This window comes from Drosophila bipectinata, chromosome XL (assembly GCF_030179905.1).
Source record: "Drosophila bipectinata strain 14024-0381.07 chromosome XL, DbipHiC1v2, whole genome shotgun sequence".
NCBI lineage: Eukaryota > Metazoa > Arthropoda > Insecta > Diptera > Drosophilidae > Drosophila > Drosophila bipectinata.
The window spans coordinates 15,849,606-15,968,415 of NC_091734.1; the positions used below are offsets into that span (position 1 = coordinate 15,849,606).

The 118,810-nt window shown below is 42.9% G+C and overlaps 16 protein-coding genes and 1 long non-coding RNA gene across 26 annotated transcripts in view; 8 read left to right on the forward strand and 9 right to left on the reverse strand.

The window, feature by feature from the left end:
- Positions 1-611, forward strand: part of LOC108129890 (alpha-tubulin N-acetyltransferase 2-like) — a 1,532-nt gene extending 921 nt beyond the window's left edge. The window contains exon 1 of the mRNA XM_017248183.3: positions 1-611. This exon is cut by the window's left edge and continues 921 nt beyond it. Coding sequence (XP_017103672.2) covers positions 1-345 — 345 coding nt within the window. The 3' untranslated portion in view covers positions 346-611.
- An 11,132-nt stretch (positions 612-11,743) lies between these two features.
- On the forward strand, positions 11,744-12,730 carry LOC138926769 (uncharacterized). Its single transcript, XR_011443401.1, has 3 exons — positions 11,744-11,998; positions 12,063-12,383; positions 12,459-12,730. It is a non-coding gene; the product is annotated as an uncharacterized lncRNA (long non-coding RNA).
- A 9,878-nt stretch (positions 12,731-22,608) lies between these two features.
- On the forward strand, positions 22,609-38,662 carry zld (zinc finger protein zelda). Of its 2 annotated transcripts, XM_070276489.1 has the most exons (3): positions 22,609-23,419; positions 23,754-28,333; positions 36,200-38,662. In XM_070276489.1, exons 2-3 carry the CDS (start codon positions 24,019-24,021, stop codon positions 36,253-36,255), a joined length of 4,371 nt encoding a protein of 1,456 aa, XP_070132590.1. In that variant the 5' UTR covers positions 22,609-23,419; positions 23,754-24,018; the 3' UTR covers positions 36,256-38,662. The 2 variants fall into 2 exon arrangements, with proteins under 2 accessions (XP_070132590.1, XP_070132585.1); XM_070276484.1 differs by lacking the exon at positions 36,200-38,662 and having other exon boundaries at positions 23,754-30,120.
- Positions 38,663-44,445: 5,783 nt separating this feature from the next.
- On the forward strand, positions 44,446-47,770 carry LOC108133739 (protein CIP2A). The gene is given in 5 exon segments (XM_070278677.1): positions 44,446-45,554; positions 45,619-46,335; positions 46,390-46,781; positions 46,832-47,066; positions 47,128-47,770. Coding segments are annotated over 5 exon segments (2,619 nt in total). The 5' UTR covers positions 44,446-44,576; the 3' UTR covers positions 47,425-47,770.
- On the reverse strand, positions 47,493-56,832 carry Abcd3 (ATP binding cassette subfamily D member Pmp70). Of its 3 annotated transcripts, none has more exons than XM_070278680.1 (9): positions 56,719-56,832; positions 56,069-56,353; positions 50,387-50,499; positions 50,115-50,305; positions 49,950-50,047; positions 49,428-49,891; positions 48,934-49,363; positions 48,699-48,873; positions 47,493-48,638 (listed from the first exon to the last, which is right to left on the reverse strand). In XM_070278680.1, the coding sequence occupies exons 2-9, from the start codon at positions 56,179-56,181 to the stop codon at positions 48,225-48,227; spliced, it is 1,998 nt and encodes a 665-aa protein (XP_070134781.1). In that variant the 5' UTR covers positions 56,182-56,353; positions 56,719-56,832; the 3' UTR covers positions 47,493-48,224. The 3 variants fall into 3 exon arrangements, with proteins under 3 accessions (XP_070134781.1, XP_070134779.1, XP_070134782.1); XM_070278678.1 differs by having other exon boundaries at positions 56,641-56,828; XM_070278681.1 differs by having other exon boundaries at positions 56,713-56,819.
- Positions 56,833-58,023: 1,191 nt separating this feature from the next.
- Positions 58,024-59,940, reverse strand: Alr (Evr1_Alr domain-containing protein Alr). The gene is made up of 4 exons (XM_017233537.3): positions 59,764-59,940; positions 59,009-59,452; positions 58,724-58,956; positions 58,024-58,667 (listed from the first exon to the last, which is right to left on the reverse strand). The coding sequence occupies exons 2-4, from the start codon at positions 59,441-59,443 to the stop codon at positions 58,505-58,507; spliced, it is 831 nt and encodes a 276-aa protein (XP_017089026.1). The 5' UTR covers positions 59,444-59,452; positions 59,764-59,940; the 3' UTR covers positions 58,024-58,504.
- A 48-nt stretch (positions 59,941-59,988) lies between these two features.
- Positions 59,989-61,929, reverse strand: parvin (beta-parvin). Its single transcript, XM_017233536.3, has 4 exons — positions 61,711-61,929; positions 61,283-61,372; positions 60,952-61,223; positions 59,989-60,893 (listed from the first exon to the last, which is right to left on the reverse strand). Exons 1-4 carry the CDS (start codon positions 61,829-61,831, stop codon positions 60,273-60,275), a joined length of 1,104 nt encoding a protein of 367 aa, XP_017089025.1. The 5' UTR covers positions 61,832-61,929; the 3' UTR covers positions 59,989-60,272.
- Positions 61,930-62,290: 361 nt separating this feature from the next.
- On the reverse strand, positions 62,291-62,771 carry LOC108120049 (transmembrane protein 203). Its single transcript, XM_017233539.3, has one exon. It carries the CDS (start codon positions 62,769-62,771, stop codon positions 62,331-62,333), a length of 441 nt encoding a protein of 146 aa, XP_017089028.1. The 3' UTR covers positions 62,291-62,330.
- Positions 62,772-62,776: 5 nt separating this feature from the next.
- Rpp20 (ribonuclease P protein subunit p20) lies at positions 62,777-63,556 on the reverse strand. Its single transcript, XM_017233538.3, has 2 exons — positions 63,184-63,556; positions 62,777-63,130 (listed from the first exon to the last, which is right to left on the reverse strand). Exons 1-2 carry the CDS (start codon positions 63,334-63,336, stop codon positions 62,777-62,779), a joined length of 507 nt encoding a protein of 168 aa, XP_017089027.1. The 5' UTR covers positions 63,337-63,556.
- Positions 63,557-63,759: 203 nt separating this feature from the next.
- COX6B (Cytochrome c oxidase subunit 6B) lies at positions 63,760-68,038 on the forward strand. Its single transcript, XM_017233540.3, has 2 exons — positions 63,760-63,897; positions 67,321-68,038. The coding sequence occupies exon 2, from the start codon at positions 67,346-67,348 to the stop codon at positions 67,577-67,579; it is 234 nt and encodes a 77-aa protein (XP_017089029.1). The 5' UTR covers positions 63,760-63,897; positions 67,321-67,345; the 3' UTR covers positions 67,580-68,038.
- On the forward strand, positions 63,823-67,353 carry LOC108120045 (pre-mRNA-splicing factor 38B). Of its 3 annotated transcripts, none has more exons than XM_017233533.3 (3): positions 63,823-63,897; positions 64,406-64,633; positions 65,271-67,353. In XM_017233533.3, the coding sequence occupies exon 3, from the start codon at positions 65,339-65,341 to the stop codon at positions 66,494-66,496; it is 1,158 nt and encodes a 385-aa protein (XP_017089022.2). In that variant the 5' UTR covers positions 63,823-63,897; positions 64,406-64,633; positions 65,271-65,338; the 3' UTR covers positions 66,497-67,353. The 3 variants fall into 3 exon arrangements, with proteins under 3 accessions (XP_017089022.2, XP_017089024.2, XP_070134785.1); XM_017233535.3 differs by having other exon boundaries at positions 65,284-67,353; XM_070278684.1 differs by lacking the exons at positions 63,823-63,897; positions 64,406-64,633 and adding an exon at positions 64,652-65,192.
- Positions 68,039-71,115: 3,077 nt separating the features above from the next.
- LOC108120053 (transmembrane protein 198) lies at positions 71,116-74,580 on the reverse strand. The gene is made up of 5 exons (XM_017233542.3): positions 73,957-74,580; positions 72,630-72,995; positions 72,398-72,562; positions 71,990-72,331; positions 71,116-71,927 (listed from the first exon to the last, which is right to left on the reverse strand). Exons 1-5 carry the CDS (start codon positions 74,050-74,052, stop codon positions 71,742-71,744), a joined length of 1,155 nt encoding a protein of 384 aa, XP_017089031.1. The 5' UTR covers positions 74,053-74,580; the 3' UTR covers positions 71,116-71,741.
- A 1,515-nt stretch (positions 74,581-76,095) lies between these two features.
- On the reverse strand, positions 76,096-79,775 carry AP-1-2beta (adaptor protein complex 1/2, beta subunit). The gene is made up of 3 exons (XM_017233541.2): positions 79,664-79,775; positions 77,915-79,370; positions 76,096-77,852 (listed from the first exon to the last, which is right to left on the reverse strand). The coding sequence occupies exons 2-3, from the start codon at positions 79,337-79,339 to the stop codon at positions 76,506-76,508; spliced, it is 2,772 nt and encodes a 923-aa protein (XP_017089030.2). The 5' UTR covers positions 79,340-79,370; positions 79,664-79,775; the 3' UTR covers positions 76,096-76,505.
- Positions 79,776-79,981: 206 nt separating this feature from the next.
- Positions 79,982-98,862, reverse strand: LOC108120043 (solute carrier family 7 member 14). Of its 2 annotated transcripts, none has more exons than XM_043211142.2 (12): positions 98,709-98,862; positions 93,833-93,958; positions 93,611-93,764; positions 86,133-86,264; positions 85,974-86,072; positions 85,535-85,915; positions 85,289-85,472; positions 84,643-85,235; positions 84,416-84,581; positions 84,138-84,354; positions 83,976-84,075; positions 79,982-83,916 (listed from the first exon to the last, which is right to left on the reverse strand). In XM_043211142.2, exons 1-12 carry the CDS (start codon positions 98,733-98,735, stop codon positions 83,663-83,665), a joined length of 2,433 nt encoding a protein of 810 aa, XP_043067077.1. In that variant the 5' UTR covers positions 98,736-98,862; the 3' UTR covers positions 79,982-83,662. The 2 variants fall into 2 exon arrangements, with proteins under 2 accessions (XP_043067077.1, XP_043067076.1); XM_043211141.2 differs by lacking the exon at positions 98,709-98,862 and adding an exon at positions 96,516-97,789.
- A 5,085-nt stretch (positions 98,863-103,947) lies between these two features.
- meso18E lies at positions 103,948-109,926 on the forward strand. 4 transcript variants are annotated; one of them, XM_043211186.2, is made up of 5 exons: positions 103,948-103,989; positions 104,781-105,156; positions 106,297-107,279; positions 108,788-108,856; positions 108,911-109,926. In XM_043211186.2, the coding sequence occupies exons 2-5, from the start codon at positions 105,154-105,156 to the stop codon at positions 109,512-109,514; spliced, it is 1,659 nt and encodes a 552-aa protein (XP_043067121.1). In that variant the 5' UTR covers positions 103,948-103,989; positions 104,781-105,153; the 3' UTR covers positions 109,515-109,926. The 4 variants fall into 4 exon arrangements, with proteins under 4 accessions (XP_043067121.1, XP_070138579.1, XP_043067120.1 ...); XM_070282478.1 differs by having other exon boundaries at positions 103,963-104,443; XM_043211185.2 differs by having other exon boundaries at positions 103,986-104,003.
- Positions 109,927-110,012: 86 nt separating this feature from the next.
- Positions 110,013-112,079, reverse strand: LOC108127850 (probable RNA-binding protein CG14230). Its single transcript, XM_017245147.3, has 3 exons — positions 111,884-112,079; positions 110,455-111,822; positions 110,013-110,396 (listed from the first exon to the last, which is right to left on the reverse strand). Exons 1-3 carry the CDS (start codon positions 112,062-112,064, stop codon positions 110,227-110,229), a joined length of 1,719 nt encoding a protein of 572 aa, XP_017100636.2. The 5' UTR covers positions 112,065-112,079; the 3' UTR covers positions 110,013-110,226.
- Positions 112,080-112,374: 295 nt separating this feature from the next.
- Positions 112,375-114,577, forward strand: LOC108127852 (Golgi resident protein GCP60). The gene is made up of 4 exons (XM_017245150.3): positions 112,375-112,625; positions 112,682-113,109; positions 113,305-113,781; positions 113,846-114,577. Exons 1-4 carry the CDS (start codon positions 112,499-112,501, stop codon positions 114,263-114,265), a joined length of 1,452 nt encoding a protein of 483 aa, XP_017100639.2. The 5' UTR covers positions 112,375-112,498; the 3' UTR covers positions 114,266-114,577.
- The last annotated feature ends 4,233 nt before the right edge of the window (positions 114,578-118,810 follow it).

The window sequence follows — 118,810 nt, forward strand, 5'->3', positions numbered from 1 at the left end:
AGCCCACCACCACCGAAAACCACCAACAACTTTGTCAAAAACTCGCAGTTCCCGAACAACGATTCCAAAACTACTCAAAACAATAAAACCAACACCAACATTAATTCCAACAAATCCATCAGCAACCCGATCAACACCAATACCAACACAAGCAATAACACCTGCACCAAAGGCTCTGGATCAAACCCAACAACTGAATCAAGTCAAACTCCAATTCAAAATCGCAATCAAATGTGTGAAGGATCAGAAACCTCCAGTGCCGTGCCACAAAATCAGCCGGGAAGACGTTATCCATTTCAGACCGAGATGCAGCCACATGGCCCAGATCATGGCACCGGACTTTGATCCTAAGGCTCCCTCGCAGGATACCCCCAGAAGTCGACGTAATTGACGTGCCCGTATTTCGGTTTCGTTTGGCGCTGTTGTTGGGTTCCCCGCCGACCTCGAAATTCTAGTAGTACCTGTTAATTTTTGGAAATTTCATCAAGGTTCAAATTTCATAACGCACCTAGAACCAGCTGTCTATAAATACAGCCCCAACCTAAATAACATAGCCCCTCGTGTTTTCAATTTTTGGATATATGCATAAATGCAATCACTGGCCGAATGTCGGCGATAGAAAAGCGACCCATTGCATAAATAGGTCTGCTTTTAGTTTTTAGTTATATGGGGATGTATAGCGTCATAGGGTCGATATTAAATATATTCTCGATTTGCCAGAAACTCACTTTTGTGAAAAATCTTTGAAATACTTCTTGATTATAGATGTACAATGGCGTATACAAAAACCTATAAATATTTGGAAAATATTAAATGTAGGCACAGATGAAACTTCAACTTTGGTTTCGATCAAGAGTCTTTATGTGTTCCAGGTTGAAGAAAGGTTAGGTTTTATCAAAATTATCTGACAGGGATCGATCTCAATCGGGGCCAGGGAATCTTAGAAGAAATTTTTAAGAAAAAAAGATAAACTAGCGGTAGGAATTTTGACCCTTTGAGTATTGTTCTAAAACGTCCTATTCCTAAGTTGAGCCTCAAGGGGGAGCTAGTGGTGCTCAGAACCACTCAGCTTCCATGGTATACTTAAAGAAACCGGCGTCGAACTTTTAGGCGCTACAAGGCTTCGGTTAATCAGATCCAATAAAAAAACCTCTTGACGAGGTAAAATACCGGTGACGAACCCTCATAATATGCGGGTATTATTATTCACTAAATTGATTACTTTTACCAATATTTCCTCCAAACTAAAAGAAGACTTGATAAGAATTGTCTAATTGAAGCAATACCTTTCGGTTGTTCTATAGTTCATTGAATGAACTTCATTCAGTTCGGACGCAAACAGAAAATTATTTCTTCGAATATTAACTACATTTTGTAGAGTCCGACAAGGCATGGGAGTCGCAACTTCCCGTCCCGGTACTCCCGTCTCCAGTGACATGTCCAAGGACACTCCAGATCTTACGAAATACCAGTAGCTCTTAGGATTGCCTTAATTACAACTGAAAAAGCTTATTAATCTCAGCACACTCAGCACACCTAGGGAAGGCCTTCGATGGATGGAAGGATAAGAATCATTGTTTCTTCTTAAGAGGGGTTAGGAGATAGATTGAGATCTACGGCTTTGCAATGGCTATGCAATGGGTTTAGAAGTATAAGAGCTTCTGTGGTTTAGGTTTCATTTAGCTTATTTTAGTGAATATACTTATGTTCGTTAAATTTCACTTTGTTACCATTCTTCCATAAAGGTGTATTAAGAAACTAAAAAAATGTAACCTTCAGTTTCAGAATCTTTATCTAAAACTATCCAAAGTAGCTTTAAATGATTTTAAATGATTACATGTGGCAGATACATTCCGGCTTTCTGTTCTGTGGCTCATACCCCAGGACCTCTGGGTCCCCAGACAGATTCGTGGCTCGTTAGAGCCCAGCAGCAACAAGTTCTTGGTAATACTCACATTAGCCCGCCCTCCCCTGAGTCTTGGCACGAAAATTTAAACTCACATGAAGTCGCATTTATTTCTATTCAATTTGATAATAACCCCAAGGAGTTGGGGCAACGAGAGATGGAGGTGGAGCAGCTGCTTGGGGTGGTCACAGTGGGGCATTTAGAGTGGACCAAATGTATCAACGGCTGCTACAAGCCTTCCCCTAAAAAGCCTCATTTTTCCCCTTTTTTGGCCAAACAAGATGAAAAAAGAAGAGAGAGGAGGAGAAGGGGTAAGGGAGTATTCGGCCAAGAAAAGTGAAAGTCGGAAAAAATAAAAGGGCGGGAGAAAGTGATACGAAAGTGAAGGGTGGCTGGCCATACCCCCTTGAGTTTATAACTTAAAAATTCAAAGCACGAACAAAGTTCTAATTTAAACACCCGAAAAAGCCCAAGAAAGGACGAAGAAAGGACCCTGAAAGGAAAAAACTGCGAATGTTGAGTGAAAAAAAGAGCAGAAGAAGTAGAAGGAAAATTTTCCTTCTTCGGACATAAAGTGCACGCTCCAAGGCGAGTAAATAAAAAAATAAAAGCCTAGAAGGCGGCAGGACGCAGGACACGAGGTCCTTTTCCTATACTGTACTTCTATACTTTCTTTTTTTGCAAATGGAACAAGTAAAGGGGTGGCACTAGTGGAACATGTGGGGAGCGAGGAATGCTCTTCGAGGGAAGTAGTAGTTTTATTAAAAACAAGAAAGGAAAGCTAACTTTGAACGGAGCCGCAATTATGAGCCCAGCAATTATGATCGTATATATCTCGTTATGAGAGTTTTATCATAAAACCAACCAATTCATAAAACTAACCAATAATTTAAAAATAGTCCCAAGCATCTACATATCTGCAAAAATACTAAAGTTGGTATTTTTACCAAACACCATTTCCAATCGTTCCGTTATAAGGCAGCTATAGGATATAGATCGATAGATATCTATAGATATAGATAGATATAGGCCAATTTTTCGGAATTTTGGTAGGTCAAATCAAGTGACAATAAACAGAATCTATACAATGTTCAAACTTCTATATTTCTACCTTTAAAAATAGAAAGTTGGGTCAATTTTAATACAGAATTATAATACCCTCTGCAAGGGTATAAAAATTATACTTTTTAGGGAAATATTTTTCTTTAAACATTAAACTACAAGTTGAACCTCAAAATAGAGAGTTTTGAAAAACTCTTGAGAAAGTTAAGAAAATTTTGTTAAAACGTAATATATGTTATAGGGGAGTAGAATAAAAACAGAAAGTATTCGAGACAAATAACCAAAATGCTTACATTAAAAAAATATTAAAAATAATTAGGAAAACTTGCAATGTGTTTACATTTGCATAAATGAATCTTCAGCATCATCTTTAAGAGATAAACATGCTGGGAAGATTCAGGTTAATTACCTGTGAAGTTCCCTTTATAAGAAACAATTTCTCTATTGTAGGACTTCTTTGGTTCGTTTATTTATTTATTTATAAAGGGCTAACAGATAATTAAAATTATGGGCTAGCAATAATGTTGAGCAATAGCAACTTGGGCCTTCAGCTCGAATTGTACTTAATATTTTTAGGATTTCCTATAAGTATTTATTTATATAATCGGCTAAGATAGAATAGAGTTATATACGGTGGTATAAAGTTGTGTTTTTTGGGAATTGTAGGATTATTAAAATGTTTGGTGGTGTGGGGTTTGAAAGTGCTTCCTTCTTTGGTTCGTTATTTAGGCCATTGTTTTCTAAAAATGTATATATTTATGAAAGAAATATGTTTCGAAAGATTATCTGATGTCATTTTATTTTTTTATCATTTTATTAACTTTATCCATATGAAATATTTAATGATACGCCATTGTTTGTTCATTGAGTGTTTTCAATGCCGTAAATAAAACGCAGAATTGAATTAATTTTGAACGTTATAAATGTTTATTCCTGCATGCAGATGAAGCCGGATGATCCGCAGATAGACCAGCCTATGGTGCATGCAGGGACTCAAGTAATATACAGAGAGGGCGGCCCGACTGGTCACTGCGAAGCTAAACCTCTCGATAATGGAGAGGGCGGCCCGACCTAGACATTGTCGAGCTAAAACTCTCTATAGAAAGCCCGTTGAGTCGAGCCGCCGAGAGAGAGTCGGCTTGCGACCAACAAAGCTTTTGTAAGCCTAATAAATAAACATAACACTAATCATTACACTAAACATTACACTAAACATAAACATAAACATTAAACGCCGTGCTGCTGCCGGACCCGACAACCATACTGCCCTCGTACATTTAAAACTAAGAGATATTGAGTAATGGCAATTGGAAAATATTTTAAATAAATGCATGCATGCACGAGGCATACATTACAAAGTTTATTATAAATGCTAGTTTAATTGAAAATTTGGAAAAATCATCTGGAAAAGATACCCTTCAATGAAAAATATTTTAAAACGTATTTCTTTTTTGGAAATTCAAACAAAAATTTTAATAAAAGTCTATAGAAAATATGCTTTGTTATTCTATTAAAAAGATACGTTTGGAAATTCCTTGGGAATCTCTTCTTACATATATAAGAAGAATCTTATTTTTAGCCTTCAAATAACCTTACCCGTTTTAAAGTGGAAAACTAATTAGTTTTTGGCTGAAGTGTTTGATAACATGATACTTAAAAAATAATCTCTCAGACATGTAGTATGTTTAAGTCACTAATGTAAGTTTTTTAGTTTTCTTTCCATCCTGGCAATTAAAAAATAATCTTTTTTATAAAAAAATCTCTATAATAACTCCCTATTTAGGCAAGATTTATCTCAAGACATTTTTCTCATTTCATTTTGATGGCATTTCTTAGCTATTAATGAGATTGATTATCTTAATGGCTTCCCAATCTCTTTTTATTCGCGTCCTTTTGACACTCATTTTTACCTTATATACGCATAGATACATATATATATCAAAGTGTATGTACAAAGGACACGCAGCCACCCTTTTGGTCTTTTTCCAACTTTCTTTCTTATTATGCTTTCTTTTTTTGCGTCTCACTTTGCATTTTGAATTTATATAAATGCCAATTTTCGTTTACCCAGTTTGCCGGACCCGGGACCAGGGACCAGGACCAACCCTTCCCAGCGCCACCCCCAAAAAGGAGGTCCTTTCGGACTGTATATACTGGACCAAAGGACTAAGGACAACGGGCAGTGCGTAATCGCAGCCTTCACTCCAGGACCTCATCATTTTATTCGCCTTCTTTTTTTGTTCTTTGTCCTCCTTCTTTCACAAACTTTCTTTTTTATTCAGCTTTTTGAGGGGTGTGGGGTGGAACGCTTAAGGGCAGGGGTTGGTAGGTCGGCAATTATGTTTAATTGGACCTGGTGGGCTTTTCACTCACAATATTTGCCTCCAAGTACTTTGCAGAATAAAGGATCCTCTCGGAAAACAAAAGACGCGGCCAAAGGGGAGGTGATGGATTGAAATCTTCAAGGAGATAATTCAATCAAAGGTCATTTCGCAATTAAATGTTGAGTTATAGACAAAATAAGGTTACTTTGTGTCAATTTAACGTGTTTGATTCTAGTTTTTTTCCAATATAAAAGTTTCCAATAAAAGGCTCCAATTTGGAATAATGGAATGGAATAATATAAATAAATAAATATATTTAAAAAATAAGTAAATATAAGATATTTACTCAAAATAAAAACGCTCCTAAAACATACAGAAATATTAAAAAAAATGTCTCAATATCTCCTCAATGTTTATTTAAAACCATTAACAATCTTTATGAAAACCTATCGATTATCCTTGATAGTTATCCTCTTCGCAAGTGCCACAAAAGTTCGAAATCCTTTTAGTAATTTTTGAGAATTGACACAAGCACATAATGAATGACAAAGTTGGGCATTTTGTTTTAACAATTATGGCCAAAAAAAAGGGGGGAAGCAATCAAAGTGCCAAAAATTTTTGAGGGCCCAAAAAAGTTTTCTTTCCGTAATGCCTTCATCCTTTGGGCTAAAAAACAAGAAATAAAAAGGTCCAACGGCAATAAAGCTGGCAAATGCTACATTCACGTCACTTAAGCTGCCATTTAGTGCCAGGACATATAAATTAAGTTATTTTGATAATCAAAACTGGAAAGCGAAATATTTTGCTTAGACAACAGTCATGGAAGCTGTTGGGGGAAAGGGTTGCACTGGTTTGGGGCTGTAGTGGCCATTCATTTGTAGTTCCAACTGTGGATTGGATAGGAGAGAGGGGGGCAGGGATTGGAGTGGGGCGGTGAGGTGTAACATAGTTGTAAGGGTTGCTCTCCCTGCTGCTGCTACATCTTCGTGTTCCTGTGTATGTCCATGTTGCTCCTGGCCACATACACACTCCAAAATTGGCAGGACTTTTCCCAGAATCTAACCCTTTCAGATGGACCCCTCCCGCGCCCCCGCCTCCACTGCCAGCGTCCCACTCCTTTCTCCATAAATCAGGCAGGCAACATAGTTAGCACAATTGTGTTGCATACTTTGTTGGGCATGCGTCGGATGAACATGCGAATTTGCCTATGTGAGTGTGGGTGGTGTGTGTGCCGGCCTCTCTGTGTGTGCGTGCTTGTCCAACAACTGCCCAAGCTGCCACAGCCCCAACCACTCCTCGGCCACTCACACCACCATTCCACACACATTCAGGCGCATAAACTTACAGTTTTAAAGGTCCTTTTCCTGCAAAAGATGTAAGTACACTGAGAAAATCATAGCTGGTGTTTTTGTTTTTGCTTTAAATTTTAATTTTTATAAATGTTAGGAACATTTTTCTTCAGGGAATCTTTTGGTCTTGAAAACATTCTTAATCTAATATATTCTTATAAAAACTTATTAAATTGATGTATCCATCCAATAAATAAATATTTTAATGATTCTGATATAGAATCTTATTCTATAACTTATTGTTTTTAAAAAAATAAACTACATATTTCAACAACAAAAAAGTATACAATGTACGTTAAAAATGTTTCTACTTAAAAATTCTCTTTACCACTTCATGTAAAGCTTTTATTTTAATAGTAAATATATTGAAAAAAATGCTTAAACAATTATTATAATCCAACTAACATTTTTTTTAAGTATTGATTCAAGAAAAACTTAATTCTTTTAAAGAAATATGTAAAAAAGAAGAAACTGTACTATTATATTATAATAATACGAAATATATTATTTGCTTTTTCATCTCTTTTTTTTCAGTGCTTTTTTTTGAAAGGACAAGCATGTTCGATAAGGACACACACCACCTTACAGAACACACACACAGCAGCATTCGTAGAGCAACTAATTTACCTACGACAGCAGTTTTTGGCACACACACTCACACACCTACAAGGACAATGACATGGACACGGACACACATATGCAAATTTTCAGTGTTGTTTGGGGGTTGCCGTGCGTGGCAGAATGGGTGGGAGTGAGTGGGGGCCTGCCCGGCACCTCGGCCCCGTTCTGTGGGCATTGTGTTGGACTTCCAGCCTCCTCCTCCCCTTTTGCACCCGTTCGCAGATGGCCATGTCCATTACACACACACGCGCACGATACTGTGGCAGGATATACGAGTAGGAACGTATATTTTAATCTTTAATTTATGGCTTATTCAAAACTAATGACACTGAAAGCATCCATCCAGCCAAAAAGGAGTCTATCGGGTGGGAAGAAAGCGGGGAAAGTGGCAGGGGAGAAGGCGGAGAAGAGAGGGCAGACAAAATTTGGGTTGTTGGTCTCATGATGAATGGAGCTCGGTCTCCTGGACAGGTCAAGCGGCTCCATTCGACCAACTCCTTCGAAGATGAATCTCCAGCCTCGAGAAATGAATCAAATCCTGGAGGTCAAAGAAATCTTTTTGGAGCTGGGACTTGAACTCTATACTTTGTAGTCAGGAATCACTTTACAAGTAAACTTGGAAATTAAATATAATACAATATATAATATAGAATTTGTTAAAAGTTATTTGATATCCATATGTTTTCTAATTTCCATCAAAATATTTTCATTTCTTGAAAACCTATTTTTTGTGGGAAATACAATATTATTTTTTAAAAAACCAATTAAAACCAGCAGCTTGAGGATGGAAGGGTTGTTTCATTATTTTTCCACCATCAGTTATGCAAAAAAGATCATTCCCCTCTAACCCTTTTTAATCCTCGAAAATTATTCAAAAATCGTACAATCAATCCAAATGACAGGGGATCATTTTTAATGGTTAACCGCGGAATAATTTTTAATTGATTGTCAGCTGAAAAAATGCATAAACTATCCGACCTTTTTACTATTTTTGATGCGTGAGATCCTTTTGATTAGAAAACGCTGCTTTTAGTGCTTGGTCCTGATAGAGAGATTTAAGCTGCCAGGGCACCGGAGCACATCCTTCTTCTTGTTTTCCACTTTCCATTTGGCAGTTTTCCATTTGATGACCGCCCCATTCCTGCGAAATTCCCAGAGATGTTTCGCTACAAGATGCCACTGGGCTGGCAACCCTTGTAACCATATGTGTATGTGTGTGTGTGCGTAACTCTGCGGGTATGTGTGTGTCTGGAAATTGTTTGCCATTTGTAAGCGGTGTGTGTTTCCTAAGCCCTGCCCGGCTCTGCTGTTGTTTTAAAATTAAAATGAATGCCCGCAAGCAATAACTACGACAAGACCAGTCCAAAAAACCACCCAAAACACTCTCAACCATCCAAGCACCCCGTCTGCCCACCACCCAACCACCCAGCCACCCACTGGGCTGTCCAAGACAAGCCAACATCATTATGCGTGGCTGTGTGTCCGTGTCTCCACCTCGCCCTCTCTCTTTCTAAACTCTATGCATGTGTGTGTGTGTGCGAAATAATCTCGTAAATTACGCAAAAAAGAGGAAACACGCCAACAGGAAGGACGCGGGCCGAAAGGACCAACAAGCCCCGAAGGACGAGCCGCAGATTTCGGAGACCCGAAGCCAGTCCAGACATCGGAAAGTGAAACGGTAAAGGAGCAGGGCCAGGGGCAGGAGAGGGAGTAGCAGCTGGAGTCGGAGACGAACCACTTGGTCAGGACACACACCCACAATCCACGCACGCATGTGGGTGTTGCACAGTCCAGTCTAAGAAAACTACCAACCACCAAAGGGTCCTTTCACGCTAAAAAATGGTTAGTTACAATTTTACATTCAAAATTTATGAAAAATTCTTAAATATTATTAATTCAAAGTTAACTATAGACAATTTTTTTAACTTTGAGATATAATATTATATATAGAGTACTATGTCAAATAGTTAACTAATTAATTCAGAAAAGTGATATGATAACCGATACATTTAAGTTTTTTTTTAAAAGTTTCTTATAGATAAATTTTATTAAAAAACTTAAAATAATTAACATTTCTATTTAAATATATATTTTTCTGATTGGATATATCTTTGACATAGTATAAATGATAAGAGAAAAGACATAAAACTTAAACACCTTAGGACCGGGTATATAAAGTCTTAAGTTGAATATATATACTGAAATACGATAGACTTTATTAAAAATTTATTAAAAACATTTTTTAAGTATAAAAGTTTAAAAATGATTGAATATTTCACAAAAAACACTTAGTTAATAATTAGAATGGGCGTTAAAAATATACATATGCTCATATGGGTGGGAATGTTATAAATACCCGGTACTCGGTTTGATTTCTAACCTTAATTTCTCATTTACCTTGAATATTTTTCAAAAATATATTTTTTAAAATCTCAAAATACATTCTTTCAGCACAAAGGGTACTAAAATCCTACCTTTACTTACCTTTATTGAATAAAAAGCATTAGCTCTTTGAATATTTAAATATTATAACCCAAATTCGCATAACTTTTCTCTTAACTTTGGACATGTTTAAACATGTACATATGTATGTATGTCCAATACACACATATAAGAAAACACAAATTCATACACACACACATTGGGATCGAGCTGGAGAAATTGTAAAATCCGTTCGAGCTCCAATACTCCTGTCCCTGCCCCAGCCCCTGTCCCTGCCCCTTTCCAACTAACATCCCCCCTTTAAACATCCATTCGGCAGTAGTCGCCCACCTCCCCGCCCGAAGTCCTGGAGTGGCATGTCCATTCACAACACTTGCGACGCACAATGTCCGCCCAACATCCCGCCTTCCACCCATCGTCCACCCACCGTCCACCGCCCACCTTACCTCCCTGCCCAACCCGCCCCTGGAAAAAGGATGTCTGCCTTGGCAACTTTGGACCAAACACACACACACACTCCCTGGTCCACTTATGATGAGTTTACATTTTCGAAAACTGGGCAAGGACAAAAACAGGAGAAGCAGTCAGGACTACGAGGACGCAGGCTAGGGGGAGTGGGAGGTGGGGGCTGTGTTGTCGGCTGTCACACATTCAAAACAGTTCAGGAAGCAGTTGGCTAAGAATAGTGGTCGAGAGGGGGCCGGGCGGGGGCCAGGACACAAGCCCAGGAAGCCAAATGTGCTCGTCTATCGCAGAAAATTTCAAGTCCAAAAACCGAAAACCCGAAAACCAACCACTACCCCCCAGAATATTTCCAAAAATCCTTCCCCCCACCCCTTAAACTGTCCGTTACGTATGCATATTTCGTGTATTGGACAGCAGGAGGGTGGGGAGCTATGGAAGAGGAGAAGGACGAAAGTCTGGGGAGGTGGAAGTGAAAGGGAGACCGTTGTACAAATGAGTTTTGGGGCAAGGACGTCGAGCCAAGATGTATGTGCCGCTGGGCGTGTGTGCGTACGAGTGAGAGAGAAAATCAGACACGGAAAGGGAGCCAGTACACTGAGAGAAATAAGAAGGTTTTTATAAAATGTTTAGCATTGTATCAAAAAAAATTTGAGGTGCAAATACAGCTTGGTTAATTTTTAATTTTATTAAACTATCAATATTTGCATTTTTAATTTCTTTATAATATATATTTTTATTTTAATTTTTCTCAGTTCAATATACAAAATTGGCCTTGGCGGACGTTGGCGATGCTGACTTCGAATGTCCACGGTAGACATTTTGCAATTTTGAAATACATGCGCACACACACACTCGCGTACTCCACACACACATGCGTTTCTTTGACAAGTGAAAGAGACGGGCAGGTCAAGAAAGAGATGGAGGGATAGAGAAATGCTTTTAACAATTTCTAAGATTCAAATTTCGTAAATTATCCCTTTGTGAGTTGAACGCGTGTGTGCTTTTTTTTTACTTGGTGGCGGGGGGGAGGAAGGAGGAAAGGGGGAAGCTTGGCCATTACAAAACTAGTGGAGAGAGGTGAAGGGGAACATCAGGACATGGAATTAAAATCCTCGCTGGCTTTGTAATTTCCGCTTGCCTTACGATGGTTTTCAAATCAAAGTCCCCTTGTACCACACGGCGTATGCGTAATTTTCATAAGGGAATTATGAAATCTATAACCTTAAAGATTATTATTAGCTAGAAGCAAATTCATTTTATATCTTTATTGCCACAGTTTTTGGTAAAATTTCAAGTCACTGCATAAAGTATTTTATGTGTCACCATTTTTTGTTGAAACTTTATTAAAAATTTCTAATCAAGTAGTCGGTTTCAACGATTTGACTCCGAAGATGGATTGAGATTTTAAGAACTGTCAGGGACTATGCTCCCGTGATGCTACCAAGGAAAGCTTGGATGAAAAAGGCTATATTGTGGAAACAAGAAACACGCATTACTCGTGCCTTCTGATCCCCTAATAACATCATTGTCTAAAATGTCAACAAATTCGGTTAAATCTATTAAATTTGATAAAGTTGTGGCTGGTCTTTTAATAAATTTCCTACATTTAAGTAATGATTCTGCGAATAATAGCGAATAATATATAGAAATCAAACTCATTAGTTAAAATGTAAATTAAACAACAAAACACTTAAAAATTCAAAAAAAAATGTGAACATTAACATATATTGTTGAATATGGTTTCTTTTTAACATTTGTATGGGAGCTATGAGAAATACCCAACGTAGGACATTGAATTTGGAGAATATACGTAAAATAAATTAAAAACTGTAAGTACAAAGTTTCATTTAAATATCTATTAATTTACTAAAGTTATTAATTTAATTCTGCTAGCAGAGCTATTGGACCCACTGTGCAGTGCTTGAATGCAGAATGCCTTTTCTGCCGCCATCACGGATGCCGCTATCCCCGCGTCTGGCTCTTCTTTGGCTGATCTGGACGTCAAAGATGCTGCTCTAGCTGCCTCCGCCGGCCCATCTCCACAGTGGACCGTAACTTTCAATAACTGCCCTCTAACAAAAAGTTCTTAGCTCAGAAACAGGCATTTTGCAGTACTACACCTAGACATGCAGTGTTGAAAAGCTTCAATTAATAAGCAGGGCATAACAGCATAAGTTTAAAGAAGATTTGGTATCTTAGAGGACCGCTGTTTCTGTGAGTCAGTTACTGTCTGCCTCCAATGGAGTTAGGAAATCATTTATATTTTTCTTTCTTTTTATACCCTTGCAGAGGGTATTATAATTTTGTCCAAAAGTGTGCAACGCAGTGAAGGAGACATCTCCGACCCTGTAAAGTATATATATTCTTGATCAGCATCAACAGACAAGTCAATAGCCATTTCCGTCCGTCCATCTTTCCATATGAACGCGTAGATCTCTGGATTTAGGATTTGGCATGGAGACTCCTTTCATGCCCACGCAGTTCAAGTTTGGTTTACAATTTTGCTCCCGCCCCACATATTGCAAAATTCTGTAGCGCAAGTGCCGGAAGGTTTTTTAAAAACTTTTGATGTCTAATTTTCTATAGTTAATATATATGTATTTGAAAAACAAATTTCATCCGATTTTTAGAGGAGATATACCCATATATATACAATATACCATACATACAAACGGGCTAAAATTTTGAACGAGTGGATCCCGAAGACTATAAGAGATAGAGCTATCCGATTTGGGACTTGAACGCGTATGGCATCCGCGGAGATCAAGTTTGCGTCAACATTGACAGATATCTGGATGTAGTGACAGTTCGTTAATATTTTTGGAAAATTGTTTGATGCTAAACCCAATGCTGCCCCAATCTAAGCCTACAAATCAAAATACAGCCAAATCGGATAATTTTTAGAGGGGTTATAGACTTTTCAGTCTGCTTCCCTGCTGAATCGGTAGTTTGGCCGTTGGTTTTTTGTCTTGTTTTTCCCAAGCGCGAAAGTATGCAACAAAAGTTGCTGTGAATCCATACCCTTAAAGTTTAAACTTTAAAGGTTAGTTTAGTTGCGGGTGGAAGAGATGAGTACCGGGTATAATATAGTCGGAAAACTTGGCTACAGCTGTCCTCTCTTGTTTAGTTCTGAATGCAACGGACTTACTCTATGTGGCTTTAGTATTGTTAATAAAGGGAGAATTATAAGACAGTAAAATTTTTTGTAATTTTGACTTCGGGCAATTTAGTCGTCAATTTATTGAAATAATGTATAAATTTTTCAAATAAAATAATGAACAAATAATAATAAATTCCAATCCTTAGCTTAATCCTAATAAAAGAAATAATTTTTTATAGAAAAACTTAAACTTTTTGTAAGATTTTTTTGGTGTATGTAGAATTCAACTTTCGGAGGTACCTATATTAATGTTTTTGAAGACTTTTCATTAATTAAAATAATTTAGTCAATTTTAAATATTTTTATTATATATTTTATTTATTTTTATTACAAAGCTTGAAGCCTCTTAGTATATAAATTTATAAAGATTATGTTATGCGTATAATGCCATACCTATCGCCCCTTTCTCCCTCTGCCCTTCACTTCAATTTGTTTGTGTGGATTCATCCTGCACGTGTATGTGTCTGTGTGTACAGTTGAAATTGTATTTGTTGTCCTCTCTGGGTTTACATTCGAAATTAATTTATTTGAGCTCCCACACACTCACACATACGTAGACGGTCTCATCTACACGGGCACGGATATTTGCAAGTGAAAGTGTCGGCCGATGGGTATGCGCCATCCCTCCTCCTCCCCCTATCACTGATCCTTCCCCTGCTCCTACTCCTGCCGCCCCCGGGTCCATCGCCCGCCCAATGTCCGCGCATTTTGGTTGGCTGCCACATGAACTTGACGCCTGCCAATCCAGCCCCCTCCCCACCTCAGACTTACACACTACACCCCACCGCCCCCTGTGTGGGGGTGTGCGTGTGTAGTTGGTGTGCGGTTTAAAAGGTATCTCAAAGATACTAAATACTTTATGCATGAATGTGCCAAATAGATTTACGAGGGGCGAAGGACGCGAGGAGGGGACGAGGAGGTGGAAGAGGAAGAGGAAGAGGAAGAGAGCCAGCATCCGACCTGTAGGTGTGTGTGCGGGGATGTGTGTTTGTTGTGCCTGTATTGGTGGTGGATTGCCCATGCGTCGATATTAAATTTAAATTGGCGCTCGGATATTTTAGAGTCAAGCCAAATGAATGGAAAAGTGGGTGGACCAGGGGGAGGTGGTGGGAGGCCTGGGATGGTGACCCCAACAAGGGGTTGGTTTAGGGGTTACCAAAAAGCCCGGTCATGTGGGCAGAACGGCGACTACGACGACGACATCGACGGACACGATGGCTTGCAATTAAGCTTTCGCAACAGTGTGTGGGTCCTGCGTGTGACTGTGTTTGTATATCTTCTACTCCCACACACACACACACACATGTGTGTTTATGTAGAAGCCTTAAATATTAATAACAGTTACAATTTTTAATGATTAAAACTTGGCGCATGTGTGTGTGCGGAAGACAAACAAAAAGTACAGTTGAGCACCGAGAACGGCAGTCAAGTTTCCGTCTCAGCCCTTTTTGTCGGCCAACTGCCCACGCTGACTTTTGTTTTACCCAATTTCCGGTGTCAATTTGCTCTGTCAGTCACGGGTCTAGGGTTTTACTTTTTCCCGGGTAACAGGTCTTCGGTTTACGGATAAATCCCAAGCACAAGCAAATTTCGGGCAAACTTTCAAGTAATTGAAGGCATAAATTGTTTGAAAACTCTTTCTTAAATCAATGTTGGTTTTTTTAATTGTTTAATTTCATCAATACCGTTCTTGTTAAGTTTTAAATTCAAAGAAAAACAATTTATTCTACTATGGGGCCTCCAGCTTCTTTTGCCCCTTTAAGTAGGCAATGAAAAATTTGTTGTTTATTTTGCGTCCTTGCAGGCCATCTATAAGGTTTAAGTTAAACTTGGGTTTCTTTTAAAAATAATATATTTTTCCAATTGTTAACTTAAAAATATAGACAAATATTACATATTTATGAAAATACTTTAACAAATAGCTCCTTGTTAGTAATATTTTGCATTAAGTTCCAAAAAACATGAATTAATTTTGTTAAACTATCCCGTAGTTGTATGTATATTTCTTAACAATGTTTAAATATAATCTGTACATACATACAATGGAAGTCCAATTGTTTATTTTGATAAAAATCAATGAATGCAACCCAACTTGTTGCTGATCCTTTTTTGATTCATCTCCATTCATGGAGATATTAACCCAGGAAGGAGGCGAAAAAGAAAAACAAGGATAAACACGTGAGGGGAGAAAACCAGAAAGGAAGGACACTGCAACAGTAGGGCAAAAATTAGGGCAGAAAGGACATGCAACGAGGGATGGAAGGATGATAAAGATAGAGAGAATCGGGAAGAGAAACAGAATTGCATCGTTGTGCCCATGTGCTGTTGCTGGCGGCATTGCAACGTGTTGCACATGTTGTTGCCAGCGTCCAAGTTGCAAAAATGCCAGCGGACGAGGTGGCAATAAAGAAGGAGACAGGATTAGCCGGCTTCTCGGCGGGCGGGCGAGGGAACAGACAGACGGAAGGACGAACGCAGTCGCTGCTTAGCGGGCGGGCTAGGGGGGTGGGGAGTCTGGCGTTTTACTAACGCTGCAGGATCTTAAGATGGTATTTTCTGGATTCAGGATTCTCGTCATTTCTAAGATAGTTCTAAAAATTGTTAACTTAAGGCTTGATTATAATTAACGCAGATAACATTTTCTTTATAATATATGTTTATGCTATAATTATATAAATATATACATACATACATTATGCTATATATTCTCTGATTAGATGTCGAAAGATTATATTGCAGTACTTCAACACGACCTTTCAATTTTTTAAATTCCTTCTTGCATAAAAAGAATAATTTATTTCTCTTAATTTTTAACAAAAATACTTTAATATTTAAGATCAGTGTGATATCATCGTAGATTGGATATATTAATTGATTAAATATATTTGGTTTACAATGTAGCCAAGTATTATAACTTATAGCGCTATAAAATGTATATTAAGTTAAACATTCAATCAAAAAAAGATTGATTTGTATGGGTGTGTGTACAATTAATGATAATTTCACGGAAATAAGCGATATATTAAATCCAACATAAAATATGTACCTTATTTACTTATAACCGAAAATGAATAACAATCATAAATAGAAACATAAATTATCGTAGATTCTTACACTAAAATATTAAAGCATTTATCCCTGAACAAAAAACTACATAAATATTTTTCATTAAATTTCTATTACAAAATCAATTTATCAGACGTTTGGATGCATTTGAAGTTCCGTTTGTTAATTTCTTTGTTTTTGGCCTATTTTTGTGTCCCCTTTTGATGACGCCTCTGCAGGCTCTCTGCTCACTTCGCTGCCGCGCAGCTATCTCGTATTTCATTGCCATTTTGTTGCACTTCTTGGCGGGCAAATGCCTGTGTATGTGTGTGAGCCAATGGGCCTGTGTGCGTGTTGCATTGTTTGCATTTCAAATTGAATTCCTTTAAAATTTCAATTCCTTTGCGTGCCAGTCGGTCGCTTTCTCTCTGCCTCTCTGTCGCTCTCTGGCAAATGCTTGGCCCTCTCCCTCTGGCCAACCCCACCCGGCTTGCGTGTGTTGGCATTTTTGTTGTGTTCTCATGTTTTTCTTGTTGTTGCTGGTGCGTTGTGCATCTGCTGTTTTTTTTTCTGTTATTTTTCCCCCTGATTGTTGTTTTCCCATAGCTGTTGCTGAGTTGCTTTTGCGTTTGCTTTTGCTTCTGCTATTGTTTTTGTTTTTGTTGGCTAGCATGCATTTTTCAATTATGATCGAGCAGCATTTGTCGCTCGTTTTGTTATTTTGGTTTGGCTTAGTCTCCTTTTGTTGTTCTTCTACCGACATTTTTCAGCGGTTGCATGTGTGAGTGCCTTAGGTGTATCTGTGTCCTTAATTCGTATTATCTTCCACTGCATTCTTCTCGATTTTCACCCTCAAAACTGTAATTATTTTTGCCCGGATGACTGGAGGGAGTTTTCTTCAAAAAAAACATCTACAAAAGTATATTTGGTATGTATCTTTATTCAACGAACAAATTGAATTCTTCTCTGGCAAATCTTAAGAAATATGCAAATGAGAACCCCCCCTGAACTCAAGACCTGGAAGGAGAAGAAGTGTTAAACAAACAAAAAGTATGAAAACAAGGTGGGAGAGAGAGAAGAACCAACAATTACTACACAAATAATAAAAGTAATAATAAAGAAAGAGAAAATGTGGAGAGCCGAAACCACAAAGAAATTCTTGCTGTGTAATCCACAACTGTCGTCGTGTGAAGAGCAAATACGACTCGATCCGATGGTTTCTAGTTATTAAAAAAAAAAAAAAACCGAAAAAAAAGAAATGGCACAAAATCGGCAAAACTATCTATAGATTTGGCAAGTAAACTCCAAGATTATGCAGAACTGGCGATGAAACATCCAGGTCCAAAAATAAACCAGAATCAGCTTCCAAAGCCATTCAATTACCGCCTGCTTCTGCAGAGATCGACGCATTCTTCCAATTAGATTCATGGGCTCCATTACAGGGCCGAGACATGGGTATGACGAATACGTTATTTGCTCTACCCCTCCTCATTGTATTTGCTCTCTCTCTGCCCTCCACATCCCAGCAACAAAGTCAACAACGTGAGGACCACATGAGAAGTTAACACCCTAGCTGCGTTTCGATGCAATGATACCCTTTTTCGGGTGCCTAATCTCCTTATCTCCGTTTATTGAATCGCACGTTTCTGCCTTTCTATCAAAGTGCAATCAGGGTTATAGGTCTATTTTTTGTTGAAAAGAACAGATTTTCCCTTGAAACCAGGCCCTGTTACATACCCCTCCTCTGGTCGAATATGCTCTCGCTACAAAGCCTCTCCGACTCCAACACCTCGTCCCCCCACCGAGTGAGACAACAACAATAACAGCGAGAAAGCAAGCTTAGAGCCGGCTTCGGCAGAAGGAACGTGCACAAGAAAGCGTGCAAAGAAACCACAACAAACGGCGCTGCCGCAACGAACAACGACTGTGACGGAGGCGCAGGCGGAGGCGGAGGGGCGGGCGATGCGGCTTGACCCTGGAAGCAACGGCAGAGGCGGCAGTGAGTCATCGAAATTGGAGCTTATGTGGAGCTGAGCGGCGCCAGCATTACATAAGCCAGAGCTTAAGCTGCGGCAGAGGCTCAGTGCTGTCTCTCTCGCTGTCTTCTTGTGCGCTCTGCTCCTTCTCGCAATCCCCCTCCCCCTCCCTCTCCCTTCCGATACTTACAATTAAAAAGTAACGGCGCTGAAACCCGGACAGCTGTATGGGCTCAATTAAAAAGTCATTAACTGCCGCACTCACTCACACACACACTCACGCACACACATGTCAGAAAAGGACGACTGTGATTGACATCACACGCAAGATCTGCCCCTCGCCATCGAGCCGTCGCACCTTGCAATTAGAAGTGGCCCTTGCAACAACAACAACCACAGAAGGGCTGAGGGTGCAACTGTCGTTAGGGCTGGCCGCTGCCGCTGCCACAGTCTCTGCCGCTACCTGCAGCAAGAACAGTTGCACTGACCATAAATGCGCCATAAACAGCACCTAATCAGCTAATCCCTCTCATCGCTAATCCCCTAATTCGGCAAGCTTTGAGCCACAAACTGAACTTTATGAATTTCCAAGAAATCTCTATAGATAAATCTTAAAAGAGGTTTTAAAAAAGCATAGGGCTTCGTTCTGGTAACGTCCTTTTACAGCCCTTACCTGTATGCAACACCAATTGCTGCCGCGGTTGCATCAGCTGTTGCAACAAAGCTCTTTGTTCTTCCGTAGTTTCTTGCCCCTCCTTGCTTATTTTTGTCGCCCTACTTTTCTTGCGGCATATGCTAACCATTTGTTGGGTACAGTGGAGTCTGGCTAAAAGTTTACCAAGATTTTATTGGTTTTATGAATAATTCTGACGGGTTTTAAAAATTAAAGTACATTAAAAATGTATTTTTATTATTATATTTTTATATAAAAATCAATTTTTTACCTATTGGGGCTACAACCCACTTTTTTAATAAAGCCAAGATTCGTTAAAAAGGACAAGGAATAAACCGAAGTTTTACGATTCAAATACATTTAAGTAATATCTCTAGTTTTATGTGTTCGAAAAAATACTTTTATTGAGGATCATGCTGATATGTCACTATATAGAACATCAGTACATCTTAGTAAATTATAATATGTACATAGTTGAATTCGAAATTTCTATTATATCTTGTCCTAAAATGGATGTCTTTAGAGACTTAACTATAATACCCTTTTGAAGATTCAAAAATTATTAAAATAATTGATCTTTAAGGAAGCTGTATCCAATCTTTCAGAAGGCGAGTTGTTTTTTTAAAAGCCCCATAGGTCTTTGTTTTTGAGTTTTCCGTTTCTATATTTTTTTGGCTAAATTGATATGTTTTTTAACACTGCCATTTTTTACAGCAAAATAAATAAGCATACAGCATACAGCGTACAGCAAAAAAAAATACAGAATTAAATAAAAAAATGTGTCAATTTTGAACCTATTTAGACTAGAACCCCCGATGGAAAAAGGATAATAAATTGATTTAGATAGCTAAATATATTACAAGATTTTTAAAATAAATAGAATCATGGAATGGATGGTATACATATCATATTGTTTCATAAACTAATTTTATTAAAGATCAAGCAAATATAATCCTACTATATAGAATATACATAGATCTTAAGTTTATTTAATTTGTAGTTAAATTCAAAACCAAATTTTTCCGAAAGTAGCTTAAAATCATGCCTGTAGAGTGTCTAGAATAGCCCATTAAAGATTTCCACATTTTTTAAAATAGTTGATCCTTTAGGGAAGCTGTTTCCACTGTATCTTTCGGAAGGCGAGTTTTGGCAAAGGCCCCTCTGGTCTCTGCCTTTTTCGTTTCTGGCCCCTTCTTTTCCGGCCGGCTTCCACTTACCCACTTTCGTTGCCGTTGTCGTTGTCGTCGCCCGAGTCTTCGTTTTCTTTATTGTTTTATTGTCAGTTTAGGGATTTGACAATTTGCTTGCTGATTTTTTATGACAATCATGTATGTAAATTTCGAGAGCTCCGTCCCTCCCTGTCTCGCTCACTCGCACTCGCACTCGCCTGGCCGGCTGTCTTTGTCTGGCTGCGGCTCTCCACTACTCCACACAACTCTTCTTCCTCAAGGCCCCGCACACACACCAGCCCAGGGCGGGCGTATCTGTGTGTGCTCTTCGTCCGTTCGTGTGGATGCGATGTATCTCTGGGCTCCATTAGCCCTCGCTTTTGGCTTACGAGATTTTTAAATACTTTTGGGCCATTCTCGGCCGGGTTTGAATCCCAGACCTGGCGGAAAAAGAAAAACAAAACATCAGAAAAATAAAAACAACAAAACGTAGAGCCACAGCCACACTAAGGCCCAAACTGAACCCTTCCCGCGGCTATTTTTAGTTGGCTCTTTGTCGTCGTTGACCGTCCCGTCCCGTGGCCATAAAACTTGACTTTATTAATTTTTCCTTTTTTCTTTAAACGTTGACAACTTTTACGAGACCTGTGACGCCGGTAATCGCCGAGACCCGGCTCCAAAACTAGGCTAGTAGTGCAAATCGTCTTCGACCGGGCTCGAACTGGTGAGTCAGGGGGCTGGCTACACTGACTAAGCCCACTACTAATTGAGCCGCTCTGACTATCATCAAAATTGTAAGCAAAAATAACACAGCTAGTTGGTGGCAAGTTGCAACACAGCTGCCAAATTGGGGATAGTATTTAAAAGTTTTTTGTATTCTTCCAAAAGCATTCTTAGTAGCTGATCGAGGGCTGAATCACTATCGACTCGATGAGGTCCAGAAATAGGGCTCCTCCAAGGTTTCTTTGAAGATCTTTGGAGATTAAAAAGATTTAATAAATTATTATCAAAAACACTATTAAAAAACTATAACTTAACCATTAACCAATAACAATTGCTGTATGTATCCACTAACCACTAAAAACATAAATAAAACACTACAAACTATATAAACATATGTATAAACACTATCAACACTATTATTATTATATTATCTTTTATAAAAATGTTTCTTGGAACTAAAATAGATCTTTGACATTCATTTTAAAATGGAGTATTTAACTATACCCATTTAAGATCATATTTTTAAGATGAAAATATAAAAATAATAGTTTTTCATAAAATTCAAAAACTGATTTTTTACACTTGTTCCCTTTTTACTCTATTTTTCCCTAAAATTTTTTAACTTACTGATTTACTAAGCTTAAATACTCGAAAAAATAACATCTTTTAAGGTATAATTCTATAAAATTCCATTAAATTCGATTTTCTTTACCGCGATGTTAAGGTAGTAACAAATCAAAAGTATTATCCTTTTTATACAAATACATATGAACAAGATATTTAAGAATTCTCCCATTTTATTCAAATTTAAAATTGTTTATCGCTGATTGTTAATCACATTGTAAATCATATTAATATATTAGTACAATATATTTATAGATTATTCCATACATTTTTAGTTTTAAATCAGCAATTTTAAACAAAAAGCATGTTTTGTTCTTTAAAAAAAATACTTAATTTTCAGTAACGGAGAACTTTTATAAAATAAGACTCCGTGCCATAAACAAATTCAATTAAATATTTATTTTTTTAAACCAGATAAAAAAAGCGCACAGGAAAAAATACAAAATCAAAGTCAGGCAAATACAATGCAAAGGCACAGTAAAAGAAAAATCAAATGCAGCCGCAGCAGCGACAGACAGAGACAAAAACGACGGCTGTAGCAGAGGCAGCAGCAGCGGCACATAAGGCCGCTGTACATAGGACACACACACAAGGGACGGTAGAGCCGGCTGCGACGCTGAGCCTCTGCCGGCGCTTTGGGAGAGCGCAAGCAGAGAGCGGGGAGCGCTATGCAAACTAACAGCCAGTCGAGGCACATAACAGAACGATAACAGCCACCCAGCCGGCAAAAGCAGTACCCTTCTCGCTTGCACTCAAGCTGAAAATCCACCCACAACACGTTATCGATAGCACTGGCACGGCCGATAAACAGTAATCGATCAAGCAGGCCGCTTTGCGAGAGAGGACGACGCGACGCCGCCTGTCGACGCAAGCCGCGCTTGTTCCCTCCCTTTCTGGCACTCGTGCTGCCTCTGCCGCCGTGCCGGCGGCGTTCTGCGCTCGTGCGCAAGTGTGTGTGTGCGTAAGGAAAAAGGTTCGTGATTCGTCTGTGGCAGAATCGGGCCGCTTCGGGGTTTCGCCGAACCAGCGACCGTCACGAGACGAAAGGTTTTCAGAAAGCCCAGCTTGGCACGTCGGTCATTTGTATTTGGAACGCCGTAGCAGAAAGAAGGACTCGGGCGAACAAGCGACGAAGCGTGCGAACGGAGTGGAGCGGCTATTTAGCTTTTAGCGCCCTTTTTTGTTTTATTTCCCCACACAATCCAACGGCAAACACGCATTTTGGCAAAACACACATTTCGGCAAAAAACAAAAATTAAACTAACTCTTTCGGACGAAAAACAAAAACGAAAAAGAAAAGAAAATCAGAAACAAAGTTATTTAATGTTATTGTATGTTGTGTTCGTAAACAATTTTTTTCTGTTCGATCCACGGTTTAATAGAAATAATAATACAAAAACGATATAAGAAATCCAAGTGATCTCGGAGTGAAGAGAAGCATTCATCATCATCATCATCAGCATCGGCTTCGGCTTTGGCGTCAGCTTCATTATCGAGCACGAGAACAAGCACTCACCGGCGAAGCGGGCGAACAAAGGAGACGGAGAAAGAAGAGAGTCGCGTCAGTCAGTCCAGTCGCCGGCTCGCAAACAAAATTCAAAATTCAAAATTGCAAAGCACAGTGGGCCACATAGCGATCAGTTTCGATTCCTTTAGTTTTCTTTTTTGGCACGTCTTTTGTTTTTTTTTTACAAATTATTTTTTGTTGGAACTCGTACGCTGATATTTTGTGAGTTTCGGTTAAGAGGAAGAAGAAGCAGCAGAAGATCGAGGCGAACGAATCAGCGGCAGCGACAGCGACAAGGAGGCGACGAGAACATCGCAGCAGAGCCGAGCAGCGCAGTCCAGCGAAGAGCTGACGAAAGCGAAGGCGCAGATAAGTAAGCAAAAGAAAAATGAAAACCGAAACGGATCTCCTCGAGGATCTCGGCCATTCGTACATATATTTTTTTCAAGTGTGTCTCTGGCAGTGAGTTTGTGTGTCCTCCGAAAACAAAGAAAAGCCAAAACTATACCAAGGCAGACCTTGCAACACGAACTAGTACAAAGTGCAACACGAAGAGAGTACCAAGAACCGTTAGCGAAAACATTGCTTCAGTGTGTCTGTGTGCGTGTGTCTGAAATATACAAATATATATATATTTTTTTTTTTATTGAAGAATCTTCCAATCTTCCAAATCTAATAAATGTAAATAAATATTTGACTACTTGCAGTACAAATACAAATACAAAAACAAAAACAAAATAAAAAAAAGAAACAAAAATAACAAAAAATCAACCCAAAACCAAATCAAACCCAACGATCGGCTGGAAAGCCAACGAACAACCAGGAACAGAAACCACCGGAGGAGGATGCGCCACTGATCCCGGAGAGCAATGAGAAGCAGCAGCAGCAGCACAGAGAGCGCAAGTAGCAGCAGTAGCAGCGACAGCAGCAGCAGCAGCCACTCAGCAGCGGTAGCCACTTATGTAGCGGTAAATGGCGAGCATGAAAACTGAAATGCCGCCACTGCACGCGGCAGAGGCGCTTGCCGCCGCCAGCAGTGACAGCGGCGGTGGAGCAGGCGGAGGAGGAGGAGGAGCGGTAGGAGGCGGTGCAGCGGGCGCCGGCGGTCCTGGCTCCGTTGTGGGTGGCAGTCCGCCCGCCACGCCCAACGCCACGATCAGCGCCGCGGCCGATTCCAGCGACAATCAGCCCGGCACGCCGCAGCCTCCGCAGCAGCAGCAACAGACGCAACAGCAGCAGCAGACGCAGCAGCAGCAACAAGCCCAGGGAATGGGCGCAGATCCCCAGCAGCAACAACAGGCCTCGGGCATCACCCACCAGCCCTACGCCACACACCACATGTACTCCTCCGCGGCCGGACAGCAGCAGCAGCAACAGCAGGTGCAACAGCAGCAGCAGCAACTCTACGGCGGCCTTTACGGCGGCGAGATGCAGCACCAGCAACAAGGATACGCCAGCAGCTACATCAACAGCTACGAGCAGTTCTACCAGCAGCAGCAGCAACAGCAGCAGGGCTCCGACTACGCCTTCGGCGTAGGCCTGGGCGGCGTGGCCGACTACGGCAAGGGCACGGCCGGAGTGCGCTACCACCCGTACCTGCAGACCCCGACATCGGGCCTGGGCATGCCAGCGGCGGCCAGCGCCACGTCCGAGGACGCGGTGAGTGCGCCGAGTGCCGTGAGCACCACCACGGCGGCGATGAGCCCGCGGGTGGTGAGCAGCAGCAGTCCCACTTCGACCTCCTCCCACCTGCAGCTGGGCAGCGGCAGCGGCCAGACGCCCGGATCCCCAGGAGGCGCCGGCGGCGGTGGCTGTAAGTTGCAGTGCAAGAAGTGCGGCATCCTGACCACCAACGAGTCCGAGCTGCAGGAGCACATTGCCAACGTCCACGGCGAGTCGCCGTACGGCAGCAGTGGCTACGCCAGCTCCCCGTACATCAAGGAGGAGATGCCCACCCCGCAGCCCCCGAACGGAGGCACCTCCGCGGCCAATCCTGGCGAGCTGCTAGACCTAGACTCCCAGAAGATGGTCTACCACCAGCAACTGCTGCAGCAGCAGCAGCAACAACAGCAACACGAGGCCATCGCCGGCCTGCCGCTGGGCGCGCTCCCCGACCCGCTGCACTCGATGCAGTCCATGCAGCAGCGGGCGCTACACAGTTGGGAGCAGCAGCAGCCGCAGCAGACGGTGGAGGGCCTGCCGCCCTACATGCAGCAGGGCCTGGGCGTCGGCCTGGGCCTGGGTGTGGGCGTGGACAAGTCCCCGTACTACTCGCCGAAGCAGTCGCCATACCACCAGACGGCCATCAAGCAGGAATACGGCGCCCACGCCATGATCAAGTCCGAGTACCCGGACTCGCAACACTACGTGGACAAGTCCTTCGACCCGACGGCAGCGGGTGGCGGCGCCAGCGAGTTGTGCGGCAGTGTGGCCACCAGCCCGGCCGAGTTCCCCAGCACCACCACGGGCGGCCCGGGCCAGGAGAGCGGCACGGGCGCCGGGCCACCGGGCGGCGGATACCGCGGCTTCGAGCCGCCCAGCTCCAGCTCGGTGCTGCCGGCCAACAGCCTGACCGCCAAGGCGGCAACATGGAAGTCGAACGAGGCGCGTCGCCCCAAGACCTACAACTGCACGGCCTGCAACAAGTGGTTCACCAGCTCGGGCCACCTCAAGCGCCACTACAACACGACGCTGCACAAGAACGCCGTGAAGTCGAGCGGTCAGCCGGACCCAGCCACGCTGCCCATATCGGCGCACCACCATCCCTCGCGGGACCCGGTGACGAAGCCGAGTCGACGCGGCACCGCTGCAGCAGCTGCGGCTGCTGCTGCCGCCGCCGCAGCGGCCGCCTCGGGTGGCAATCAGCAGCAACAGGTGCCGCCACCACCACCGCCGGCGAACGTGCCACCACCAGAACCGCCCAGAAGTCCACCCGATTATGGAGGAGGAGGCGGGGTGGGAGCGGCGGGCGGCGCTGCCATGTCCCAGTACTCGGCCTCGCCCTCGCCCACCACCCAGCAGCAGCAGCACCTCCACCACTCCAACGGCTATGCCAACGGCAACGGCGTCGCCAACGGGTACGGCGGCTACATGCAGCAACAAGTGCAATCAACGACAAACGCTTCACCACAGCACGCTTCCAACAACCAGCAGCAGCAGCAGCAGCAGTTGCAGATGCAGCAACAGCAGCAGCATCATCTTCATAACAACAACAACTCCGTTTTGAACGGTCACCCAAACGGGCTAGCAGGTCCCTCCGCCCCACACAACAACAACAACAACAACACCACCCAAATGCCGTCCTCCCAAATGAGGGGCCTGCTGAACGAAACAACAACCACTCCGCCAATAATAACAACAACAACAACCCGAGTACCACCAACAATAACAGCAACACCACCACCACCCCCACAAACAACAACAACAGCAATGGCGGCAGCTATAAAGAGCGAGCTAATGGAGGACAGCAACCACACCCACACCCACACCCACATGCACTCCCTCACCCACACCCACACCCACTTGGCCACCCACAGTCGCAGCAGCAACAGCAACAGCTCAATGGCCACGGAGGAGGCGGAGGAGGAGCAGGAGCTGGCGGATCATCAGGCGGATCCGGAGGAAGATCACCTGCAGCATCAGCAGCAGGCGGCGGCAGTGGCGGAGCAGCAGGCCTATCTGCTGGCGGCGCGGCAATACCACAGCAGCACGCCCATCAACAGCAGCAGCAACATCAACAGCAGCAGCAGCAACAGCAACAGCTGCAACACCAATCCCAGCACGCCCAGCAGCAGCAGCAACTCGCCCCTTACTATCTACCAACAGGAGCCGCAGGTAACGGATTTCTCGCGCACCACCCCGCCGCCGCAGCTGCTGCCGCCTATGGGAATGCTGCCGCATATGGCAATGGACTACAACATGCTGGCTTTGGATATGCCCATGCCCATGCACACGCTCATGCCGCCCAGCATGCCCAGTATGCTGCAGTGCAGCAGCACCAGCACCACGCCGCTAGCTACTACCACCACCACCAGTATGCAGGACACTATGCAGCCGCTGCAGCCAGCGCAGCTGGTGTCCCACTACCACCAGGCGGTGCTCCCGCTCCCGCTCCCCCCGCATCATCAACACCATCCGGAGCAGCAGGAGGAGCAACAGCAGCATCAGCATCGGGAGCTTCACCAACTGGATCAGCAGCAGCAGGCGCTAATCCTGGCGCAGGGGGACAATATGCCGCACAGCAGCAGTTCACCCACCAGCAGCTCCCCACCGCCGCTGCAGCAGCCGCCGCCGCCCACCATGGGCATGCCCATGCCGCAGCAGCCGCTCACCACCACCACCACAGCGCCGCAGCTGCTGCCGCTGCCGCTGCAGCCGCCGCCGCCGCACATCACCAGCACCATGCCCATGCCGCCCACCATGCACATGCCCATCATGCCGCCGCCGCCGCCATGCTACCAGCAGCTGCAGCCGCTGGACCCCACAATGAGCTATCACACTATTATTGGTAGTGGCGGCAACCCGACCTCGGAGGCCACCTCGGCCGGATCCGGAGCGGCGGGCTATCCGGCGGGCAACCACCACCAGATCACCACTAGCGACGGCCAGATCCTGCAGCTAATGCCCGCCTCCCTGTTCTCCCCTTACGCCCCGTTGTCGCCGTACTCGGTGGCCGCCCAGCGGTCCCCGCAGGAGGGCGACCTGCCGCCGATGCACACCCTCACCACGGCGTTGCACGCCCACCAGCAGGCCCAGCAGGAGGCCCAGACCCCGACGCTCACCGTGCTGGCCACTCCCTACTCGCCCACGGTGAGCAGCTCGCGGGCCACCCCCGCCCTGGAGCTGGACCACGGTCTGGCCACGCTGATACACCACCAGCAGATGGATCCGCAACTGGATCCGTACCAGCTCCATCACCAGCAGCAGCTGGAGCAGATGCAGCAGACGCAGCAGCAGCTGGAGCACCAGCAGCAACTGGAGCAGCAGCAACTGGAGCATCAGCAGCATCTCGAGCAGCAGCATCACCAGCAGCAGCAGCAACTGGAGCAGCAGCAGCAGCAACAACAACAACAACAACATCAGATCCTGGCCCAGCCGCCGGCGAAGAAGCGACGAGGAGGCGCCACACCATCGACAACGACCACCAAGCGTCGGCGCAACAGCAGCGTGGGCTCCACCTCGCCGCACTCGACCACGCTGCCGTCGGGCAGGATCAAGTGTCTGGAGTGCGACAAGGAGTTCACCAAGAACTGCTACCTCACGCAGCACAACAAGAGCTTCCACTCCGGTGAGTACCCGTTCCGCTGCCAGAAGTGCGGCAAGCGCTTCCAAAGCGAAGACGTATACACGACACACCTGGGGCGCCACCGCACCCAGGACAAGCCGCACAAGTGCGACCAGTGCCCCAAGCAGTTCCACCACAAGACCGACCTGCGGCGGCACGTGGAGGCCATCCACACGGGCCTCAAGCAGCACATGTGCGACATCTGCGAGAAGGGCTTCTGCCGCAAGGACCACCTGCGCAAGCACCTCGAGACCCACAACCGTCCACGGGTGGTGGGCAAGAAGTCGGCGGCCGCAGCAGCCGCAGCCGCAGCAGCTGCGGCGGCAGCAACAGCCACTTCAGCAGCAACTGCCGCCGCAGGGGGGGGGAACATCACCTCGACGGTGGCGGGAGCCGCTCCCGGCACCATCAAGGCGGCATTCGCCCGCGCGCTGACCGTCACATCGGCGGCTGCCTCGCCCACTGTCATGGCCTCCGCGTCCAATCCCCGCCAGAGTCTGAAGCGGCCCATCGACGATGTGGCCGCCGACGACGACAGCCTGTTGGAGGACGAGGAGGACGCGATGGAGATGAAGATGATAGAGGAGGAGGATGAGGAGGAGGACGAGGAGTTGGACGACGATCTGATGATCAAGCAGGAGTTTATCGAGGAGGAGTACCAGACCATAGAGATGTACTAGGGGGCAGTCCGGACACGGTGTTGAAATGCTTCCTGGCTTTTGGGAGCGACTGGGGGAGGGGCAACTGAGTCCTGCCCGCGTTGCAAGACGCAGCTCGGGCAGCGCTGCAGTTGGATGGTGGTTGTCCTGGATCGGCTTAGTCTGGCTCTTGATTTAGGGTTCTCCGCCAGCTGACATTTAATTACTTGCTTTAATGACCGTTATATATTATTTTTGATTGAGGAACGAATTAAGAAAACACGCTTTGTTGCTTGGCAGGCAATAACTCGCTGTTTTTTCCCCAACTTGATTGCCAAAAACACAAAAAGCCGCAGCATTTCGATCACTTGGACGGGCACTCCTTGGGCCCATTAGGCCCGGACCTCCACACATCCGATCATTCCTGTCGGGCCATAGAGGGGGGAGGCGCCAGAGATTTGACAAACACACACACACACACACACACAGAAGAATTCCTAATTGTTGTAGCAGAAAATTATTTAATTTTATTTTGTACGTTAACAGTTGTATTATTATTTTGTAATGTATAACCCTGTAACCATAGCCTGTACGCTTAGTCCTAAATGTGTAACACCTCCAAGTATACCTCAGCAACAAAAGAAACGCTTACATCAGGGCGATCGCACACCACGTACATATTCCACTCTATATATTATATATATGTTACCGCCTAGCTTGATGATTTTTTTTTAAAGCCCATTAGTTATTAGATCGTTAGTTATTATATTTTTGTATCGACAACAAATGCCATATACACGATATGTGAACTAAAAAGCAGCAACTAAATGCCAATCGATATATATATACGGATATATATACCAACTCTAGTTACTAGAACGCACATATGCATATATATATATTACTAACCTCGATCATATATGTGTTAGCCTTAAAAACGCCAAATTACAGAGCAAAGGATACGAAAACTTAAACAAAAAGCTAAATCAGGGATATTATTATTTTAAGAAACCAGACACACACTCCCCACACATGCACGAATACCATATAATATATATGCTCTATGATATATATCCTTAGTTTAGTTGTCCCTAACTTATGTTCCACACAAATAAAACCAATTGTAATTATTTAATCTTCATTTTCGCCCACCACCACCCTTGTTTGTAATTATTATTTTTTTTTTCCTACTTTTAATTGTTAACCAATTTAATGCTTAATTCGGCACGCCTTCTAAGTATTTTTTTTACAACCGGACAAATATTAAATGCCAACCACAAGCCACAAAAAAGAAATTACATAAAAAAATTGAAAATTAAATTGAAAAGTCTTTGTTTTTATTTCCTCATTATTTTATTCTTTCAGTTTTCAGTTTTCAGTTTTCAGCTTTTTTCTTTTTTTCAGAAAGAGTTCGAACCTCGCACCATATGTCATAAAATTTAAAATAAATGTTTTTGCTTCTTCGTGTTTATTTTTTTCCTTAATTATTTTTGTAGAATTTCGTTGTTGTGGCTGCTAGTTCCGAAGAAACTACGTGCGTGTCTTTAATATTTCCTTTTCTCCTCTGGTTTCTCCTCGCCTTTTATTCCTTTTCTTTCTTCTTACTCTCTTTGTGTCTCTGTGTCTCTGCCGTGTTTTCCGTTTCATTTGTACGGAATTCTTTGCGAGATAGAGATTTCTTTTGGACATTTTTTTGCGAAGAAACGCAGCAAAGCAGAAGGAGTGGAAGAGACGGCCAGAGGAGAAAGACAAGCAAACGACATGTGTAGATAAAGAGATATGCCCTGCTGAAGGACATCTTTGTGCGACGTCCTCCCCTGAGCCAGTCAGGGATCTGCGCTGGATAAAGGGTCCATTGTGCGATCCTCAGATAGCCTTGGTCCGAAGGGGGTTTCGGTTGCCAAGGACTAGACTAAGATCCAACTAAACCAACTCCTAGTTACTTCAGCATAGAAACCAGGCTATAAGTCATCATGAAGACGTCTCCTGCTGTATCTGTGTCTGCATTTGTATCTATGTATTTATGTAGCCTCGTATCTACGTATCCGTGCCTCTGTCTTCTGCTGGCGCGCGATTCTTGCGGCCGCCGTGCGTTTTCTTGGAGTTTTTTTTTTGTGTGTTTGTTGAACATAAAAACTGGTTTCCTGTACATATGCTCATCCAGCAACAAACCATCTGTAATTTTAATTTTTCGGCAAGATGTTGCCCTCCCATCTCTCTCCCTCTCCCTCTCCGTCTCTGTCTCATTCTATCTCTCTTTTGCCGTTTCTATCTCGGCTTTATTTCGTTTTCGTTTCTTGTACATTTATGTTTTTTTTCCTCTTGTCTTTCGGCTGAGATTTTGATCGTTTGTCCAGGTAGAAATTGTCTACCTAAATTTTTCGGATGTGTGCATGTGTGTATCTTGTAGATACCAAGGAAAGACAGTAGGGGTCGATCAGTCTGTCCCGCTCTCGTAATCCTTGAAATGTGTTCTTTATGTTCTGATCTCTGATTCCCTCTTCGCTTCTTTATTCATTTCGGTTCTCGAGCCATTCTTCCTCCTCGAACGACAGCGTTAGCTCTTACCATGATTCATAGTTGCACACACAGATCCAGATACAAAGATACTCACAGATACACACACTCAGATACTTGGGAACAAAAACAACTAAAAAATCTTCCTGCCACAAAATAATATATAAAATAAAATAATAATATAGACTGGAGAACTGAAGAACTTCTCTGCACAATACACAATAGCTTTGCCTTGTCAGGCTTTTGTGTCTTTGTTTAAAAGAAGATAGAGACGGGGGAAGGGGGAGAGAAAGAGATAGAAAGAAGAAGAAGGAGCTAGGAAACAGCAGATGGACAACAAAAGAAAGTATATAGAGGATCACAACATCCCAAAAACAAACGAAAGCATCCATTTCTTAGGTGATCGATGTGCAAATTCTGCAGTCTTCTTCCTAAATCTTAAAGAACACCCCTACCCCCTAACCCCTACCCGCCATCCTCCGCCCTCTTCTCCCTTCAAAGGAAGATCTGGAACATGTGTGATTTGCTCACTTCCTCGATTCTTTGTTGTTGGTGTTTGCTTTCCGTTCGAGATTCGGTTCCTCCTGCCTAACTGTTCATTTTTTTCATTTTTCTTGCATTATTTATTTGTGATTCTCAGGCTTTTCACCAAACATCCCTTGAGATATTCGGCAAAAAAAAGGAGAAATTATGAGAACCTGGATATCTATTCTTTGGCATCTACATATAGTTCTTGAGAGTTCTATGCTGTGGCTTGCAATCATTTCTGACAAGGACATATGGATGGGAAATTTATTTCAACAAACAGGATGGGTTTAAATTAAATTAATGCTGGGTTTATAGATCTTTGGGGTTAATGTTTTCTAAAGACAATAATAAATGGGTTGAATTGGGATAAACAATTTATAAAAAACTTGTGCAATAAGTCGTAATCGTATTTATTATGTTTGAAAGTAATAGTTATGATTTTTTCCAACAAGTAACTCCCATAGTCGATTGACTACTAGTTTCCAAAAATATACACCTTTTTGGAAGAACAAAATTATGCCTAAATCTGTCCTTTTTTGTTCACTTTAGTAGTTTAAAGATAATACCATAGATATATAAGGAAAGTGGGCTAACGAGCAGAGTAGAAATGTACCTGGTATTATTCAGCCGATATTATGGAAGCTCTGTCTTACTTTGAATTTCTTTAAAGTACTATTTTAGTTTCAAAGCAAAAAAACTAAATCTAATTGTCAGTAAATAGGTATTCCTAAATAAAAAAGGATTATATGTATACCTGTCATCTATATGCATCAGAAATCCTTTTGCCCCATTTCAGGGCCTTTAGTCGGGTCTCTGCATGAAAAAGGTTAAATTAGAGCTGTCATCCCAATTGACATCCAACACAGAAACTCAATCAAATTAGGTCGACGGCGAGAGGGACACAAAAAATGGAAATTATCAAAGCCCTTGATGAAATGACATCCCCCCTCCCTTTTCCAAAACTGTAAAATTTTCTCTTATTCTTGTTTTCATTTTTTTTTTGTTGTTGTTTTTCCTTTTTTAATCATTTGACTTTCGTTTCGAGAATAAGAAAATTTCTTTCCCATTACTTTCCCAGAGTGCTGTGCTCTTCTTCTTTTTTAATTACCAAACATCTGACAGCATCCTGAAATGCTTATTGTGTTGTCCACACACACACTCGCACACTCGCATGCTCGTTGAGTTACTGGCATCTTGGCTGTTGTTGCTAACCTCTTCTGGCTCACTAATAGCTAGAAAAAAAAGTAAAATAAAAACCTACCCCCGAGTTATGGCGTTAGATATTTGATTTCCAAAATTCAATGCCAAACGGCAACAACAACACACACAACAAGTTGTGTAGAGGCAAGATGACAGGATAGCATGGCGGTCGCATCATCATCATCGTCCCGCTCATTATTGTCTTGAGCATCTGCCGCCGACGCTGGCCAAGACCTCAGTCCGTCTGTCCGTCTGCTTAGTTGGTCTAGAACCTAAATTACGCCGCTTGGAAAATGGCCAGATACATTTAGAAACTAAAGATACATACAGGATGAGGGCCTGGAAGCTGGATCTATGCACAATCGGCTAACGAATAACCAAGATGATCTCATCCTTATACTTGCAGCGTTTTGGGCTTTATGGGTTTATCGTTATTAAAATTATTTGTTATTTATTAATAGTTATTTATTTATTTACTTATTTTTGTCATTGTCAAAGTTAATTGTTTATAAAGATTGTTCATATTTTATATGGCTTTATTTATTCCTAAATATTCTAGTCCTTTCATTACCTTATTAGAAATCCCCTGTTTGATTTTTAAATTATATACAAATTATTTTTAATATTTAAACAAACGAAATAAAGTAAGTAGGGTAACTTTTTATTCCAAAAGTTAATAATTTTCTTCAATATTCTTGTTCAAGGGTCTTACTTTTCTCAAAACCTATATCATTTCTAAACACAAAGCAATATTTTATTATTTATATTATTAAGCTTAAGAAAAAAAGCTTAAAATGGTTAAGTATTTATTTTTGGTGTGATAGTTTACGAAAAAGGTTTATTCCTTCCAAGAAACATTTCTCAACCGTTGAATCTGAACCAAAAGTAAAGTAAACACCAGAGCATCCCAGTATTACTCACCTTTTACTTATTATTTTAAAAATCTGATCATTATTAAAATTTTAAGTTATCCTGCCTTAGCTACCAATAATACTATTCTAAAAACCCCATTTATTGAATCTTCTAGCTGTTCATTGTCCATTTGCAAACTTTTATTTTGATCCCAAATCAAAAGACTTAGGCAACGAACTTTATGGCTCTCCTTTGAATTTCCAAAAAGAAAAAAAGTCGAGATTCTCCTCAGAAATGGCCAAAAAAAAATCGAAAAAGAAGAAAAGGTGTCCGGACTCAAAGCCATAATAAAATGATATATGCGGCAGGGGGCGGGGTCGGGTGGGCGGGGCAGGCCAGGCAACAGCAACGGCGAAACGTCGTCAAATGGCGCACAGCTGCGTCAACAACAACAACAACATGGCCAAAAGAAAAAAAACTAAAATTGTTGCTACATTTTGAAGCTTCACTTCATGTGTGTGTCCTAATTCCGATTCAACAGAAATTTTTGTCTCACAATCAGTTAAAAAAAGGCAACAAAAACGACAAACTGAAAAACGACAGACAAATATAAAGTAAAACAAAATAAATCTTTTTGAGACCCGCGAACGAGTTTCGAACAACAAACCTAGCAACAACAAGACCAAAGTTTAGGCAAAACTTTTTTTTTATTTTAGACTCTTTTTTGCTGTCGGCGCTTTATCCGATTTTGTGCGCTGGCCGCTTGTTGACTGTTGCTGGTTCTCCGCTCTTTTCGGATTTTTTATGACGAGTTTCCGCTAATTGCTGATGCGCTGCAGATTAACTAAGGCCCACAGCCAGCAACAACAAAGCTGGCAAGATGGATGACCGCAGGATGGCCAAAAGGGGAGGGGAGTGTACCACTCCGTTGCATGACTCCAAACGTAACAGGGCCACAAGCAACAGCCAGCAACCAAATTAGAAAACTAGATTCGCTTTAATTATAAGATTTTCAGTGCCAGTGCCAAGGGGAGTGGGAGTGGCGGTGGGAGGGGTCGTGGCTTTTGTTCTATGTGCTGGGGTCTATTCCCTAAACTTCACACGCCCGTCCAGAATTCGGACCTTCGTGCTTTCGGATGGTCTCGATCTAAAAGGATATCTGGTATTAAGATGCTGCTACCGAACTATTTTATGAGCGGCTTCTTCTTATATATTTTATCCTGTTTATCTATTTTGTTGAAGTGTTGGGTTGATTTTTTCTTTGATTTTCATAAATATTAAATGCACAGACAAATATTTGCTGTGATATTGGAGATTATGAGGAGACTAATGAGGAAAATTTACAGAAAAAGTATAGAAAAAGGTATAATTTAAAAAAAAATATATATTTTTAGAAAGAATTTGTTTACAATTATATTTTACAATTAAGCAATATTGCTATTATTATTGTGTCTGAAAGATTTTTTCCCAGTGTAGGGCCTAAGCCTTACGGCTCTTCGGGCTAAATGAGAAGAAGAAGGCAGCCAAGCCGAAATTAGAAGATGAAAACAATAAAGGCGTTCCCCTTGTTTCTTTTTTTCATTGTTGCTGTTGTTTCTGTAGATTGTGGGCCACAGCAGAAAAAAAAACATATAGCTACAAAAAAATAAAAACAAAAATTGAAAAAAACCAAAAGAGAAAAAGAAGAAGAATCAAACGAATTATAAGAATTACGCTGAAACCGAAGAGGAGGGAAGGGGCCCAGGTGGGCGGGGTGGATGGGCAAGGAAGAGGAGACATCTAAGATATCAGATTATGGAGCGCTATGGCTTGAGCCCGAGCTAATAATTCCAAAGCGAGTGAGGGATACAGGGAGGGTGGAGTGTGCGAGCGAGACCGCTGTGGGACCGACCATATAGGCATAATGAGTTATAATTGGATTAGAGATTTATTGGATTTGATGTCGGGCTTGATTTCTTTATATTAGAGCCTTACACGAAGCCCGAACAGCTGCAATCGGCTGAAAACATTGCAGATACAGATACCGAAACATTAAGAGCAAAGATACAGATACTCAAGCTTCGCCCTGTCAGTGACTAATTAGCTCTCTAAGCATTTTTATTTATAAGCACCTTTTTTTTTCTTTCCATTGCAGTGTCACCTCGGAGCCGGCATTCCAGGTCCTTCACTCAGAGGCGCATCAAAATTTAAGACAATTGCATTTCGGACATGCCCCAAGGACTCTGGGCATCATTTTTGGGTAAAATTTCAGCAGCAAGGAAGTGCTCCTTGCCGAAAGAGAGTGGAGATCTAGCTCAGGCAATCGGTACATGAATACTTTTTTTCGAAAACTAAGCCCCAACGGTCGTTGGCTCAAAATTTAGTCTTACCTTTTTGTTCTGCCGCATTGCCGAGGCTAAAATAAAATATAAGGATTGGATAAGTTTTGCTCTAAAAACTAAATAAATTTAACGAAAGTCTATACCACTGTACACGGCAATAGTTGAATACAGACCTGCTGTATTACGAAGGAACCCCTAGCAGAGCAAGGACGAAAACCGAAAGAATTGTCTCCTATATCAACATTGTGCATATCATTTATTGAACAAACGAGATCGAAACTAAACAAAACAAAACAAAACAATAATTAAACTTAAATAGCAAAGGATTTAACGATTAAACGAGGCAATATATACTTTTAGTTAAAATTGGGAGTGTTTGCAGTGCAATATAAAGTGTTTATTTTTTTTTTAGAAATAAATGGATATACCTCGGCAGGGAATCAGCTGAGAAGCTCAGAACGTAATAGAAATCTACCTCGTTAGAAGTAAACACTTTTTAGTTCGATTCAGATTCTTCCAGAAAACAAAGAAACAAAGCAAAGAAACGTCAACTAATTATACGTAAAACTAAAACAAATAACTTTAAATACAATTGTTTATATGCTCTATATATATACAAGCTATACATATATATACACAAAAGATACTTTAGGCTTAGAGGACTCTGGTAGAGCCGCCCTGCGCCACTGCGGTGGGCCGCCCATCCCCCTGGTTTTTACCCACGAGTTGCGCGACCTTGTCATCAGTTTAAATTTGAATCTTTACAGTTTGGCCAGCTACCGAGAATTTGTTGCTCAAATGACAATGCAACCCACCTCCCTGATTGAAGAGGGCGGCGGCCAGGGTCAGGGCCAGGGCCGGCTTCTACACATTTTTTTTGGGGGCTCCTCTAAACGCCCCCCAGAAGAGCAAGAAACCCATCTCAACAACGAACAAATAATTGAGAAATGAAAGTTACACAGAGAAAAAACGGTTACGAAACAACTGATTTCGATAGCCCGGCGGAAGGACATGGCATTTAACTTAGTTTGATTTTTTATTGAAAGAAAAGGTTAAGCTTTCACCTTTGCTCGGCTATCAAATGGTTTCTGTTTCTCTCCGACTCTCAATCTACTTCTGTTTTGTGTTTAGACCGTTTACTTAAATATAGTAATTTTTTTTATATCATTAACCTAGAACAGAGATCATTTAAGCAATATATAATGCAGGAAGCCATTCGGTTCGGTCTTGAAATTAAAAACAAAAACGGAAACTCGAGAAAACCTAAAACATATTTGAATTATGTAGCAACTACATGTTAAATTTTAGAAATTAATTATTAAATAAAAGTAAAAGGGGAACCGAAGCCCGCATTAAACACATACATACATATATACGAACATGGAAGATCGGGTATATGCAACATGCAACATGCTACATCAAAGCAACACACGAGAATGTATATTTAAAAAAAAATTTTTGAAAGCACCAAGTGAAGAAAATGGAAAACCCAAGAAGCCGCCAAAGAGTTTATATAGAAAAAGTTGAACAATCGCCAAAAACGCATAAATCTTTAAATGTATGTAGTAGAACTTAAAAGAAACAACACTAAACACTAAAAACTAAACTTAAACAAACAATAATGCAACAGGAACCGTGTACCTCTCTGTCTTCAACAACTACTGGCACTAAAAAAAACTACTAAGAAGTATTACAACTTGAATATTTAAAAAAAAATGTTTTAATCCAATAAATTAATTGTGTAATGTGTGTGCGTGCATGTATATTTGTACATTTTTACAAACTTATAGCCACCACAGGCACCAGGGCCACAAACTAGACAGAACCCTCAATCGTATCAGGAATTTTAAAAAGAGATTTTATATTTAGAAGATGTTGCCAACAAAAGAGTATTTAAAAATTAAATATAAACGTTAGCTCAGTGTTCGGGCCAAGTACTACCCATAGTATCCAAAATCTTAGTGTTAAACCCAAAGCCCCAAGTCGAAAAAACCGAAAGTCGGAAATCCAAATTGTAATCCGAATAAAATGAATTTATGCATTTCTAGCAGAGGGAAAGCCCATTGTTTCTCCCACTCTATTTGTGTATCTCAAAATATTATATATAATTCTACATATGCCTATATGTGTACATACATATAACGAAGGGGGCTATATCTGTAAACCCCCCAAAGCAAGAACCTCAAGCCCCCAGCCCCACACAAGGAGAACAATTTTGACACACGACAGAGAAAATGGAATTTTTTTTTGAACCGAAATAAAGAATGTAAACTACAGTCTTTTGGTATTTTATTGGGTCTGGTCTGGATCGGGTTGTACATAGTTGGATGTGTGTAATCCAGGGGGCTGGAGAGTCCCCCATAGCGCCGGCATGTTCCAGCATAATTACACATAATGATGATGATAATGTTGAACTTGAAACTTGATTTTCACGTACACGAACACTTTCCACAAACACACATGCAGCTACTGTAGTGCACTGAAAAAAATAAATAGGATAGGAAATAGTCAAAAGTTTAAAAATTAAGTTTAAAATTAAATTCATTTTTTTAAAATTTATTATCTATAGAAAGGGAACTATTTAATAATATGAAATAAATGTACCAATCCCAATAAATGGGTATCCAATTAATATGAAAATTATACTAATTTTTAAATATTTAAGTGGATTTTAAAAAGTTTACAGCCTTTAAAATAGCCTAGAAATAAACTTTTCAAGCTTGAGAAGAGAACTGATTGGGAGTTATATAAGGAATCTTAGAAATTCTGCCTGAAAAATAATAAAGTTATTAATAAAATCATTTTGTAATTAGTTTCTACTTTTCAAGCATTAGATATCTAAGTTAGGAACTAAAACTCTTAAAAATCTTTAAAAAGTGACACGCATTTTTGCACAGTGCATGGAAACGCACTTGAGGCACAGCAGGAGCAGGAGGACAAGCAGGACAGAGGAACTCGCAGGGAATAGGAAAACGAAAGGCAGAAAGGGGCCGGAGCACAATCACGCAGACCGTGTCCAATTAAAAGGCGCCGTACATCATTTCGAATGCAGCCATCGCCGAAATCGAGAAAATCTACAGGTGGTGGCGACGAGTTTCCTGTGCTCGGAAAACTCTGAAAAGCAAGGAGAGGCAAGAAGCCTAGGGGGAGGGGGCAAATGGGAAATGGAATAGAACGAAGGAAGAACGCACAATGGGCTACGGCAGAAGTGGGCGATGCCCGCACTTGCAGCCGACTGCAGTTGTACTTCTTATCGTTTTGTTTGGAAAAAAATCAGGTGGGAAACACGCACAGGGTTTATGCGGGACAGTACGAATACTTGTTCCTGAAATTAATCATATTTTTATAATGGTATAATTTAGGGTTTAAATTCATTGAGTATTCCAAATGTCCATACTTTTGTATGCCAGTAGTTCGAACGTTTGCCCAGTCACTTCTTAGAATTTTACCTAATGATTAAAATTAAAACTTAACACCCTCAACAAAAAAAAAAGGATTTCTCACAACATGGTAAAGACTTCTTTTTTAAATCGATGTTCGTGTGTTCTAGAATTTAATCTGCCGCATAAACTCCTTTGGAAGATAAGCATTTCAAGGACGGCCGAGAAGAAAACAGTTTTTCTCGTTTTCCTCTCTCTCTCTCTTCTCGCCACTTTTCTCTCGCTCTCGCCGTGTTCCTCCCCGTATCTCTATGTCGAATTGTGGTAATTTATTGTTGCACGGCAAGTTAATGAGTCCCGTGTGAGTGTGTCTCTGAGGCAGCGGGAACAATGAAGACTAGAGAGACACAGAGAGCAGAAGACAAGGCTCAAGGCTCGAGATTCGTGTTGCACACACCAACACACCTTTGCAGACCTAATCCAGTGGAAAATCAAGAAAAATAATGGCATCGCAGGTAGAAGAGAAAGGAAAATCGAAACGAATCCAAGCCCATTGTGTTTTTGTCAGTGTGAGTGCGTGTGTGGGTGAGAGCCCTTTGATTAAAAAATCGGATTTGGTTGCATTCGATGCAGTCTCGGTGCACTGAAATAAATAAAATAATTTTACAAAATAATCAGGTCTTAGAATGCGTAAGTCTTTTGCATTTGTTAGCTACAAAATCTGGTTGTAAGTGATTTTGTTACTCTATTTTTCTCAGTGTTGAAGACAGTATGCAAGCAGATTGACGAGGGCCGAGAAATCAATGGAATTCGTGTTGAGGTGGGTCAAGCACCGAAACGCATAATACGCATGGCAGTGAAAGTTTTCAGATTGAATGCATCCATCGAGGAGTGGCGGCAATAACTCATCCTTCGGGATTATAGATTTCAGTGGCCGGATTTCAAAAGACGCCGAACTCCTTCGGTTGCGTTGTTGGCTCCTCGGGGAGAATTGGAAACCTTTTAAAGCGCTTTACGCGTTTGGCAGCGCCTAAAAGCGGCTTACACTTATGCCAAACACACTCACCCCCACACACTCGCTCTCAGCTACCCAAGCACCCACTCCCATCCTCACCCACCATTCCTTCAGCCACTCCCTAGTTCACACATATGGACTTTTTTGATGGTTTTACTAAAAACGGATGCGAAAATGTCCTGTTCTTTTTTTATTTTTAAAAAATGATGAAGATTTTGGGGTATTTGTGAAAAAATTAACTAGATAAATTAGGGAAATTTAAAAAAATTTAAAATACTACTAAATAGACAAAGTAAATCAGTACATTCCAAAAGGTAAACACCATTTAGATTATTTATAAACAAATATATTTTTTGAAAACGGACTCTGAAATTTTTAAAACAATCATTTGAATATGCTGAACGCCCTAAAACTAAGTCCAAATAAGTTTTATAGGAAGTTGATATACCCTTGCAGTTAAATCGGCTATATATCGAAAATAATGTATATAGTTTGTTGATATTTATGAGAATTTCATAATAAAATCAATTTATTAGAGTACAATATTTAAAAAAATGTCGCAAGCTTCTATCTCTAAAAATACCAAAATTGGTGTCGTTTTGCTAGTTGGTTCAGTTATACATGTGGCAGGTATAGGATATGGTCGACCGATTCCAATAAAATTTGGTAGGTTGAATCAATTGAAAAAAAAAGGATCTTTATGAAGTTCTAACCTTCTATCTTTAAAAACATGAAAGTTTGTACCTTTGCGACCTTTCAGTCATATGACAGCTATAGGATATAGTCGGCCGATCCTTTGGATTGGTGGGTCATATTGTTTTGCTAAATATAGAACCCACAGAAAATCCTAACTCTAAATACACCGAAGTTATGGCACATCTTATCAATCAATATCAATCAATACTCATATCAATTTAAGAGGTGATCCTGATCAAGGGTCTCTATAGGGTCGGAGATGTCTCCTACACGGCGTTGCACACTTTTGGCCAAAATTATAATACCCTCTGCAAGGGTATAAAAATTACCTTGTGAGCTCCCGTTTTCAAACTTTCGTACCATTTTTTTATTCAATATATATATTTGGCTTATGCCCTGGAGGAAACTCCTATTCTCCACGAAAGAAAAGGCTGTACCATATATAGTCGCACAACTCCCTCTCCGTAGTGTGAGTGTGCGAATGTGACAATTGGTTGGCTGTGTGACTAGGTGTGAGTAGGTGTATGTGTGTGAATTTTTTTTTCATCGAAACTACTGAAAGTTGATTGCGGAATAGAAAAAAGTAGAGGTGGAAGGCGTTTGAACTGAAAGGAGTAGATCTAACAAATACCACCTAAAGGGTTTAAAAAAAAACTAGAAAACGTAGTTTTTACAAGGAATTTATATTTTACAAAAAATAACAATTAATAAAAGAGAATATTCAAAGAATTTTAAGATTTTATTTTTATATTTATAAAATATAAAAAACTGTTTTGTTTAACCCAATATAATTTTTTAAAATTTAAAAAATAAGGGGAATGCTTTAACTGCCAACAGAGAATATCCAAGACCAGACTTTGACGGCTGAAAGCCCCAAGGACCCAGGCCACCCCTTCCACCCATCGACCACCCACCATTCCCAAGGACTCCTTGGTCCGAGCTGCTGCTTCCGTTTTTGAATAAAACGCATTTTTCAAAAGTGCCAATGTATGTGTGTGGGTGGGTGGAGTGTGTGTCCGTGGGTGTGTGTGCATGAATAATGTAAATATATACCGAACAGAGCCTCATGCTCACGTATGTAAGCGTATGTCCTTATGTGCTGTCACTGAGGGCGTTTTTTTTTGGGCAGTTGTGCAAAAAGCGCTTACCGCCCATCAGCCACCCACCACCTACCGGCCGTCCACACACCACCCCCTCCCCAAGCAAGCTGAGCCAATATTGAAACTTTCAACTATACACACACACAATTCAAATTTGGCATGTGTATGCGTATGTTTGAGTGTGTTCATGCATGTGTGAGCGAGATTTGTGCAGAGAGAGGAACTACTCTTCAAATATTTGATAAGAAATAGTACACATTTTTTAAAATTTGAATAAGTTTAATTAGATCAAAATACATTTGAATCATTTAAAATTATTTCATATTTAACAATTTCAACTAAATGGAGAACAAAACTAAATCACATAATACAATATAAGTAGATGTACCCCAATAAGTATGCAACACGAAATAAAGTTGTTGCAGGAGTCCTTTTCAGTTCATAGGTCGCTGCTTAAATTTATTTATTTCTTTGGAAAACGATTTAAAATTTATTTTAATTAGTAACAGTTCTTTCTATTTTTTTTATAGAAAAAATATTATTATTATTTTTTATCCATTGATATAATGATTTAAATCAAAAGATTTTAAAACAAACTAAAATTCGTATCGAGTTCAAATCCATTTTTTCCTGTGTACTTTTCGGCTGGACCACTTTCACTTTGATGGGAGTGGGCAACTCTGGTCTGGCCTGTCTCATGGTCGAGCGATAAAAAAGCTTAGGCTTATGCTTTCTGCACATTTTAAGCTGCCCCCCTTGCTCCGCTTGCCACTCGCCACCCCTTTATTCAGCCGTCCGCCCTAGACCCACGCCCCCCAGATCCACCCACCGCCCACTGCCCACCGAAAAAAAAGGAAAACAACAACAACGACAATGCCTAGAGCCGAAAGCGTAATTCTGCAAAGCGAGGCGGTGTAGGTGAGGGGTGAGGTTCGCTACGCATATGTGGCCCCGAAATGGAGCTCCAACCCCCACCCAAAACACCCCTCGAAAGGGGGTCGGTGCTGTCCAGCAAGAAAATTTCGTTTTGATTTTGCATGGACTTTTCAAAATTTATGCGCTATTTGAAATGTAACGCACGTGTGTGCGTTTGTGTGTTGTGTGCTGTGCCCATGTGTTTTGCATTTGTGTGTGTGTACTTGAGTAAAATTAAATAAACAAGGAGTGAGGGGGTGGAGGTAACCTGCCTTTAAGAAGTCCATGCAGGAATTTAAGGATATTTCAAATCAGGTTTTAAAAAGACACATGTAGAGAATTCCTATCTTAGCAACTCTTAATAAAAGTCTAGTAAGAAAAAGTAAGTAATAAAGTGGTAAGTAAGAAAAATATAAGAAAGTAAGAAATAGTAAGCATAGGAGCTATTATTTCATGAAAAAAGTAATCAGATTAATACTATAAATTAATTACATAAACTTACTTATTAAACTGAATTTCTCTCCATAAACCCACTTCTACGTTTTTAGTAGAAATATGTCCAGGAAATATATATGTCCAGGAAACTTAAAAAAAAGGATTTTAGAAATAAAAACTTTTCAGAAAAATCTTAGATCCTCATATTTATATCCTATTAACTTAATATGCATAATATAAGCAATTCAAAACTATAAACACAAAAAATAAATTAATAAATTTGTTAATTTCAGTTTGCAATATCAATACAAATTTAAGAATTCAAATTAATAAAAAATATGAAGAAATATGGAGCAACTTATAATATAAATAATTGTTGATAATAATTCGCGTTTTGTACAAAATTTAAATGTGGCGGCAAATTAAAGAAAGACTGCCAACTTTTTTAAAACTAATGCATTGTGAAAGCTGCCAACTCTGTACACTTTAGTGTTGGAGAGATCAGATAACGATAACCGATTTCGATTTCGATATTTAGTCGCCAAGCGCCAAGCGATCAACAACTTTCGAAATTAACCATTTTTTTGTGTTTTGCGTGTTTTGTGCAAATTGCATTTTGAACGGGGAGATTTCGAGTGAGACCGAACCGATGGCCACGCTACGGAACCACACGGGTAATGAGAATTCCGGCCAGGACTCGCCTTTGCAGACGCAGCAGGACGCAAATGCCGCCCTGGCCATTGGATATGTAAGGGAATTCAGCTGTCGGGCGGCCGCCTTCCAGCAGCAGCGATCCGAAGAGAGCCTTGTGTATGTGCAGCGGAGTGTGGCACTGCTCGGCACCAAGGTGCAGCCGCATCATTTTGCTCCCCTGCCGGGAAATCTGGAACTAGCCCGCTTCTATGTGGACCTGCACGCTCTGATGGGCGCCTTAGACACCGATGGCTCAGGGGCGGAAGTCCTTTGGTCCTGCGTGGCGCTCATCCAGCACTGTAGTCGCAACCTGGAGGCTCGCCGGGCCATTGTGGTCAAGTTCTGTTTTGTGCCGCTGCTGGGAATGATTCTGCGCCGCACCCAGCGAACAGAACGTGTCCACCGGCTGCTGGTACTTCTGCAGGATTTGACCTACGGCATACGAATCGACTGGGAGGAGCCCTACCTGGCCGCCCTGCTAGAGCACCTGGCAGAGATAGTACACGGCGTAGAGGATGGCTCTGACAACGGGAACGGCACCTCCTCCAGCAAGGCCGACGAGGAGGAGAACTCGCACGCCCTGCTAGCTCTTTCTATTTTGGTTAACCTCTGCTACAAGAACTTTGCCGTGCTGTTCCTCTTTCAAAGGATTGTAAACATCTCTGGATTCTGTCGCCGCATCCAAAACTATGGTCTGCTGGCTTACAAAATGCTAATTATCCTCTCGGAGGAGGTTCATGCCTTTGAGCAGCGGGAACTCCACACCTTCCTCCGTACAGCCTTCGCCGGCATGGAGGACTGTCTTAAGCACTGGAACGTGGCGCAGTTAAGGCACATTGTGGACTTTTTGCTTGACTCCCAGTCCCACGCCGGCCTGCACAGGGCCATGCTCTCGCACAGTCATTACTGCGAGGATGTGGAAAAGCTATTGGATGTAAGATTAACATTTTGAAGAAAACTTTGTCTTGAAAGCAGGATTAAGCTATCTTCCCTTCCAGCAAATCGATGCCCGCAACGCCATGGATGATTCGCACGAGGAGTCGCGCAAGTACCAGCAAATCTGCATGGATCTTATATTCCGGCTCATTGGCTATGTTCTGGAACTCTCCGAACAGGACCCCGACAACAATGTCATCAGCCTGGACGCCATCACGCCGCGCCTCTTTGAGCTGGTTGTGGAATGGCTGTCTTCCGACTTGTGCGACGTGGCAGCTACCGAATTGCTGACCATTATGCTGCGTGTCGGGAAGCGTGCCACTGTGGCCCATTCTATTTCCCGAGAGCCACTGCATGTGGTGGGTCTGGTGGCCAGTGCCGAGCGCCCGGACACGAAGCCAGCTCAAACGGTTGCCATTCTGCGATTGTTACTTGCCTTGCTGAAGGAGTCCAAGACGGAAAAACTGGTTCTCTCCAAAATCTGGGAGTCGTATTTCGACAAGATTCTGGCGGCGCCGCTAGCTCTGGTGCCCCAGTTCCTGAGCACCCAGAGCCTGGCCTAGTCGGAGGCCGAGAAAGCCTGCTTCTGTCTGTTGCTGTTGGTGCATGTGGCGGGCATAGCCAAGAAGGCCTACTTGGACAAGTGCTGCTCGCTGCTGGAGAAGCCGCAGTTGCAATACTGCCTGGCCCGGGGCATGGTGAGCCAGAATGAAACCGTTGTGGCCACCGTCCTGCAAATAGCCCAGTTTGAGCACTTCCCCAAGGCAGCAGTGGCAAAGGTAAGTAGGATTTGTTCGAGCAATTACGTCCTTAACGCTCCAAAATTCCCTTAGTATGTCGCCGCCATAGGCAAGGCTCCAGGTGGCTCTCCTGCTACCTCTGCCTGTGGCAATGATCAGGCAGAACAGTGGCGGAATCTCAGCTCCATCCTGAAAGGCCACCGCACCTTCACCGACAAGGAGATGGCCCAGCGGGTCAATGCCCTGTTGGAGAGCATCGGAGGAATAGTGCGACGGAATGAGCTGGCTTCGGCACCCGTTTCCCAGGTGATCGAGCTGTATAACCACCGCATTGATAGCCTGAACGGTGTCGTCGCCAACCTGCAACAGCGCCTGGATCAGGTAGGCCAGCAGCTGACAAGCGCCACTCAGTTGTCGCACGTCCAGAGCGCCGAACTGGAGCGCTTCCAGACCACCAACTTTGAGCTGCTCATCAGCCAGGAAAGGTGAGTGAGTCGTAACTTCTAGTCCAATTGCTAACTTTCTTGCCAAACAGACTGCAAACCCAGTGCAAGGATCTCAAGCAGCAGACGGACAAGCTGAAGAGCAGCATGAACAACCTGCTGAAGCACCTCTCCGAGAACGCGGTCAGCCTCCAGAACAGCGAACGGCGGCTGGAAGTCAAAAAGGCGGAGATCGCCGGCCTGAAGAAGGACTGCGATGATCTGCGGACAAGCCTGAGTGCCAAGAGCGAGGAGCTCACCAAACTGGAGGCGGTTAACAAGGAGAACGTAAGCTGGGGGTTCAGGCAAGAGGTGGAGGCCCATCATTAATTCCATAACTCATTTGCAGAGCTCCCGCATCGACAAGCTGAAGAAGTCGATGGTGGCCTACGAGCAGGACATCAAGGAGAAGCTGCGCACTATTGAGGAGCGCGAGCGGGAGCTGGCCAAGACGCACAAGGCGCTGGAGGAGCAGCGCGAGGGCCGCAAAAAGTCCGAGGACCTTGTGTCCGTGCTGGAGAAGCAGCTGCAGGAGCGCAAGGACCAGATCGAGAACCTCGAGATGGAACAAAAGGAGACTGAGGACCTGCGCAAGACCATCATGAGCCTGATGGAGAGCAAAAAGCCTAAGCGCAAGGCCTGCTAGCCCTTGACTGAGTGTTTATAGTTCGTACTCTTAGAATTACTTCCTACACTTTAGTTTACAAAAACGTATTTTTTTGATATTTATATACATTTATTGCGCCTTGCACTAGCCGCGAGATATTACAATTGTATACGCAACCGCTCGGCGCCGTGCAAGGCTACCATTACAAAGTCCAATTCAACCGAAAATACAAAACAGGATAATTAGCCAGCGTACTTTACAAATTACTAAAAAAAAAGCTCTCGAACGCGCCAAGGCTTCTTGGAGGGGCTTGTGCGTCGCGTAAGGCTAGGTGTTAAAGATGTAGTTATTATTTATAATTGTATTGTGTATAATCTTGTATAAATTTTCTAAAAGGTTCGCTATGTCCGCTCCACGTCGATGCTTACATTTCTAAACACCAGCAGCTCGTCGCTCAAGCTGCACTCTATTCAAAAGCCCAGCGGCGCAGGAGACAGGGCCTGGGAACTATATTTAAGTGGAATAAAAAATGGAATAGCTAGCGTTAGCGGATAACTGGTATCCGGTATCGGGTGTAGGATATTGGGTATCGGGCATTGGGCATTGGGAGAAACAAAATCACATAAAGAAGCTAATAAACAAAAAAGGTTTCTCCAACTTGGGATTACATATATACAAATATCTCCGGTCCAAACAGAGCACCAGATGTCGCAGGTGTTGCAGTGGAATGACTAACGTGTGGATGACGGGGAACAGGAGTCGTCAGCACCGGAGTTATAGGACATAGAAACTGGGTTGGAGGCGAAGACCCTCAGGGGAGAAAGGAGCTGACAGGAGCCTTACGAGCCAAAGTGCTCCTTCTCCTGGTCGATGGCCGCAAACTCGTAACTGCCCCGTCCGTCGAACTGCAGGTAGTAGTCGTGGTGCGCCCACAACGACTTGCGGTGCGAGACGGTGAAGAGCGTGATGCCCACCTCGCGGCAGTAGCTGTACATCTTGCCCTCTACGTCCACGGACACGGCGCTGGTGCACTCGTCCAAGATGGCAAACTGGGGACGGTGATAGAATAGCCTGGCCATGGCCACGCGCTGCTTCTCGCCGCCGGACAGCACGTCGATCCAGTCCTCAATCGCATCCAGTCCGTTCTCGCGCTGCTCCAAGTACGTCAGCTGCACGATGTCCAGGTAGTGCATGAGATCCTCGTCGCTCTGGCCCATCCGGCGCATGTCCTCGCGTGTGTGCGGGTAGATAATCTACAAAAGCATCCAAAATAAACCAGAGCCTGTTCCAGCGCCGTGCGAGGAGATGCTCACCTGATCGCGCAAAGTGCCCAGCGTCATGTAAGGCCTCTGAGGTATGTAGAAGAGCTTGCCTCGCGAAGGCTTCGTCACCTTGCCGCCCCACGTGGGCCACAGCTCGCCCAGGATGCGGAACAGCGAAGACTTGCCACAACCGTTTGGTCCACAAACCAGGACATTGGTTCCCGATCTGAAATGCGGAAAATCAGGATTTGGAATTCCATGAAAGCGCAGTGGGTTTAAAACTCACTTCACTTCGAAGGTCAGCTCCTTGAGGAGCACGTCCCCGTTGGGCGTGACCAGGGGCACCTGTTCGAAGCGAATGATGTTGTCCTCGAAGCACATGATGCCCTTGTTGGGCCCGAAGCTGCTGCCGGCGGCGGCGCCCAGGCTCTGGGTGATGTTGTTGCCGTTGACCATGGTGCGCTCGTATGTGCCCTTGTTCAGGTCGCCAAGAACCTTGATCAGCTCGGTCATCCTGGCGGTGAAGCCGGCCAGGCGGGACATCTCGCGTCCCGCCAGCACCAGGCGGCCAATGGCCTCAGCCAGCTTGACCAGCATACGGCCGTAGGTGTAGTAGGCCTGGAGGCGCTGTCCGCTTTGCTCGCCGGACAGCAGCGGATGGTTGTCGGCAAAGAAGGGAATGGACACGGCGTAGAAGCCCACGATGGAGGCAAAGTCTGTGGAGAAGAGGTGAAAGCCATCAACTTGGAGTTCCTGTAGAAGCCACGAGAACTTGCATACATTTGCCTATGATGTTGTCGATGATGCCCATGCTGACGCGGAACTCGAGGAACTTGCGCAGGTGCGAGCGCAGCTTGGAGTAGCTGGCCAGGAGGGTCAGCTTCTCGCGGACATTGCCCTGGTAGAAGGCCACCTCCTCGGAGTTGGTGATCAGACGGCTGTTCACGTAACGGAACTCGCCCTCCAGCTTCTGCTCCTCGACGGTGAGTCGGCCGGTGGGACGGCGGAGACGCGTCAGGAAGACTCCGGCGAAGAGCAGGTAGAGCATCAGGATCGAGGGCGTCTTGCCACCCAGGTTCACCGTCAGTCGGTACACGTAGATGAATATGTCCAGCACCGGCTTGCTGATGTTCGAGTAGAGGTCCGTGGCACTTTCGCAGAACTTGTCGATGTCGGTGGTCAGCAGCTGGTCGGCATTGGCTATCCTGTTGTCCAGGTTGGACATCTTATAGTACGTGTAGCCGCTGGAAGGGGTAACGCTCATTACACGGTACATAAATCCCAAAGTCGGGAGGCACTCACTTTAGGTACTGGCTGTACAGGTGATGGGTGAGGTTTGTGCGGAAGCGCAGCTTCAGCTCGCCCAGACTCCATTTCAGGACGTTGGTGACCACGGAGATCTGAAAGATGGGAGTTACGGTAACTAGAGACCTCTCTGGGGAATGGAGCATGTCGCAGGTCGCTTACCGCTGGCAGGGCTGTCAGGTATTTGAGCAGCGCCGTCTTGAACTTGGTGCGGTTCATGTGAATGATGGTGCTCTCCACCACAGTCGCGTTCTGGATCATCCAAATGTCGCTCACGGAGCGGCCAACCAGAGAGGCGGCCACCAGGAGCAGCAGGCCCGTCTCTATGCTCCAGAAACCCGGGATGAGTATGGCTGCAACCAGAGAGTAAACAAACAAACATTGCACCAAGTTCCCAGGAAAAAGTCAAGAAGGGGAGCAACAGATCCACTTACGGAGCAGCTGACGGAGCTGTTTGAAGAATACTGAGTTCACATGGGCCTTGCCCGCCTTCTTCTCCTTCTTCTCGGCGATTGTGTACTGGATTTTGTCCTCGTAGCCAGATTTTCTGAAGAAAAGATCAGTTCATTAGTTGGTTTCGCTTCTTAAGAGGGGGATGAAGTGGGAAATTGACGAAACTTGACAGTGATGAGAGGGGTGCTTTCGTCACAGGTACCTTGCACAGGTGTTTTGTCTTAAAAAGTGTACTAATTCCCAAAAAAGAATTACTTTAATTAAAAAAAAATAAAAGCTACTTCTGCTAGAATATTCGTCACGAAATTGACGTTGAAAGTTTCGGGGGATGAAAAAGGGGGGGTGGCTTTCGTCACAGTTACTTTCATCCGGTTCAGAGGCTTTTAAAATCTTTTCAAGATTAAAAATCTTAAGCCTTTATTTTAATCCTCAAAGCTTAGGACTAAGAATATCTCAAAATTGTAGAATTCTTTACGGAATGAACAGAAATTAACCAATAAACTTTTTTTTTAAGAATAATTAACAAGAATTTGTTTTATTTTGATTTTATTTAGAAGCTCCTTTAGAAGAGGTATATAAAGTAATGGATAAAGTATACATACCTATATATATAGGTATTATCTAGTTTAGATAAGTATAGATATATATATTATAGATAATATCTTTTAGATAGGTATGGAAAGATAGATAGAAAAGGTGATATATAGATTTCCTTTAGATAGGAAAGGTGTCAAAGGTTTTGCTTGTCTTTTGAATGTCTTTCGTCTTAGAAGAGTAAGAAGTTTCGTCACAAACCTTTCAAAGAATATGCATGAAATAGGTATGGAAAGGTTTCAAAGATACCAAAGATTGTCATGAGGTTTCTTGTTTTTAAAACGTAATTTATCTAAGAAATTTCGTCACAAAATTGTGGAAGTATATGGATGAGAAGGGTATTCACAGGTGTTCAAGGTACTTTTGCACTTCGCTGACAGATTTTGTCTTTTAAAAGTGATTTTTGCTAGAAGTTGAATTAAAAATCTTAGTAAATTCGTCACAGATTTCTTTACTGAGTCAAGGAGTTTCTTGTGTTCTAAGCGAGTAGACGGTCATATATCTAATTTTATTAAAAATAAGTTGTATCTAATACCCTCATTCCTAGACCCAGAAACTATTCCATAGAATAGTCTCCCAATTGTAGACCCAGGAAAGGGCACTCCAGGGCAGTGTGGATTCCAAAATTGATTACCAACTGTTAGAGTCAAGCACACCATTAAAATTATGATGCACATTAACGTCAAGCTGATTAGCCGTTTAACACCTGGGATTAACGGCCAACAGACAGGGTTCCACAAGTATAGACACAGAAACTTAACTGCCATAGCGGGGGGACATTAGGGCTGAAAATACTAATAAAGTAGTCAGGTCCGACCGCCAGGCCCGGCCGAATAATGTCAAAGCAGTTGTCAGGGGTCATGGTTTGGGGGCTGGGAAAGGTGCACCATCAGGATCGTCCCTTGAGGCCACACCAGTGTCGGGCAAAGGTCAGTCCGGCCGATTGGCAGAGGTCGAAGTCGATCTTGGCGGTGCCGTGGTTCGGTGGTGCTCTGTCCCAGTGCAGGTGTATGTGCCCGTGCCCGTTTAGCCCAAACAAAGTACAAAGCTCGAACGCCTTTGGTTATCATCTGGCATTGCAAAAGCAGAAACGAGCCAGTCGCGATGACTCGGTGGTTTCTCGATCGAAGAGTTGCCTCTTTCCCGCCGCCTCTTAATTGTTTCTAATGCCGTTTATTTATGTATTCCGTATGTGCGCCCATCTATGGTTCATATCCATCTGTATACCCCGGCTCCTATGTCTTGTCTTTTCCCCATTCCCCTAGTTCGTTTCATTAAACTTGTTTTACTTTGTGCGCGCTGTGTCGCATTGGAACATGTGTTTGGGTCCATAGGTCACTCTACTTGAGGTATTTCCAATCCGAATCCGAATCCGAATCCGAAACCCCCTTCGGATGCGGAGCTTTCTCTATCTCCCCGATCGCCCTCCCATCGGCCACTGTCTCCAATCTGAGCCACTTATCGCCCGGCGATCGCTTTGTGGGACGGCACATTGAACCCAAACACGAGATGATCGGGTCGGGCTGGGTCGGCTGGTGACTGACTCAGATACGGATACAAAAGCTCGGATACAGACACCCAGCCGCGGGCGGGCCAAAGTTCAGTGGTTCTCTTATCTAGGCTGATAAACAGCGGCCAGAGTATAGATACGGCAGCACCTGTTGCCATCACACATGCGGAAAAACGGAACGTGGCAGCCTCAAGCTCAAGTGCAAATGTCAGGGAATCTGCATCCGAAATGCGATCTCATTTCACGCCCCTGGCCGGCCCTGTTAATGGCTCTCTGTGGCCAAAAGCTGGGGAACTTGGCTCCGACTGCAATTAGCCAGTGTCAAGCGTTACTGCCCGGGCTGGGGGCCAAAAGGGCAGCGGCAACGACAGCGGCAGCGGCAGCGGCCGCCAGCGAGTGCTCCGCCGAACGTCAATGGGGGGCTCTGTGGGGCCCTGAGGGGAGCATTACGCAACACTCACACTCGCGCAGAGTGAGAGCCGTTCGGGGTGAGCACATACATACATATATATTTATGACGCCTTAAGTAAACACGAAATTAACATTTATTCTGGCCAGTGTGCGATAAAAAGAAACAAAAGAAATTGTGAAAAACGAAACCAGAACCGGAATTTTTCATTTTTTATGGGCCTGTTGTCGCTCCATGTTTCCCCCTGACCCCAGTGCCCAGTCTCCAGTACCCAGTCGCCAGTATCCAGTACCCAGTCCCCAGCCCAGTCATTAAAAGGTATGGCTCGCAGTGTTTACATTTGATACTCGGGTGTCATCAAAACTACACACAACAAGTTGTTACCCTCCACTCCGTGGGCACCCTCTCCCTGGGCTCGTCCAGAAAGGAGTTGCAGCACCACCCGGAAAACGGCATTCAACAACAGCCACCGCGTGGCGAGTTTTGTTTATTTTTTTGCAGTTTTCCGCTGACACCTCTCGAATATCCATTCGCCCTTCGGGTACTTCCACCGCCATTCCCCCAATGTATGGTCTTTATTGCCAGAGTCCTTATCTTTTCTTTCGAAAAATTACTCATGCTTCTTGACTCATTTGTGGGCTAAGCACTCGGCCTATGTGCGAGCTTCGAACTCTAGTCATGGAGTAGTTGCACATAAAAGACTATATATCTGTAATATAGGCTATAAACTATAATAACGATCTAGAATGATTTATTTTTAAAGATGCAGTACAGTTTCAGCTCTAACTCTGAATGTAAGGGAACAGTACTGGATCCAACGTAGTTACATTTTTGGAGTAGACAAAGTAGATAAAATATTATTATTATTTCAGTTTGGGTTTCGAACCTCAAGTAGTTATACAATAGTCACATCTCCAGCTCTGATTATAGAGATGTTATAGTGAGACATTCAGATAGTTCTAAAGTGAAGAGGTCTTTGGAGTGGACTACAAGCTGGTAAAAGCATAATAATAATAAATAAAAAATAAATAGATTATGGTAACGCCACTTAAATAGTTTATTTTTGGGTTTCAAGCTCCCAATAGTTCTACAATAGTTAGATCTCTTGCTCTGATTACAGAATAGTAATAATGGAGAATCAGATACGTTAAATAGTTTTAAAATAGTTACATGTTTCAAGTTAATTAAGAACTATTAGAAATAAAATCAAGATGCTTCCTAATCGAGACATCTTGAGGATTGCGAACACCAAGTAGTACTTGAGAAATGGAAGAGATCTCAAATTAGATCTTTGAAGTTAACTAAAACTTTAACTTGTATGATAGTAACCTCTAAAAAATGAGTAGATCATTAAGCTTTATTTATTATAGATATAGATATATATAGACTGTGGAAAGATACTACCAATACCCCACATAAGTATTGAAATAAATAATTTTTGGGCAAGTCCATTGAACCTGATCCGTTCGGCGCGGGGCAGGGCAGGGCAGGGCAGGCACCCTGGCGAATATGCAACGGGCGACGCGCCGCATAAATTTACCATCGATAGTAGATGCGGAATACTCGAGCCACCTCAACAGGCCATTAAGGCGCCGCGTTCCGATTGCCTTCCAAAGTGCAACAGTCACTCAATTAGCTTATTGCAGCGACAGGTGCGGAAAGATCGGGTTCCAGCGCAGCTAGCTGCTCCGCTGATACCGGGACTAATCACCAGGGCTGTGGCTGGGGCTGTGGCTGTGGCAATCATCGAGTGGACTGGCACATGTCCGGAATGCCGCCAACAGTGCTCCAGTCGCTCTAATTAATTGTTTCAGTCATGCAAATAGAACACCCAGCCCCATGCCCGCTTATCCAATTATGATAGTGATTGGACGATACCGGGGACTCGATGGAGAGCGAGAGACCCCCGAAATGGGTCAACAAATAAGTAAATATATTTGGAGCCAAGGCCGCTCGCCCAATCGGCTGCTCGGAGTATCTCGATGGCCAGCCATAGTCTGGCTTCGATTGCGATTAGATTAACGCCAAGAGACCAAGTCCATTCGAGCACCAAAACGTGGCCCATGGCCGGGGATCGTAAACTGGCCAATTTGGAGACCTTGTTCCGCCCACGGCCGTCTTGTGTATTTCTTTCACAAGTGCTGGCAAAGCCCCTCGTGTAACCTGCCCGTCTAGTGGCCACTGCACCCCGGAGTGGTGCTCCAATCGATTGCAGCAATGGTCCCGGAAGAGCCATCGTTAGCCGCACTTTCTTGCAGTCGTGGCTTTTTGATTATCAACTTGATTGATTTTCTTCATACCACAGATTGATTATTGCTTTTAATAGTTTGGATCTCAGCCTAGCCGCTCGAAAAGATTGGTTTCTAAACTTTAAGGTTTTAACATTTATATATGTATTTATAAACCATTTTTACTTGGGCTTGTATCTCTTAAAAGTATCATTTTTCAATATCATGATAGAACCTTTCAATTCAAAAATATAACAAATTTTGTAAAAAGTCTTTATATTTTTAATGATTTCTTGACATTACATTCTTGAAGTCTGAACCCAAAAGAGTTCAAAAATAGGCCCAAGTTGTAAATAATTCGCATTAATGACCATCGAATAATTGAGAATTAAATCAAATACTCAAATAAATCAAAAATCTTTAGAAAAGAAACTGAAGTGAATCCTTTGTAGCCTTGTGGGCAATATATTTCCCAGAGATCAGACTTGATGTAATTTATGAAGGGGCCTGGATGGGACCCCCATTACAGCTGGTTATCCTTGACGGGGGAACCACCCGATGGGCATGGGCATTACAAGTGCAGGGAAGCAGGGTAACTGGAAACCCGAAAGAAGGCAAAGGAGAAGGTGCATCGCCTCCGGTGAGGAACGAAAACCAGTTTGGAGCCCCGCAGATGACCCACTGACTACTGGGGATCGTATGATTGCGCAGCCGTGGGAAAGGGGAGTGGGAGTGCAGAACGAGTGCCAAGTGCAGCGAGCAAATAAATCAAAACCAAACGCTTGGTTTCAATGTCAAGAGAATTTCGGAGACGGCACAGCGCGGGAGACCTTCCTCAATGTTTTCTGGCGGATGGAGCGATGGGGGTCGCGCAAGGTGATCGAGGTGGCGGGGGGTGGCAAGGCCGCAGGCCGGGGCTTACCGCTTTTTGTTGGACATCTTTCCGTAGGCAATTATCCAGAGGGCGGCCGTCATGCCCGCCACGCCGACGATGGCGCTTTGGTTGTTGGCCAGTTTGCTCAGAGCCGGAGCCATGATGTTGTAGCTGATTGCTTTTATTTTTTCTCTGACGGACTAATTTTGGTTTGGAATTCGCGTGTTTTCCGCTTTCTGCTCGGTGCGCTTGGAGCTTGGAGTATGTGTAGTTTTTTGGGCCAGGTTCGCAGGCCGTTGTCGGCCGAGTCGGGAGTCGGGTTGGCAGAAAAAACTTTTATCGCACGTGGGGGCAGCACAGCGAAAAAATTTAAAAAAATAAATAAATAAAAATTTAAATATATTTATTGCACTATCTTTTGTTGTTGTTGTTGTTTTTGTTGTTCGCGAACACGCACACGCACACACACCCACAAAACGGCGAGAGCAGGATGTAAACACCTGGCTACTTTCGTCCTCTCTCTCTCTCTTTTGCTCTCTCTAGCTCACTGGCACAGCCCCTGGCTAATGCTGGCGCTTCTTCTTCTGTCCTGGCCGGAGAGTTGAGTGATTGTCACACACCTTTAATGCTTTTATTTATTCAATTTTCGCCAGGCGCATTGCTTTGTTCGGTAATTGTTACACACAGCTTACAGCTACCTCGCCACCTCGCTCGTTCGCATCTACTCCTCGCAAATCTGACCAGACGAACGTGGAACGTGCGACGCGCAAAACAAAATCGTAGGGTTGTCGAAAATGTTAACTTGTTTCAGTGTTGCCAGATTCCGATTTCAGTTTCCACTCACATTTTATCGGGGTGCGCTAAAAACCACTAAAAAATCCAGACATCTACATTTTGTAAATCCAAGTTTTTCAAATAACCTGAAAATTACCTTGTTTTAAAAACTATTTCCGAAATTGTGTTGATTTTTTTAATTTATTCATTTCTTTTTGGGTTTATTTAGGGACCAGGAGCTCAGATTTGTTGAACTTTGGCATCTTTTTTCACCATGTCAGTGTATTCAAAAATAAAATTTCGAAAAAATATTTAATTTTCCCCCCAAAAGCCGTCAAAACATATTTTTTGTCCCGACGGGCTCCTCAGAAAATTTGTTTGGAAAATATTTAGAGCTTTCTTTCCCTGATCCAAGGCAACAGAAGGAAATGCTATTTTTGACCACCTTAATTCACCGTTTACTCAATATACATATGTTAAGCTTTCCAAGGTATTTGTTGCATTACTTGCCTTCATTTGTGCGTTTGAGTCGAAGCGCCACATTTAAATTGTAGTTTTCCATATTTTACTGATATATTCCAATTTTTATTTATATTTACAACATGTAAAAGAAAAAAGGTCTATTAATTTCTTAAAGAAATAATATAATTTTTTTTTTAATATTGTGAAGTCGACTTAGTGTGACCAGTTGGTGGTACCTACATGGCGCGGTCAAAATTTCTGGATTGGCAAAACCGTTAAAGCTTAATTCATTTTCAGTCACTAAATCAAACTTATTATCTCTCAATATCTTACATCAATGTTCATTTTAATTAGAAGACACTTTGAATCCAATGACTGTGGTAATTTAAGTACCAGAACGTTTGAAATATTAAATATCAAAAAGAAAAAATGTTTAAAAAAATTTGAGGACTGTTTGAGTTTTGAAACTGAAAATTCATTTAAAACAGAAAAAAGAAAATCTAGAAACAAACTGAATACTTTAAAATATTTTCAACTTAACAACCCCTATAATAGCTGGCCAATCTTCGTTGCCCAACGTCTAGACTCTAGATCTCCCTTTATCGGATTTCAAAGGCCATTTCCAAACCAGCAGTCTTGTTGCGTAAGTGAGTCAGCACAATGGGAGCACCCACATCCAGGCCCTTATCTATGACAAAAGATAAGTAAGCAGTTTGTTGTTTGACATATCCCTTTGCCCGTAACCCTGCTAGTGATAATGCATGATATTCAACAAATTGTGTATTGTCATAGCAAGTGTTCATAGCCGGCAAAAGCGTTTAACAAAAGACCTTTGGATGTGTTCTTCTATTACGGTATAACACAATTTCACGTCGCCCTTAGTCAACTCAGGCCCCGACCGATCGATTTCCCAGTTTTACGTGCTAGTCTGGGCGATGAAATGCAATGAGGGAAATGGGCCACCGCCCAGAAACGGGGCACAGAGCTTTATACAGCGACTCGCCGCCTATCTTAAACTCGGCCGCCATCAGAAAACGGAGCACTCGCCTGCGCAGGATTGTGTGTCTGTCAATGAGTTGGTGTACGTGAATATGCCGACCCATTTAAGTGGGACAATTCTGGTCAACATGATTCATGTAGCTTTATGACATTTATGTATCGGGGTACTACTCGCATCGAAATTGGTCTCCGACCACGGCTGCTGCTTACGGGGGGGGCGAGCGGGGCGACGGGTAGACGGTGCGGTGTCTATTCGCAGGAACCGTCTAACCAGCCGTCGCGCCATCGCTCGTTCACTTTGCTGCAGTCGAAGAGCGGCTTACCGAGCTTATCGTTCACCCGGTTGTGGAACTTGCATAGCCACATAGCCAGTTCCTTCTGTGAGTTGACGTTGATTGGATTGACGTCCAAACTGTGAAATATAGATTGGGGTACCAGCAGGGGATAACGTTGCTTACAATAACTTACTCGGTACGGAAATCTTTAGCGCAGAACTCGCAAGGATAGAGACGAGAGAGGACCTCAAAGAAAGTCTTCATATCACGCTTCTCAGTGTCCGTGGGATTGTCCGAGTAGAAAGCGGCCATGGTATGCAGCAAGCCCCAAGTAGAGATTCCCAAACGCACCTTGTCCAGCGGACAGTCATCGCGCACCTCCTCGGTATTCACGCTTATCTTTTCCGCAGTAGCCATGTGTTTGACCTAGAAAATATATCATAAAATAACAAGAATGTCAAAGGTAAAAGAAATCCACCTTAGAAGTTTGCACGTTCGAGATAAGTCGTTGCTGCTTGGACCACGACTTGAAGTCGTTGCACGTGCGACAGTTGGAGTCTTGCTTGCCGCCGCTGGCTCTTCGATGGGCTGCAAATGAGCTATCCTCCTGATCAGGCCGGGGCGGCGGTGGTGGACTCTCCGTCTTCTGGTCGGCCGGCGAGGGCCGTGCAAACGTGGGAGTCGCCTGGGACATGTTGTCGGGGTCCCGAAGGATGCGTAGAACGGTGCGTTGGAGACGTCGAATTACCAGGCGTGTCGCCTCTCGACTGAGTTCTAGTTGCGTGAGGCTGCTGTAGTCGTAGCCAAAATTATGGCAGTTGCGGCGCAGGAAGAGCGATGTTGTAGTAGCGGGCAGCTGTAATATCTTGAAACTTCTCTCAGCTATTGTGAAAATCATAAAAAGTATTCGCATGGTTGCCACCTTGATTCAAAACGACACATTTTGTAGAACACACGTTTGGCTATTATATTTGCACCGGTAAGGCAAAAAGGCATAAAGCGTTGGGACATGGTATTTTAATTCGTGGGCGTAGCAGTTGGCGGAAGGCTCAAATACTGAAATCCCAAATTTTTTTTTTTATTCAAATTGTACGCTCCTTTTAGCGATCGATTTGCAGGCGTCTGGCAACTTTCCCGACGCAGCGTTCGATAAACGATAGGCCAAAGGGCGCGACAACTCAAACATGAGAGGACAGCAAAGCAGCTAACTTAGACTAGAAAAAAAGTACTCACATGTGAAATAAATGGAAGACAGAGCTAGTGTGAGTAGATGCTGCCCCTGAGAAATTTTGCGCCTTGAAACTGTTTGAAATAGAATAACACATATGCTATTGGCAATATTTATTGATTTTTCTTATCGAAATTTTAAACGTACACCATACAATTTGAAGACTTTTTCCGTACAGTTACAGGTTTGATCTGTGTAATCTTTGACATATTTCGCAAAAGCTCTGTGTGTTTCAAAGGCACATTTTCGTTTATTGTTCATTAATACAGTAAATTCATTTAGTAACAACTATTAGCGGTTAACAACTGGCCGCCTGATTGGGGTTGGGGTTCGATTTGGGGTTAGCTCTGCTCCTCAATGCGGAACAGTTTAACAGCTCGCAATGGTTAGACATACGACATACATAAACGTAACCGTCCATTAGACGCACATATATAAATTACGCGTAAAAACATGCAAAATGTTAATATTTAAAAATGTAAATGGGCATCGGATGGCTGACTGGCAATGGCTCTCAGGCGTAGTCCCGGAACATGGTGAACAAGCTATAGAGTACGCGCAGGGTGGACTTCAAATCCATGTTGACGATGTCTAAGGGGCGAGCCTTCGGCTTGGGCAAGCCCACGTCCTGCATGAGGTCGAAGGCAAACGCCACGTTGCTGACCTTCTGCTCGGTGTCCTGGGGCGTCAAGTGAAACTCGTGCAAGGGGACAAAGAAGCCACCCAGTAGGCCCATTAGAAGGCACAGATAGACACCGTCGTGGAAGTCCGTGTTGAGGTCGGTGATCTCGAAGTTCAGCTTGGCCAGGTGCTTGTTCACAAACGTGATCAGCGATTTCTTCACCACTGCCAGCTTATCGGGCGCAATATCGATCAGTGTGTCGAAAGCGTCCTTTTCGCAGCGCATGCCCACGTCGTCGTACTCGGAGGTTATCTGCTCCTGGAATTTCTGTGCGTTAAGTACCCCAGCATTCTTTTCGGCGATCACCACGGACACAAACACGTTCTCCGGCAGACGTACAGGTGCGCGGAAGTGGCGCACTAGAGCCACAAGCAAATGAAGGATAGCCACTAGGTTCTTCGAGTGCACACTGGCCACCGACCACTTAGGGATCTTGTGATGGAAGCCCAGAGTCTAAAATTACAGAAAAAATTTATAAAAATATACTGATTCTGTCAATGTCAGGCCTTACATGATTAACAGCTTTCAAAACAATGTTCAGCTTCTCGAGCTGTCCCTGTTCCGATTGTGTGACTTCTGGAACGTCTAGTTTCTTTCCCGTGAGCTTTTCCCACAGTTTGTGCAGCACCTGGCCGTCGTACATATCTTCGTCCAGTTGCTGGACAATGATGCGCTGCTCAGCCAGCTCGTCGTTAATCCAGTCGACAAGGATTCGCTGCAGTTCCAGTACCACAGGATCGTTTATGGACTGTGGGTCAATCACGGCGCGCTGTTCATGTTCGCCTAAAATGAATTAAAGTCGTAAGATGCGGGCTACCACCTCTCTTAGATGCCAAACTTACGCAGGGCATAGTCCTCAGGTGGGATGTCATACTGACTAGGTGATCCTGGTGAGTCGATGGCATACTTTCCCTCCTCCTGAACTTTTTTCACTGCAAGGAGAGGATAACAAAGAGGTCTTGTGATAAAGTAAACAACAATGACGACACACACGAAACACACAGGCACAAAATGCACGCCCACAAAGATCGCGGCTCTGCTTATTTGTTTGTGTGCGTCATCAGTGACGCAATGTTCTGATTTAGCAGCGCACATCTGTTCCCAGAAATGCTCGATGGACGCCCAAGGAGATACTTAGGGCTTATCCTTCGCATACATTCCTTAATAGGTAGGTGAAACAGTGGGTTCCACCTACAATTCAGAGCTCTTAAGACTATGTTTCGACCCTATTTGGGCCCACAAAACTTAGCGATCTCAAATTGTCACAAACCTTCGCGAGTTCCTCGTTTGCGGCCCAGGGTGCTAAATTTGTCCCAGAAACTATCCTCTTTTTCGCCCTTTTTGATGGCCGTGGGCGTGTGCGGCGACTTGGGTCGGTTGAGCGTCGACATGGCAAATCAGTGGACGAGTAAAAGTTTATAATTGTGCAGCTCTCAATGTTATTGTTTCTGGCAGCAGTTTCTCTCGGAGCTGCCACCTTGTCAGCAGTCACCGGTTTTCCAACACTGAAATTTGGAATTGGAGCTGGAGATACCAAAACAGGAAAACAACAGGCTCCAAGAAACGTAAACATATTTGAGGAATCTGAAAGGACTAAAAATACAAAGTATAAAGAAATCGATACATTTTCAAACTCTAATTTATATAAATTATAACTTAAAAGAATCTAAAGAAAATAGTTCCTAATTTAGGAAAAGTTCCAATTAAATATTCAATTAAAATAGAATTTCCCTTTTTAAGATTTTAGACCATATTAGTCCACAAATAGGCATTAATATCAAGGAAAATTCATTTCATATGATTTATCAACTCTGTTTAAAAAAGGAAAATTCAGATTATACAAAAACAAGTAACTTCACAAGTTTTATTACACCAAATGTAAGCTAGTCCTTAGATAGAGTTGGGGAGCTGGCAGGCACGCACCGCCACAAGTTGCAGCAGCACGAATATCGGCGAGAAGACTTCCGAGTACTCGAGGCCCGTCTTCCCAGAAAGCTTCAGGCACAACAGGTACTTGAAAATGGCAATAAGCACTAGGAAATAGGTGCTCCACATGAATCTGTGCAGCGCCTTGCGCTTGTTGTCAGAGTCCAAGTACATACGTATTCCCACAATCACGCAGAAGTACGCGTTACAAATGTCGATAAAGAACAAAGGGCTGAAGACTGTGAACCAGTCGCCTACCAGTTCGGGAAGGACGCCTCCAGTCGGTCCCGCGGCTGACAGCTTGACAGCTAGCGTGATGGTGAACACGAGAAGGCCGCAAAGATTGACCAGGATCTCAAACTCTGTCAGCCCCAGCCAGCGCACCAGCTCAGAGAGCTTGAACATCTTTTTTACTGCCTGGACTTCGCTTTTCCTCGAAACTGGGACTGAGTTTGAAGCTGCGGAGTAGGTGCAGCGGGCAACGGGGGCACCGCAATCTCAAACAAGCTTCGATTGAAAATCTTGATGTGCAACGCTGAGTTCTTGCGGTGGCGAAAGGTCAAGTCTTCCTCATCACACAGTGGGTGCAATTCGTCCAACAAGCTGATGGTAGAGGTGTTGATCGCGTAGCTAAGGGTTCCCTCGGAGTGTTCGATGAGGCGCAGGGCAAGATTGAGGCCGCGTGTGACGGAGAAGCCCATGCAGTGTAGGAAGATCTCCTTAGCGCCTGAGCTGAACAGCTCCTGGCATCGCCGCAGCTGAGCCTATAAGAAACTATTTTTTATAAATTTCACTTAATTTCCGTTTATTTACTTGCCTTGAAGTCTGTTTTTCTTGTAATGTAAATGTGCTGGCGACCGCTGGCAGGTCGTGGTGGCTGTTTTCGCACTACTCTGTGTCTTTGGTTGTTGTTGCGTCTGTTGTTGGATCTCGGCTTGGCCCCGTGTTCCTGTGAAGCATTGCTTTCCATTATCGGTAAAGTGGGGAAAAGCGCGTATTATTTTTCCATTCTCGCAGCGTGACTCCAAATTTGGAAATAACCAACACTGATCACATGGCCAGATCTACCGATAGTGCCACTTTTTTATATTTATATATTTTTATTGACGGATCATTTTTTTTATGAGCTTAAATTTTTATAACATGTTATTTATTTATGTCAAGCTACATCGAAAAAATTGGAAACCAACCCAAAAGTTGAAAACAATGAAGATGTGGCAACTTTGACAGTATTCGATAGGTCGTTTTTAATGGCCTTCACTGCTGAGATTATAGCCAGTATTTACCGACGGGACCAGGTCAAAAGAATTCATTCATTCGTCACCGAGAATTATTATATAAAAAATTATAAATAAAAAATTATTATACATTACAAAATATATCGTATTTTCGATGAAAGAGTATCGATATTTGAGTATTTTTATGTATTATTAACAACCCTAGCCGAGTGTAATCGGTCATCACTAATTTACTATCGCTCGTGAGATTCGCCAGGTTGAAAATTTTTCGTCGTACTCTCGGAACAACAAAGGTATGTTTTTCGCCCTGACCAGGCAAAAGCTTGCATCTGCAGGCTAACCAGACCGTAAGCCGAGGCACTGATCGATACGGGTGCCAGACCCTCTTCCACTCGAAAAAGAACCCATAAGACTCGTAACTCTCACACATACCACACAAACGCACTAGCACACGCACACTAACGCCACCTGCGGACAGCGGCAGGAAAAATACAAATTACATAACCTGCATAGCTGGTATTACAATTAGAATTAGTCCAGACCCTCGGTACAGTGACCAACTGTAAGTCTACATTCGTAAGTTGTCTTAAACGCCCCGCCAATCGAGGGACTGCCCCAGGTTACATAAGTCTCGAGAGGAGCGCTGACCCAACCAAAAGTGTGTCCAAAGCATCTAAGTCCTAACCACAATCGTAGTAAAAATCTATAAAATAATAAGAATAAAGACAGACCAGCCCCCTGCACAATGTCCAGGTGCGAGTAACGTTTGTATTCATGCGTTCAAGTCATTTTTCCATGCAGGCCGAAAATCCGATACGTTTCAGAGAGTCTGATTCGAGTTCGGTCAGATTTAAGCAAGCACAAAGCAAGCACACAGAAAAGCAAGCCACCAGACCTGCTCCTGAACCGAAACCGATACACCGATCCCGATCTTGAATCCCAACGAGCCACCACGGATGCAAACGTAACGCCAGCCAGCTAAGGAGCCTACCAAGGAGAAGGATCCCCCGCATTGGATAACGCAAACAAGTAAATTTACCATTTCTCATTTATCTCAGTTCAGTTGAATCTGCCAGCCAGAGCAATCAATCATCCAAAAAATAGTCTATATCCAAGTTCGATTCTAAATCAATGTACCCAAATTGCATAAGAATCGCGAGTACGCTCGATTATTTTTCTTGCTGTCGATCGTTTGTGCCCGGCCGCTCGTATGTCTTGGCTGGAGCTCTGCCTCCTGATTAGAGGACACTCGTGACACGCACTCTTGCCTACGCCCACGCCCACATTACACCCCAACACCCCTACACCCACATTACACATAACATCTCGGTCAAGGAACCAGGGCCAGCCAAGTCAAACTGAAGCTCTCCAAATCAATTCCAAATTCCAACAATCCGGGCATCCAAGCGGCACAAGAAGGCGAGCTCGATACGATTCGCTTTGATTTGATGATTCGATAGGATCCCTTCTCGATTCACGAATCTGATAGCGCCGAGTCGAAACTCGAGCTAGGCGAAGCAAACATCAGAAAGCCAGAAACAGATTCAGAAAACAATATATCCATACAGAAAAGCAAAAGAATCTAAAAGTAAGAAAGCATACAGATATTGTGTATATAGGTATTCCGTTAAAGACTCTGCCAACTGCTCGATTTAACGCGGCACAGTTTCGAATTGCAGATCATCACTACCCCCGAGCTACAACCGCAACCGCATCCGTCTCCGAAGCCGAGCAATGTCGTCATCCCGCTTGCCCCACCACCAGCAAGACCAGTCGGATCACCATTATCGGCGCGGCGGACGCGGCCAGCAGCGCGGCTACTACGATCGCGGTTCCTCCGGATCCTCCAGTGGCTACAGGCGGGATAGGGATAGAGACCGCGAGCGGGAGCGAGACCGAGACCGCAGCCGCTCCTTGGAGCGTCGCCGCTACAGTCGCTCCTACTCCCGTAGCGTCAGTCAAAGTCGCAGCCGATCACGTTCCCCCTCTGTGGAGCGTTCCAACCATAGGCGTCGCCGTCAAGAGCAGCGTCACCCAAGCCGTTATCACAAGGAACGGGATCGTTCCCGGGATCGCGATCGCGACCATTCCAGACGTGAAAGCAGCCACTACCGACGCTCGGAGTCGCCCACTAACGGTTCCGGACCCAGCAGCAGCACAAATAATCACAGCCAGCGGAAAGGTCCAAATTCAAGCACAGGCTCTGAACAATCCGAGCAAGGCGCTCCTCCGAAGGCAACCGTAGCCCCGGAACAGGGTCAGCCAAGCGGAAAGGCCAATACGGTGGGCGCCTACTACAATCTGGACGCCGATGAGCCAATCGATAAGGAGCGCATACACCGCGAAATGGAACAAAAGCTGCGCGAAGCACTGGCCAGAGAAGGAAAGGTCTATCCGCCGCCTAAGCCTGAGCCGCCCTCCCATCCGGTCTTCGCCAATGACGGTTCCTTTATGGAGCTCTTCAAGAAAATGCAACAGGAACAGCAGCAGCACCCAGTGGTTGATCGCCAAATGGCGTCCGCCTCCACGTCGCTCGCCGTCGCTGCCGGGCGGGAGCAGATCATGCAGCAGCACCAACAGCCCCAGTTCAATCCACCAGAAGCCGCCTCGGTCGTGGCCCCGCTACCGGCGATTGCAGCCGGAGCGGCCAGCAGTAGTGCTGCTCCGTACATCGCAGCTGCAGCTGCCGGAAAGTTGGCCCCGCCGCCGCCGCTCGTGGGACGACGTCGCGGCGGCAAGATCCTGAAGACGGGCGTGGTGGCCAAAGTGAAAACTCCGAACGAAAGTGATGTGGACCCGAAGGACTTCTGGTCGCTCTACCTGGCGGAGGTGAACAAGTACAAGAGCAACGCATGTGACACGGATAACGGAAAGCGGCCGCTGGTCAAGTAGTGGCTTCTGAGTGGCAGGGCACCCTCTGGCAGTTCCCCGTAGAAATCTGACTTGAACGCCGGCAGAAAAACAAACGTTAACTTTTCACCACACCGATCGCAGAAAATGTGTTCTAGTAATCAATTAAACTCAAAACTCCTTCCCCGAAAGACTCCCTCCCGAACACTTATTCGTCCTCCGAGCTCCCCCAACCTCCGAGGACTACCAGGATTGTAGATTGTAGACTTAGCGGGCTTTTTATCATTTTTTTTTAGTTCAGTTTAGTTAGTTTACTTAACTAAGCGACGAAAAATTGTATTGTGAGTTTCCGGTACACACAGACACGATTATGAAGTGCAAGTCGGGGGACCGCAGGACCCAAGCCCCGAGACACCAGACACATATTTTAAACAAATAACTGTAGCATAGATTGTAAGCCATTAAACTAGACTTGTACACCACTATGTATCGCTATATATACCATGATATATACCGCTCATCCGGCATTGAGAAATGTGAAAAAGACTAACCTTTGTGATTTGTATGTCTGTCTCTTCCTCCCCGTTTTTCGCACTGAAACTATTGTACTTTTCGTTTCTTTCCGTTTCTTTCATGTCTATTTTCTTATTCCATCTCTTTCGTTCTCACTTTCTCATCTCTCGCTCTTTACTATGGTTCCTTTCACCTATGTCTCTCTTCGTACTTCTGTGCCTTGGTTTACGATTTTGGTTACGATTTGCCTTCTCTTTTCGGTTCGGTTCGGTTCGGTTTCCGCTTCCGTTTTTTATTTTCTGTTTCCCAACTAAAGTCTATATGCAATTTTTCATGTCCAAAAACAAAAACAGCGACAAGTCGTCAGACAGCAGCAACATGTCCGCCTACAAGCTGGAGACCGCCCCCTTTGACCCCCGCTTCCCTAACCAGAACGTGACCCGGTACTGCTACCAGTCGTACATCGACTTCCACCGCTGCCAGAAGAAGCGCGGCGAGGACTTCGCCCCCTGCAACTACTTCCAGAAGGTGTACAAGTCGATGTGCCCCAACGCCTGGGTGGAGAAGTGGGACGAGCAGCGCGAGAGCGGCACATTCCCGGGCCGCATCTAAGCCCGGCCAGCAGCGCACGCCTCCCTAGCCATCCTAAGAACACCAAACGAGACGAAGGCGACCGGAGATGATGATGGAGATGGGCTGGGTGGACTGGGCGTGGGACGACGTGTTGGTGGAGTTGGAGGTAGCAGCCGAGGGCCGGAGGCATCCCCTCTAGCATCAGGATCTGGCAGTTGTAACAATTTCTAAAGTGAACAGGTTCATGTTTGTGCTTTCCCGCGGTGCGGTGAGTGAAGACCATCCTCTCACCCACCCATCGTCAAATACAAATACACGATTGTTCAATTCCCTGAATTCTGAATCGAGCGTTTCTTTCTTCATAATTCTCTTGGGCGAGCGCTCCAGGAGACCGGAACCAGTACCAGTCCAGGCCGCACCTAAATTTTCAAATCCGGATTCAGATCCGCGCAACTGTATTCCGATGTGTTAATTAATAATAAAATATTAGTCACGACATTTTCAGAGTCTTTTTAAACGGTACACATTTTTTCATAAAGGTTCTAAGCTTTTATTTTTTTAATTTCTTTCATAAGTTTTGAAGATTTTTGATTATTTTTTGATTATTTATTTTTTTTTGAATTTAATGTTTTGGGTATTGAAGTGTTTATTAGAAGTGTTATGTTTTTAGAATCCCCGTAAGTTTGTAAATTTCTAAAAAAAATTGCTTGAGTTGGAAAACATTAACATATCGATGGAACAGATTTCTGAACTAATCAGTTGGGATTTTCAAAACATCTAATTTTTTTTTAATTTATTGTAATCTACATATACAATACACATATGTTTTTGCAATTCGGCTAATCTATCGATATTGAGGTTTTATCAGCCAAATATTATACCTAAACTTTAGGTACAGAAACATCGATGTTTAGACACTTGGATGTTTTTCAATCATCGATGATACAACATCGATGTTTTTAAAATTTTTAAAATTTATGCAATACTAGGTGCAGGACTTTAAAAAAAAGACGGAACAAATAGTTTTTTCGGCAAAATCAATTTTTCTTATTCAAAATAGTCTCCTTCTGCTTTAATACAGCTTTTTGCACGGTCCAAAAGCAAGTCGATCGAGTTTTTTAGCTCGTTGCCCGGTATGGCCTCCAGTATGCCGGTGCAATCCTTTTAAAGGGGCTCTACGTCTGCATAACGCTTTCCTTTCATCGGCAAATGCGTTTATCCGAAAAGGTAAAAGTCGCTCGGTGGTTGATGGTTGATGCTTAAAATGTGACTTTTGGTCAAATAGTCGGTCACAAACCGTGGAACAAACGCTAATTTCCATCTTCGCGATATTCGGGCCGAACACGTCAAATACGGCGCACAAAACGCGATACATCGATGTTTTGGAGATGTTCAATTCTATTTACATGTATAATTTACATGTATATATTTCAATAACGATTTTGGCTGATTTTTTATGAATTCACGCACAGTTTCGATAGAATTTTCGGTGATCACAGATTTTGGTTGGCCCACATGATCATCGTCATTTATGTCCTCACGACCACTTTGAAAAAGTTGAAACCACTCGTGCACTCTGCTGCGGGATATGCAATCATCGCCATAAACTTGTTTTATCAGTTGAAACGTTTCGGTAAAAGTTTTCTGGAATTTTAAAACAAAATTTAATGTTGCCTCTTTGTTCGAAGCTCAGTTTCGCACCGATGACAAAAACATACCGACACTTAAAACGAAATAACCTCACTTCCCATAGATGAAATGTCATGAAATTTTGACTAGAAGTCGATAAAGGATAGGAGATTCTAACGCACCAGTTGACTTATAGATGGCGCCACTAGAGGGCGCTAGATTCAAAAAGTCCTATTTACTTTGGAACGCACCTTATTTATTGTGCTTCATGCACTAACTTAAAATACAGATAATTAGAGATCAAAACAGTCTTAAAAATGGACAATGGTCAACAGTCAAAAAATGGTGGTTTTTGTTAATAAACATAAGTTCATCAACAATATCGGGCTTCGGGCAAGTCTGCAGTTTTTTGCAAAAATGCGTATTTTTCAACGTAAGGCCATTTAGTCAAAACTAGATTCTAAAAACAACCAAATTTTGTTGTATTTAGGTCTTCCAATCCGACAAAAACGAGATCACTTCAAAGAATAATCTGAATTAGAATTCCTAATAATCGCATTCTTAAAAGTAGTTTCTACTTACTCGAATAATAATTGAAGTAAAACAATTGATGGTCTCTTTGTAAGAAAATTGGGTCGAAAAACTTCGGAAAGGACCTTTCAACTGGTTTCTGAACTCCATTTCTAAAAAATCGGTGGCATTCCCAAACATATTCCAAAAGAAAACTACTTCTTTGGCCTGCATCGTTTATTTAATATATGCTTTAAATATTACAATTTTGTTAATTCATTTTATTTTTTTTTTGACGCTGGAGACCCTGTTGAATCTTTATTTTAAAATCAAAGCTCCGAAACGTCTATCCAGAACATAATTTATTAAATTTCTTTGGCCTTCGTTTAGCCTTAAATAGTTAATGTTGTTTTATTAGTGTATACATATATATTTTATATGCAATTTAAGACCCTTTTTAGATTTTTACTACTTTAGTACGCAGTTATCATTACCCTTATGCAGAATACATATTTTAAATTGAATTTTTGAGCCCTTGTCTGACAAGAATTCTATTAAATGCTGAGCCGAAAATTCGCTATTTGAAAGGACACCGTTTTGACCTTAAACCGATTAAATTAGGAGTCTTTGAGAAGGAATAACAACTTATGGAGAGGGATGGTTTAAAATCAACAATTGCGGACGGCAGCAATTTCTAGAAACTGAATCTTCAACAAAAAACAGGAACCCGAAAACAGTTTATTTTAATACATATATATCCTCTTTTGAAAACCATTCATAAAGTACTGTTTAAACGCAATGTCCAATCCTTCATTAAGGCTCTAGAATTCTGTTTATGTCTGTTATTTTACTCTATTACTAAACTTTAAATGCCTCGACGCACGAATCATTATTTTTGGAGTTCATTCGATTTTGTACCGCAGTTTTCAAGGGTCTTGGAGTTTAAAATAAATATACATGTATCTGTTAGATCTGTATCTGCATCGCAGTCCAGCAGTCGTGCTGAAAGTGCTTGATAAGACGGTTGATAGAGCGGATCCTTGGTATTTCCGGTTTCTGATTATGCAATTAGTTTGCTGTGTTGTACATGCTGCGACATCTCGAGTGTTACTGTGAATGGCTCAACTGTTTGGCTTATCGAGTGCTAATTCTAGTCTAAATCTAACCGGCTGCAGCTTCAACTGTACACATTTAAAAGCCTGGACAGGACTTTCCTGGTATGACATCATGGGAGAAACGTAACTCCTTCCCGTAACGTAACTCTCTTTCTGGTTTTAGCTGTTTTTCCTGTTTATTGTACTTAATAGGTATATGTTATTGGTTTAATAGAGTTTTTAACGCAATGCTTAGGCCTATTTTATAGTGGAAATGGAACGAAACGCAGGTCTAGAACCCGCCACTGATATATGTATCGTATAATTATAACACAGATATGAACTGATTAGTAATTGCGGTTGCCTTTCTATATATGTATGTTAGTGGTAGAAGCGTAACTAGTATTCTGTATAGTGTTCGGTTTTCAAGGAATACAATGCAATCACTCCCGGAAGTCAACTTAGAGATTAGATTCTTAGACTCTTAGATTCGTCACACTCACGAATACATATATAATTAGTGTAAGTGGTCTATAAGTTGATTTTAGTGTTAAATGTTTTTTTCTTTGCGTATATTTAGTAACATTCGAGTATGTAAGAGGAGAACAAAATCGTCTTAGATCCTAAGTTAGAGCTTCTAACTGTGCACACATCTTAAAGACTACAATGACTCCTCCCGTTCTTCGTGCTGGAAAGCCCGAAACTCCAGCTCCAAAATGCATATATCTCCCGATATTTAAAGCTTCCACTTCCCCACTGACTTGCCACTTTCTGTCACGATCTTGTCGTCTCAGCACTTTGTGCTCGTTTCTACAATTTCTACATGCAACCGTACTTGTTAGACTCCCAGAACTTCCTTCCGATCCTATATCCTATGCCCCCCGACCCAAGTGAGACCTATCCGTGCCCAAGTACCGCAGCCCGTAGCCCCCTTACGGGTATAGTTACATGTAGCTATTGCTTGTTTGTTATCCAATGTCACGGACGATCTCAATCTTGTCGCACAGCTCCGAGTCCGGGTCGTGGATGGTGGTGAAGTGGGTGCGGTCACTGCGGAACGTGTTCCGCTCATTGGAGCTGCTCTTGATGGAGCGCTCCGACGGCGTCTCGGTGCCGCTCAGTTGGATGCGCTTCTGCAGGGCAGACACGAAGTTCTAAGGGAGGAGGGATCGTGTCATAGTCGCCAACAGTATATGCCAACCCTCTCACGACTCACCTGCGAAATAATGTCCCCACGGGCAGTGCGCACCTGGTAGAGGTAGCGGAACTTGCGCTGCCTGGCCTCCTCCCGGGTTTCCCGGGTTCGGGACTGCGAACGGCGTACAGGCGCATGGGCGTGGGTGGGCCCCGCCGGTTGCTGGCCGTGGGGCAGGTGAGCGGCGTGGCTGTGACCCGGATGGTTGTGATGCCGCATGTAGACGCGTTTCCTGTGGTCCACACGCCAGGCGGTGATGAAGCACTGGACCATGATGCTCAGGACAATGGTGACGGGCCAGGCGGCGATCAGCAGCCCACCGTAACAGGGCGGCGGCGAAGGATGCGGACGCATGCTGAGGATCTGAGGGGCAAAAATAGGAGACTCAATTACATAATACTCGGAAAAAGTAGAATCCATGAAGCTTACCCAATTGATGGTCTCCAGGCCGTGCATAAAGAAATCAATGGCTCCGATTATCATGGCTGTGCCCACAATACTAGAGGTGAGAATGGTCACGTATTTGACACAGCAGAGGGTGAGCACCGAGCAGATGACAGCTCCCCCCACCACAGCCACGTAAATCTCGCGGTACTGAACACGACATGTAAGGTAAACAAATAAGGAACAATCTCTGGCGAGTACCAGTCTCGAAACTTACCCCAAACTCATTGTCCGGCATGGTGGCCACGCACACAGCCATCGCCGCTCCGGAAAGCAGGGCTCCGGCAAAGGCGCTGATCAGAACGGAGGCCACCGGGTAGGTGGAGCCCAGCACGGCGCCTAACAGGCCCGCCACTATGGCCAGAGCCGAGTCCGCCGGCTTGCCCAGGAATGTGATCTGGAAGTCCTGTAGGATGAAGATGCCATTGGCGCCGACCATCAGGCCACTGAGGAAGCCCACGGCACGCAGACAGCGGTACCCCAGCAGGGCGTAGACTATTCCAAACACCGCGAATATGGCCCAGAGGATGGCGGCCAGGGGCTCCGGAGCCGTGGGGGTGCATGTCTGGCCCTCCAGGATGCCCTGGGAGAGGAGAAAGAAACACGGTGGAGGATTAGGGCTTCAGGCTAACGAGTGGCCTGTGTAATTCGATCAAGGGCGCTGCTGGCTGACACACATCCTCAAAAGGGTCGAGGGTGTGCAAATAGGCTTTTATGTTTATGCGGCCGCTGGCGGAGACATTATTAGCCACTTGGAGGATTTTTTTTAAAAAGCAGTTTGCATAAATGAATAAAAAATACTGGATGGTGCCAGGACGATGGCTAGTTTTGCTAAAAAATAAGTATACGACATGGGGTTCCTATAAAAATAACTACAGACTAGTAATAAAGGTACAAATAGTTCATAAAATCTGAATAAATAAGATCCCAACCTAGATATATATGAATATTTAAAAAAGCAATCCATTTAGGTTGGAGTCCAAACTCTGTGTGGTCCTTAAAGTGTTATTTTTTAGTTTACTTAAATAGTTTTTTGTATCCGATTTAAATTAAAACTTGTTAAGGTACTTCTTATAAATAATGAAGGATAAAAAAAAAAATCATTTTGTATCAAACACGCTAAAATGTAACTTGTATTCAAAAAATAACAATTAAAATCAAGACGGAATGCCAAAATGTATGCTATATTTTTCAGTGGCCTATATTTTTTTCAATTGCGTTTGGCTTTTTGCAAAGTGCATTTGGCAGTGCTGTTCGTGCACTTGTGCGCCGCATGAACGGACAAACACACAGAGGAGCCAGGGGGATGGCGGGAAGAGGAGCCTGCTTTACTGCGTGCTGGCACAGCTATTGACACACAAAACCCTCCACTTATACATATTACACTCGGCACTTTGCATATTGTCTCGACTTAACCTAAAAAACGGTGCGAATAACGGGCGCGGGCGCATGTGTTGGTGAATATTTACGTTTACATGTATTTGCTTTTTCGCGAAATGGCAAATGTGTGCAAGGGATAAGTCGGGATGAGCATTGGTACGCACCTTGATGAGGAAGGGCCAGTCCAGGTGGGAGATGCCCATGGAGTCATCGGCGCCGTAGTCGTGGCCATCGTAGCCAGCCTCCGATCCCACCCTCATTCCGCCGGATTCTATATCCAGTTAGGCCCTTTCGTTTTTATTTTTTTCTAATTTTTATTTTCTGATTCGAGGAGGCAGTGCCGAAGCGGGAAAGCTGGCTGTATTTGGATTTATGTTTTCATTCCGTTGGAGTATCCTTGATTCACATTCCTGGACTGGTGCGAGCCAACTCCTGCTGCCCCTTTATCTTATTTGTGTGTCAGCCTGCAGAAGGACTCAAAATAGGGCGGAGCACCTGCACCTGTGCGCCACCTCGGCCAAAATATTATAATATCTACTGGGCTTTCCAAAAAACTCCTGACGGAGTCAGTCCACTTTGCAGCCTGCAACTGTTATGGGTTATGGGTTTTGGTCACCCGGAGTAGACATCGTTGCACTGCGACGTGGGACCTGGGCTTCGGGCACAAAGACACGTTTGTTTTAATCGGGGCCAAGCCAAACTCGCTTGTGGTACAACAAAAAACAAGTCCTGCGGCCAAGGCGAACCAAGCGAGCGGCCAAGACTCTGCGGCCAGAGCGGGACACACACAGTTAACGGCGCTGGGACGCGCCAAAAGGACCCTTTCGGCGGCGGCTAGAAAGGGAGCGAAGGACCGTCCATTTGCGTAAGCAAACCACCCCTAAACAGACGAAGCCCAAAGCTCTCAGGACCAGGAGCTTGCCCGAAAGCTTTCATGCAGGTGCAAGCATGTGGCCAACAGCCGAGGGAAATCAAAATCCTTGTTCCGGTTTCAATGGGCATTCTTCCATTTAAGGTTACTTAACTTTAATAATACCTATAGATCTATAGCTTTTAACTTTCATTAAAGGGACTTATCTATGTATGTCTGTCTCTTAGGTTGTCTTCTGATTCTCAAGAACTCAATTCTAGGTGTATCTCTCTGGGTAGTATTCTCAGTCTTCTTCCAGTCCAAAACTGCATCAAGCCTACTCAACAACACCTTCCATCTAAATAATTTTATTTTAATTTCAAGGAACTCTACACAATCCGTCATATTTACCTTTCACCCACAAGTATATCCATATATCTGCCAAGTAACATTCGGTCCCAATGGAGATAATACTCTAAAAGAATTCGAGATTGATTCCCTTGATTGATCTATTGCCCAAAACCAAATGTACACATTTTTTCATCCATATTTTTAAATTTTTCTGGTGATTCCTTATTCAAAATATGGAATATTCCTTTTCGTTCATAACCGTATTTAGATATATCTTTAATCCGATTCAATGCCAATTTAATCCGTTTAATTAAATATCCACAAAACCTACAGAAATATGTTAGATATAAATTTCTCCGATTGAACTCTTTAAAATATATTTCTGTCTACGATATTTATCTATCTCTAAAATTCTAAATATCCTATAAGTTTTATAATAATTAATTAATGATCCAACTCCGATAATTACTTATTACTTCGAAAATGTTCTACAAAACCTGTGATCCAACTGTGACTTCGATCTTTAGGTATATTTTCTTGCTATTTATAACCAATCCATACTAAACCGTATAACGTACTATCTTGAACATCTTTTCCAGTTTTTTAAATATAAATTACAAAATAATTATTTTTCAATTTGAACAATAATTTTTATTTAAAAAAAAAAAAAAGTTATTCAATTTTTCTTTTTGATGTATGTTTTCAGGTGATTTATCTAAGAAAAACATTGTTTAATCATTGGTGATCTATCATTCCATATCCTTATTATGAAGTTTCGATAGTCCTTCCTGGTTCATTCCTTTCTTGATAGCATTTGTTCTTTTGGATCCCAATCTATTGAATTCATTTTGAAGAGGCTTATACCGAATACCTTAAATAATTTCTACATTGCTTCCCTACCAATTTTTATTAAGCTCTGGGTACAAATCGAAACATATTTTTTTAATTTATCTCCCTGGTGCAACTCTGTGAAACCCAGAATACTTATGCAATTGCCAGTTCTCACTCGATTCTCGAGCGGATTGCCTTGCAACAAACCCCTGATACCTTACCGGATATTCATAGATCTCCCCTGACCATTGAAAAAAGAACACAGGGAAAGTCAATTTCTCGAGTATATATGGTGAGTTATGTTATACATTTTTACTAGGACACGTACATAAACATGGACGCAGTGCATAAATGGGGGTTAAAAAGTTTTGGAATGCGATCAAGCAACGCCGGAACTGTGGCCACCGACGGGCGGCGTCGGAGCCGGAAGGCGTGGTTATTTATCGTCACCGCTAAACGTCACATTTATATTTAACAATTAACACTTTACGTTGCAACCTGATTGGCTTGTATATGTGTGTGTATATGCATATTTTTTAATGTAATGTAACGGCATAAATAATGCTAAACCGCCAATACACAATAATAATAGTAATAATAATACGTAGACTACACTTCTTGTTGCTCTAATATTGGATCCTTGGGTACATATACTCCTCCTCCTCCTCCTTCTCCGACAGCTTAAGGCGAACGGATGATGGCCTCATAGGCGGCGAAAATAATGTTGGCCACCTCCACGGAGCGCGACTTGAGACTGAGCGTGGCATCCGGATTGCCAGGCTGGAGCTTCAGCTCCAGCAGCACCCAGATGTTATTCGTCAGCTTGAGTGACTGATAGAGCATGTCCTGACCCTCCACGTTCCGCTTGGCAATGGTGAAGATGTTGTTGGTGGTCATCTTGGAGGCTATGCCATCGGTGGTGCCGATGACGCCGCTTAGGCTGTACTGCAGCTCGTTGGCGGCGGGTATCTCCTTCCAGGTGTTTAGGAAGACGCGCTTGTCCAACTGCCCGTCCTCGGCGAAGAGCACGTTGCCGTGAACCAGGCAGGCGAAGTAGAAGATGTCAATGTTGTTCTTCACGGCCACCTGCAGGTTGTTCAGCGGCTCCATGCGCTGAATGGGCCCGTTAGTGCCCAGGGCCAGGCTCACCTCGATGCTCTGATTTGGCGGCAGTGGAGCAGCCTGCAGAGGCGACGATGGCACCAGTCCGAAGCTGTTCTTGTTGAGCTGGATGGCAAAGTTGGTCATCGGCTGCATGGCCTTGTTGGTCAGGGTCATGTCCATGAACACTTCGCCGTTGCGCCGCGAGAAGGTTCCCTGAATCTCCAGACCCTTGCCCTTCTCGGCCGGCAGCCACGTCACCTTGGGTATTTGTACACCCACGGAGAGGGAGCCACCGCCCAGGCCGAATATGTCACCCAGGAGGCTGCTGGCACCACCTGGCGCCGCCTCGGCTGGCGGTCCGCCCAGCAGGATGTCCAGACCACCGCCCAGCAGGTCTACATTGCTGGTAGCCGCCGGAGCGGCTGGCATGGCGGGAGCGTTGATGTCCATGGAGAGCAGGTCACCGATAAGAGATTCCTGGTTGGGAATGACCATGGCCTCCGAATTGGAGGCACTCTCGGGCTGCTCGCTGCCTACTCCGGCTCCAGCGCCAGCGGCTCGGTTGGGCAACGACTTGCGAACTCCGGCACCACGGCCCTCCACGAACGCCGTAGGCGGCTTGTGGTAGACGCTGGCCAGCGAGCTGATGTGGCAGATCAACTCGTCCAGCAGAGTGGGCTCCAGCAAGTCGGTCTCCTCGGAGATCAGAGGCTTGTCAGCCAGCACCACCTCCTTGGCGGCAGCCGGATCCGTGGACAGCAGTCGCCAGTAGATAAATCCTCGGTCCCGCAGGTCGGGATTATCCGAATCCTGGGTGGCCAGCGAGAGCACGTGCTGCACCAGCTCCTGGGTGTCGGATGGTCGTTTCAAGAATAGTTTCACCACCGCTGTCAGCAGCTGCAATTGCACCTGGGCGTTCTCGTCCTAGAAAATAGTTTCGGATAAAATATGTAAAGAAAGTCATGTAGAAATCGTGCCCAACCCACCTGGAATCCTTCAAGGAAGCTGTCCAGCAGTTCGTCGGCATTGTCAATACGTTCGGCATATTCGCCAATGATCCAAACCATCGAGGCGCGTGCCTCCGGCTCATCCAACGTGTCCAGGTTCTCGCACAGGGTGCTGATAATGCTTTCGTACTTGTTGGGATATTTGCGGAAGATGTCTTTGATGACCACAATCGCTTCCTGGACCACGTAGTTGACCTTCGTCTGGATGAGGTCGAGCAACGTGGAGACACATCGCTCCGCCGAGGGCTCCACCTTGATGGCGCAGCGACCAATGGCTCGCACAGCCTTTCGCACAAAGTCGACGTCCACCTCGGTGGCGTACTCCTTCAGTTCGCTAAGGACCTGGGCGATGTTGCTCTGGTTGGCCAGCCGGATCATAATGTCAAGTTTCTCCAGCTTCACGTAGATGGGATCGTTGTACTTGACAAAGAACACCTTCATTTCGTGCTTGAGGATGTCCGGGCGCTTCTGGACGATCAGATTGATGTTCCTGAGAGCCACGTACTGAACCTCCGGCTCTGAGGAGAGCAGGGTGACCAGTGGGGGAGCCAGCTTCTTGGTGAGCGTGGCACAAAAGTCGCTGTCGCTGGAGAGCATTTCGAGCAGCTTCATCAGGACCTTCACGGCACTAAGCACAACTGCGGCATTGGCGTGGGCCAGGCGAGGAGTGATTCGCTCGCAGATCGATTGTGCCTCGCGCTCGTCTTTCGGGCTGTAGTTGGCCAGCGAGTCCAGGATGAAGACCTGACCCCATTCGGTGCACTCGTTGAGGGCCGTGAGCAGTTTGTTGATGGTAACAGAGTTCATCTCCACCAGCGGCTGTCCCGATTGGCTGGCCTCGTTGATTTCGCTGAGCGCGGCGACGGCATTGGCCACCACCATGGGATTTGAGTCCGACAGCAGATCCTTGAGCTGGTCCAAGAAACCCTGATCCTCAACCATCGTGGCCGAGATGTCGTACAGCTTGGCCACACACACGGCGGCTGTTTTGCGTACATACGGATCCTCGTCCTTGAGGCACTTGCGCAGCGGCTCGCACAGATACTCCGTGATCTTGTCCACCCGAATGCAGCCCATGGTGCGGACGGCCAGAGCGCGGATTAGTGGGTTGGAGTCCTCGCAATCCTTAACGAACGTATTTACCGCCATGATGGCCATGTCCGGCTGGGACTTGGCGTAATTCATCAAGTAGAGGTAGACCAGCTTCTTCAGCTCCAGGTTGTCTGTCTGCATGCAGTTGACTACGTCTGGGAAGAGGGCGGACACGTCTTTGCCCACGGTCATGCTGGCTATCACCTTCTTCACGGCCTCCTTCTTCTTCTCCTTCTTGTCATTGTTCAGCTCCGATTTGAGCTCGAAGATCTCGCCCTTCTTGGTCGTGGTGAAGTACTTGGAGTCGGTCATCTTGTGCTGCTGCCTTGCGCCTTGCTCCGGACTAAAACCAAACCGAGAAAATGAGATGAATTTTATTGATTGCGGCGGAGATGGTCACCCCACTTGGCAGCCCCCGCATTTCATTTGTGGGGCGTAGCACCACCACCCATACAAACACACAAATAGCAGTCGGCGGATACACTCACACAATCCCCCATATCTCAGCTTGAACACGTCTCAAATGCGATATGGTTTTTAAGACGTTTTATCCGATTCTACTGGCTCAGTATCCATTATATTCAACCACACTCCTATTCCACGTTGAAATGACTAATCAACCAACTTAATATTTACCTTTAAACTCGTTATTATCTCTTTTTTTCGGGCACAAGAAAATTGTTTGCCTTTTTTCTGTGCGTAATTAGTGCGACCGTATATCGTATTTTCGTAGCAGAGGAGTGACCATAGCCCAGCAGAAAAATACCGAAAAATACCCAAAAGACAAATACCCTTTGGAGTGGCCAACTTATCTAACGGTTTTTCAAAAGCGCGAAATTAATGTTAGCCCCTGTCCCACCACTTTTCAATCGCATGGTGTAATCGGGGGAATCCACCAGTATATCCTTTCGATGTTCCCATTAAAAAGTAGCCCAAACTTAAATATCCTATAAATTTTCTTACTTTTTTTTTTAATATTTTCAAGAAATATCATTTAATAAGTTATTAACACAGAAAACAAATCAAGAGTAGTATTTGAATTAAAAAATGTTTTCTTATCGTTTAACATCATTTTCATTCCACTTTGGTTTGCTTTTTTGTTTTATCGATCCATTGAAATATATATATATATGTATATATATATATATATCATCATAACGGGACTCTCCCGTATATATTAATACAATATTAATAGTTGTATATTAACTTTTCACGCCTCCTTCTCAATCATCACGTATTTTCCTTAATCTTTCACATAGCTTTTCGTTTTTTTTGTTGTTTTTTGCATTTTTTTGTTCATTTTGTTTAGATAAATGAGTACAGAATAATTTCAAAAATTTTGATGCTTCATTAGTAAAAGTTGTAAAGTTTGCTATTACACCTTAATTATATACACGTTTAAATAAATCATATTCCAGTAATTCAGTCTTATGAAATAAACAAAAACTTAGGTACATTATATTCAGCTGTCAAATCAATTGATCAATCAACCAAATAAACAATTCACTAATGTACTTCCAATAACTAAAATGCTTTTTGTTTTAATGTGAGTTTCTTGTGTTTAAGACTTTTTAGGCTTGGCTCTTCAGAAAAATCAGTAAACTGTTTGGTTTGGTTTCGGAAATATAATTCTCTATTAATCTACATAAGTTTCATATATGGCTTGTTCTATTTTATTGTTTTTGCTTGTTCTTTATTGGGGATACTCGCCACTTCCGGTTTGGATTTTGGTAACTATTGCTTCTATAGCTGATTCTCGGCCCGCTTTCAGTTGACGTTTAACGAGTATAGGTTACAAGTGGGGCTTGCAGTGAGCATAGACGGTAGATTAAATGTTCCCTGTTTTTAGTTTCCGTTCGAGAGATTATTCGAAAAGAGATTTTGAAGTTAAAACAATGTTTTTTAGTAAAATGCATACGTTTTGTAACGGAAGCTTTTTGGGTTTTGTTCTTGTTCTTTTTCTCTTGCCCTCTTCACATTTATCGATATATAGTGTTTATTTTAATGTTAATAGTTTCTTTTTCACTTTAAATTGGAACTGTAGAAAATCCATTACAACTATCATATTCCCATAACAGTTTTTGTTATTTATTTCTTAAGTTGGTGGTACCGGAAATAACCGAAAGGTGGAAGAGCAAGCGTTTGCAGCCCGCAGTTACTGGAGGATTGCCTGTACCTATTGTTATCCATAGTATAGAAGTATGGATATATGGAACTACCGACCCGAAAGCCCCCTCAGCGGACAGTTTCGGTTTCGCAATTACTGCCACAAAAAAAAAAACAATAAATATTTCGTTTAAAATTCAAGAGTTTGACCCAAAAAAAAAAACAGATAAAAAAAATGGAAAAAAATCCATTTTGGATTGGATGGCAGATAATCGTATATCGAAACTATCGACTGAACTGGGCCCGACAGGTTTCGGTTAGATCTATGTATATTTCAACTTTAAGCTGTGTGGTAGGATATGTTATTCTTTAGTTTTGTTGCTTTGCTTCTGAGTTTTGTTTCATTTAGTTGCTTGTTTGTTTGTTGTTTGCTTGTTTACTGTGCCTTTTTCATAAAAATATACATTTGCACTGACTGTTCTTCACTGATTTGCTTTAAGAGATACTGTGAGGTGTATGTACAAATTGTATTTCGCGTTTCGGTTTGGTGTTTGTGGTAAACAAGGTTAAAACTCCATAAAAGGTAGTTACATAGTGCGGGACCAGTTGGGTGGCGTCTATATATCTTAAGTAGTTGGTCCGGAAAGCTCCTCTCTTTGAAAACCAGGATCTTGAGTGATTGAGATTTTCAGTTTTCAGTTGGTTTGGTTTTCTGGTTTTCAGCTAATTTCTGTTAATGGCTTAAGGAGTGCTTTTGTGCAACAATTTGGCACTCGAAATGGTTTGAATTAAAATTAAGCATAAGAATAAAGATCGTAGAAACGTAGGGAAATCAAAGTATCGAAATAGCTTAGACAATAGTTTTGTATATAAATAGTTTTTGTCTCTGTTGTGGTTCAGTTTTTTTTTCAATATGGTAGAGTATATAAGAATATCGGTTCGTGTTTCGAGTGTACAAGGATTGTTTCGAGTGTATGTACAAAGTCGTAGTGAAGTTACAAAACGAATAAATTATCAGAAGTATTATTCTTAAAAATGTTGTTGATTTTGCTTTAAACTTGCCATATACTTGTAATTTGGTTAAAAATAGATTAGTTTTGCATGTTTGCTTGTACATAGTATATAAAGTGGAAAAAAGTATGCTGGTCTTTACCATATCGTCTCCTTTTTGTTTTAGTTTTTCACTTGTGTTTATACATATTCTTTGGTAGTTATGCTTGCTTTCATTTATATATTCTTTTTCTTTTTTGTTTTTTTGTTTAAGTTGAATAGTTCGATAAGTAAATATTTTTGGTATTCCTTTTTGGTAATTGTTAATATGGTAATTTTCATAAATATATATGCGTATTCATATAATTTTTGCTTGGTAATTCGTTAAGTAAAATGAATTATTGTATTACAACGAATGCGAAATGCGAAATGCCGCTTAAAAATGAGTTTTAGTTTAGCGCGAGCCTCTAGGAGATCAAAAACAAATAACACTTTGGATAGATTCGCTGAGACGGACGTCTGTACTGTGCTGACACGTCGTACAAAATGCATAGCGTAAATATATATAGAAACAACAATAGAATCATAAATACATAATTTTTATGTTCGGATTTCTCTCCTTGTGTCTGGGTTTGTGAGTGTGTGTGTGTGTGTGGGGGTCCTGTCAATCCTGAGATTGCTCAGAGTTCCTCAGACATCCAAGGGCTATATATATGGAAAATTACATATATCTATCTTTTGGGTTAGGAAAAGTCATTTCCTTGGCGCTGACTCGTGGATCTCCTCGCAGGATCGGGATTTCGTTTTTAAGAGTGTGTGTGATTGTGGGAGGAGTGGTAGTGCCTAAAATGTACAGTTGTGCACAGTTATTTTTATATATTATATAACTATTTTGTTCGCCAGCTCTGTCGCCCCGTCTGTCAAAAATATGGCGGTGTATCCTGCTCTCCTGGTTTCTGTGCCGAATCCCGTTTGACCAGCGTCACCCAAAACGCTTGTCAATCGACGTTGGGCACACTGATAGCTTCTGTTATCGCCTAGATCTATCGCTGGATCGAGGATAAATGGAATTGTTATCTTTGCACTTGTAACTCTTTGCTGAACTAATAACCCGTCGCTATTTGTGTATATATATATTCGCTTGTATAATCAATTTTTATATATGTATATATCTATGTATATGTATATATGTTTGTATATGGTATAGGTGTACTTTGGTGACCTCGACAGGACGCAACGGAACGGAACGGAGGGCCGTGAACAGTGAACGGTGAACGGTGAACAGTGGCTACTCCGCCCATCTCCGTACATCTGTACGCCTTGTATATATATGGAATCGGTGGCGTTACACTTTGCCATACCCTTTAAACTTAACATCGCTAATCTTATTTACAAGTGAGTGAGCTGCTCCTCTTCGGATATCCTTCTCGTGCCTTGGAGCCTTCTAGCTCGGGAATCAATCGGGAATACACGGAATGGTGAAACGAATTGGATTTGGAAATTGTCTTTGTGGCTTGAGATCGGGTAATTGGATGCCGCTTAATCGTCCCACGTCGGGAACTGACCCTCGTCCACAAACATGCTGAACTGCCCGGTATACTGACGCTCCATCGGCGGACCTCTGCCCTGACCTCCCCCGGTGGCTGGCGGTGGCGGTGGTACGGGTCGCGGAGGTCCACCGCCAACGGAACTTTTGCCCGGTGGTTTCGTCGTGGATCCACTGCCACTATGGCCGCTCTTCGAGCTGCCCTGGGTCGAGGATGACGAGGACTTCCCGTAGTTATAGCGTTGTTCTGTAAAATATATTTAAAGGGTTTAGAATGACTCATCCACCTTGTTGAAATGGACATACTTGAGGATGGTTGCTTGACTTCCTTGCTGGCCCAAACAGGCTCATGGGTCTGGTTGTATGACTGCTGATCCCAAACAGCCTTTTCCTCGACGTTTTTGCTCTGCGGAAGGCCAAAGAAAGTCATAAGATCATCATAAGAATACACAATATCCCGACACTTACGTAGTCCTTGTCGACGTGCAACTCCAGATCATCGCTGGTTTGCTCCAGGCTGCTGTGCGTAATGCCGTAGTAGAAGTACATGACGAAGCCGAGAGTCATCCAGACGGTGAAGCGGACTAGGGTCAGGATGCTCAGCTTGAATATCAAATAGATGTTCACGGTGATGGCGATGGCCGGAATGAAGGGAAGTCCGGGGGTAAGGAACGCCAGCGCATATCTATCGGGGATGGTAGAGCATCATTATTCGAATTGTCAAGAGGTCATAGAGTCTACAATACCTATTCTGCGGCTGCCGTGATATAATCAATAGTATCACAAATATGCCCATAAACAAAACGATGTAGACGAAAGCGGCCAGCCCTCCGGACCAGCCAATGGCCGCGAACAAGTCCAGGAAGAATATGAGACCGAACATGATGCCCACGAGCTTGGTGACGTACATACCTGGGAAGAGAGAGCACCCCGTTCATGTAGAAAGAACTACTCAATTGTGATCGAAACTTACCGCTTTCGGTGGTGGCTTGTCCGGGATTGATCCAGGGAAAGAAGCCGGGACACAGGTAGGCATAGTCGTGAATCTTCCGGGTTACAAAGTTCAGGCCCATGGTGTCGAAGGCGGTGGCCTGTCCGGTGGGCCCAGTCGGTGCTCCGTGAACGCTGCCGTAGAACTTGTTCTCTGATCGGTCAGACACCAGGAACTGATCATCCCGGCCCCCCAGAAAGCCCTCCGGACTGTCGTCTATGAAGGAGTCGTCCGAATCGGACATTCCGCGGGTCACTCGCTTGATGGTCAGCTTGCCGGGAACCTCCAGGACTTCGGCTGGCGTGATGTGGGCGCGGGAATCACTGGCGGTTCCGGGCGCTACAGGGGTGCGCAGCTGAGCCGGCAGTAGCTCCACCAGCGAGGTGCTATGCGGCTGGTAGCGCAGCACAAGGACACAGGTGGACACCAGGGTGTAGGCCAGCAGAGTGCCGATGGACATCATCTCGACGAGGATCTCCAGGCGAATGGTGAGGGCCACCAGGGCTGCCGCCAGTCCGCTTCCAATCGTCGCCAGGCCGGGTACGTTGGTGCGTTGCCACAGTTGCGATAGTTGCCTAGAAAAGTTACGTTAAGACATCATCCGAGAAAGATTTTGCGGTTCTCTTACCTGAAGATCAGGCCGTCCTGGGCCATGGCATAGATGACTCGCGGCATGGGGAACATGGAGCCGAACATGGCCACCGAGAGGCCGGCTGTGGCGCCGATGGCCACCACCGCGCGGCACTTGGGGGCATTCACGTAGGACCACATCTGGACCAGGGCGGCTCCCGTGTTAATATGATCGTAGGGAACTACAAACGCAAGGAATTCATGAGTAACGAGCTGCAAGGGACAAAGGTCAAGAGGTACCCACCTACTAGGGTAAGGACCAGGCTAACACTGACGTAGGCGATAAGAACAACAACCAACGAGCCCACAATGGCCTTGGGTATGCTCTTCTGGGGGTTGTGGGCCTCCTCGCCGGTGGTGGCGATGATGTCGAAACCGATAAATGCATAGAAGCAGGTGGCAGCACCGGAGAACACACCGCTCCAGCCGTAGGGCAGGAAGCCCTGGTGCTCCGACCACGTCTTCGTGTCCACATAGAAGAGACCGGCGGCCATAACGAACACCCACGTGGCCAGGTTAATGGCGTTCAGCGAGTGGTTAAAGATGACCGACTTACTGGCGCCCATTGCCAGGACGCAGGTCATTAGCAGCGTTATGCCAAAGGCAATAAAGTCCGGAGGTTTACCTATGATAGTCCCGAAAATATACCTCTATCTACCGGATTTATGTACCTTCTTACTCACCGAATATCGTGCCGATGGACTCGCTTATCGTTCGCGCAATGGCGTTGCCAGTAAGGGAATCGAAACTAGAACTTAACGCACAGGCACAGGCACTTGTTCCTTTTTGGATATATTTCGTGTAATTATTGAGATATTTGGAGCTTTAGCATAGCAACTCACCTATTAGATATTCCAATATCATGTTCCAACCAATTATAAAAGCTACAAATTCTCCAACCGCCACATATGAATACATATAGGCCGAGCCGGATGTGTGTGGCACACGAACGCCAAACTCCGCATAGCAGGCTCCTGAAGGAGTTTATATTTAACGAAAAAATACAATAGATACATTATTTATGAAATATAATAACAGACGATAGTATTCTACCACTGACTGACAGAGTTTTTAATAGGCATTTTATGGAAGTATTTTCCCAAAAACTTATTTTCTCAAAATTTGTGAAAATAAATAATATTAACAATAATACTGCTCTTCCATGTTTTAAAATTTAAAATTTTTGAATATATGTATATCAATAAATAGTTCAACTCAATTCAGTTTAAATAATTATAATCAAATTTATTTTAAAATTTTAATCATTCAAGTGTTTTTGTTAAAGTTTCTTTTAAGGTGTTTTTTGAGAGAACTTTTCTTTAAAAATCTTGTCCATTTGTTGGGAAATTTTAATATTTTTTTTAATGAATATTTTAATATTTTTTTAATGGAAAATGAATATTTGAGTTCAAATGTTACTTAATATATGGAGAACAATTTTAGAATTCTAAGTATTCATTGGCCCAAAAAAAAATTTCAAAGAATGCAAGATAAAACGAGCAATCTCATGGGGTGACCCCCTCAAGACACTTGAAGAAGTCGTAAGCCTCAACCTATGATCCTACCCAGATATCTCACTCACGATATAAAAAAGGGTACATCCGCAGAAACAGCCTCCACAAAAAACCTTCTGTGATAGCCAAGCAGCTTTTAAATCGATCTGCTCGATCTCTAGCAACTCAACAGCCGTCTCAGTCTGTAGGACATATCTCACGAAATGGCCTATAAGTATCCGTCTTATCTGGCCGGGGCACCGGGGCGTCCCAGGCAACGGCTTGCGCCCCATATAAGCTCCATCTTAGGGAAGCTCTCGAAAAAAAGAACCATTTTAAAAGGGCTCAGCTCCGTCTTAAATTTTCGGTTTTCCCGCTAACTCTGGCCCCAGATCTTCGACCTCAAGAAAAAACATCCCAGTTGTTAAGAATGGACGGTCCTGCGTCAGCACGGCTGTCAGAGTCTTCGCGGGATACTGGCTAGTGAGAACACAGATGAATGAACTTAGCCACTGCCCGGCCCTTTAGTATCACATCTAGGAAGTAGATTCTTAATAGTCATTTCAGAGGTTTCTGACTTAGATCCAAACAGATCGCACAATGTGGCTAGTGAGTTACAATGGGACTTGGCTAACATTTTCAATACACTTCTGACACTAAAGAGAATGGTGGATCCACTCTCCATTTAGATGGGGCCCACTCCATCATGTCTGGACTTTGCTTTGCACAAAGGTATTTCTCCAAGTTTTTAAAAATCCGTGAATGCTGTGAAGATTGCGACACCCAATACATTTTAATGCCAGGAACGGTCGGCGTCTTATGTGGTAATGATAAACCTTGTAAAAGCACATCGTGTGATAGGATCAGTACTTTAAACCACAATTATGGGTGAAACTGCTTTCCAAAAATAAAGTAATTGTGCGGGACCGGTATCATGTATCATATAGCCATTTCAAAAAAGGAGGATGACCCCTCTTTAAAGCCTATACAAAAAAAACGAAGTAAGCCATAAATGTGTCAACAAAATTTGGAGCTGTCAAATAATATCAAATGAGAGCTTGAAAACTCAGTAATTTATTCATTCGCCACCCAGAATCCAAGCTATAAGGTTCTAATTTTATAAAATTCATCCGACGACATGTTCAATAATTCCAACAAGGCTAAGAAAAAAATGCCCAATATTATGGGCACTGAGCCAGAGGATATCAACGCGCGTTTGAATTCCATGTACGGGAACTTGACGGCCCAGACTCCGGGGGAAGTGAAAATTCGTTGGCGTGCGCGGAAGTTCCAAGGTCCCCCCATAACCAAGCTAGAGTGGGAGGCAGAGCAGGAGCGCAATCGCGAGTTAGACAAACGGTTCCAGGACAGAGGAGCCCGTCGTACACAGAATAAAGAAGTACCAAAGGCACCGGGTATTAACGAAGGTCAGGCCATTAGCAAGGTCAATTTGCCGTGCAACTGCATTCATTCTTCAGTGGTCCTCCAATGTGGCGATTGCAAGATGAGCCTCCGTGGACGCATCGTCGAGACCGATCAGAAGGATGCATCCTCTGCGATCCAGGAGTCGAAAATAATCTGGGAAAAATGTGTGCCGCTGCCAGACGATACGGATGAGGAGCTATAAGTAACAAACCACTTTACATAGAGCTCTAAAATAAATAAATCATCCCAACTACTTATCCAAAAAGTTTTTTATTTAATTTTGTTTTTTTATTTATGAATTTTTACCGATTTTAAAATTAATTTAATTGATTTTTTTTTTGAATTGAAAAGAATCGATTCCCCAAAAGTAAAAACGTTGGCAGCTTTACTACACAGTTTTGACGTGGTTGGCTTGACGGGTTTTTATTCTAAGGTTGCTCTACTTTGGTTATTAAAAACTCGTTTCAATTTAGTTTAAAATGTTTTAGAAAATATATATAAACAAATAAATACATATACTCTAAATACGTATATTATATGTGTATGGGGGGTGTAGTCCTCATTTCGGTAGAGTCCCAACTTGCTTCTGAAGAGGTGAAATCACAAGAGTTTGGTGACATAGAATTTATTGGCATTAAAATCATTTTGTCCGCTACATCTTTTTACATTGCATGTTCATATATACCGCCTTCGTCCAAACCGCCCACATATTGGCATCATTTCTCCGCTATTCAATCCAAAATTTATTCTCCAAAACTAGAACAAAACTTATTCTCCGCCAAAAACGACAGATTAGCCTATCGCATACAACATTCAATCAACGAATCTTATTTTCTGTCTTTCTTTCTCCGGGAATAGCTTATTATCTGATCTTCTAAGGGTCAAACCCGTTTATTCGCCAGGGCTCGATGGAGTATCAGGCTGTGTGCTAAAATACTGTGCCAGGACTCTGTGCAAACCTCTACATAGACTTTTCAACTTATCTTTGCAAAGCTCGATTTTTCCTCTTAAGTAGAAGGAATCTTTCATAATTCCCTTTCATAAAAAAGGGTAAAAGTCGGATGCTGCCTACAGAGGCATCTCTTCATTGTCGGCAATTCCAAAGTTATTTAAAAAATAATTACTCCTTATTTGCAACACCTTTTCTCTTCGATCATCTCTCGATGTCAGCATGGCTTCATTAAGCGTCGCTCCACCACCATGAATTTACTGGAGTTGACATCCTTTGTCATAGATGTCTTTCGTTAGGGATTTCAAGCCAATCTCATTTACACAGTCTTTACACAGATTCACAGATTTTGTGAATCACTCACTTTTGTTGAGTAAACTAAATACGCTAGGATTTCATACAGACCTCCTAACGTGGATCTCCAGCTACTTAGATGGAAGAACAGATGGTAAGCGCTATATCTGGCGTCCCTCAAGGAAGTCATCTTGGCCCGTTATTATTTACTCTTTTCATTAATGACTTACCCTCTGCTTGAAAGAACTCTCTAGTTTTTATTTATGCAGATGATGTTAAGCTTTGTCTTCAGTAAAAATCCATCTCTGCCCAATACAATCTTTAGTCCGATCTTCAACATTTTCAATAATGGTGTTTAGCAGATTATGCAACACCTAATGGATCAAAATGCAAGCTTATGTCTTTTGATCGTTCTTTCCCTTTTTAGGCTACGTATTCTATCTATGGAATTGCCTTAAAAACATGAACTCAGGTTAATGGTCTGGGCGTCCTATTTGACTCTTAACTTAAATTTGCCGACCATATTTCCACAATGGTTATTAAGGCTAAAGGTGTCCTTAGTTTCATTAAAAGATGGTTAAAAGAAATAAATTACTATATTATTATTATACCCTATATTACTAAAATCTAATACATTTCTTTGGTCCGTCCGATACTGGAGTAAAGTTCATGTGTCTGGAGTCCCCAATGGAGTACATCAGGATCGCATAGAGTCCGTACAAAAGTATTTCTTAACATTTTCACTTAGAGGTCTTAACTGGGATGCACATCTTTATTTTCCATCTTATAGTAGTAGACTCCTAAAAATACACTTTCCAAGCTTAAGGGGTTATATACCTTTTTGAGCGAAAAAATTGAGGGAACTTTGGATTTTTTTTTCAGGTGTGTAGCAATTATTTTATGACACTGAAGTTATTATTTATTGATAGTACATGTTTTTATCGAAACAACAAGCGTTTGTTCTTGAAAAAATATGAATAATTTACGAAGGTTTGGCAATTCTCTCGGAACCCTGTTTTTTTATAGCGGCTTGCGGTGACCACGATGGAAGTCTAGCAGGTCAACCGAAATCAAAAAACCAAAAACTTTTTATTAGTATAGTATTATTTCCAGTTTCCACTCGGCACAATCATTACGAATAATTTAAAAAAAAAATTGGAGAAGATCGATCAAATAGTTCTTGTGCAATCGTGGTCACAGCGAAGGCACTTTTGGAAAAATACGACTTTGAGATAATCGCATTCAAAGTTGCTTGACGCTGTCCGCCGCCGTGACGAACCGCGCCTCAAAACGCTGTTTTCCTATCGAACTATTATTTGGATCTCTATGAAAATTTGGGAAAATATTCTCTAGAAAATATTCACGACCCTTTTAGGGTCTTTTGTTCGAACTAAAATGGTCTCTACTCTATAAGATCTTCTTCCTGTCTTTCAAATTAAAACAAGAAAGGAAATCTAATTTCGGGCGGAGCCGAAGTTGATATACCCTTGCATTTAAAACCGGATATACATATATCGCAAAAGTCGCATAAAGTTGGACGACCATTAAGAGAATATCATAAAATAACCAATTTATTTAAAAAATTAATTATTTCTTCAAAAACACGAAACTTGGGTCATTTCCGATCAATCAGTTATATGGAAGCTATGGGATATAGTCTGCCGATCCTTATGAAATTTGGTAGGTCGTATTATTTTGCCAAAAATAGCACTCATGTCTCTCAAACTAGACTCAACTTCTCAGTCTCAGCCTCAATGTCTCAACAAAACTGAGATTAAAGCTATCGACTTGAAACTTTGCACCCTTCTTTTTTTGCACGCAGTATGTAAGTCGGAACGTACGGGATCGGCCGAATATATCCTATAGCCATAATAGCCTATAGCCAAAGATTATACAGTACATAGATGGGACATCTCATACAAAGAAAAATTTTCTATGGCGGGTTCCAGCAGTGGAACCCGCTGGAACGAGCGGGTTCCATTGCGCGACAAGTTAAGTTTGAGAAATTTTTCGCGAGACAACGAATGAGGAATAGCCGAGTGGTAGAGTGCTTGGCTGGTGTGCAAAGTAAAATGAGTTCAAACCCGGCTCGGGACATCCATTTTTTTTTAATTTTAAATCTATTTATATTATTGTTTTATTATTTTAATGTGTTTTCCTAAATTTATAATCCAATAAAAAAAAATACAAAATTGTAAAATCACCTTAACATCGTCTCAGTTCGTAGTGGAACCCGCTGTAAAAATGTCTATAAGTGCGGGTTCTACGGCACTTTGGCAGGCCGCGTCGTGGAACCCGCTCTCAAATGTTTTCATTTTTTCCGTCGTGGAACCCGCTGTAATAATGAAAACATTTGAGAGCGGGTTCCACGACAAACGGCTGGCAGATGAGATAGGGAGAGAGAGAATTCTATTTTTAGATCGTAACATCTTTGGAACGATGAAAGTTTGAAACGTTGTAATCGAACCAATGTAAGAGTAAAGAGATCAGAAATATCTTTTACTATCCTTACTCGTCAGCTCTGTTTTTGGTATGGATTCTAGCGCCTCCTCTAATACCAATTTTAAGTATCATAAAATCAACTTCGAGGGTAGCCTAGATGGATAGTGCGTGGTCCTTATTCATGGGGTCCTGGGTTCGACTTCATTAGCGGGCGGTTGTTTCGATTTTGATAAAGTTTTAGTTTTATGATTCTTTTTATATTTACTTTTATTTTTATATTTTTTTTTTTTTAGTTTTAATTTTTACGTTATTATTATTATTTTTAATTGCATTCTAAAACAATTAAAGTAAAAATAAGTGACGGACGTGTCTGATGACAAAATGCCGGAAGGACTCCCTTGAAATTTTATTAGCCGGACATAATGAAGAATTAAACAATTTTACAATTGTAAAATTAAAGAAAAATATTACAATTAAAGAAAAAAAAATAATAATTATAATTATAAAAGAAAGAAAAAGTTCAAAGCCCTTACGAGGATTTGAACACAGAAAAATTACACATAGAGTAGCTACTCTTTGCATTACGCTACCATCCTGTCTCGATCTGCGGCGATCAAAAATACTATTTGTTCTACAAACTACCACATCGGCGCATCGGAAACAGAAACGAGAAATTGAAATTGAAATTTGGAAGCCAAAACATTTTTACTCCGTCGTGCGAGCAGTCACACATACACACATAGGTTCACATTTTTGTTGACGGATACATGGAAAGAGTTCTAAAAATAGAATCGTGTGCATGTGCGTTCCCCCCTCACCAACAAGCTCGACGCAAAAAGTTGACCGTTTTGGGCCCTGATGTCCCATCTATGTACTTTATAATCTTTGCTATAGCCAAATACCATTTCCGAACCATAACTGAACGATCGGAAATGGTATTTGGTAAAAATACCAATTTTGATTTTAGATTTTTTTAGGTTTTATTATGATATTCTTATAAGGATCGGCCAATTATATCCGATGCCAACTGTCCGATCCGGTTTTAACTGCAAGGCTATATCAACTTCCTCCCGAAGTTAGCTCTCCTTTCTTGTTCTATGTATATATAATAGTCCGGTACTCGTCCGATCGGGCTAGGATTTTTTATTTTTCAAAAATGAGATTTAAGTTTTGGTCAAAATAGAAGCTTTTAATTTCAACATCCGCAATTAAAGTTTGTCAAAATCGTTTGTTAAAGTACCACATATGAACTGAGGATATTTTTCTGAGTAAAGTTTTTACATGTATGTACATATGTATATTAGAATGTTTATTTTGATTTATCGACTATAGATACTTATATTTTGCTTATTTAATACTTAAGTATGAATGATGTCAGCCGTGTCAGAATTAAGACCGCCAATAAAGCTACATATTTTGGCTTATAACTTAACAATGCAATGTAATTCAACAATGTAAAATTGTTATTGGTATTGGGTGTTTAGATGATAATTGTTTTTTAAATATTATCATCCCATTTAAAAAAAGTTGAAGTCAAAAATACCAATTATTTTTATAGTTTTGATTCAAAGTTTAGGTAAATAAAACCCTTTTTTTGTTAAAAAATTCATCAAAATACTACACAAAGTAGGACAAAGCCCATCAATGAAGCCAATTAGTCAGATATCAGTTAGGATTCTATGTATCTTAAGTGCTGGAAGTATATGTGTGTACATACCTGAGAAAATACTCGCTATGGCGGCTATAATAAAACTAATAATCACTCCGGGTCCTGCTATTTTTTGGGCCACCATGCCGGCCACCAGGTACATGCCCGTTCCGCAACAGGAGCCGATGCCCAAGGAGGTCAGGTCCAGGGTGTTGAGACATTTCTGAGGGCGAAATTGATGGAAGGATGTTCAAAGGATATCCATAAAGTATGTCGATGTGTATAGCCTACCGTTAGCTTTGGCTTCTGTGGTTGTGCGTTGCCATCCTGCAGCTGCTTCACATCCTTGGTGCGGATGAGCTTGGGCAGGAGCGTCGTTGAGCTGACTCCTGGTGGCAGTGGCACCCTGAACTTGACCTGCAATCGGAGTGAAAGGACAATTAATGTGAGGGCCCATCACTACACTTGTGGGAGATGAGACGGGCGCTATCGTGGGCATCATTCAACATCCTCAGCATAGCGAAAAAAAAAGTTGCCTGCAAGGACTCGGCAATCGATATTTGCAACAAGTCCAGTCCGCCTGTGCCCTCCTTTTCCATTTTCAAGGCGAATCTAAAACAACTTAGAGGCTTGGCCCAATTTTTCCCTCTCTCAAGGACAAAACTGTGTTTCGTGGGCAGCAGGGCTTATGAGATATTTAAAAATTAATTAAGGCCACACTGGGAGTAACATGCTGAAAAACGCTGGAGAATAAAACCGATAGCATGTCCGGTTTGGTTTCAAATATAAAGATAACAACTGTTAAGGATATAAAGCTGTGTATAAACTGTACCCTTTACCACCTAATGGAATGAAATTAGACTTGAAGGATGCAGTGTCCTTATCTCCGCCCTCCGCAAATAGATCATAAAATGGACCTCTAATGCCCACACCCACATCTGAGGAGGAGCCTCCAGCGCTTTGATGTCAGTTGCAATAGTGGATCCTCATTCCCTGCCAAGTTAAATGCCATGTCAGCGGGAAGGCAGTCAACCGCAGAGTCGCCTCATCTTCGGTCCTTGTGGTGTACTAGTGTGTGTACTTTTTCCATCCACCGAGGGTGAAGGCTTGTGGGCGAAAGGGAAATGGACTTGACTTGGTTCCGGGACAGTCAACAGCAATAACAAAGACCACTAACCAGGCCTTGACGCAATCAGAGCAGCCAAACAGCGCCCATCCGGTCCGCCAGATACCCTGCCACAACGCATCTTCCATGTCAAGTGCAACAAGCAATCATCGCAAGCTCCAAGCCCCTAGCCCCACTTCATGCTTTATTATCCTCGGTATCCTTGTGCCATCCTTTGTGTGCAAACAAGTTGCATGCTGCGGCGACATTTGGTGGCCAACCTGCTTCCACCCATCCAGCGTTTTCAAAAGGACTCTCAGCGGGTCAGGAAATTTAATTATTGCTCTGTTTTGTATATTCCTAATAAAATAAATACTTGGATAAAGAACCTGAATCCCCCGCAAATTGAATAATTTTTAGAGCTCTAAGAGCATTTTCAACTCCGGCTTCTGGCCACCTCCAGTCTCTAGTTCCCCCCTTTTGAGCAAGTTGCGGTTATTAATGGCTCGAAAGTGCCAGGGGATGAGCCGTAAATGCACTACCACAAAAGGTCATCCTGCACATCGGGGGACTGGTCTAAACAGAGCGAAGGATAATCGGGTTATGGGGTAGTGGCGGGATTGAATGGGCTTTTGCTTTCGCCAGCCGGGCAAGTCCATAATGCAGGATTTTTCCACAACTGAGGAAGACAAGCGGCTTATGTTTGCAATTTGCATGCAGAATTACTGTCAGACGGATAAACTGAGTGACTGACTGACTGACAAAAAAATTGATAAATTAGAAATTGTGAAAGCATGATTTCCTTTGTGCTCTGTTGTCGGCCATCACTTATTCATAACTATTTTTAGGCAAGAGAGAAACGCACAGGAAGCGCTTCCTGCGGCATGACCGGCTGTGTAGCATACTTTTGGGCTGGGCTGGTCAAGCTCGATCCCGCCGTTACAGCCACACACTGCGTATGAGTGATATTATCACAACATTGGGTTGTCGGTCTTGCTGGCTTGCTCCCGCCCACCTAAGCCTTCCCACAACAGATGCTTTATTTATAGAGCTATCCCCTCTCAGTGGGATAAGCTTCAACGGCGGCCAGAAGCGCTGTGGTTTTTGTGTTTCATTGGGGAGTGGGAATTGGGAGTGGGATTGGGATTGGGAAATGGAAACGGGGGGATTTGGCCTAGAGACGAGCGGCTGCTCCAATTACAGTTGCGGCTGTAAAGGGCCAGCGCAACAGAAGTGGCAATAAAGATAACGCCGAGCCAAAAATGTGGCCACCTTGCCGTCCCTTTCGCGCATTCACCCGAAACTCTTTGTCCGTATACGTGTGTACGAGTGTCAGTTTGTATGTATGTATGTTTGTGTGTGTGTGTTTTTTTGTTGTTGTTTTTACGCTTCGGCTTTGAAGCTCGTTGTTACTGCCGCTGTTGTTGTTGTTGGTGTTGCGATGTATGTACATGCCGAATGGACGCTTGTGAGTGTGTGAGTGGGTGTCGCGAGTTGCTCCTGCTTCATACTACCAAATGGATTTGCATAAGTCCCTATACACACACACATACACATACAGGCATAGACTCTGGCTTTGGAAAAGACACATGTTTGTGTGTCTGCGTCGGCGTTCGGTATCATAATGACCTTTTTACGGCATACCGTTACAACAGAGCTCCCATTCAGACACTCACACACACATGCAGACTTGGATAGCGGAACACGCACACGCGTTCCCAAGAAGGGGGTCAGGGGGGGCTCCAATTTTAGCAGTGACCAAAAGCCTGTGAATTCGGCTTCCAAAAAGAAGCAAAAATAAAAATAAACTTTTTAACCTGCTTGCATTATGCTCGGCCTGGCTTTTTTGTTGCTTCCCACTTAACTCACCTTCTCTAGCACCAACAACAAATCCGACGGCTTCATCTCGTCCTGCTTGTGCTTCCTCTTCCACTTCCTCTTTCAACAGTTATCAAATTCGCAGCTCTTTTAACCCAAAGAGAGTGAGAGTGGGGCAGAGCGTGGGAATGGGTGGTAGTGCGAGTGGAGTGGCGATAAAAGAGCAGGAGATGTTACTCTTTGTTTCCGTTCTTCCTTTTTTTTTTGGATTTCTTTATCCTTGTTTTTGTTCGCTCGCTGTTGCACTTGACTTGTTACTGTTAACTGGACACCGTTAGTCCGCCTCTCGCTAGCTCTTTCACGCTTTAAATAAGTAAGCGGCGCAGAGTTGAGGCTCGTGTTGTTGATTCTGCTACTGATTCTGATGTTGTTCCTGCTTCGACTTCTGTTGCTTTTTTATGCTTCACATTGATTTTTGTCTGCAACGTCATTCTATATTCAACAGTTTACGGCCGAAAGATCCTGTTTCCTCAACACGCGCGCCTCCTCCGCCACGATTTACTTTTCACTTTCGGTTTTCGCTTTTTCGCCAGCACTGTCACTTTCTCTATCCTCCGTCGCCGTCTCCGCCTCCGCCCCCTCTGCGAGGCTAGCGCTCCTGCTGCTGCCTGCCTGTTCCTGTCCCGCTTCCTCGGCCGCTGTTGTTGCGCGCCTTCGCCTTCACGTGGCCCCTAAACTAACTCACACGCACTCACATTCACACACACACACGAACGGAATTGCAATGGACGTACGTGTGTGTGTATATATGTATATGTATTATTTCTTGTACCGTTTTCTTAGCTCACAGCTGCACGCACGCACAGACACACACACAAACAAAAAGTCAAAGTCCTCGGTTGCAACTCAAAGTTTAATTAGAGCGATTAATTATTTGAATTAATTATATGCTGTTTTCGATTTCTTTGGGATGGCGGCCGTGCTCCTTGCCTCGGTATATTCGGTGAATGAATGCTGGCTATTTTTCCGTGTGTATCACTTTTTGATGGAGCGTAGAGTGGAGCGAAAAAAATGTGCCCGAGTTCACGTTCGTTGCTGCTGCCTCTGCCACTGCCACTGCTGCCACTTTCATGGTCCTGCTGATGGTGCTGATGGTGCTTCTTCTTGCTGGTGCTTCGCTTTCGGTCGGTCCTTTCGCTGGGGAGCTTTCGCCTTACAACTACAACAATTACATGCGTTCATGGCGGCGAAGTTTTGGGATTTCCAGCGATCCGGCAACGCCGTCGCGTGAACTTCCTGTATCTATAACAGAGTTTCGTCCCGACTCTATGCCCCAAAGCTACAAGTCCCACCCACCCACTCTCGCCGTGCCTCCAACTTTCGATTTCGCTCTCGCTCCATCCCTCTCCTTTCCCAGACACACAAAAGCATACTCACACGCACGCCATTGTCGTTCCTCCCACTTCCTTTTTCTCTCTCCCTCTTGCTGTCTCTCTTACTCTGGCGCGCAGGAAAGTAGGCAACAGAAAGTGCAAGCAGCAAGAGCGCAGACGCACAAACCCACCCCCCTCGCTCCCGTTGCTCTTTAGCGTTATGCGTGGGCGTTTTGGACTTTCGCTTTTTTCGGCAACCCGTGTGCCTGTGAGCGTATGGGTGAGTGTGTGTTTGGTGTCTCCCAAGGGTATGTAAATACACACGCTCCCCAGAGGCGTCGCTGTTGCTGCCGCTGTTATGCCAATTGTGTAACGGGACAAGCCGTTTATGTGTGCGCACCTGTTACCTGCTGTTTGCTGTTTCTCCCCGCCCCTGCCACCCCTCACCTGTCGTGTCCCCTTATCTGTTATCTCGTTTGAGGCGCCCGAAAGCTCTGCCACTAAAAAGGATAATCCCCAGAGCCTGCTTTGGTGCGAGTATTTGCCACCAGATGGCGCGGCTTAAGGATTTTCAAAGGCTTTTTTGAAATGAAGAGTATATTCTCCATAGTGTCAGGGTTTTTTGAAGTACTTTGATTAAAACATATTATTCCTTGGTGTTCTTTTTCTTAAATAAAAGGTCATACACCTCTAAAGGAAATATCTCATTTCAGTCCAATAATCTCTGCCTAGAATCCTCGCCTAGTTAATGGAAAATGTTTTCTGAAAAGTACACAGCACTAGCATACGTTTTCGTATGGTATTCGTACGGACCCTAGTCTACTGTTGTTAATATGCCGCTTTAAAAATAGCAACCATAAATCTTACGTACTCTCGTCGGTGCTGCTGTCATTGGCATACAACGTTCGACGAACGTTCCCCCGGAGATCGTGTACTGCTATAAGTAGCTGCTGGTGTTCTTGGTTGCTTTTTCTTGGGTGTTCCGTGCGAGAGAATCGTCTCTAATCCGATGTAAGATAGGCACATGCACTCACTCATCTTTCCATCTGTTGGTCCATGAATACATTGGGAAAAATATCAGTGTCATGGAAATGGATGTTCAAGATTTATGACTAGGTATTAGAAACTAAAAGTAAAGTTCTTTAATGAGAGTGTTCTAAATGATATTTAAATGTACACCCTAGCAGAGGGTATTATAATTTTGTCCAAAAATGTGCAACGCAGTGAAGGAGACATCACCGACTCCATAAAATATTCTTGATCCGAATCACCTCCTGAGTTGATATGAGCATGTCCGTCTGACCGTCTGTCCATCTGTGTGTTCGTCTGCTTCTACGCAAACTATTCTCTCAGTTTTAAAGCTATCGACTTGAAACTTTTCACACAACCTTCTTTCTTTGCACGCAGTATATAAGTCGGATCGGCCGACTATATCCTATAGCTGCCATATAACTGATTGATGGTATAACTTTGGTGTTTTTAGAGTTTGGATTTTGCATTAGTGCTTCTATTAAGACGACCAGCAAAATAATACGACCCACCAAATTCCATAATGATCGGCGATTATATCTTATAGCTGTCATATAACTGAACGATCGGAAATGGTATTTGGTAAAAATACCAACTTTGTATTTTTGAAGATAGAAGCTTGGGACTTTTTTTTAGGTTTTTTATTGTAATAAATTCCCATAAGTGTCGACCAACTATATCCGATGTTTGCGATATATATCCGGTTTTAACTGCAAGGTTTTAACTAACTAGCTTGCCTTTCTTGTCTTTTCATGATATATTGTAAAAGAGATAAAAAATATATATAATGTTTCGCACCTTAGATCAAACCGTAAAATATCCTTTTTACAGACTTACGTATAACCAAAGATTTAATTTTATTAATAGATATTAATTCATAAAATATATCATCTTCAATTTGAGTTAATTTTACTTTACTAAATTTTGTTGTTTGTTTAAAAAATCTACAAATATAATTCTAAGTGTAGACACATGTTTGTATTTTTGTATATTGGAGATGCAAGCCAGAAACTATCGAAACTAATGTTACTTGAGTTGCCCTTTGGGGGAGGAAAGATCTGACTGTCGACGCTAAAGATCATTGGGAAACCCAGAAGTGAAACAGATTCGGATTCAGATTCAGTTTACAGAAACAGATACAGATATAGAGCGTACAGGCGTACAGATACCGACGTACAAATGCACATATACGGATACTACGACTACGGATCGTGACGCGGAGGAGGCTAAAGAAAACAGAAAGAGGCGTGGAGGGGCGTACGGACGGACAGCAACTACAGAACGGAGCAACTACAGAATGTTAACGAGTAAAAATCAAGAAAATTTTATTTCTAAAAATAACCTTTGTACTCATTTTCGTTTCAAAACGGAAAGCGGCCGCCAACAACAGCCGCGCAATATAACGAGAAACGACCAAAAACCAATAGCTATAAAGCACAGAGATACTGAGATACTTGCACTCTGCGCAACGGCCTCAGATTCAGATACAAATCTTGTACATACAGACATACACTCACACATAAAAATATACGTAGTCACATATGTCGATGTATCATCCACGCCGCACAGATTCTTGGCAATGTCAATGGGTAAAGAGCATTTACCAATTTACAAACGGGTACACATTATATTCTATATCCGTACTACATTCGCTTAAGAAATTTTAACCATTTTCAAAAATGCATTTGGGATTTCTTTAAAAGCTCTACCTCTGAGCATATTTGACAATTTTGAGTTACAATATGTACATCAACTTATTCTGGAGCGAATCCATATTCTTAATTTTTTATTTGCATAATGCCAAAAAATTAGGTATTTTTTTTTATAAATATTATGTTTTTTCTTCCAGTAGACTTTGTTTATAGATCTTTTAATGATTTCCAATATTAGGAATTTCTTTAGAATCTCTCACTGACATCCATAATTGTTTTCTGTGTTATTTACTACTTCAATAAAATAATGATTGGCTGTAATATAACTCGAGGTATTTTTTAAAATTATAGAATAGTTTTCACACAAAGATCTTAACTTAAAACTTTAAAAATGAAATAATTTTTAGTTCATTGAGATTTTGAGGACTACAAGAAAATCCTAAAACTAGAAAAATCAATTCCACTGAAATAAAGCTAAAATGAAAAACCAACGGCGTTCAATAAATACATTTTTTATTTTCATGAACTGGATATACCGCCATTCTTTCATGGGAAGAACTTTAAACACTCACCTTAAAAAACAATTAAACTGGTATTTTTACACAGAAACTGATCACTTGAATCTATAATGTTTTTGGCAACCACCCAATCTTGAACTTTAAAAAAAAATATAAGTGATAATCAAAATTTTGCGGACATATTTATGTATGTGTTATGTATGTAGTACAATTAAAAGCTTTTTTTATTGTCGAAAAAGTAGGTTTACGTATAAGTAGAAATACGGAAAGAAACAAGATTCGGATTCGGTAATCGGAAAAGTTTAACTCAGTTTTTTTTAATAAATTCGTAATCTGGTAGAGGGTTTAGTGAAAAGAAAAGTCGTTGACTCGGAAATCGGAATCTGGTCTACGGGCCAACTATGTTATTCCCGGGATGATAACGGGGAATGGAGACGATAACCCCGAACGCCGGCAAACATTGTTTGGAGCGGGTGCTGCGATTATCGAAACTACGGGGCATATAGAGCTTTCTATATCTGATCTGGGTTCGGAATACAAGTTTTTAGTTCTTAATTTTGGAAAGAAAAATTAAGAAAAGCGAATGAATTTGGGGGGAGGGTGATGGGTGAGTGGGTGGGGCCCATCGAGAGATCGTAAAGCGAACCACATAGTATGGGATGCAGATATAGCTACAGCTACAGCCACAGATGCAGATACATACAATTATTTTGGATTACAAATAGAATACGATCGTTGGCAGAGCAAGCGTTTCATACGCCCATGTGTTGGTTTCTGTGTCTGTGTGTGTATATTTATGTACTAAAAATTAAAAATAACGGTGGTGCCGTGAGTAAAAGTTGTACAGCCCCAACAAACGCCACCCAAAACGAAAGTCGAACGATTAGTGGGGCATTTTCCATGCCTTCGAGTGTTTGTTGATCGCTCGATCGATCGATCGATCGACACGTGAGTCAGTCCCTACAGCCATTACGGTCTGTACATATGTATGTCGCTCCTAACTAATCAATGAAAAATCCTCACACACCTCATCGGCCAAGTGTCAAAGGTGACCGGCGAAGCCCCAAACAAAATAGGATTCACTGGGCAAGCTGGAGGCGCCTGTAATTCTACTTAACTGATAAACATTTGCGACCGCTCTATGGCATTGCATATATCTGCATCTGCTTATAAGCGCCCATTGCATATACTTCGTCGTATATAAATATACATAGTCTTCGTTTGGATAATCGTTTGGGTTTGGTTAAGCAAGGTAGTTCTGGACAGTATGGTATGCCTGTACTCCAATCTACATATGTCGCTCTAGCTGGAAATACGACTCTTTCGGAAAACTATTTGAATTTTTAATACTTGAAAAAAAGCGCCTTTAAAGCAACGCTGAAAAGTTAATTAATTTTATATGTAACATTCTTATACTTGGAATAAACATACAATAAAACATTCAACAAACTTGTAACTTTTTTTTGAAGGTTCCTAGAGAATCTCTGTTGTGAGAGCAAAGTTTATGCTAATTACATTTAATATTCATGACTTACTCTTTTTTTATTGGAACCTATACCATAATCTGTGAGTGGCCTTAGGGCTTATAAGGCCTGCTCTTAAGAGCAAACTCTTAAGCCCTGTTTTGCTAAGAATCGAAAAAATAGTTAAGGATCCTATTTCGTACATTAATATTTATAAATAAAAATATTACAGAACATTATAATTTATGATCGAGAAAAACAGGGTAAAAATGACAGTGGCAGGGAAAATGTATAAAATCGTTATTAAAATCATGAAGACTTTAAAAACTTTATTAAAGATTTTATACTATGTTTTCCACTTATGTTTTTCTATATTTAATGTTATTTTTTTAAAGATAACTGTTAAATATTCAACACTTAATCTTGATGTAATGATGAAAATAATCATTAAATGAAAAGAAAACAAACGAAAATTCTAGCTGAAACAAATCCGTTGTTGAAATGACATATTTTGTGACAGATGGCAAGATGGCGTCCCTTGCTTTGAACTAAATGAGACAGTTGCAAGAAGCAGTTGTTGCTGCAGTTGCCTCGCCGGTTGCAGTTGCAGTTTCAGGGATCATCAACCGAAACCGAAAAATTCGAAACCATGTAGAAACCAACCGATCGCATCTGAGCAGCCACTTGGGGTGCCAACCATGCAGCATACTTGGATCTATTTTAAGGCTACGATTTTTCCCATTCGACTCTTCGTAGATCCCGCTCTCCAAAAAGGGGGCCAGGAGACGGAGGCGGTGAGGACGGCAATGAGAGAGAATAAGTCTAGGGGTGTACTGGTGTGCGTGTGTTTTGGATTCCTGAAGTAGGAATCAAATCGGAGTAACTGTTTGCCTTGCTCTCGGAGTCGGATCTGTTGGGATCTTGAAATGTTGCGTCGCTGCTGCCGCTGCTGCTGCTGCGACCGTAGTGTCCGACTACGTCTCCGTCTCCGTCTCCGTCGCTGTCTCTGCCCGATTCTATAAGTAGGCATACATATGTATTTATGTATATTTATATACCCGCACACACGTGCACCCAGCTGTGTATGCGGCACACATGTGCACGGGAAACGGGAATGGAAGTGGAACTGGGGGGGGAATTGGGAACGGGAATGGAAATGGGAATGGGAATTGGTATGGAAACGGCAACGGCAACGTCAGGAGAGGGTCAGGGGGTAGGGGGTACAGAGAGCACGGGTACGGATGAAAGGCAGCTCTCCGCCGCAATCTACCAAGTTAGAGCAGCAGCCGTTCCGAGGAGCAATCGCCCGTCGTCCGCCTAACGATCGTAGGCAGTAGCGCCGACTATATGCGCATCCGTGTGTGTGTCGGCCCGTGTGAGTGCGAGTGCTCTCTTTCGGGCGTATGTGTGTGCGAGTGCCGTTAGTATCGGGCAACGGGATCGCCGCGAAAAAGTTCAGTTTCAGTTTCGTTGTTGTTTGGTTTGGTTTGGTTAGTTTTAGTTGGTTAGTTTGAATCTCAGGACCGACTGGTACTGGTGTTTATGCTAACGGAGAGCACTGGCAGCCGGACAATTTTCTCTCAGTGTGCCGCGGTCCATGGCGTGGGTGCGTGCGTGAGTGGGAGAGAGTATTAGAAAGTCCGCTTCGGTCGCGAGAGGCGTACCTGTCAGTGAGTGAGTGAGTGGGAGAGCGCGACGAAGAGAGACAGTGCGCGGAGTAGGCGGGATTGTGAAAGGAAGAAAGGCAACAGGCAACAAGCGAAAGCTCGTAACTGCTGGCTAGCAGGACGTCCTGACGACCTGCCGCTGCAAGAACAGTGTCGAAAGTAACGGCAAAGCTAACTGTAAACGTCCCGATACGAGACACGGACCTGCACATGTGCATATAAGCTTGTGACTTGTTTCTTTTTTTTGTTCTTTCTTTTCTTATGTGTTTTTGTGTGTGTGAGTGTTTTTTGTGTTAAATTTTATTTTATTTTTATTTTTAATTTTTTTGTCTGTGTTTTGTGTTGCCAACGTTGCCGTAGCCGATGAAGCCGCCGATGTTCCGCCGTCTGAGGCTAAAAGGTTAACTTCTAAATATTAATAGTCGTTGTTGTGAGCAACAAAAAAAATGCGAGTAAAACCAACAACAACAACATTAACCAAAACAACAATTGCAACAAAAACAAAGAATTACAAAAGTCGCGTTCGTTTGCTCGTTTATTCCGATTTGTATACGGTTGGCTCGGTTCTTGTGCTTTAACTAAACGTTCTACTTTTGCTCCGTCATTCTTGGCAGTCTTCTCACCTCCGATTACCGATTACCGATCCACAGTAGACCGTTAACAAGAGAGGGCCCAGCGAGTGGCGTCATCCTACGGACATTTATGTACATTTTGGAAATGCCAACCCCATTAGAGTGTAAAAACGGAAAATATTCAATCCAGAAGAGCAACAACATCACCAGGAGACGCCGTCGCCATTAGAGTGCGCGCAGCGGAAACCAGAAGAATCCGGAGAGGAGAGTCATCCCCGCGCCAGAGAAGCGAACGAGAATAAGATTGAGGGTCTCAGCGTTACGCCTTCTCAGCAGAAACGGTTCGTCGGTCGGCCGAGGAGTGTGCGAGCAGGAGGGCGCCGCGAAAAGCCGCTGACTACAACAGAATTGCCAAATGGTAAGAGAGTCTGGGGTCTCGGGAGCGGTAGATCGGGAGATCAGCCTCCAGGGAGATAAACAGATTGAACGATGGGGCAGGTGGGGGGGAAGACAGTCTCAGACAAGACTCTGTCTCGGACTCGGAAGTGCTTGCCATTCGTTTCATGGATTGGGAAGAATTTCGAAAACGAAATCAACTGGACAATCTCGAGCATATTTCTGATCACTGTAATGTGACAATATGCAACGATCTTCGTTCTTCTTTTCGCCTTTTGGTCATCGGTTAGTCATCTTTGCAGCGAATTCTTCTTAGAATAAAAAATGACTGATGCTTCATCCACTAAGATGATTAGTAGAGGTGTCCTCCTGTCAGATTTTTGGGTTAAAATTGTCTCAGTTATACAAGTTGTTTTTTTTAACTTTTTTCTTACATACGTTTTTGAAATTGAAAAATGTTTTATTGTAACATTTTACAGACGATTTTTATAGATATCTATAAAATTAATTAGATACTAGTCCTAAACAAGGACCCTCCATTTTTGGGTAAAGCAGTAATAGTTAAGATATAGATCAGTTAAGCTCAGCACTTCCAAAATTAGTAACTTCCATATGATTCCGACATTCGTTGAAGTCATTGTTTTATTCACATATAGACGAATCTAAAGAATACGAAGTTGATATACCCTCGCAGTTAAGATCGGATATAAATCACAAATACTGGATATTATTGGCCGATCGTAGTAAGAATTAAAAATTCAATTTAATTAAATACAAAATTTAAAAAGAGTCCCAAGCTTCTATAATGTAAAATACCAAAGTTGGTATTTTTACTAAATACCGAACTCCGATCGTTCCGTTACATGGCAGCTATAGGATATAGTCGGCCTATCCTTATGAAATTTTGTATGTCAAACCATTCTGCAAAAAAATATAATCCATAGAAAATCCCTCTAACTTTAAAAGCACCAAAGTTATAGCCTTTCCGATCAATCAGTTATTTGCCAGCTATAGGTTATTGTCGGCCGATTCCAGTCTCAATATGGGTAGGGGTACGTTTCAATGGGAAAGGAATTATGAAGACTCGGCCATATTGTAGTAGAATCTGCAAGACAAATCAGAGTTAAGACCTAATCAGACCCAATTTTCTTCTTCCCTGCAGGAGACGAAAAATCCACCTCCGGTGACGAGCAGTTACCACCACCAGAGGGCGCCACGCACACCGGAGTCCTACTTCAATGTCCCGGAATCGGTAGCTCTGCTGAACATTGTAAAGTCGGAGAGGATACAAAGTGCCTTCCAATCAAACCGGAAGAATCATGCCAGCGTGTGGGAGATGGTGGCCGAGGTGCTGAACCGGTTCAGTACCCGGAAACGGACAGCCAAGCAGTGCTGCAATCGCTACGAGAATCTAAAGAAGATCTACACGCAGCTGAAGAAGAACCCGGAACGGCATGTGCGGCGCAACTGGCCGTACATGTTCTTGTTCAAGGAGATCGAGGAGCAGCGTGGCGAATGCTGGGGCTCCAATGGGAAGCGGTTGGCCCTGACCTCCAAGAACCACAATGAGCTCTCCTACTACCAGCGGCGGCGGCAAGCGGCCGAGCTGGGGGTACTGCTCAACAAGGACAACCTTACGCCGCATCAGCACAGCCTGCTGCAGAGCCTCTCGCAGAGTCACTCCCAGTCGCACGCCCACTCCACGGACTCCTCGCAGAGCGGAGCCAGCAAGCTGGAGCGCTATCTCCCAAATCACTTTGTGGAGGCGCAACTAAACGATGTGGCCTGTACCGGTGGCGTTGGCGGAGTGGGGGGTTCGGTGAGTGGACCCGGCGGCGTCTACGACGAGAGTCCCCTCCAGCTTCAGGTGGCGGCAGCTGCCGCGGCCGCTGCTGCTGTGGCGCAGAAGCTCCAGATGGGCGGAGGCGGCGTACCGCTGGCAACTGAGGAGGACGACGAAGACGAGCCCCAGAATGCTGCATTTAAGGATCACATCCATGGTCACAGTCTTGGCCACGGGCACGGTCTGGGCCACGGTCAGATGGAGGATCCCGGCGAAACGCCTGGCTTCGAAAAGGACTGCAACGGAGCCCTCAACTTGCACCACCAGAACAACAGCCACAACGACAACAACATATCCATGAAGTGAGTATCAAGAGCGCTTTTCTTACTTAGTTGCCACTTTGACGTAACCCACAGTGCGTATTAGTAATTTTGAGAAAAATCACATTCGGCCTACGTGGCATATGTGTAATTTTTAAAAAGCCCTGAACTCGAAAGCTTTAGGTGATTGAATTTGTGTTTTTAAATTGGATTTTCTTATCCAATAATAATATCCTAAACGACGAAAAATCACGTTAATAATGAAAATGTTTTAAGAGGATTTGAAAAAAATACATAACTTATATGTAGCTTAAGATTTTATTAACAATGAGTTTCTTTAACAAAGTTTCAAAAAAAATGTAGAAGAAAAATATTGAAATATAATATAAAAGAGAATTTCCAAGGATTAATACAACTGACAATCCTTTAGTTAGCAATATCATTATTAGGTTTTATCATTATTCTTTTTTTTTTTTTGTTCAAAATAAGATTTTAAGAAACGTGTGTTGTATAACAATACCCGGTACTGTTTTGTTGCATTTTGTTGCACACTTCTAGGACTCGGGGTTTTCCGGAACGGAGTACTCAAACATCTATAACTTCTCTTAATAATTTTTTTTTTTGATCAGGACTCAGCACCCATAGCCATAAAATTATTGAATGAAAATTAATATTTTCCCGACTTCTTGCGTTTTTTCGGTAGTTTTCTTTCGCTCCCGCAACGTATAAAATTTATTTAGGTCCTAAATAATTAGTGAAAGCATAACTTGGATTCTCTCATTAATAAATTCTCACTTTTGATTTTCTCTGTTTTAGAATCTTAAATTTAGAAAATAACTTATCCTTTATCTTGGCATGAAAAAAGCTTAAAAAAAATCCCCTGTTTTAGAATCTTAAATTTATATATTAACTTATCCTTTAAGTATCTTGGCATGAATAAAGCTTGAAAAAAATGTTCAGAGCTCGTGCTACAGAAAAATGCATTTTTAGGGGTGGTAGCATAGTGAATCAAATGTGATCCCCATGGGTTCTTCAAAGTCAACGGATAAAATTCTAGGTTTATCTCATATAATCTTATACAGGGTGGAAAAGCAGAATAAAAGTCTATAAGTCCGCCAGATATCTTTAAAACTGTTTCTTCGAAAGATTTTCTCAAGTGGCACTACATCAGGATTTTATTTTTTTCAAACTTAAACAAGCCAGAATGGAAATAAGAATATACCCTTGTACTCTACGAATACCTGGTATAAATAAGACTCTAACTACCATTCTTTCTCAGATCTTAGTGCATTAAGAACTATTTTATAAAATAATCAGGTTTTCCACGAACAACTAGAAGGATTTTTCAAAAATTTAACATTTCGGTTTTTCAATTTTCGGGAACACTTTAAAACTTAACAATTTCAACTTATAAAATGTAACAGTTTTAACTTAAAACTTTTAAGTTATAAAGCTTTAAGGAAAAATAATCGATTTTAGGCAAGTAGCCTAAATATGAAGAAACTGAAAATATTTAACCTCCATTGACAACCACTTTCTTTCCCTCCCAGATCCGAACCCCTTTCAGAGGGGGAATTCAATCCGGATGACATCCAGCTGATGCAAACAAACTACAATGGGTGAGTTTTCGGAAACTACAGGATACACAACCTTCTAATGACTCCTTCCTGCAGAACACAAAACTATTACACAGCAGGCTTGGACCCAAACATCCTGCACCCGGACGTGATCGTGGATACGGACAATCGTTCCGACTGCACGTCCTCCACCTCACAGAAGAAGAGGCGCAAGCTGTCCACCTCAACGGACGGCGATAGCACCAACTACGAGCTCATTGAGTACCTTAAGAGGCGTGAGAAGAGGGACGAGGAGCTGCTCAAGCGGATGGATGCCCGGGAGGAGCGGTTAATGAACCTGCTTGAACGGACAGTGGTGGCCTTCGAGACCCTGGCCGCGGGGCGACTACTGCCGTCGTCGACATCCACACCGTCGCCACCGCCTCCTCCTCTTTTGACTGGGCCAGCTATAGTGCCAGTTCCAATAGTGACCTTGAAAAAACCTGCGACCACGGCACCCGAAGAGACGGCCAGCACAGTAGTCCTGCCCGAATCGCCAACCAAGTCCGCAGAGCAGCCAGATAGTGGCAATGTCGCAGAAACTTCCGATAACGCTGTTGTCGAGATTCCCGACGACGTGGATGAGAGCGAGAGTCCCGCGATAACGCGTGCAGCTGGCTCGCCAGGTGGTCAGAAGGACGACGATGAACGGCACACGTAGGACAAAAACGCCGCAGAAACCATACGTATAGATGCTCACTAGATCTACTTAAGCCTCCACCTAAGTACGTACATGTACATGTATACACGTATACTCTCCTCCGACTGGGGGAGAACCAAGTGCCAAAGACGAGCCGAGTCTCGAATTTCTGTTGAGATTTCCACACTCCTCTAGAGAGAAAGCCAAATTGAGGACAAAGTGTGGCAAACCTAATGTTTGTGCCAGCGAGAACAATATACTTTTAAATACTTTAACTTAACTTAAGATTCAGAGCGAGGGCAAGAAAGCGCGCCTCATCCCACCCAAGATGCCCGACGAATCTCAAGGCGCCGCGGATCTGCTCCAGCCACCCGAAGGAACAAGCTAGCTGAACTGCAAAGGGGCTCAAATGCATTTGTGCAGGAACATGAAAACAAAACCATTTCTCTTTTTTTTTGTAATCTAGTTAAATAAATGTACGATTAAAAAATTGATTTATTTTATGGAGCTTACGCCTATTTTAACTCCATCCGTACAGGCACAACGCACAGATGGGTTTGAAGGAGTTCTAGTAAGAGGGTTTTGCTTGGGCTTCACCTTTGTGGGGGATTTTTTAGTTTTAGAATGTATGTATGTACAAATCGGTTCTAAAAAATGTGCAACACCCAATAGAAAACATGGGACACCTTTTCTATGTACAGTCGAGAGCCAGGGTGCTGGGGGAACAAGGGATTCAGGGCTTCGCCTTTTGTTTGTTCCTTTGCTTCTTGTTTTCCTTGCTGGGCAGGTTCTTCCTGGTCTTGGCAATCTTGTTAGTGATCAGTAGCTTCAAGCGGTTCCTAACCTGGTCGTAGTCCGCCTGGTCCACTTCGGCCTTGGCTGACTTGAAGAACTTGGCGCCCTCTGCAAGATAAGAGAAAGTTGATCATGGTTTCCATATAAAGTAAAGATATACACTTACCTTTGAGTCGTGGATCGTTCTTGGGTATGAAAAACGATTCCATCTTTATCTTGGGCTTTTTCTGCTTGGACTCTTTTGCGGGTGGGGCTTTGTTTTCGTTGCCAACCTTCGAGGGCTCCTCCAACACGCCTTCCTCAGCATCCTCGCTGTCGGAGGAATCGTAACTGAAAGGGTTGAGCGTAGAGAGGCCAAGCTTGTTGGCGGAGGCCTTGCCGACCAGGATCTTTTCTGTGCCCAGCTTCTCGAGTTGGTCCTGGCGCTTCGCCTCCTCCTCGTCCGGCGCAGTGCCAAACATTTCCAGCAGACTGAAGCCATCGCCGCGCATGTTGAGGGATTCCTTCAGCGTATCGGTGACCACGTAGAAATTGTTCTTGGACACAGGAGGAGGAGCCTTGCTTGTGGTTCGTTCTGTTTCCAAGTCGTCCGTCTCTTTTTCCTGTGTGGCATCCTGGGTTGGCTTTTTCCGCATCAGCTTTTGATGATCCTCTTTGGCGGGGTCGAAGCGAAGCATCTTTTTGCTCTTGGCCGGATGGGCTGCGTTCTCGTTCCCGCTGGTCAACTTGCGACCCACTACTTGCTCCAAAATGCCCATCTGCCAGTTGCGTTCGCTCTCCTGCAGCGGTTTCTCGTCCTCCGGCTCCTCCTCTTCTTCCCCCTCCTGTTCCTCAACAAAATTTGCGGTAATTCGGAAACGGGGATCTAGGCTTTGTTTGCTTTGCATTTCCACAAGCCGCTCTCCCTTTTTGCCCTTGTGCTGAGGCAGGACAATCTCTTCGTTATCCTCATCTTCATCGTCGTTCTCGAAGAGATCCTTCTTGGCTTTCTGGGCGGGTTTTTCGTCTTCATCCTCAGCGTAACTGAACTTAATCCGCTTGGCTTGGCCTCCGTCTACGGAGATTCCGGCCAGAGCCTGCTGGATTGCCGACTTTTTCTGCAGATGCTCTTGCCGCATCTTCAAGAGCGATTCCTTCCGCTTTTGCTCAGCTTGGCTGACGTTGGTGTCCGCCTGCTTCTTCGCCGGTTTCCGGTGCTGCTCGATAACGTGTAGAGGCTTTACGTCCGGCTCCTGCTGGATGACGATTCTGCCATTGTGTAGGGTGTGAGCGGCACGCTTTTTGGTCATCAGCAGCTCTGGCGCTACCTCATCGTCCCCGATTTCCTCGTCCTCGCCGAAAACACGGCGTTTATTTTGACTGCTCTGCACCAAAAGCTGGGAGTTGCTAGGCTGTTCATATGCCTCATGCTGGCTTTGTTCGCGCTGCTGATTCTCCTCACGCTCGCGCTTCAAACGGTCGAGGAAGGACTCCTTAGCCAAGGAGACTCGCAGCTTCGATCCATGAAGTTTCTGCCAGTTTAGCTCGTTGAGACCTAGCCATTAATGTAAACTAAATATTAAAAAAAAAAAAATTTATATTTTTGATTAACTTACAGTAGTGGGCATCGTCTGTTTGGATGGTAACGAAGGCTATCACCTTGGCTTCTGCATCCTCCTGCTCTTTTCGCTTCAAGTCAATGTGGTCCACATGTCCATAGTCCTGGAACAGGTTGCGCAGATCCGCTTCCGACGTTCTCGTTGGCAGATCAGCCAAGAAGAACCGTGTGCTGCCCATTGTCGAGCAAGGGTTCTTTAAATTTAAAAGTTAAAAATTTATCTGCACGTGTAGTTCCAACAATAACAATGCGGTATGTTGTTCAGTGTGACCGAGCAGCAGACTAAAAAATGCTTCAGATTCGTAACGTTTATTATTATTTAATAGCTCATTACTGTTCCAAATTATTGAAAAATAAAATTTAATTCAATTGAATTAACAATGGCACCCAGTTTCATTAAAAAAAAATTAAATTATGAAATATTGACCCATTTTTGGTATTTTAAAGCTTCCTATCAGACAAAACAGTTCTGGAAAACGGCAGTGCTACCTAGAGCCCACTACGGTCACACTAATAGCAGACGTCACAAACGAGTACTTTTGTTTTGTTTTGTGGATAAAATTTTGAGTTTGCGGGGCCCGAGAGCGTGGATAGCACCACAAACGACGGCAGCATGGCGAGTGCAACAAGTATTAGCAGCGCGGCTACTACAGCCTCAGGAGCACCGCCGGCATTGACGGCAGAAAAGTGGGGATTTCCTCTGCAGGAACTATATCGCCTGGCGTTCGCCTTCTACAAGCGTATTTATAAGAAGATCTTTCCAAATATGACTGTTATAAGACCCCTATCTTTGCAGAGAATTCCGGCAAGGCGATCCACCTGTCCTACGAGGACAACCTGAAGTTAATAGCCTTCAAGCAACAAGCGGCACTGGGACCTTTCAACACGAGCCGGGCGCCTGCTCTGGGCGTCTTGGATGTGATCGGCCGAGACCGCCAACAGCACTGGCAGCTGCTGGGTGAGATAACACGGGAGCAGGCCATGGAGGGGTTCGTTGATCTGCTAGACACCATGTGCAGCGCCTTCCGGCCCTACATCGAGGCAGTACGACAGGACCGGGACGAAACGTTGCGCAAGGACCTGAAGCGCATGGAATTGGAAAAGGAGGCACGGGAGCGAAAGGAGCGCGCACAGCAGGAACTGCTCGAAGAGGGCTACAAGGAGGAACTGCAACGGCGACAGCTACAGGACGCTCTCAATAAGCAGACGTACCAACAGTTTAAGGTATTTGATTGATTTTTTGTCTCTGGTGCTCCCCACCCCTGGGAGGTCACTCCACCTGTTGTTGTTATACTTAATAATGCATGGTAATTGCTGGCCTTGGCGGTGTCTCGTCTATTCGAAAAAGGGTCACGACCCATTTTTAGTCTAATTGCCCCATACCCTTTAATTTACGTTCTGTCCTTATTCCACTTCCAGCTGTATGCCGAGAAACAGTTCCCGGGCAATCCGGAGCAGCAGGCTGTGCTTATCCACCAACTGCAGCGCGAACACTACCACCAGTATATGCAGCAGCTCCACTTGCAGAACCAGAACCAAAATCAAAACCACAGCCACCACCAAAGTATGGAGGAGAAGGTAGCTCAGTCGGAGGAGGATAACTCCACCAGTAACAACAACAACGGAAGTGCCGAGCTTGTTAACGCCATGGACGGCCTGAAGCTGGGTGAACTGGACGCACAGTCATCGTTGGACGAGCAAAACCTGATGGAGGAACACGGAGGCGAGCAGGAGCAGCACCATCAGCAGCAGGGTGGCGATGGCGATTACGACGACTATGTTATGATCCGCCCGGCTAAGATCTGGACACGGCCCGACATCGAGCAGTTCAAGACTGAGGTGTCCGCCGGTGATGGTGACGGTGTCATCACCATTGGACACGGCGATACCGTAACGGTGGGTCATGCTTAATACTACTTAGCTCTGGTTCTTAACAACGAAATCTACCGTCGCTTTGCAGGTTCGCGTCCCCACCAATATGAACGGGAAGTGCATTTTCTGGGAGTTTGCCACGGACAGCTATGACATCGGTTTCGGCATCTATTTCGAGTGGGCCAAGCCGGTGACCAACGAGGTGACCGTGCATGTGAGCGACAGCGACGAGGATGAGGACTGCGTGGACGAGGACTATCTCTCCACGACCGAGGACCTGGAGTCGGGCTCCATTGGGCAGGATCGGGGAGGGATGGGCAGCCCGACCGCGGCGCCTAAGGCGCCCATCTCCATCATTGTACCAATTTACCGACGCGAGTGCTACAACGAGGTCTATGTGGGCTCCCACTCGTATCCGGGCGAGGGTGTCTACCTGCTAAAGTTCGACAACAGCTACAGCATTTGGCGTTCCAAGACGCTGTACTATCGCGTCTACTACGAACGCTAAGCGGCCAAACTTCATTAATATCCTTACTAAATACTAACCTAGAAAATTCCTATATCTGTGTATGATCCGGCTATAGTGCAAGACCGAAGCTGCAATCGAAATCCCCCCAAGGAGGTAGTACAGGTGTGTGGGTATGTTGCTTGGAAGCAACCGTGCAACAGTTTCCGATGAGAAAAACAAACTTTTGCAAATCGCCTCGCGCCGATTTTTTATAAACCAATATTTATTATTTAGTTTTAAACTGACGAAAGACGTGTCCAAAATTATATTTGAAAATAAACTTAAAATAACAAAGACATACCCAACTGTAAACGAGAGGTCTTTACATTTTTTATTTTTTTCATTTGAAGGTTGAACGTGAAGGTGGTTTATAATGATAATTTGTTCCAGTAACATGGTTAAAGAAGTTAAAGATGTAAAGTGTATCTTATAAATCTATTTTAGCCATTTCGGTGAATTCAGTTATTGTGCTGTAATTTTCAATTGGTTCTTGAGTAAAAAATGGATAAGCAGGAGCGGGAAATTCCTGCGAATATTTTCATGTTTTGAACATTTTAAAATAAAGTGATATGGGTTCTATGGTGTTGGAGTTGCAATCACAGGTGGGGTTGTCATAAACTTTTAAATTGTAGAGGGTGTGTTTTTTTAAAAGCATAACCTCTGAGGATTTTATTAATTAGATTAATCCGTAATCTGTTACGATTTCAGTGTTTAGAGTGAACCATGATTTGAGTGTAATATATGGAAATAAAAGACAGTATCCTCTGTTCCTTTTTAGACAAAAGGTATTATATTCACGCTCCCATTTAGTTTTAATTATATAAAAATGTGAGTGATAGAATCGTTGATTGATTATATTAGATAATTATCTAATATTTATACAAGTTCCCAAGCTTTTGGCGTTCTTAGCGGCAGTGTCAGCTATTCCATTTCCTTTAATATTAATATGACTCGGCACATGATGAAAATGAAGAAGAAAGTGAAGAAAACTTCTTACTGGCTTAAAAACTTTTCGTGGCGTTGCTGTTAAAATGATAAAAAGAACTCCCAGTGAAATCATCTATAACAGATCCATTAGTGTTAATATTTTCAAATCACTTGTCCACCACGTCAGTGTCCATTTTATTTTGGCAAGAACCCTTAAAAAATTCAGTATCAATTGTTAAAGATCGAGGCTTACAAAAGGAGGAACATACATAAGCTAAGGAATCGTAAATTACTTTAACGTAAATATCTCTCAGATCATAATTGCGGGATATTAATTTAATTTTCCAGACATTTGACTGCATATCTCCTTAGACCATTTAGTACCATGATTTTTTCACTATCACCCCTTCGTACCACTAAAAGTTGTGAAAACTGAAAATAAAATAATAATAATAAATAATAATATAATAATAAATAATAAAAAATAATAATTATTATTATTAATAATAATAATAATAATAATTCTTTTTTTTCTATGGAAGATTTTTTAGTTCTTGTTGAAAGTTGTAGAGCAACCATATTTTAATTTTGGATTAAAGGAAAAGGCCAAAAGCATTTTATTGAAGTTGTTATAGTTTTTTAAGCTTTTTTATTTTTATTAATTAGGAACTTTGAATGATTTTCTGAACCATGCTTGCAAAGAGATACATTTTTATCGTGGAAATGGTCCAAATGTGTAATCCTTAAAGCAAATCCATGCCGAATTCGCTATTGTAATTGAAAAATCAAAATCTGAAGCTTTAGGATCACGTATCTTTTAATATACAAAATCTTCATATTCCGTTTTTTCCGGGTACTAATATAAAGGTACTAAATGGTACCAGTATATATACTCTAATGAGATATGCAGTAAAATATCAAGAAAATCTAAAACAGCGCGAAATCATGAATTGATTGATATTTAAAAAAAAAAATTAAACACAATAATTACACAGTGCGACAGTGATTTCGAACTTTTGAAGAGACCTAGTAGGAATTGTTCATTAGGTCGAGTAAGTGTAAAGCCGTGTTTGAAATTTTTCTAACACCCTGAAAATCTTGATTTATTTAAATCGCGCTAGTAAAATTGCACTGACTTGTTTCGTTATAACAAAGCGTTATAACTTCAACAATTTTCATAATTTCTGCGTTTTGCTGTAGCTTGTATTTTTGGCGTAGAAGTTGTTTTTAAGGAAAGGCAGATGGGAGGTTATAGGTGAAAATTTTAGCTAATTCCTTAGCCGTAGCATATCTTATTTTATAGGCAGGGCGAATAATCCTGCTGGTGAATAATACTATGTCCCTGACAAAAATCGTGAGGTAACGAGGGCTTTCAAAAGGGTAAGAGCTTTTCTGGGGTGTATACCGAAACAGAACCCACTAACCATATTTAAAAACATAGTTGTTTTATTGGCCTTAGCCAGTGTGTGTTCAACATGGTTGAAAGAGAACTAATGGTTTCTTTCTAAATAAATAACATGGTCATAGTACTAATGGTTTCTTTCTAAATAAATAACATGGTCATTTTAACCTGGATTATTGCACATAATATTTAGAGAACTTCTTCTATTGTTAAAATGTATCACAGATGATTTAATAGTGTTGATAGGGGTAGAATAGGGTGATTTTACGGGTACGATTTTAAATTTTCTTCATGTATCCAGTATTTTGGCTTTACTAAAAATATTATTTAATATGGAAAAAAAACTTTGAATTCGCTTGGGAGGTAAAGATCGAAATATACTGTGAGAAATATTATCTAATCCTCTTGAAGAACTTGGGTTTCGAGTCTTGAGAAAGTCTAAAACTTCATCAGGAGAAAAGTATTTTTGTTTATGGTTTCAAGTTCAAATTGAAGAAACTTAGCTGTTATAATTTGCTGTAAAAAATTGTATGGTCCTGGTCGTCAAAAAGCTTAGGCGTGGGTTTAGATTTTAGCGGCTTGAGGGTTAGAGAGCAAGTCAACAAGAAGATTCGTGTTTTTTTAACGGACTTTATAGAAATAGTTATTTGTAGTTTTTATTTGACTCTATTTGGTTTTATAAAATTTTTGCCTGCATGCATTCCTATTGTTTTCATTGAGAAAAATAGTTTTTTTTAATTATAACAAGGGACTGTCAAGGGAGCTTATATAAATTTTGGAAAAGTCTTCAATAATTTTTTTCGCTAATGTTCTATGTAGGGTGATAGTGGAAGGGAAATTAATTAATTCAATTAATTTTGGAAAGTGGTTACTGTTGGATATTTTGGAGTTTGCAGTAGTCCAGTTAGGATAAAGGGAATTTTTATTAATAAAGGATACACCAGGAGCTAAACTATAAGCAGGGTTAGTTAGAATAGGTGTGAGAACCATGGATAATACAAAAAAAAACCTGTGGATAAAAGTACTTCCACCACTGCCTGAACTTTGTTGTCCTGCGTGAAAAGAATATCCCTACGCCCTAAGATTACAAATTTCAATTTTTTAAGATCGATTTCTGTGTTGGCTTTGGCTATAATATCCTTTAGGGATTCGAGAAAAGATCTGGTATTACATGAGTTGTTCGAATTGTTTATTAAAAGGAAGGAGGAAATCTCCGAAGCAATGTTTATTAGGCTGTTTTCAACTGTTTCCAAGGCTTGCTGAAGGTGTGAAAGTGTCAGAATCAGACCCATCCAAGTGTCAGGATGCAAATGGGGTAATGGGGATCTTTAACAATTTTTTTCCAGTTTGCCATCGTCTCTTGCGACTTTCTACCTTCGATTGATCTGTTTTTATAATAAGCTATTTTTTTGTAGGATAGATATTTGTGAATCGATTCAGCAGATAATTTAGTTTTGTCCTGGATTGCGGAATTTAATCCAAATTTAATTCTAGGGCGTTGATTGGTTCGCGGTTCTCTCTAATATTGACACCGTTAGTGATTTTGTCGATGTAAACAATATAAATATATATACAAATATAAATATATAAATATATATAATTATGTATGTATGGACCTTTGTGATTGCTTTGATAACTTAAGCGGTACATGCGTTGTGTTAGAGGAACTGCCGTTGTCATTGTATATGGGGTTTGGGGTTGATGACATTTGAATCCTGGTCATTGATCTTTGTCTGCTGTAAGTCGGTAGCGTTACATTTCTCAGGTTCTAAGATGTCCATTTTTTCAGAACTTTTTTAGTTATTTCTGGTTCATTTGTTTTCCTTTTTTTTTAATTTTCGGAATGTACCCCCGTCATAATAATTTTTCCCACTTTTCTAAAACTTCTGAAACTCTGATGCAGTATCTTCAATTTTGTTTTATGTTGCTTTTTATACCCTTGCAGAGGGTATTATAATTTTGTCCAAAAGTGTGCAACGCAGTGAAGGAGACATCTCCGACCCTATAAAGTATATATATTCTTGATCAGGATCACCTCCTGAGTTGATATGAGCATGTCCGTCTGTCCGTCTGTCCGTCTGTCTGTTTCTACGCGAACTAGTCTCTCAGTTTTAAAGCTATCGTCTTGAAACTTTGCACACACCCTTCTTTCCTTTGCACGCAGTATATAAGTCGGAACGACCGGGATCGGCCGACTATATCCTATAGCTGCCATA

Excerpts from the sequence above, each read along its gene's own strand:
- LOC108120045 (XM_017233533.3), top strand. The coding sequence starts at position 65,339 with ATGTCGTCATCCCGCTTGCCCCACCACCAGCAAGACCAGTCGGATCAC.
- LOC108120053 (XM_017233542.3), bottom strand. The coding sequence starts at position 74,052 with ATGAGGGTGGGATCGGAGGCTGGCTACGATGGCCACGACTACGGCGCC. Across the intron at positions 72,996-73,956 it reads ACTGGCCCTTCCTCATCAAG|GGCATCCTGGAGGGCCAGAC; the intron begins GTGCGTACCAAT and ends CTCCTCTCCCAG. Across the intron at positions 72,563-72,629 it reads TGCCGGACAATGAGTTTGGG|TACCGCGAGATTTACGTGGC; the intron begins GTAAGTTTCGAG and ends TGTCGTGTTCAG.
- LOC108120043 (XM_043211141.2), bottom strand. The coding sequence starts at position 96,551 with ATGAAGCCGTCGGATTTGTTGTTGGTGCTAGAGAAG. Across the intron at positions 86,265-93,610 it reads CATAGCGAGTATTTTCTCAG|GAGCCTGCTATGCGGAGTTT; the intron begins GTATGTACACAC and ends AAACTCCTTCAG. Across the intron at positions 85,236-85,288 it reads CAGGACGGCCTGATCTTCAG|GCAACTATCGCAACTGTGGC; the intron begins GTAAGAGAACCG and ends TAACTTTTCTAG.
- Rpp20 (XM_017233538.3), bottom strand. The coding sequence starts at position 63,336 with ATGGAAAGCAATGCTTCACAGGAACACGGGGCCAAGCCGAGATCCAAC. Across the intron at positions 63,131-63,183 it reads CAAGAAAAACAGACTTCAAG|GCTCAGCTGCGGCGATGCCA; the intron begins GCAAGTAAATAA and ends AGTTTCTTATAG.
- LOC108127852 (XM_017245150.3), top strand. The coding sequence starts at position 112,499 with ATGGCGAGTGCAACAAGTATTAGCAGCGCGGCTACTACAGCCTCAGGA. Across the intron at positions 113,110-113,304 it reads AGACGTACCAACAGTTTAAG|CTGTATGCCGAGAAACAGTT; the intron begins GTATTTGATTGA and ends TTCCACTTCCAG. Across the intron at positions 113,782-113,845 it reads GACACGGCGATACCGTAACG|GTTCGCGTCCCCACCAATAT; the intron begins GTGGGTCATGCT and ends GTCGCTTTGCAG.
- Alr (XM_017233537.3), bottom strand. The coding sequence starts at position 59,443 with ATGCGAATACTTTTTATGATTTTCACAATAGCTGAGAGAAGTTTCAAG. Across the intron at positions 58,957-59,008 it reads CGAACGTGCAAACTTCTAAG|GTCAAACACATGGCTACTGC; the intron begins GTGGATTTCTTT and ends TATATTTTCTAG. Across the intron at positions 58,668-58,723 it reads GCTAAAGATTTCCGTACCGA|TTTGGACGTCAATCCAATCA; the intron begins GTAAGTTATTGT and ends TATATTTCACAG.
- LOC108120049 (XM_017233539.3), bottom strand. The coding sequence starts at position 62,771 with ATGTTCAAGCTCTCTGAGCTGGTGCGCTGGCTGGGGCTGACAGAGTTT.
- parvin (XM_017233536.3), bottom strand. The coding sequence starts at position 61,831 with ATGTCGACGCTCAACCGACCCAAGTCGCCGCACACGCCCACGGCCATC. Across the intron at positions 61,373-61,710 it reads CAAACGAGGAACTCGCGAAG|TGAAAAAAGTTCAGGAGGAG; the intron begins GTTTGTGACAAT and ends CTCTCCTTGCAG. Across the intron at positions 61,224-61,282 it reads ACCTGAGGACTATGCCCTGC|GCGAACATGAACAGCGCGCC; the intron begins GTAAGTTTGGCA and ends AATTCATTTTAG.
- LOC108127850 (XM_017245147.3), bottom strand. The coding sequence starts at position 112,064 with ATGGGCAGCACACGGTTCTTCTTGGCTGATCTGCCAACGAGAACGTCG. Across the intron at positions 111,823-111,883 it reads AACAGACGATGCCCACTACT|GTCTCAACGAGCTAAACTGG; the intron begins GTAAGTTAATCA and ends ATTAATGGCTAG. Across the intron at positions 110,397-110,454 it reads GAACGATCCACGACTCAAAG|AGGGCGCCAAGTTCTTCAAG; the intron begins GTAAGTGTATAT and ends CTTATCTTGCAG.
- COX6B (XM_017233540.3), top strand. The coding sequence starts at position 67,346 with ATGTCCGCCTACAAGCTGGAGACCGCCCCCTTTGACCCCCGCTTCCCT.
- meso18E (XM_043211186.2), top strand. Across the intron at positions 107,280-108,787 it reads GACAACAACATATCCATGAA|ATCCGAACCCCTTTCAGAGG; the intron begins GTGAGTATCAAG and ends TTTCCCTCCCAG. Across the intron at positions 108,857-108,910 it reads ATGCAAACAAACTACAATGG|AACACAAAACTATTACACAG; the intron begins GTGAGTTTTCGG and ends TCCTTCCTGCAG.
- AP-1-2beta (XM_017233541.2), bottom strand. The coding sequence starts at position 79,339 with ATGACCGACTCCAAGTACTTCACCACGACCAAGAAGGGCGAGATCTTC. Across the intron at positions 77,853-77,914 it reads GCTTCCTTGAAGGATTCCAG|GACGAGAACGCCCAGGTGCA; the intron begins GTGGGTTGGGCA and ends ACTATTTTCTAG.
- Abcd3 (XM_070278680.1), bottom strand. The coding sequence starts at position 56,181 with ATGGCTCCGGCTCTGAGCAAACTGGCCAACAACCAAAGCGCCATCGTC. Across the intron at positions 50,306-50,386 it reads ACAGCTCCGTCAGCTGCTCC|CCATACTCATCCCGGGTTTC; the intron begins GTAAGTGGATCT and ends CTCTGGTTGCAG. Across the intron at positions 48,874-48,933 it reads GAGCTGACCTTCGAAGTGAA|ATCGGGAACCAATGTCCTGG; the intron begins GTGAGTTTTAAA and ends TCCGCATTTCAG.
- zld (XM_070276484.1), top strand. The coding sequence starts at position 24,019 with ATGGCGAGCATGAAAACTGAAATGCCGCCACTGCACGCGGCAGAGGCG.